Below are 144179 nucleotides of genomic sequence, written 5' to 3'. Positions count from 1 at the left end.
TGCTGTGCATCTCTTATAAAATCCAGATGTTCCAAGCCTCCATTGGATTATCTGGTCTATTGAACCCCTATGTGCTCAGGCGTGCTTTGAGATCCACCGACCATGGGCTTGTCTGTGTCCCTCGAGTCTGGAGAACTTGGGCTGGGGGCCGTTCGTTCAGCCTCTTGGCAGCCAAACTCTGGAACTCTCTCCCAGCGTACATTCGAGACATCCCTAATCTCCTGATGTTTCGTAAGACTATAAAAACGTGGCTGTTTCCCACCATCTGAGGTTCAGGTGCTTGTGGGTTTCTCTGTTCCTCCTCTGGTTTCTGGTTGCGCTGGGACGCCTCGTCGCTGAGGCAGCCATGCGCTTTACAAATCCCTCCTAAATAAATAAATAAATACCCCTTGACAAACCTCCTGTAATACCCTGTGAGACCTAAGAAGGCCCACACCTCTGTCTGGGTTTTGGGTGACTCTCAAGCCAGGATGGTTTCAATCTTGGGTTGTAGTGGCGCCACCTGGCCGCTCCAAACTTGGTGCCCCAAGTACACCACGGAACCCTGCCCGATCTGGCACTTGATCATGAGACCTGCCTTCTGCAGCGCCATCAACACTTCCCAGAGGTGGTGCAGATGTTCCTCCCAACTGGCACTGAAAACTGCGATGTCATCCAGGTAGGCGGAACTGAACTCATCCAGTCCAACCAACACCTGGTTGACCAACCTCTGAAAGGTGGCAGGGGCATTCTTCATCCCAAAGGGCATAACATGGAATTGGCAATGCCCATCTGGTGTGGAGAATGCTGACCTCTCCTTAGCCCCATCAGTCAAGGCCATCTGCCAGTACCCAGATGTTAAGTCAAATGTGCTGAGGTACCGTGCAGCCCCTAGCCAATCAATGAGCTCATAAGCTCTGGGGATGAGGTGCGCGTCAGTCTTCGTGACTGAATTGAATCCTCTGTTGTCCACACAGAACCGGAGTTCGGGTGTGGCACCCAGCGCTGCAGCCTTCGGGACCAAGACCACTGGGCTGGCCCAAGGACTGCTGGAGGACTCAATCACCCCTAGCGCAAGCATCTTTGAGACTTCCTCTTTGATGCAAGCCCTTACTCTGTCAGTTACCCTGTAAATCTGATGCTACACAGGTAAGCTGTCTCCTGTGCCCACATTATGGACGCACCAATCTGTGACATCAGGAACCAGGGAGAACAGATCAGAAAATTGTCCCAGCAACTGGTGGCAGTCATTCTGTTGCTCATGGGTCAGGGTGGAAGAGAGGTTAAAACCATCCACTGACCCATCTTGCTCTGAGGCTGACAGGAGGCCAGGAAGAGGCTCAGTCTCCTCTTCCATCCCAGCATGTGTTGCCACAAGCATGCCCACTTTAGACCTCTCTAAGTGGGGCTTAAGGTGGTTGACATGTAGGACCCTCAAGGGGTTCCTAGGAGACCACAAGTCCACCAAGTAGGTAACTGGACTCTTGCGCGCCACAACCTCAAATTGTCTGGTCCACTTATCCTGGAGAGCACTGGGCTCCACTGGGGCCATGACCCACACTTTCTAGCCAGGTTGAAACTCTACCAGAGTGGCATTCTGGTCATACCAGTGCTTCATCTCCTCCTGGTTGGCTTCCAGATTCACCTCAGCAAGTTGCCTGAAACGCCTAGTCTGGTTCCTGAAGGCCAGCATGTCGCTATATACATCCTGGGGAGGTTTCCTGGGAGATTGCTCCCAGCCTTCTTTGACCAAACTCAGAGGTCTCTGACTAGGTGTCCATAGAGAAGCTCAAAGGGACTGAATTCTAGAGATTTCTGTGGCACCTCACGTTATGCAAACAGTAGGCACAGTAAGAGGACGTCCTACTTACGCCTCATGGGTTCTTCAAGACCCATTATCATGCCTTTCAGGGTCCGGTTGAACCTTTCAACCAACCCATTTCCTTGGGGGTGGTAAGGAGTGGTGAGCTTGTAGGTTACACCACACTCCTGCCACAGGGACTCCATATACTTGGAAATGAAGTTGGTCCCCTGGTCAGACACTACCTCGCGAGGTAATCCCACTCGAGAGAAAATTCCCATCAGTGCTCGTCCTACCACGGGGGCCCTCACTGTCCTCAGAGGTATGGCTTCCGGGTACCGGGCGGCATGGTCCACCAAGACGAGGATTAACATGTTGCCCATGGCTGTATTGGGGTCCAGTGGCCCCACAATGTCAATCCCCACCCGCTCAAAGGGGGTACTGACCACAGGGAATGGCTGGAGAGGAGCCTTGTGCTTCTTCCCACTCTTTCCATTTGCCTGGCAAGTCTGACAAGTCCTGCAATGAGTCTCAGAACTCTTGCGTATTTGGGGCCAATGAAAGTGGGTGACAAGCCTCTCAAAGGTCTTATCCTGCCCCAAATGTCCTGCTAATGGCACATCATGAGCCAGCCCCAGTAAGAAGGCTCTGAACTTCTGGGGTACCACCAGCACACGGGCTGACCCAGGTACAGCAACCTTAGGCTCACTATACAGGAGACCATTCTCCCAGTAAATCAAGTGTGACCCTGAGTGATCACCTGCTGCCTGGCTTGCAGCCTGCTGCCGCAAGCCCACAAGAGAAGGGCACTCTCTCTGCTCCTTGCAGGATTCCTCCCTGGAGGGGCCTCCTTCTTGCTGCCAATGGGTCAGCTCAGGCAGGTCCCACAGTTCAGCTACTTGCTCCCTGGTAGGCTCCAGGGAATCCCCCTCAGGGTCTACCTCCTCCTAGGCAGTGGGAACTTTGGGGACCGGTTTTCTTTGCCCCCCGCCACTTCTCTCTTCTGAAGGTTCCTAGGCCTCCCTCTAAGGCTCCAGATCCTCTTGAGAACACCTACTGGCTGACATTGACCGGATGGTCAGGCACGCCCAGTCAGGCAGTCCAACCATCTTCAAGTAAGTTGTTTTCTCCACCTTTTCCCAAGGGGAGCTCTCCAAATCATTTCCCAACAAACAGTCAACAGGCATGGCTGGCCTCACAGCTACCTGAAGAGTACCAGAGATCCCCCTCCCCCACTCAAAGGGAACCTGAGCCATTGGGCAATGACTCTCTGTATTGTTGGCGTTAACAACTCGGTAAAATGCAGGAGGGACAATCTGCTCTTGAGACACCAGGTGACACTTGACAGCTGTCACACTGGCTCCTGTATCTCTAAGAACCTCCACCTTTTGGCTATTGACGGTCACTCGCTGCCCATATCTTTTAGTGTTCCTGGGTAGGTGAGCTTCTGAGACCATCTCACTGTCTCCTAAATAGAGTAAGGTCATCTGTACAGGACCCCACCCACCTTGGGCATCAACCTCCTCCCCCAAGGCTACACTAGCCATCTACCGGGGCGGAGCACCAGTGGGTGCTTGTTTACCAAACAGGCAGCACCTGGTATCATTCGTATTATGACCCAGGTTGCCACACTTTTAACATTTCAGGGGCCCCTGGGGAACAGGACTACCTGTCGGGCCCCTTGCTTTCTCTCAGGGGAGGCTGGGAACTTTCACGGGGTTCCCTTGTGGACTACTTTGGGGCCCTTTGCGGAACTCCTTCTGTTTACCCTTGTCCCCCCACTCTTCTGCTTAGGACCCTGCCCACCTTTGGCTGAGTCTCCCACATGACCCTTGTGGACCCGGGTGCTCACCCAGCGGTCCGCCTCCTCAGCAAGCTTCCTAGGGTTAGTCAGCTTGCTATCTATCAGATACTGGCACAGCTCTGGAAAACAATTATTAGACAAGTGCTCCCATGCAATCAAATCAAAGAGACCTTGAAAATCATTAACCTTGCTGCCCTTTACCCAACCATCCAATGCTCTGCAAAAGAAAGTGACATATTCAACCCAAGTACTGTTTTCTAACTTTTTGCATTTCATGAATCTCTGTCTTTAGAGCTCAGGTGTCAAGTCATATCTAGACATAAATGCATCTTTCATGTGGCTGTATGAATTGTGGACTTCAGAAGGCCAGTCTAACAATGTGTCCCGCCCCTCACTAAGGAACCTTCCCCACAAACCCGCTCCCCAATCTCTCTCAGGGACCCAGTGGGAAGACATGGCTACCTCATAGGCTCTGAACCACTGACCAATATCATCATTTTTGTAAAACTCCTTCACCACATCCTTGGGAATATACACTCTACTTTCTGTATATACTGATGGTAAGCTGCCACCAGTGGGAGTAACTTCTAAACTTTTGGTTTTAAACTCCAACTCCCTCAAAACTTTTTCATGCTCAAACTGCATTTTCTTTTCCTCAAGATCTACTCTTCTATTTTCTAATTCCAGTTGCCTATTCACCTTGAACTTGGTCATCTCCATTTCATGCCTTCTTGATCTCTCTCTGTCCTCCAACTCCTATGGAGACAGACTCTTGTTAGAACCAATGCTACCTTCGGGGAAAGATGCCTTCCTTCCTCCTGGGCCCAATGGCCCTTCCTGTTGCACAATTGCCAAGTCATCCCCCTCCTCAATTGCAGGGGTTTTTCTTGCTTCTACCCAGGCCCTCAGCACCTTGTAGAATTCTTCCTTCACTCTGAACCCAGAGGTGGAAACATTGAACTTTTTGCAAAAAAACTTCAGGTGTGCAAATTTGTAGCTTTCCAATTTCTCTTCTTCCTATTCAAGATCAACAGAGGCTATGAATTCTGCTCTCTCTACTACAACTAAATCAGGCATCTTTTCAAAAATAGGACAAAAATCCAAAAAGGAATCTACCAAAAAGTATGTGGTATCATTATGGCCTGCACTCACTAAGTAGTGTTCACCAGTCACTGTACATGAGTCACTAATGCAAATCCATAATCCCACCGCTGCCACCAATGATAGATTTGGGGATCTCTAGTCAGCACAGGTAGGTGCGTGTGACAAATAGGGACCCTCTCCTCTAGTCAGGATAAGGGGATTACACTCCTAAAATAACCCCTGCTCCCCTCTTGGAAGCTTGGTATGAGCAGAAGGGCTTTACTTCAGAGGCGTTGTAAGTTAAGCAGTTGTGACCACATACAGTAACCCAGTGACAACACTACAAATGGACACCACACAGGTTTTATGTAAAAAATAAGTAGACTTTATATAGAGTTACCACAAGACCATACACAACAAAAATACACACTATGATTACTTTAAGATGGTAGATTTAAGCATAGTTCAGTTCAGTTCTTAGATGAGACACTTTGCATCAATGTACCTTAAGTTGCGTTGCGCTTCCACGACAAGCAATGCCGCAGCGATGGGAAATGCGGCAAAGTTCAGATACAAAGAAATAAAGAAGATCTTCCAGATGCGGCACGCTTCTAAGGGATTCAAGAAGTCCTCGGTTTGATGCATGGACTGCAGCGGCGACGCCCTTACGATGCGACGACAACAGCTCCAGCGGCGACGCTCTTTTCCCACGATGCGTGAAGTTTCTGCTCAATGCAACAACTACAGCGGTGACATCCAAGATGCGACAGTAGCAGCTCCGATGGTGACGCTCTTCTCGGGGACGCGAGATGTTCTTGGTTGATGCAGTAGAATGCGACAGTTCCAGTGGCGACACCCTCCTTCGGAGTTGCGAAGGCAGGCACATCGACGGCGACACGCTCCAACCTCATTCATTGCAAGATTCTTCTCCTGATGCGGTGCAGTCCGACAACTACAGCGGCGACGCCCTCCTTCGTAGTTGCGACGGCGACACGCTTCCTCTTCGTTGCGGCAGGCTTCTCTCCGATACGGTGCAATGCGACAGTTCTATCTGCGACACCCTCCTTCGGAGTTGCGACGGCAACATGCTTCTTCTCGTTGAGTCGCGCTTCCAGCTCCTTGCGACACGCAGTTCCTCAGAAGGCCCAAAACAGCAGCAAGCACATCCAAAGAACTCTGGGGAGCTGGGGGGTAAAGTCTGTTGTCCCTGAGACTTCAGCAGGAGGCAAGCTCTTTTCCACGCCCTTGGAGATCCTTCACAAGTTGAAAGCAAAGTACACAAAGTTCCTTTCTCCTTCCTTTGGCAGTAAGGCAACCATTGCAGGCCAATCCCCCAAGCAGCACTTGAGCTTGGGAATAGTATCTCCTCAGTTTCTTCAGGTTCCTCTCCTCAGTAAAGGTTTCTTCTTGTAGTCCAAAAGTGATCTAATTTCATGGGATCAGGGTACCAATATTTATACCCCAAAATCCTTTGTTCTCTGAGGGGAGCGGGGCCTTTGCCCAGTCCAAACCAGTTCTGAAGCACTCTGTTTACCAGACTTCTCCTTTCCTTTCCTTTCACAGTGCAGGGCAAGCACATCAGACGCCCCACAGGAGGTGGAGCCAGCATTGTGGAAGGCAAGGACAGTCCTGGAGCACTTTGTTTACAGGACTCCTTCTCTTCTTTCAGTGTGCAGGGCAGAGACATCAGCCGCTCCCCAGGAGGTGGAGCCAGCATTGTGGAAGGCAGGCACAGCCCTATTCAAGGTTCAGGTGAACTCCTCCCTCCCATCTAGATGCAGATCTCTCTATTCACCACCGGGTGACTCAGCCTGTCTCCTGGAATTCCCCAGCTCTGTCACTCACAAAACCAGACATAGGAATACCCAACCTAGCAGAGGCAGGTTTGAATGGTTAGACAAGCAATTACCTACTTTCTAAAAGTGGTATTTGCAAACACAGAATATTAAAATAAACTTTACTAAAAGATGTATTTTATTATTCTGAGTTCAGGCATACTATTAGGATTATAAAATGTAATAACTCTAACAGCACATTCGGGCCTATGGAGAGCAGGTAGCCTTGCAATAGTGAAACACGAAAATGGCTGTAATTCACTATTAGGACATGCCACACACATCAGGGCTTGTGCTACCTTATACTTACAATGCACCCTGTCCTTGGGCCTACCATAGGGGTGACTGATATAAAGAAAAGGGAAAGCTTAGGGACTGGCAAGTGGGTGCACTAACCCAGTCAGCATGACAGTACCAGGCTGCCCGCAGAATCTGCAATGGCAAACCTTTAGACACATTTTACAAAGCTGCTTCTCTGGGTGGCACAGCCAGTTCTGCAAGCCCACCAGCAGCATTTGGATTTACACACCCTGGGCACACTCAGTGCACTAGACTAGGGTCTGACAAGTAAACCAAATAGCCAAACATGGAACCACTGATTAATACATCAATTTACAATAGGGGGCACTTGCACTGTGGCACTGGATAGCAGTGGCACAGTGCCAAAAGCATCTAACACCAGCAAAAATACATGAGGCAACAGCAAAATGGAAGGGAGACCCACGCCAATGGTGCCAGGTCTAGCAAATATTTATGTGCCCAGCATTATTTCTACGCCTTCCCTTAGTCACCACCTTGAATTGGTTCAAAGGCAAAGAAACACTTTTGTATATTAAAACATATCCCGTATTATTTCAGGGCAAGAGAATTAATGATGCAGAAGCATTTAAATAAGGGCACCATCAACATACTGAGCACACATACAGGTATGTGCAATAGACACTGCACCTGAAACTTCACAGAGCACAACAGTGATCATCAAAATTTACTTTAAAGGGGTCGTCCAGTGAAAAACGTATATCATAATCAGTCACCAACTATAAGTGTTCTGAAACGTCCCTTTGTTTGATGACCTCTGTTTGGGTGGAAACACTTATTGTGATACCATTCAGTAGATGGGCCCTTTTAGCAGCCGCATTTTAAGGGTGGTGGGTAGGAACAGTCATTGCTCTCGGAGGCAGAGGCTAATATTTTGAGTCTTAAGGCTCTGACAGCATGCTGGAACTTACAAAGCAGTCTCTTTTTAAAGTCTCATTGATTGTATGCACCTTTGTTGGTTAACTTTAAGCATTGAAAGGGAGAAGACATTAACGATACATTTCTAGCTTGTGAAGCCAACGTGACTCCACAATAAGGACCAAGAGTCGCCAGATATAGTTAAAGGGATGTTATGTTAGATTTCCAATCAATCCAGTATATAAGCAAACTAAAAATAAGTTCAAAAGATACAGCAATATAGCAGATAATTTGAAATATCTCAGTAGGTTAAGCCACAATGAAATAAGATACAAAATAGTGACAGACACAACTATAAAGAAGCAAATTAGGGCAAACTAGTGTTTCATAAAGAAACTTTCATTCTCTCTTCTAAACATAAGTAAATATAAGATCATCTACTAAGGGTCTCTATTTCAGAAGCATAGAAAGTATCAACATGATCAGACTTCAGTATAAGTCTTGGAAAAAGGAGATAAGTGTTTATCATAAAGCTTCACACTTGCAAGAATAAGGCAAGCAGAAAGGTATGTGCCTTCTGAGGTCTAAAGGGAATCTCGTGCTTTCTAACTTTGAGAACAGCCACTTAAAAGGAACAGGAGATTCTGAAACGTTCCTATCTACTTTCGCACCACCTGGAACCAACCAAATGATTACTGGATTGCATTTGGAATATCCTTTCAGTTTACCATTACATAGATACTTGCTCTGTTTTTCTCAACCTTGAACATCTCTCCATCCTGTACATGATGAACAGAATGCCTCTTTTGACCATTCATTCGCCACTTTCCCTGCCAAGTTCTTCCCTCCAAACCTCACTGTCAGCAGTCTAATACAAACAATAAACCTTTCTCTAACTAAAGAGAATCATGATAGTACACCTGCAAAGAAAGAAAGAACTTGCTGGCAAAACAAAATGCATTTCAATTGAGTCCTGCAGTCAGGCTAGGTTTAGCGGAGCATTTAATATGCACTTCGAATGCATGATTATACATAAACACATGTAACTTGAAGAATAAATGTAAAAAGTAAGTAAAAGAGTACGATTATACATTGCGACTGAACATTAGTGTACATGTCCATAAATCTCTAATCCCTACAGTGATTACATTTCACTAATATGTTTAAATACTTCACTCATGTTAATGAAGTTAAGGCACACAGTGAATATAATGTCAATTCAATATTTATTAAGATTTGGAACTCCAACGAGGTCCACATAAAAAGATACATACAAATAATTACCTAAAATATAGTAAAACTTGGAGAAGCGCATTAGTGGCAGCAGCTACATATACAGATTTTTCAATATATAGCAGCTTCGGCAGATAGAATTTGAGATTAGCAGCAAGATTTTTGAAGTAACAAAACATATCCCCAATTGTGCAAAGAACATTTAAGTAGCAGCCAATTCATGTGCAAAATACATTTAATGTAATATAATATAATGTCAGACCTGAGTCTATTTGATAGAGTTTTGGCTAACACATTGGTATCCACAAATAGAATAAATACGAGGCAGACACAGTTGGGTCCTTATCCAGCCTAGGCAACATGAGTATAACAGCGTCCCTTATGGACCCCAGTAGTCTCCCGCTTTTCTTTGCATAATCATAGTATTCCAGAAGTCTGTACAGGATCAGTACTGCAAATATGTGATAGGGCTGCAGTGGGAGTCCATCTCATTCTGGAGTTTTCTTTGGGGGTAGCTGGCCCATGGCTGCTATGAATTCATTCTCTGGAGGTCCGAGTCCAGTTCATTACTGTTCTCAGCATAATTACCCTAACATTGGGTAAAGGTCGACTCTGGTGGTAAGGAATCTGCAGGAAGAAGTTTCTATCAGAAATTGTAAATCCCAGGCTCTGTCTGCCACACTTGCACACTAAATAGGCTTGAGAGAGCCTTTTTTGAATCAGTGACATCAGACTAGTTGTAGGGCAAAGAGTGGAGCCAGGAGACAGCTGTAGGCAGTGTTCACAAAACAGATGTAACATTCTGGCAGTAATTGTAACACAATAATCACATTGGGAGTGTTTTTTTTTTTTAATTGTGATGGCGTAATTAAGCCCAAATGTATGTTCTTCTGGAGACATCACCAAAGCATAAATGAGATCCATATTTGCTCAACTTAACATCCTAGAAAAAGGTAACAAGAGAGTGCTCAGAATGTACTGCTTCAATGCTTGCAAATGAAACTCTTCCTTCAACCCAAGTCTTCCACCACACCACCTTAAACCCAACTGTTGCCAAACCGAACGTGCCGTTTTCCTAAGGGTATTCGAAGTGGCATGTTACCTTTGACTAGTTTGCTGCTTTTTTACATAGGACCTTTTCAGTCAATGTTGCATATATTCTTGTTTGAGATTAAAAATTCTTCTGCAAATGTACCATATAGAATTGGAGATGGGCAACAGTGAATTACTGGAATGTTTTTCACCCAGAGGTGGTTCTGAGTGACATCAGTTAGACAACAAGAGCCAAGCTCCATTTGTCTGTGACATCACACAGAACCCTGAGGTGAAAAACACCCCTATAATTAACTTTTTACCGGCCTAAAAGTTTATGTTATGTATGGCCTCAAAGTTCACGTTCCCCTGCTTTTAACTGTGGCACAGTAGCAGAGGAGTAATGGGAGAGCTATCATAACATGGCCTTTTTGTAGTATTCTCCTTTCTAGGCTTAGAATGCTGGTGGTGTGGCGTCATGTCATAAGGATTCCATGTGGAGAGTTGGTTTAAAAAGAGTTAGTCAGTTGGCTCCGGCTTACTCTTCAACCTTCTCCAAAATGACCTCTACGTCGTACGTGAGACCGCGTCACATGACGTGATTTACTTTGGCCAATGTTCAACCCTTTCCAAAATGGCCTCTATGTAAAACGTGATACCGCGTCACTTGAAGTGAATTGCTTTGGCCAATGAACGAGGTTTAACCATCACATCCAGGATGGCGTTGAACCTGAAACTGACACGCTAACCTTAGTTAGTCTGTGACGTAGACTAACATGCTCCGCTGCTGCCAAATAATTTTATACACAGTACCTCACGACACTGCTTTGGCGGATGGGTAACAAAGATTTATGCTGTAACACGATCAACCGCTACTTCTACACTGCGCCTGCATTTGATGAGGTAATTTTTCGTTGCTTTTCTTCTAACTTCTGCAATGGGTTCAGCAGACACCTACGATCGTCGCCACAAATAATGTAGTAATTCGAAGACACAGGATTCGAGTTGCTTAAAGTTTATTAATAATACAGGTAGGTGCTGCGCAGCAGCAGGCTCAAAACAACCAACGGAGCCAACTGACTAACTCTTTTTAAACCAACACTCCACATGGAATCCTTATGACATGACGCCACATGACCCAGATACTCTATTTTCTAAATACTACACTTTGTTATATATCCTTGTGTCAAATGTTAAAAAAACACTTCCCTGCCATCCTCCACCAATCCCCACCATCTTTCCTGGATTTCTTGTCCCTTCTACAGCTAGGCTTTTTGCTTACATTAAAAACTTGACAAGCAGCGCTCAGGGAGGTCTGTCCGCCTGGCCAGGAAGGCCTTTATGACATCACAACAGTGGGGAGACAGTTTTTTTTTAAAATCAGGTGGTGTTATGTCATAGCAGAACGTTATGAGATTCGGAAACTGAAATAAAAGATAGTTGCCCTCTATAAAAGCCATACATAACATAGATGTATGTCATAGAATACAGTTAAAGGGTAATTTATGGTGTTGCAGGCAACCTGACAAGTTGATAGAAGCTGTGACCTCTGCCCCCACCACATTTAGACTTTAGTTGGAAATCTCTAAGCCTCCTGTGCATCGAATCATTCAGTGCACTGAAGGCAGAGATGAATTCCAAACGTGCACAATTTTATCGTTGCTTGCTCAACATTAATTTTTGGTCTTACTGAAACAAGCTCTTAAACTAAGTTTGTTTGGGCAAAACAAAAAAATGGTACTGCCATGCGGAAATGATCTCCCTGCATATGGCAGCCATTGTTAATTTTCCTTGCATAGTTCCACCATGACTTGTGTGATGGATCTGGGCAAGCAACAGATAGGGCTATCACTACTGTTAACTGATGAACTGGTGGACAGTGCTAATGGCAGATATATTTGAGGCTCTAGGATTTTCCCTATCCAAAAGCAAGGTCCAACTGTCTGATAGGGCGATTGGAACGTGTCAGAAAGGCTGATCTGACAGATCAATGTATTGGCTGATATTTTGGCTCTTAGTGGACCGATTATATTGTCTGATGGGCCGGTTTAAACTGTTGCTTTCTCTGACATTATCATAAACATTACCTGTAGAAAGCACAAATGCATAGATCTCCAATACCTTGCAAAGAACCTAGACATTTTGTCTTTATAAATTTGAGACTGCAATGATTTGCAAATGTAGGTGACTTTTTTTTAGCTGTCTCATTCGTAAAAGGGGGACACTTTTAATTTGGTGCCCCGGCATATTTTCTGTCCCAGTCTGACCCTGCTCTAAAGGAGGCTAGGGAATCAATATTGCCAGTTTATGGCAATGCCAAATTCCAAGTAAGGGCTTAGTATTTTTCTCTGCTGCAATGCCATCAAGAATACAAAAACTCAGTAAAATTTAAGTGTTAAAAAAGGGGTCTCTGTTTGGCAGGTTGTTACCCTGTCCAAGAAGGGACCCTTCTTCCTAGGTGTTCTTCCTACACTACTGAAATAACCCCTGCTCACCCCGTGGTAGCTTGGCATGGGCAGTCAGGCTTATCTCAGAGACAGTGTGTGAAGTATTTGCACATAACCAACAGTAATATAGTGAAAACACTACAAAAGGACAATATTCCAGGTTGGGAAAATATCCAATATTTATCTGTGTAAAATAAGACCAAAACAATAAAAATCTAACATCCAATAATCAAAATATGCACTGTGCAAGAATAACCTTAGAAAATGCAGTACTTTGTAGTCAGTAGGTCAGTCCGGTGCTACAGCTGTGCTGATAACAATCAAATCCAACAGTTTCGGTTGACCGCGTTGGTACAGACCGGCGTTGGTGCCAGAAGACTTGTAGTCAGTACCTTTTGTTCTGGCCGACAATGGCTGTGTGTTCCGGCAGCGGCAGTCATCAAGACTGCGGTTTGAAGCTGTGTGTGGTGCCCTCAGCTCGCGGTGCAGGCAGTGGCTTGGTGACGGTTGTCCAGTGGACTCAGTGAGACGGTCATGCAGTGGTGGCAGCTGAAGATCAGTGGACAATGGGCTGCCATTGGTTGGCCGCGGCTGCGGAGTGAGATGGGACAGTGCTTTGTGTAGCTTGCAAGCTGTGCCTCCATAACACGGTGCAGACCATGGTGGTGATGTCAACTGGCAACAGTGTCATCAGTGAGACCAGGGCGATGAAGTGAAGTGAGTCGGTGCGGAGTGCGGTACCCACAGGTCGTGGTGTAAGAAGCAGCTTGGTGGCAGCGGCAGTCATCGTCGTCGGTGAGACTAGGGTTGCATTGCGAAGTGCCTTCTGGTCACAAAAATGGCAGTGGTCTCGGTGGGGGCATCGTGTTGTTGTTTCCCTCCGTGGCAACTGAGATTCACGGTCACAAAGGTGGTACCCAGAGGAAGGTGAAGTCTTCCCTGTTCCCGAGACTTCATGAGCAGAGGCAAAACTCTACCCTCAAGCCCTTTGAGAAATTCAAACAAAGAAGTTGTAGAAAATTCAGTCGAGGCTTCTCTCTGCCCAAGACAGAAGCAGCAATTGCAGGCCAACCCAGAAAAGCACACAGCAAAGTGGTAGTTCCTTTTCACAACTTCTCCAGCCCTTGTTCTTGGCCGGTTTCTGAGTCCAAAAGAGGTCTAAAGTTCTGGGGGTTGGGCCCCAATATATATACTGCATTTCTCTTTGTTCTCTTGTGGCAAAGAGTCTCTGGGCTTAGTCCAAACCATTTCTGTCCTCTGTGGCCCAGGTTGCTGCCAGGAGGTGGACACAGCATTGTGTAAAGCAGACAAGTCCTATTAAGGTGCAAGGAAATCTCCTCCCACTATTCTAACTATTCAAAATGCAGCCTAGTCTATTCAGCCCAGCCCTGACTCATTCAGGAAAGGCAGGCACACCTCAACCCCCTCCGTGGTTGCCTACAGTGAATGTACATCCCTAGTCCTTGTCACTACAAAGCCAGACTGTCAATCCAGAACCCAGTAGAGGCACACAAGATGGTTAAGCAAGAAAATACCCACTTTCTAAAAGTTATATTTTCAAACACACCACATAAAAATCACACATTCTGATTTCAGGCGTACCGAACTCCATTTCTCTATCTTGTCCCTATGGGACAGATAGCTTTTCAATAGTGAAAAACGAATTACACTGTAGTTAACTATCAGTAAATGTCACACACACCAGCACATGTCCTACCTTTCACATACACTGCATCCTGCCCATAGGGGTACCTTGGGACTACCTTAGGGGTGACTTACATATCATAAAAGTGAAGGTTAGGGCTTGGAAAGTGAGTGCACTTGCCAAGTCAACATGGCAGTAAAAACTGTGCGCAGACACTGCAGTGGCAGGTCTGAGGTACCTTTACAGGGCTACTTCTGTGGATGGCGCAACCAATGCTGCAGGCCCACTAGTCGCATTTCGTTTACAGCCCCTGGCACTCTCAGTGCACTTCACGAGGGACTTATCAGTAAATCAATCATGGAAACACCAATCCATAAAATAATTTACAGTAGGAGCACTTGCACTTTAACACTGAACAGCAGTGAGAAAGTGCGCAGAGACACTAAATCAGCGCAAAAACAGAGTCAAAAGTCAAAACCAGGAGGTCAGAAAGCAAAAAGACAGGGGAAACACGCCAAAGATGCCAGATCTAACAGTAAGCTTGCAAAGAAAAAAACCTGCAAATATTTTACAGCAATGTAATTTTATGGGTAGCTCGACAGGTTAAGTACCACTTGTAGAGATATGTGTGTGTTTGCTCTGCATCAGTGTGTAGCAAAAACCAAAATGGAGAATACCAGGGTGGCTTTCCTATGCTAGCCAATCTCTATTTTGGTAAATTCCTCCCAAAAAAAACCTGTTTCTTCAAACAATTGGAGGAAATTCGTCTAAAAACAATAAACAAAGTGCAAAAGAGAGTCAAGAAAATGTGACAATAGATCAAGTAAATGAGAGAATTATGGTAGGGGCGGGGAGAGAGGTACAGTGTACAGACATAGGCACTTGCACACAGCGATTATGCATGCTCCTGCTTTTTCCACTTATATGAATTTGCTGCATTCGCCACACAATTCAACATCTGGTGCATAAGGTGTAGATTTAAAAAAAAAAAAATCTACTTAAAATAAGCCCGCCTAGCCACACCAGGCACTTTGCTAAAGTTAACCAGTCATCTTTAGCTGTAGGTTATTGTAGTTATCCATCATACAAGAGGCAGTTTGCTTCGGAAAAATTAAAAAAACTAATGACTTCCACACCCTAGAATATTTCACACAGGGTATTGAGATCATTAACATTTTTTCCTGTTGCTCACCGCACTACCCAGATTTTTCCTGTCGATCACGTGCAGCATAAGAAGGCAGTACACAGTCAACACTAAATAGGGCAGACAGTGTAATGTCTTTCTTCCGACCGCCCCAACTCCATCAGGGAATCGGAAGAATTATTCAGTCAGCCTAAAGACTATTTAAGATCTGTCCATCACAACATGAGGTGGGAGTACTGAAGAATTAGAGGGGACCCTAAATATGTCCTTAAGTCAGCTGGCGCGCACTCTCAGGAGACAGGTGATTGGGACACCCACACCTGTAAGTGAAAGACACACTGTACCTGGCATCCTCTTCCGTCTTTCGTGAAGTGCACCCCTCCAACCACCTTTGACATTTATCATGCTAACTACACCGGGGAACTGCTTCACTTGACCACTGCTTCTATCTGGGCACCCACACTGGACAGTGGGAAACTGTGCTGAGCTAATTGACCCTTCGTTGCTCACCCAGTGCAGGACATTAAAGGTCTGCACACGCTCACGATCGAATACCCGTCGCAAGCGCTATTTTGCCCAGAGCTGGGAAGGACTGTTGCTGCCAGAGCAGTGCTCTAAGCGCTGCTTGCTCAGGACTGAAAAGAATTGCCACCTCCTAATAGCGCGGGCGTGTCTAAGTGCTAGAAGGGAAGTGTCTGCTGCCCTCCTGCTGGTGCTGTGTCCCAGAGGCGCTACATTGGAGGACCTTGCCACCTGAAGCAAGCGCTGCCCCATGAGGATCTGTGTGCCTGCTAGCTGGTGCACTCTTGCTGTGCCCCCCTCCCGTGCTGAGTAGCGCGGGCTGCTCAAGATCACCGCTGCTGCCCGGGCACCGAGGAGAGAGAGCGCCGGGTGGCCCGGAGGAACTGTTCATTTTAAAGCGCCGTGGGAGCCAACCCCGCGTGATTGCGAACTTATGCTGATTTGAATAAAAGCGGGTGCCCACCCTGCATGTTGCCGCGCTTTCGCCGACTCAAACCCAGCGGGAGCCTACCCCGGGGATTTTATGTTAATTTGGCGGGAGCCTACCCCGTGCTAAGCCGCAAAGAGGGATTCACCGCCGCAGCCCGGGATTAGCTAAGGGCCTCCGCGCTACCTACGGCGGCCCGGAAGAGGAAGAAGTGACCCGGAGGCCTTGCCTGGAGGTGGGCCGGGTTTCGCCGGCACCTGGAGCCGGAAGCAGGAGGTGGCGTTGCGGGGCTTCCGTGGTGAGGAGGGAGCCCCGTGTTGATGGAGGAGTCAGGCGGGAGCCTACCCCACGCTGGCCCAGCAGCCCCAAAGATGCCTGCAGCCTCGCGGAGGCTGCCTCGAAGCCCCGAGTCCCCGGGGGGGGGGAGACGTGCTGTCTTCGGTGGGGCTCTCGGAGCATGGGGGAGAGCCCCATGTGTTCCCCACGCCTGCTGCCTGCCGCTGCGGAAAGGGGACCAAGGAGAGAGGCGGGCAGGGACTGCTGAGGCACAATGTCGGTGCCTTCCCTGCCCGCGAGGACCGCAAATGGAGCCTGGTGAGTGAGGGCCTCAGTGGGGGACTGCTGGTGCAGTGGGGGGCTAACGGGGCACAGTGATGGTCCCCCCCCGTGGGTCCCTCTCAGGGGACACAGAGAGTGTCCGCGCCGGCCAAACTCTTACAGCTGCCCTGACTAGCAGTGGGCAGCTGCAACGAGCAGCCACCTGTGTGTGGGGCCCAGAGGGCCTCTAGCTGGACCAGACTTTTTGTGGGCCCTGAACTAACTTTACTTGACACCACTGCCCCGCTGGACAGTGGGCAGTGGCAACGATTGGGGGCACACAGTGTCTGGACTTGCGAGGCCCCAGATGATTGACAGCATAAGGTGGTTGCTGGTTGTAAGCGTAAGGGGATTCCCTGCCCCATTATTTCTGCCTAATGCATGGCTTTGCTTGATCTAACATTGTGTATACTCAGGTTGCTGTCTCCTGCTTTATGCCCAAGGTGGCCATGTGAATGCTAGGTGTGACACCCTGCTGCTAACATACCTCCTGCCTATCTGAATGCATCATGTGCCTGCAGACACTGCTTTTGGGTTGATGAAAATGTTGCCCCTGTTAACCTGTTCAGGTCTAATGTTCCTACTGTTAATGAGTCTACGCCCCCAGGTTTCTGGAAAAGGTTATGTAGGCACCTGATATGTCCAAGGGGTGGCTCAGGCTTTATACTCAAGGTTCCTACCTAACCGGATGTTTTCCTGCCTAGTGTGTAATACGGCTAGTGTTACGTGGAGTGTATTCATACTTGTCGCATGTGTCTCTAGGCCTCATGCTTTCCTGCTAAATGTGTTACATGACTAATGTTTTCCTTCCCGGCTGGCGCATAGTGAGTTCATGTACTGACCTGATGTGTTATCCTGGGCCCCCTGCTCATGTGTCATGCCAAGCAGTCTGCCTAAGGCCTATGTTGAGGTCTAAAGACAGGATCATTATGTCCTCGGGTGATGTTTTTTTATGCTAAGGTTATGCCACTGTTAATGAAGTCTGCCTAATGTTTAAGCCTGCTATCTTCATTACAGGATTGAGACTGTTGAATTTACCTTTTTCATTTGTCCTTCACCCGAACTGTACCAGCGATGGTTCTGGTGGCGGCCCGTTGGGCGCTGCCCTGTTAATAGTCCCAGAGCAACGCATGACCCATTGCCGGCTGGCACAGTTTACATGCCACTGTGATTACATTCTACTGTGTTGATCTGGTAATGCACTTATTGTTTTCACCCAAACTGGTGTTGTCTCTTTTTGTGGTGTGCGTTGTGTGTCGCCTGTGTGTACTGCGTGGATACTTCACACATGTCCTCTGGAGTTTGGCCTGTCCGCTCTGCACCATGCTACCCCATTTCTAACAGGTACCTTGGGATCCACCTAGCCCAGAATTTGGTAGACATATCAATGATTAACTGGAAGAGTGTCTCTAAATTGGTTGGCATTCTGTTACCACTCTGGGCAAACCTTCCTTTAAATATTTACGGGAGGGTCAACCTCGTTAAAATGATAATCCTGCCTAAAATAACTTTCTTGTATAACTCGATTCCATTATCCTTCAGCCCAAAAGATATTGCCAACCTGTAGGGTAAAATTGGCTCTTTTATATGGGGGACTAAAAGTCCCAGAATTGCATGGAAAAAGCTTAGGAGAGGCCTCAATGTGGGAAGACTTGTTTTACAAGACCTTCTCACTTATTGTTACGCATTCCATTTTAAAAATGTTAGAATTTTGGCCAACAAAACTGATTTTTCCTCATTAAGTTTGTTATTTCAGGAAATGTCACAGGATGTGCCACAGGGGCAGGAGTTTTTTCTTTACAAGTTTGGAGATCCCAAGTTCTACAAAAAAGTTAGACTTAGGATTTTGGGAGCTGCATTAAATAACTGGATCCACATTAGAAGGGGTTTGAAAATTCCTTATTATACAGTACAGGCTCCAATCTGGGACTCTCCCAGTACCCCTTAATGCCTCCAGGATCAACTTTGTGAACCACTCAAATTGGCTGGTATCAGATTTTGGGGAGATCTCCAGAAGGAGTCGCAGTTGATTAGTTGGGAATCACTTTCCAGTTTAACTCGCGGGACACTGACAAGATTTAAGTTCTTTCAGCTATCCGCGTGTTGGGCAACGCAGTCCTGGGGTAATGAGGATGCAAATCTGAAATTTGATTCAGTCACTAGAATGGGCAGCTGGAAACGGGAAGTCTCGTTTTGGTACTGGGCCCTTTTGGAAACAGGTGAAGAGGTGGAATCGGAAGTCAGAAAACTCTGGGGTAGTGATGTTGGAGGTAATGAACAGGAAATGTGTAAACTCTGGTGTGACTCTTTTTCTATGTTGCAGGCAGTAGTTAAACCAGCTTCACTTAGGAGGAATCATCTTTATACTGCCTACAGAGTTTATTGGACTCCAAAGAAACTATCAAAAATGACCGGGAGGGAGTATAAATGTCCCAGGTGTAAGTATCCAGCAGCAGATGACTTCCACATGTTTGTGGTTTGTCTGAGAATCATACATTATTGGACCAAGGTATGTGGCTTCTTAGAAGAGGTGCTGTATCAGCAGGTGGAAGTTTGCCCTAGGACAATCTTCTTCGGTCTTTTGACTAATTATCGTATGAATGCTCCAGCCTCTAAATTTGTGTTTTATGTAATATTTCTTGCAAGGAGGGACATTTGTAGGGTTTGGAAATCCGAAACCCCTCCGACCTTTGTTGAATGTCTGAAACATATTATCTTTACCAGCGAATCTGATATGGCTTGCGATAACACAAGTATAAACAAGATATGGGCGGCTCTAGTGGCCTGGAGGGAGCAGTAAAGTTGGTCCTATGATTATGCCAGGTAACCGTCGGTCCTGTTCTCCCCATTAACATACGGTCTTCTAGGAGTTGTGAACAGGAGTGGGATAAGGAAACAGTATTATCTTGAGGGAGAGCTCCTTTTCTCTTTCCACAGGCTCTACCCTAGGGTCGGAACAGAATTGGCCGGTATAGAATGTTTGGAGGTATCCCATCAAGAGCGTCCCTTAAGGCATGTATGAGGACACAAAAAAATAAAAAAGTTTGAAGTATCATATCAGTTCTTTCTAATATACAATTGTGACATTATTTCATGAATCGGAAGACATTCAATAAAATAATAAATTTGATTAATTGTTGTCAGAGCATTAATGGACTTAAGACCATATTCCAATCTTATAGTCAGGCTTGAGGCACTGAGTTCCTCAGATTAATAGCTTTCTGATGCATTCACATTACTCCTGGTTGGATTGACTTACTGGGGAGAGCTGCACTGCTTCTCATTAATACATGCTGGACTGGCTTAGGACCCGATTACAAGTTTCGGGCAGTAAGGGGAGGACGGTACTCCACCTCCTTGCCCCCACACAGCCGAGAATTGCTGCCACCCACCCACCCATTACAAGTTATTTGTAGTCAGGAGGGAAGGCAGCGTGACGTTGCCACAGAGGGGCCTCTTTTAAAGGCAGCGGTGCCTTTGAAAAAGGCACTGCAATGGAAATGCCTCACAGGGTTCCTGCACAGCATGGATTCAAAAGTCTACGCTGTGCAGGAACTTTTGCACATGCACACATGAGGGAAATATGTTATGCCCCCTGGGTGCATGCACAAGGGGAGGAGGCACAGGGAGCCCTGTAGGGTCCCCTTTTGTTCCTCTCCTCCAAGGTTTACATGGAGTAAAAACCGCTATGTAAACCTTGGAGGAAAGGAAACTAGTAGTAATATGCTTGGCTGGACCACGGCAGTCCCACCAAGCATATTGCGGCCGACCGCCATATCACCTCCAGAGAATGGGGGTTTCCTGGCGACATCATAGGTCCCAGGGCGGTCCTGCCAACCAACTCATAATGGGGGGGGGGTCAAACGGCCAGCGTAGTGGTGGCTGGGCGCCAACGTTGTGCCACCACGAGTCTGGCGGTCTGACGGACCAGCACACTCATAATCAAAACCTTACAGTTGGGAGCTGCACTGCTTCTCATTACTCCATGTTGGACTGACTTACTCCTGGGAGCTTTGCTGCCTCTCATTATTAGAATAGCTTCATCCTTCCTGTTAAATCTAAAAAAATAAATTATAAATGTGACTTAAATAACGTCTTAACCCCATATGTATCTCGTGTAACTGCTGCTATCTATCGAATACTTCTTGTGCATACTATTGATATGTATTTGTTCTCACTCCACGTAATTTGCTACCTATGTAACTCATGTAACTGCTACTTTGCCAACTATGTAAAGTGCTCTGAAACCTTAGGGTCAAGTCTGAGCGATATAAAACTCGATAAATAAATAAATATTTATCATGAATATTGATTCCACTTTCTCTATGCTGTGCGAGGACCAGTACACTACACCATAGAGAAGAACACAAATTCATTTAGTTTGAATGATCCTTAAAGTGGCCCTATGGTGCCACCACCATACTTTTGAGAAAATCTTTTCATTGCTCTAGTAGTATTGACATGTTTATTGCTCAGTTGTTCAAAATGAGGGTTCCAACTCAAAAGTTTGTCTTTTATGACCCCTACATACATGTACCTTGGCATGTGCACAATTATTTTCTGGCAGATGTGCCACACGAATTTTGGATTTCGTCAGCCAAATGACATTACCTTGGTTTTAGGACTCCTGATCTGTATATTCTGGTCAATATTAAACTTGTGCACGCTTATCAGGAGACATTGGAGGGCGATATGAGACTAGGAAAGGATGACAACATCATCAGCATAGGCCAGATATGGTATCTTATTGTTTGCTAATTTTGGGGCGAAGCCCATAGTTTGCAATAATATATTTAAAAGATCTGAGGTAAATAAATTACATAATAAAGGGGCGAGAGTAGAGCCTTGTTTTGGGTAATTATATATTTTAATTGTTGGTGAAAACCCTCTGTTCCAACTGTTTTACCCGTACCCATGTCTCACAATATAAATGCATTGTTTAAAAGGGTGGGCAGTCATAATATCGAGTCTTTTATTTCGACTGGACAGAATATCGAGTAAAAAATATAGAATGGACATAATATCGACTAGACATAATGGTGTCGATTCCGATCCGGTAAAATGCGCTCCGAATGGTCGTACGGAGAGTTTTTTCCCCGTACGAATCGTATCCGTAGACGTCCCGTACGTATGATGAAGTACGATCCGTACTAGGTGCCGAACTCCGTACGAGTCGTACAGGACTCCGTACGACTCAAATCTCCGTACGAATCTCACTCGGAACCCGCTGTACGCGACATCGCGGCACGTTTTTATGACCCAGCAAGTACGATTCGTGTCGGGTACGTGCCGTACGACCCTTTTCCTACGGGAGCCGAAAACAGTCGTAAACGCAGAGATTGCGCCGAAACAGGTACGGAACGCCCCCCCCCGGGTATGGCACGTACCCCCCATGATCGCTGGGGTACGCGGCGTACCCCTGTGGTCATGCAGGGTACGTGCCGTACACCCAGCGTACATGGGGTACGCACCGTACCCCATGTACAGTGGGTGTACGGCACGTACCCCATGTACGCTGGGTGTACGGCACGTACCCCGCATGACCACGGGGTACACCGCATACCCCTGCGATCATGGGGGGTACGCGCCGTACGGTGTGTCGGTGATCGTGCGCTTTTCCGTACGAATCGACGTGTACCGTACGAATCGCGTACGGGTCGGCCGATCGGGATCGGAATCGGCCGGTCGTACGGCGTCTGTACGAGTCGTACGGAAACGGCTCCGGATACGATTCGTACGGACGGAGATTTTACCGGATCGGAATCGACCCCAATATAGACAACAAAAATATCGACTAGAGAAAATTAATATCGAATAGAATGGACATAATATCGAATCAAAAATATAGAATGGACATAATATCGACTAGACATAATATAGCCAACAAAAATATCGAATTTAAGGTAAGTTAATAATAATTTTTATTTTTTGTGTAATATAAGTCTGTAGCGGGTTGTGGGTTTATAGGGGAATAGGGTGGGAAGTAATTTAATTCTAATTAATTAAATATGTTAATTTATTTATTGATATTTATTTAGAATTAATTGTTAATTACTTATTAATTGGTAATTAATTAAAATATAATTGGTAATTAATTATAATTGATTAATTGATAAATATTTTAATTTTAGTAATTTATTTTCTGTAGCGGGTTGTGGGTTTATAGGGGAATAGGGTGGGAAGTAATGTAATTATAATTAATTTAATTTTTAAATTATTTATTGATATTTATTTATAATTAATTGTTAATTATGTATTAATTGGTAATTAATTAAAAAATAATTGGTAATTAATTATAATTGATTAATTGATAAATATGTTAATTTTATTAAATTATTTTCTGTAGCGGGTTGTGGGTTTATAGGGGAATAGGGTGGGAAGTAATTTAATTATAATTAATTAAATATGTTAATGTATTTATTGATATTTATTTAGAATTAATTGTTAATTAATTATTAATTGGTAATTAATTAAAATATAATTGGTAATTAATTATAATTGATTAATTGATAAATATTTTAATTTTAGTAATTTATTTTCTGTAGCGGGTTGTGGGTTTATAGGGGAATAGGGTGGGAAGTAATTTAATTATAATTATTTAAATTTTTTAAATTATTTATTGATATTTATTTATAATTAATTGTGAATTATTTATTAATTGGTAATTAATTAAAATATAATTGGTAATTAATTATAATTGATTAATTGATAAATATTTTAATTTTAGTAATTTATTTTCTGTAGCGGGTTGTGGGTTTATAGGGGAATAGGGTGGGAAGTAATTTAATTATAATTTTAATTTTTTTAATTATTTATTGATATTTATTTATAATTAATTGTTAATTATGTATTAATTGGTAATTAATTAAAATATAATTGGTAATTAATTATAATTGATTAATTGATAAATATGTTAATTTTATTAAATTATTTTCTGTAGCGGGTTGTGGGTTTATAGGGGAATAGGGTGGGAAGTAATTTAATTATAATTAATTAAATATGTTAATTTATTTATTCTTAATTATTTGAAATACATTGTTAATTAAATAATGATTGGTAATTAATAAAAATATGATTGGTAAATAATTTTAATTGATTAATTGATAAATATGTTAATTTCATTCATTTATTGTCTGTAGCGGGTTGTGGGTTTATAGGGGAATAGGGTGGGAAATAATTTAATTCTCATTAATTAAATATGTAATTTAAATTATTGGTATTTATTTTGAATTAATTGTTAATTAATTTTTAATAGGTAATTAATTAAAATATAATTGGTAATTAAAATTAATTTATTAATTTTGAAATTGTAAATTAATTTATTGTTAATAGGTAATTAATTAGTATGAGTAGGCAATTTTTATAATTAAATAATTTTAATTTGTATTTATAAATAAATATTTAATATTTTTTAGACACAAGTACAATATTTTATTTATTTGTAATTGGTATTACTATTTATGTTATTTATATCTATTTGTGAAGTATTTACTTTCCCTATTATTGCACTCTCTGAAGTTGGAATAGTAATTTTAACCCCTACACTATACAACACTTTCCCTACTGTTGCACCCACTGAAGTGGGTATGCAACGTTTACAACGCAACTTTTAGTATGCACTACCATTACAACGAAACTTTTACAACGCAAAAACTTTTACAACGCATACATTTACAAAGCATGTTTTTACAACGCAGATACATTTACAACGCATACCATTACAACGTAAGTATTGCTAAGTATATAATTATTTTTAAAATGTTATATGTTTGGGTTTTTGGGTAAAGGGGTATTTTTAGGGTTCAGGGTTAGTTTTCAGTTTTTGGGTAAAGGGGTATTTTTAGGGTTCAGGGTCAGTTTTCAGTTTTTGGGTAAAGCGGTATTTTTAGAGTTCATGGTCAGTTTTCAGTTTTTGGATAAAGGGGTATTTTTAGGGTTCAGGGTCAGTTTTCAGTTTCTTGGGTAAAGGGGTATTTTTAGGGTTCAGGGTCAGTTTTAAGTTTTTGGGTAAAGGGGTATTTTTAGGGTTCAGGGTCAGTTTTCAGTTTTTGGGTTAAGGGGTATTTTTAGGGTTCAGGGTCAGTTTTCAGTTTCTGGGGTAAAGGGGTATTTTTAGGGTTCAGGGTCAGTTTTCAGTTTTTGGGTAAAGGGGTATTTGTAGGGTTCAGGGTCAGTTTTCAGTTTTTGGGTAAAGGGGTATTTTTAGGGTCAGTTTTCAGTTTTTGGGGTAAAGGGGTATATTTAGGGTTCAGGGTCAGTTTTCAGTTTTTGGGTAAAGGGGTATTTTTAGGGTTCAGGGTCAGTTTTCAGTTTTTTGGGTAAAGGGGTATTTTTAGGGTTCAGGGTCAGTTTTCAGTTTTTGGGTAAAGGGGTATTTGTAGGGTTCAGGGTCAGTTTTCAGTTTTTGGGTAAAGGGGTATTTCTAGGGTTCAGGGTCAGTTTAGGGTTTTTGGGGTACAGGGGTACTTTGTAAAAATAAAGTAAAATTACATTTAAATTACATTAATTAAATACAATTAAATAAAATTAAATTATATTATAATATTTTAAATTAATTTATATTAAAAAAAATAATATATACGTACCAATATTTACGTTGTAATGGTATGCGTTGTAAAGGTATATGCGTTGTAAAATCTTGCGTTGTAAATGTATGAGTTGTAAAAGTTTTTGTGTTGTAAAAGTTTTGATGTAATGGTAGGTGTTGTAAAAGTATGCGTTGTAACGTCAGACATCCCTGGAGTGGGAATAGTAATTTTAACCCCTACGCTATCCAGCGCTTTCCCTACTGTTGCACCCACTGGAGTGGGAATAGTAAATTTTACCTCTACGCTATCCAACACTTTTGCTAATGTTGAACTCACTATAGTTGTTACAATAAATTTTAACCATTTTCTATGCTACGCTAAAAATGTTATATATGTTTATTTAATAATATGTTTATATATATATATATATGTATATATATATGTATTATTTTTGGTGATATAATTTTTTTAATTATAGAAATTATTTATTAAAATTAAAATTTTAAAATAATTATTTCTAAGTTTATATTAAATATATTTATTACTATATTAGTTTTAACTTAATTTTAAGACATTTAAAAAAATCGATATTTTGACAGTCTATATTTTTGTAAGTCGATATTTTGGAGTCGATATTTTGGTACTTACCTGTTTGTAGATAGGGAGTCGATATTTTGTCACTCGATATTTTTCACTCGATATTTGTGTATCTCGATATTTGTGACGTCGATATTATGTCAGTGATCCGTTTAAAAGGCCTTTGTCAATTCCCGATGAGTCTACTTTGTACCACAATTTGATCCTTTCGACTTTTTCGAAAGCCCTAGAGAAATCAATTAAACATGCAAAAAGATTACTTTCTATCTATTTTCTATTTTTTTTCTACTGTCATTTATTCTGCAGGATTTCTGCATCAACGTGATTAATTCTATGATATTACCTATGGCGCAACAGTGTTGGAGAAGGCAGGTCTGATGAATGTGACTCTGTTTGTTCTCCTGCCCAGTTTTGCAGATGGTAGAGCACATGGTTGGTGAAGATTTTACCGTCTGTGTCTAATATTGCAATTAACCAGTAGCTACTTGGAGAGTCTCTTTGGACCTTGTTTTATAAATTGGGTGGATAGTGGCGCCCATTCATGAGGATAAGACAGCTAGCCTCAACCACTGAGTTGCTAACTTCGGTCTTTAATTTGCCTTAGTTTGTTGGATTTTGCTTTATAAGTGTAACAGGGAGACCTTCTGGCCCTGGAGTGTAGGAATTGTCAGCGTGCTTAGTTACTCTCTCTGCTTCAGGTACAGAAATATTATAGTTCGATGACATTTTTCCCTTTCTCAAGTGTGTCCATTACAAAGGGGCCTTCCATAAAGCTTTTCTAAATTATTGTTCTACCTCTCGAAGGAGATTTGAAAGTCATCTCCTATTTTATAAGAGTTAGTTACTGTGCCCATTAGTGACTAAAACATTCCTGTTTTTTTGTGTGAGTGGCCATCTGAAGCTCTGCGCATGTCGACTCTTGATGTTTGCTGCTGATTTCTTTTTTAAGGTCTGTTTTAAAATTCTTTATTATACTGACCTTGGTACGGCTTGCCTCTGTTTTTATGAGATGCCTTACTTTTCTATGAGTAGTTCTTCTCACCAACTGGATTTTTAAATTAATTTGATTTGACTTTTTAGAATAAGTGCTTTCTTGAGATGTGTAAATGCTAGAAAGTTGACTCTCCGCTTAAGAAGATTATTACAAATAGGGATGCTCAAGATCACATTTGCCCGTCAATTTTTAAGGTTGTGTGAAATTTCTGCAATAAAGTTTTGATCCCAAATCTTTTGCAGTTGGTTATCCAAATGGCATTCCAGATAATCTTCTTACCTCTTTTAATCAACAACTGTGTTTTTTACGTGAAGGGATGTATTGCTGATTGTAATCGCTTTAAGGTCTAGTGATGATACGAGAATCTTATATTATATTGAAATCCATGAGATGAAAAATGCATAATATACTTTTTCCCATTGCCACTGAAAACTGATTGTGCCAGTTGGTCATTTTCAAATCTTCCATTCAGGTGTCGCAAGACTAGGGAAGAGAAAATAAGACTGATTAGTCTTCCTGTCTAGCTCGAACTTGTCTGGGCAAATACTGCGGCATGACATAACATTACCCCCTTAGTACTGTTTTTTATTCGTCTTTTTCCCCGGTATGTGATAGTATATTGTGAAAGTCTCCATTTATTAATACTAGCAGATTTTTAGTGGATTCTACCAAAGTTTTAATTTCCTCTTTTGCTCTTATTTAACTTTCCTGTTTTTATCAGCGTGGAGCGAATATACACTTTAATTGTGCAGATCTGGGATTTATTACCAAACTTAAGACGGGCAAAAATAACTTTTTGTAATTTAAAAAGAAGTCTATAATTACCAAACCTTCCATAGGTTGTGAGTTATATTGAGATAGCACCATTAGGCCTGCCCATTGGACCTTTTACAACTGTTACATCAAGAGTGAAGGGGCGTGGCTACCACCGAGCCAAGATGGACGCAGCCTAAAGAGCTCTGTGACCGACGAGCCCCTCTCTAACTAATCCGCCCATATATCCGCCATACCGCAGAAGCTGCACTACAGAAACGGACTTGACGTGCCCTCCGGAACCCGTCACAGTAATCCGTTTCCCTCTGCTCCTCGGATCCGAGCCACGGTGTCGCTGTGAAGTTTGCAGCCTGTTACAGCGCCAGGGACTGGAGTGGCGATCAGGAGCTGAGATGGAAAGCACAGGCGGCCGCCGCGTCACTGACCGGCAGCCACAACGTTAGGTACGCAACCCCGGGACGCGTATGAACAGCGATACCCATATACCCATAAGCTGCACGAGAAAGCTCCGTAGTGGAAATGAAAGGGAGAACAAAACGCCCGCATCACCCCATATAAACGCAGTGTAGAGCGGGAAGACGTGCCAGTATAAATCTTCGCGCCATTACGGCCTGGACTAACGGCCTGGTCTCAATCTCAGCACCGCAACCCAGGGGACCCCACCAGCCCTAAAGAAATCCCGCAGACCTCATCATTAGTGCAAATGCACCATAATCCTGCCACACTGCTGGAAAACACGACACTACGAATCCTCACACCCTGGATGGCAGCTCCTCACGAAGAAACTAGCCCTGCTGCTCACTGGTAACCAGCACACTGCGCGCAAGTAAGACAACGGTGGGTCATTCACTGGGGAGTTAAAGACCAGGCAATGCGGGCACGGCATGGTGACTAGAGTGGACGCAGGAAGCTAACCCTGTCCTGACCAGATTGCCCACTGCGTCGCCGCTATTCACAGTGAATAACTGGACAGTACGTACACAGAAACTGAACTCTAACCTCCCCACCACACAATAAATCACCAAACCAGTGACACCCTCCAACTGGGACAATGAGTGGCAGGGGGCAGAGAGCCCAACAGGCCCCGAAACTTGACAAGTACGCCTATCATAAAGAACCCCCTGACAACGCGAAGGGGGAAACACCGAAAACGCCGATCCAGCCAAACGGCGACCCATCCAGCGCAGACAAGGTTACTCTGCTAGATGTCATGGCATCATTAAAAGAAATGCAGTCGTCAATGGGTACAATCTCCACGGACATCTCCCTAATACGGGCTGACTTCGGGAAAATGTCGGATCGGCTCTTGGAGGTGGAAAAGACAACTATGGGGCTCGTGGGGGCCACAGCGGACATACAACACAAGGTTCAGAAACTGGAAGAAGATAATGCGGTACTTAAAGCAAAACTGGATGAGCAGGAAGGCAGGTCACAGTGTAATAACGTACGCCTGATAGGTGTGCCAGAATCTGCAGGGGGCCCTGCCCTAAACCTATATGTGGAGGACCTCATACATAACCACCTTCAACCAAAAGGCCTCTCCAACTATTTCTCAGTGGAGCGAGCTCATAGAGTGCCCGGGGGTAAACCGCGACCGGGAGCACAACCACGGCCCATCTTGGCGAGAATCTTTAATTTCAGAGATTGTGACGCCATTCTGCAGGCTGCACGTGTAACCCCCCCAATAAAGATAGACAACTCGGAAGTCAACTTCTATCCTGACTACACAGCGGTGGTAGCACAACAATGAAGAAGTTTTGGAGATGTCAAGAAAGAACTCCGAGCTCGAGAACTGAAGTACTCCATGATCTTCCCGGCAAAACTGCGCGTTGAATCCGAAGGAAAAACATGTTTTTTTGAATCCCCGACGTAAGCGCAGGAATGGCTCGACGGTTGGAGACCGGCTAGAGGACCCAAGAACCGTGATGCACAATGACACAACAGAGGAGGTAGCCCACTGGATGATCAATGAAGCAACGTAAAGGAGAACCATCGCACTGCCAACATATTAGAAAGTGACCAGCAATGAGGCTTGAAACGTCGAACTGGCTCAATGGACACGCTGCTGACGCCAAGCTGGTGAAGAGACAGTGGGGGTAGGTGCGAAGAGCATAATGACTCACGGCCAAGCAAGATTCTATGAGGTGAGATGCTAACGGACGGAAGCGCAGACTCCTAAAGGTAGGACACATTGATCAAGCAGCAATGCGTGGACCGTTACACAGCGGGGGGGGCTCCAAAGAGGACACAGAAGTCTCACCCCCAAGAACATTGTATTTGAGTTGGGACAATAAGCACTCTGCTCAGTTGGGGAGGTGGACGGTTCTAGATCCGCCGGGCAGGGAGGGGGGTATAGGTTTTGTATGTTTTATGGTCGCTTCGTTTTTGTTCTGAGTACAGGTTGATAGCTTTGCAGACTCTACATGTACACCAATGGTTTCACTTGAGGTATAGCTCTATACAATTCAGCACGTTGGTCCAGAGGACAGAGGTTCTCACTGGGCACTTGGTATGCACTGAATGGCACTACACCAACATTACAGGGAAATCACTAGAAGCTCTAGCACACACGGCAGGTGTTAGTGACTGCCCAGATTCCACCCAGAAACAAACTGCGGTGATATGGCAGCCTTTACTTCCTACACACTATGTCAGGACACTGCATAACGGGACGTGATCCCCAGTTCCCTCAATTAGTCTCCCCCTTAATGACAATTATTTCATGGAATGTAAACGGGCTGGGACATAAAATCAAGAGGGGGCTTGTTCTGCAATATCTGAAGCGGAAATCCCCCATGGTGGTATTACTCCAAAAAACACACTTGACAGGCACGGCGAGTAAGGCACTGAACAGTTCACCTCAGGATCTAGAGGAGTTGGTATCCTAATACATAAAAATTCCCCGCTGATAGTCAACCGTACATGGGAGGATGACCAAGGGAGATTTGCAGCAATTGCGTGCCAATGGGAAGGGCGGAAATATAGCGTAATTTCAGTATATATCCCCCGACGCTACACCACGGGGCCTTTCAGGGCCTGGGGAAAATATTACTCGATCTTCCAGAAGGAGAACTGATTATGGGGGGGGATTTCAACACAGTCCTTAACACAGCTATAGATCGCCAGCCCCCCAGGGAGGCAACTAGGCCTACTCTACTATTTAAAGATTGTATGACAGCCATGCGAATGACGGACAAGTGGAGACTTAAGCACCCTGCGGATTGCAACTACACATTCCACTCGGAAGCGCATAACAGTCTCTCCCGTATAGACCATATTTTAACACTAGCAATACCACCAGAACACATAACAGCAGTAGAGCATCTGCCGAGAGGGATCTCAGACCACTCACCAATACAGCTCACCTACACCACACAACCCACTAGAAGGCAGAGGCTATATCCAATATATCCCGGCTATCTCAAAAACAACAAGATAGCAAAAGCGCTGACTACTCCACCAAGCACTGCTTTGAGGACAACCTGTCCTCAGTAGAATCGCCATCAATCCTCTGGGAGGCCTATAAAACGGTAATCAGGGGTCAGGCCATCTCAACGATTACTAGACACAAAAGGGACCAAAGGAAGAACCTCGATTCTCTAGAAGTAGCACTCCAGACAGCAGAGGCAGCACATGCCTTAGATCCCTCCGATAGCGCAACACACACCTTAACACTGGCGACTCAGGAATATAGGGCATATGCAGGGGAGGTGGCGAGAACCAGATACACAGATACACTGCATAGGATCTATGAACTAGGGGACAAGACCGGAAAAATGCTCGCGTGGTTAGAAAGGAAAGAAAGAACAGATCGGTGGATAGCCCAAATAGCGCTTGCAGATGGCACGCTCACAACAGAGCCCCGACTGATAGTAGAGGAATTGGCAAGCTACTATGAAAAAGTATACACTCCACAGTGCACTCAACGGAAGTGGACAGCATACTGTTCCTGCACGACATCCCATTAAACACACTATCACTAGAAGATATGCAGGCACTTGAGGGAGAACTCACGACAGAAGAGATAGGGAAGGCGCTGATGGAGTTACGCACGGGGAAGGCGATGGGACCTAATGGCCTACCAGTAGAACTCTACAAGAAAGTTGCACGACACATCACCCCCCATTTACTACCCATGTACAATGACTGTTTAACGCAAGGAATGCTTGTCCAAGACCAAAGAATGGCCACTATTGTAGCAATCCATAAACCTGGTAAACCACCAGAACAGACGTCCTCGTATCGTCCGATTTTGCTAATGAACGCGGACGCAAAAATATTAGCGAAACTATTGGCACTTTGGTTGCAGCCACACCTCACAACACTGGTGCACCCGGATCAATCCGGCTTTATGCCAGAACGCAACACTTCCCTAAACTTACGACGCCTTCATGGGGTGTTACACCGCGCTCCAGTACTCAGGGAAGATGCAACCATATTATCCCTGGAGGCCACAATGGCGTTTGACCTTGTGGAATGGCCCTTTCTATTCGCAGTACTTACTAAGATGGGATTCGGACCTAATTTCTGTAGCTGGGTCAAGCTATTGTATAAAGCACCTCTAGCCCAAGTGGTGGCCAATGGACATACATCGCGAGTAATCACGTTAGGGCAAGGGACAAGGCAGGTATGCCCACTGTTAGAAGGGGAAAGGTTCCCGGGGGGGACAGGGATAAATACTCCTGGCCACCCTGGGACCTCCCTCTCCTGGGCCTCCGTGGGAGGAGGATTACACATTTATGGTCATATACAAAGCAACACCAGCACACTACAAAGGGGACACCACACCAAGGAACGTATATGCAACAAGTTCTTTATATAAGGGTTGTCATCAGGTCAAAAACGGTGTACATGGGGGTCAGGGGGTAACTTGTTGTCCTGGGGGGTCAGGGCGACTAAGAGGTATGAGGGGACCTCTCCCGGTACTCACAGTCTTCTAGGCAGTCTTTTTCTCTCGGCTCTTAATCCTCGAGCCACAGGGGAAGCATTGTTGGCCTGCGGCGGCGGGATGTTCCACGCGTAAAGCTCTCAATCCTCGAGCTGTGCGTACGTGGACCTCTCGCGCCGATGAGATCTCAAGGCCTGGGATCTCTTGTGCTCTGGCAGGGGCTCAGGGGTGCTCCCCACGTGCTCCTCCCACTGCAGGTTCTTCCCGGCGGGTAGGGCGTTGCACTCCGGCCTGGGGGCTCCTCCGGGGTCGTTCTCACTCTTCCTGTGGGCACTTATTCCGCGTGGCCCTGCTGACGCAACCCGGATCCTGGTACTCACAGGTCCGCTACCATGCGCACTTCGGGGCAAATCGCAAGTGGTGCACGGCGGTCCTTTAGCCTGTACCACTGGTTGGGTCGGAACGCAGGCTCGGGGTAGTTTTTCAAGCCACGGGACACTTGTGGTCTGCACCCCACATACCTTGCGATGGCCAGGGCCAGGAGCGCGGCGTACCGGGGCAGGTGCGGGTCCTCTGGTACCTTCCTGCTCGCGATGTCCAGCTCCAGCGGCGGTACCCACTTGGGCCGGGGGCCACGATGTGTCCTCCCGGAGGACGAGGACCGCGACTCTGTCGGCAGGCTCAGGGGGGACTTGTCCACGTCCCGTGTGGCAAGAGAGCCGTGACGTAATTGCAGGGCTCGGTGGGTTCTCGGGGGGGGTTACGAGCGGCTTCCTTCATCAGCATGGGCCGCGACCTCCCCGCAGCTCCTCCGATCTCAGGATCCAACTGAACTTCCTTTCCTCCCGCCGCAGATATATATCTTCTTTTTAGTTTTTCTTCCCCGGGTCCCGCCTCCTCCAAATGGCTCCTTGGTCTCTCGGGGGAGGGGTGGGGGGGCTGAGCGGCCCCTATCGCCATTTGGCCTTTCCCTTTGTAGTCCGGAGGTGGGGGTAGTCATCTGCAGCCCGGCCGTGATCGGGCTAGCCTGGCAGGAGGTGTTGTCGAAACTCTTCCGCCCCATCCTGTTGGTCACAGGCTCGCTCCCCTCAGCTGTCCAGGGGGTGAGGGAGCTCTGGTTTCACTGTGGATGGCTCGGGGGGCAGGTCGCTGGCTGGCCTACTTCTCATCGAGGGTTCCGGGCCCTTAGGCTGGCTGTTCTTGGGGAGAAGGGTGGGGGCTGCGCTGGGGTGGCTAATACTCCTGGGGGGCAAAGGGACAGAGTTATGCGGGTGGGGATTCTCGCTTACGTGGGCGCAGTACCATGCCGAGGGTGTCAGGTCTAACACCCACTCTCCCCACTTCTCTTCGCGTTGATCCTAGAGCCTTTAGCCATGAAAATACGTACGGAGCCACTGATCCATGGGATAACATGGGAAGCGGGATGGGAGGACCGAATCTCCCTCTATGCTGATGATGTACTAATATACTTAATGTCCCCAGCCAGTTCCTTGGAAGCCCTAATGGGCGTCCTGCATAAATATAGAGAGGTGTCAGGATACACCATCAATTGGTCAAAATCGCTCCTCTATCAATTACATGGCCAACTGCCCACGCTGCCCCCTGGATGTGAACTGCAAATTGTGACCAGAGGGTTTATATACTTGGGAATTTACGTGACCCCGCAAGATTCTGTCTTCATGGAGGAAAATTTATTGAAACCACTACGGAGGCTAAAATCCGATGTAGCTCATTGGAGATCCCTTCCACTGACGCTGCTCGGAAGGGCAGCACTCTTTAAAATGCTTTCGCTCCCTAGGTTTCTTTATGCACTACACAATACCCCATTTCCTGTCCCAATTTCTTATTTTAAAACAATTGACGCAGAAATCTCCTCCTTGCTCTGGGATGGAAAACCGGCTCGTATAGCCCACACTAAACTGGCACATAGCTGGTATGACAGAGGGATAGCCTTACCAAGTATTAAACTATACTATTGGGCTGCACAATTGATGGTTATTAATCAATGGCTCCATACTCCACAACACGAACCAGCATATAGACTTGACAGGAATATACTCCCGACAGAACATTTGATGAAGGCCTTATATAATAATAAACGAAGAAATGCACTTACAGGCCCAACGGCACACACGGTTAAAATTTGGCATGTGGCACAAAGGGTTTTGGGATGGGAGGGAGTACTCACACTGGCCACCCCACTGTGGGAAACGCGCCGCCTGGGCACACTAGCAAATACTAAAGGGTTCAGGCAATGGGACCTAATTGGCATCACGACAATAGGTGACCTATGGCATCAGGGGGGAATCATTTCATTCACAGACCTACAAGAAAAGTACGGGATGGCTGATACGGAGTTGTTCCGGTACACTCAAATCAGGCACGCACTACATAGCGCCTCCCACCAGGCACGGCACTGGCTGAATCAGCCCCACTGGAGGACAGACTTCTCACGGACTACTTGGGGAAGAAAGCCATATTCCAAACATATCGTAAGCTCGTAAATAATCTCCCGGATCCCACGGTGGTCCTCCGTAGCAAGTGGGAGGTCGAATAAAGAGACATAGAGGATTCTGATTGGCTGGAGGCACTGGCATCTCCACGAGAGACATCAATCCCATCCCGCCTAAAATTAATACAACTCAAAGTACTACATCGCATATACTACTTCCGCACACTATTACATAAGATAGGTCGCGCACTGGATCCGTATTGCCTCAAAGGATGCGGAATCATGGGAACGTATTACCATATCATATGGGAATGTCCCAAGATACGAACATACTGGGAACAAGTAATGACAGAGATTACGAAGACAAGCGAAGTGGAAATCCAGCCAGACCCCGGGTGTTGTCTATTGAATATTTGGAAACCTACAGACTTAAATCGAGGTTTACAAACTTGGGCGACACATGGGATGGCGACCGCAAAGCGTAACATAGCTAAGAATTGGGGGTCGGGAACAATACCCACGCGAACGCAATGGGGGAATGACATGGATGCAGCCATGGTGTGAAGAACTTTAGTCTTCATTCTCAGGGAATACTTACTAATAGAAAAAAGAACTTGGCACAGAAGCTGAAAATATGAAAAGACATCTTTATTAAATTTAATAAGTGAGGCCACGTCACACAGAAGCCGTAGCAACTGAATGAGGTAGTCTGAGGAGTACAGAGAACAGAGGCCTTATATATGCTCAGGGTTACAAAACTCAGCATAAAAGTAAGGGGCAGTCCTTGCTTTTGCAAGCATGCAAAATGCCTAACATGGGCATGCAAGGTCTGCCAAACATTAGCCAATAGGACAAACACCCACTATTTACAATTGTCCAATCATAGGTATTATTACGCAAGGTATTGCATGACGACAAACCCACTTTTCAGTTTTCCGGCCCACCATTAATTATACAGAAAAGCCCAACATTCCTTCTTACACAAGCCGGACAAACCCATAATAAAAGGACCACAACCCATATCATAAACAGACCATAAAAGAAGGAACAGAAAACAGATAAGAAGCAGGATAAGGTGTGTGTGTGTGCATACCAAACTCTACAATGTCTTGTGCTTTGATCCTCAAACTTGATCAGCTACTGGGCAAGGAACTGGCCTAACAAGGACAGCTTCAGGCAACGGGGTCAGTTCACTCAGGTCATTCAGAAGTCAGCTAAAGTGTACGTGTACTAAAGACTCATTCGGCCGCAGTCATCGGCCTATGTGAGGGCAACCACAAAAAGGCTGCCATATACAAAATGGAACCCAGGGTTCAGAACATAATCCCCAAATACATAGTGAATCCATCGATCTAACATGACGAAATCACTCGTACTTGTCGCACTCACTAGTTACAGTTCGCTACCATCAAATTCGTAACAAAACCATGACATTTATAAAGTGGGTTCAGAATTCACGGAACCTCAAACCCTCCTTTTGACCTTACATAGGCAATCACTCAGTCTGTGTCTGAATCTATATCAATATTATCCGTTATTCCCTTCACTAAGGCATTATTACTCGAGTTATCTTTCATGGAACGCAAGGGATAAACTTCGAGGGCATAAATGAACATCATCTGAAAAGCCCATGAAGACCCATTCTGACTAAACAGTAAGATCAGATAGGGAACGCCTCTATCTGTAGTATGTGGCATAAGACCACACACCCAACAATTAGTGGTGTTCATTACTAACTGGTGTTGATGCAGAAGCTGTACAAAGGAATTATTAGTAAACTCTGACCTCCTAACCAGTTCATGTTCAGGTAAAGTATGGAAAGAATGCAAAGAAGTAGTAGTAGGAAGAGACAAAGGTTGGGAGGTGGGTACAGATGTCAATTGGGTAGCAAAAACAATCCAACCCACAAAAGACAACGTCATGCTTAAAAATACTAGAAAACACGTTATTAAGAACATATAGACAACAGGAGAAAGTAATGACCACTATTACAAACAAAATTATAATTTTTCACAACCCTAAGCAGAAAGCAAATCCTAAAATTATCTAGTAACATTTTTATGGCTCCTATGCATTTCAGTAACTTATTATATGTTCAGGTAAAACAGTGGTGATCCTCATCAATGCTCTGAGGTGAAAAGGGGATACTATTCCACAAAGAATGGATTTTATTCTGCTTTTACTAAACAGAATACTACTTTAAAACAATGCCAGCAAAACCATAAGAATCAGTCTCCTAACACCCATTTTATGCAATCGCACGGGAAATACCCAGAGTCCGTCCAAGCCTCTCCGGCAGGCTTCTATTGTTCATCAAATCCTCTTCTGTTGTTTTCTTCCGCATGGGCCTCCTCATTCAGGCCTTTCATGAAAATGGTCCTTCCTAGTATCCGTTGGAGTGCCACTCGCAGCTTATTTGAAAGTCTCAATGTCTCAAGGCAGTGCACCAATATCTCTCCTCTGCGGCAGGCACTACAGATAGTGTGCTCTCCATTGATCATGGGCACAGATCATCTCATGCAGACCCAAGTACTATTAATCAGGAAAGAGCAACCGGCTTTCATACTCAGCAACACTTTCAGACTCCAACACTCGCTTTTCAGTGTCAGAGGATGCTCGGGCTGCTCTTTCATTTAATCATAGGTACCACAATGTAGTGCCTTTTGCCGGTCTTGGATCCTCCGGTGCACTGCCTTTCCGTTGGAGCAAAGAAAAGGGGTTTGTGGCCAAAACTCAGGCCAAAGGGGCTCAATGGACTGCCTACTGTCAGAGGTTACCAGCACATGACAGGTGAAAAACTAAAACCTCAAACCAACTGGAATCCTTCTCTCTCGCTCTTTTGCACTGAAACTGGTTCTGTGATGTCCAATGTCGTCTGATGGAGCAAGTACGATTCTTTGGAGATACCATGGATGGCGCACTGGCGATCGCTGTCCAGCCTTGCTGCTTTTCTGGGTGCTGGGACTGTCACTGATGGGAATTAGCTTTTCATCAAAGGTCCGCAGGTTATTATGACTTAATCCCGCAGAACCTAGTGACGTAGGAAATGGGACACATTTATTAGTTACCTTCAATTTAGTACAAAAAAACAGTTTGTCTTTAACAAGAGGATTGCAAGCAGGTGGTCTGCAATCTGCGAGGGAGTGGCCATATGCCATGAGACAATTCTGGTCTAGAACACACTGTCATTCTCAAAAGCAATACAAAGACAAAGGCAGTAGGCAAAACAGTGCCTCTAGCCTCTTCAATTCATTTCCATGTGAGAGCATATCCTCTACCATCTAAGGGTAGATAGCGACAAAGGGATTCTATCAGAATGGATGTCCTCACGCATGATGACATCGTCTAATGGGGTAAACATATTTTTTTCTCTCAATGATTAAGTCTAGGTGTTCCTAAATTCCTTATCTAGAACATCTCAAAAGAGAAATTGCATGATACAGATTATCAGGGACATGTAAATACCACACTTTTAATAACTGTGCATCATGTGCACTGTGCAATACACAGACTAATGATCAAAATGTGGAAACTCGTCTTATAATAGCATTGAGTCAGTTAACCAGTCCATCACTACCATGATGGTCAGACTGGAAACCATCGAGGTAGGCCTAAAGAAAATTCTTAAAAACCAGTCTTGTTATACAAAGGGATTTATACATAATATGGGGGTCTCTGGTACATTACTGCAATCTGGAAGTGTGAACCTAATACAATAATAATAATAAAAGAAGGCTAACTGGTGAAAGGAATATGGAAAAGGGAAAATGGGACTAGGACACAGCTAAAATCCCCAATTACTAGGCATGATGCAACATCAATCAGGGGGGAAGTGACTAAAGAAAAATCTATAGGAAGAACAAGAAATTACTTGGGTGATAGTCAGGCATGTGACACAACACCAAGAGTGGGGGTGATACATAAAAATCAAAATAGTTCACGAAAGTTAGCTCTACCGCTGGCCTCTACACCATATACGGTATCTCAGCTAATGTTCCAGTTCCCTTTTTCAGGGAAAAAAATTAAACCTGGTTTCCTTTATGGTACAAGGCCATACACTATTTAGGAAGCAGAACAAAACTGACTAATGTAATATAAAAATTAGGTCACCATGCACAAAAGTCACAGATCTATAATTTATCCTTACGTCCAATTCAGGATACATAAATTTAGGGCTGCCTGTTCCTTACAGGAAAGGGGGCAGCAATGTGACTAACTGTAGGTGAAACCTTGTTTCCTGTATATCTCTTTTATTTTACTTCAATACTATATAGCCAAAATAGACATGCACTGGTGAAGTGTTGTCTGTCTCGCTCACAGGATGAAAAAATATCATATCTGTGAAATTTAGAGCAAATTCACCCAACTGTTGTGCAGCGATATGCATCGTCATGTAGAACCCTTCACAACACAGGTGAACTTGTAATAGTATCTAAAGCAACAACATAAAACAAAAACATGCACAAAAATAAAAACGCACAGAACGGACATGTCAAGCCATCAGATATACTTGCTGTATATCAAACACAAAAAAACATAGACAAACAATAGCATGTGTGAATGAGCGGTGACGCACACACTTCAAGTCCTGTACTTTATGCACTGTGAACCTGCAGCCCAAAACCCACTATTCAGGTCTTCTTAATTTGTCAGGTTTAAAATCAAAATTACACTTTCTTTTACACACTTTCCCTTACCTTCCTCACACTTACTTTTACTTTCCTTACCCTCCTAGTCAGTCATGATCGGCTGGCAAGACAATCTACTGTGTCACTTGAAAACCACCTGAACATTCCTTTCCAAAGGAGTTACGCAAAAACACATCTCTTTTCAACCAACCAAACTTACGTGTCTTGTCAGCCTTAAAATTACCCAGAACAATCTATGAATGTTCTGTGGGCAGAAGCCAAAAAAATAAAAAACAAAACACACAAAAGAGAGACATTTCTCATAACAAACAAATATCCTTTATAACTTGTAATCAGAAGACAAAGCATGATACACATTAACAGACACAAAAATAAATTTCTATTACTTAACTGTTACCATCTTGTCGGTCAGCTTGCAACATTAAGCTAAAACTAAAATTCTTTCACTGACACTCCATGTTAACTTTGTGCCACAATTTTCACTTTGAAAAATAATTCTTAATTGGCAAATCGTTCTCACTTAGGCATGTAGCCTTCAAAATTTGAATAAAGAGCTTCCTCTTATTTTCTGTCTAAAACTTAATGCAATGCCTCATTTTCTGTCAAATAAAAGCAACTAGCGGACATCATTTTTTCAGAGCAGAAATACAAATGTATCATTTCTGCAGAGCATTTAGCATGATGTTGGGGCTTTCAAAGAAACCCTTTTTCATATTTTTCCTTTGTAATTAAGTTCTTCAATTTTATTGATGTTCTTATGGAGAAACCAGAAACCCTCCCTTTTTAGAGACCTGTTTAGCAAGGTCATTCTGCATTTCACAGAGACAAGGCCCTAATTTAAAAGGTCACAAATGTCAACATGACAGCCTCCTTCCATTGTTTACAGGGAAACTAAAGATAACACCCCTGCGTGACTTGAGCAAGCCTCTGCAGCTCTACTAGCCCCCACCCACTGCTCATTCTGAGGCTGACAAAGGCAAAAGGCCTTCCTAATTCCTCCTAACCTGCAATAATTCACTCTATTTTGAAAAATAATGTCTCCTTTTTAGGCGCTAAAAAATTATCTTTATTTCCAGATTATTAAACAACATTTACTGTGAATAATTCACAGAACCTAATACCACACATACCAGTTTTTAGAACAAATGCTTGTTGCAATGGTACTTATTTCATCAACCTTAAATGGATCTTACTGGGTCATTTAAAAGCAAACCCCAAATGGGGACAGCCTGCAAATTTGTATAATACCTAAATGTATGCATTTACTGAAGTCTAAAGCACTTTAAAGCTATTATAAATGGCAAAATACCCAAATTCGACTTTGATATTTGGGGCACTTAAAAATAAATATCCTATAAGTATGTTACATATTAATCATCCTCAGAATGTTCTTTACACATTACAGATATAAGACATTAGACATACCTCATGTAAATCCTTAGAAAAATGAGTTTTTTACGCCTGCGCTAAGTGAGATGTCATATGCTAATGTCCTCATTATGCAGTGCAACACAACTCAAATTAAATTATAATGCTAGGAGGCCACAGTATGAGCATTAAGCTTCATGAATAGTAAAAAACGAATTTTATAGCACTTATTTTTAATACTTATTTTTCATAATTTAATAATTATTTTTAATAAACACAATCATTTTTGATAATACCACATATAAAAGCATGCTGCATCCCTTGCCTATCATTTTTAGACGCATTCATTTATAAGCCTAAGCACAGAAGCCTAACTTAAAACATGACAAAATTTGGCGCCACATTTTTCTTTCTAAAAAGGACAATTTTTATTTAGCAACAGAGTCAAGAATATGCGTAAAAAAAAATGCTTAAAGAGAGGAAACCCTTAATCGAAATGTCTTCCTGTAGTACAAAATAATGAAGAAATGCTATAAGTTGGTTTTTCTACAAAAACACACCATTCGTTTTTGAGGGCCTTTTTATTCCTAGTGAATGTGAATTTTAATTTTATTTTTTTAAGCATTTAGACATGTTGCTTAATAGACTGAAAACATAAAAAAACCACAAACACACATTTGAGCTCATTTCAGACATAAACAGAAAGGGGTGAAACACTCAGGACACACAATACGGCGCGCTTTAGCCATGCAATTCATAAATAGCGCCATCGCTATGTACTTACAGAAGTTGCACTAATGGGAAAACCACATAGACATTTAAACCCACATTTAACCCACAAATCAATACTCAGAACAAAAATAAAGGACAGCCCACAGACTGTACTTAAACCAAACTATTTGCAAATACTAGTTGTAAGTCATATTTACAAGAAACGCTTCTCAATAGTGTTCCAAAAGACTGCATAAACAGACTGCTGCATTTTCAAGAAGCCAAAACACACTTAATTCACTAGCTTTGACTGGCAGAACACCAAAAAATCACTCTGCATATCTTCATTTATAAAATTGCGCAGAACAAAGGATCCTTGTTTTGTATTATGTCATATTTTAATTCCCTGGGGATACAAAATCACCAAGGAAGAAATATGTTTGTATACTTAAACCTATTCCTTCTAGGAGAGCCGGCTAATTAATTTCACATCACACTATGGTACCGCCAAGAAAAAGCGACACATTTTTCCATGTGAGCTTAGAAAACAGGCATGCCAAAAATATTTGCAGAATTATGCAAATATTATAATCAAAGTAGTGCTTAATGTACTTTTCGTACGTGCACCGTTCAACAAAACCAAATAGAGAAAAATCTCATCATTACCTGTCTATACAAATTGCAATTTGCATATCCAAAATCCAAAACATATCTAAAGTTGACCAACACAAATTCCAAAATTCCAAAGTTACAGTCCTAAATTTGCTAAGACCAGGCATCTTATAGCTCACTAATCTAGCTTCAAACTTCAAGGAGTTATCAAAAATGATATACTCGCAAATATACGAGCCCCTCGGCTTTGGTAATTGCAATAACCAAATCAAAACCAAGAAACCAACCCCTCGGCTTTGGTAATTGCAATAACCAAATCAAAACCAAGAAACCAAACAAAGTCGTGGGAGTGACCCACTTGTACTTCTTTTTCTTACTAATCAAAAGGTTATCCAAATTCTAACTGTCAAGTTCTACATGACCTAACGGTCTTTTTTAGAATACTCACGCCAAAAAGGTTCTCAGTCAGGAGTGACATCATGTGGAGGATCAAAATCAGGAAGATCAGAAATATACTGGGCTGCAGAAACAAAGAATCTCCATAATCCCTGTGCACAGAGTACCTCCTTAGTAGAATCCTGTTCTGTCCTCCTCAGTAGATTTCAGTCCTCTGACAAGATCACTCCCACAGATAGTCACTTCTCTTATGAATCCCACGTTAGCAGCGCCAGTTGAAGAACTGTAGTCTTCATTCTCAGGGAATACTTACTAATAGAATAAAGAACTTGGCACAAAGGCTGAAAATATGAAAAGACATCTTTATTAAATTTAATAAGTGAGGCCACGTCACACAGAAGCCGTAGCAACTGAATGAGGTAGTCTGAGGAGTACAGAGAACAGAGGCCTTATATATGCTCAGGGTTACAAAACTCAGCATAAAAGTAAGGGGCAGTCCTTGCTTTTGCAAGCATGCAAAATGCCTAACATGGACATGCAAGGTCTGCCAAACATTAGCCAATAGGACAAACACCCACTATTTACAATTGTCCAATCATAGGTATTATTACGCAAGGTATTGCATGACGACAAACCCACTTTTCAGTTGTCCGGCCCACCATTATTTATACAGAAAAATCCAACATTCCTTCTTACACAAGCCGGACAAACCCATAATAAAAGGACCACAACCCATATCATAAACAGACCATAAAAGAAGGAACAGAAAACAGATAAAAAGCAGGATGAGGGGTGTGTGTGTACATACCAAACTCTACAATGTCCTGTGCTTTGATCCTCAATCTTGATCAGCTACTGGGTAAGGAACTGGCCTAACAAGGACAGCTTCAGGCAACGGGGTCAGTTCACTCAGGTCATTCAGAAGTCAGCTAAAGTGTACGTGTACTAAAGACTCGTTCGGCCGCAGTCATCGGCCTATTTGAGGGCAACCACAAAATGGCTGCCATACACAAAATGGAACCCAGGGTTCAGAACGAAATCCCCAAATACATAGTGAATCCATCGAACTAACATGACGAAATCACTCATACTTGTCGCACTCACTAGTTACGGTTCGCTACTATCAAATTCGTAACAAAACCATGACATTTATAAAGTGGGTTCAGAATTCACAGAACCTCAGGTGGCCGAATAGGCGGAATATACTCATAGAGGATGTCCCAAAAAATGGACCCGTATATGGGGGAAGTGGAATGAAAATAGAGGGAATATTTGTGAGCCACCAAATGCAGTATCTGACTCTGAGGCTAGCACATAAAATTGTAAGAAATGAATGCTAAATGTGTAACTTTCGAGACAGAGCTGGGGAGGGATAGAGGTAGGGATAGTAAGAAATACAGCATTAGTATATACCCACTGTCATTTAAAAAAAAATTGACATGCTAAATATGTAAGACAACCAGGGGATCGCCCCTCATTGAATGTATATACCTAAGATACACATATCAATACCGAAAACAGTGAACCATGTAATGTATTGATATGTTCATAATGATGAAAAACTATGTATATGTACGTTGGATATGAACAATTGCTGATTACTGCATTTTCTGTCAAAGCTAATAAAAGGATTATAATTAAAAAAAAAAGAGTGAAATAATTTTTTTGAATAATCTCTGACGTTTTCCATGATTCCTAGAGGCAAATTATGTGAGGTGAGCTCCAAAAATGGCAGTAATTTGTCCTCATTCATTTTTATCTGGGTTCTAAAGCTGCAGTATGCCAAGAACATTAACTAACAATACATTTTCATGACAGAATAGTTCCTTTAACCGACTTGTTTAGATTATGCTTAGCTATTTAATGTATTTGTTTACTGCTGTAGACAAAGCCCTGTACCCAAATTAATCAAGTAAGAATTTTACACTAGCAGACCTGGTCTTGAGTTTAAAGGGAGTGGGGAAAAGGCTAGAGCAGCTGACTTTGAAGCTGGGGAACCAGGTTCGAGTCTTGCGGGAGGCTCAAATGCCCTGTGATTCTGAGCAAATCTTTCCCCGTGCCTAAAAAAAAAATGTATGCATCCATCTGTAATACAACTGGTGCGCATGTGCAGTGCTCTAATACCTTTGGGTCAAGTTTGTGTTATTAAAAACTGCAAAAAAAAAGGTGCAGTGAGTAACTGCACGCACATGCAGGGAGCACCTGCTGTGTTTCCTAGGATGCCAGGAGCCCCTGAAAAAGGGCTACCTCTGTTGCACAGTTACTCTACACCACCTCTATATAGGACACAGTCAGTGCGCCTCTTGACAGCTCCTTTGCACCCACATCTATTATTATAGCATCAGCAAAAAGCAACGTATTTCTTCATTTGCATGAGCCTATGCTCCATGAAAGTGAGGAACTTCCACTTTGAGATCTCGCTGTGCGCATGACCCATCAGTGCAATCTGTATTACAGAATGGGCTATGCAAGCATCTGCAGTTCCCTCGGAATAGCAAGGGACCTCAAGGGTGCAGAAAACGGACTGGCAGGCCTGTTCCCACCACAGGCAGTTTTCATAAGACAGCCACTCTTTTTAGCCCCAAGGGAGTGATAATGTACTCTACAAATCCTTCTGTTATGTCATGTAATTCTGTAACCCATTACAGCCACCAGGCACTGAGTGCTAGTGACCCTGTCCACCCAGGGTGGACTAGGTGCCTAAACCTAAAGGCCCCAGCTGGATTGGCTATTGGAAAGTCTTGTGCCTTGGGTGACCAATTAGAAATACAAGACTTGCGTTCCTCTCCCATCTTCTATATTTGGACAAAAAGTAATGTGACTGCTTTTCCTTCCTGTGCCTCATGTGCTTTCTGATGAAAACTGGGAAAGCCTGGTTACAGGGTGGAAACTGATATTGCTATATGAGAAACAACGAGCTATTCTGAAATGTGTGTAGTGGCTAAAGGCTGCTCATTCACTATGTAGCGCTATTGCTCCTCCTTAACAATATACAAAAGCTTCAAGCTGTTCGGTGCACCAGTCTGAAATCAATGTTAAAAGAATGATCGCACCAGCAACAGATGAACAATTCCTTCAGAGGAGGTGTCTTAAAATAAACTGGTTGGGGCCGCCTAAAATGTGCACACCTTTAAGTCTCAAAAGAAGAACAATTTAGTAAGAAAGAGCTTGGTGAAAAATATTTAAAATTACCCATGCTAATAATAGGAACGTTGCAGAGAAGAAATGTTTCAATTGACAACATTTTGATGTTTTGAAAGTCTGCTGCCACGTGTACGGATCTAGCTCACCTCCCAGCCCTGAGCTAAGCTGATCACACCTTGGCGCGCTTCCAGCAGGAGCAGTGGATGTAGAGTATATACATATTCCCTAAGAAAAAAAACTGAAGTTGAAAAAGGAGTCAAGATTGACAGTTAACAGTGGCTTCTCCATAAAAAAATTAATAGTCATTACATCACAAGTTAAGAGATTCACCTCATATACCAACCCTGCCTTAGAAAGTCAACCCTAGTTTCCTCTCCTGTGCCTTCCACCACTGTTAATATATTAGTCTACAATAACTGCCTTTTAACTTCAGATTTTCTGAGAACACTGCCTTATATAGTATGTTTTGTTTTTGTGAGTTGGCATATGATGTTGGTTGTTTGAAAGTATAATCGTAGTTATATTGGCACATGATGGTGCGTGTGTGAGCTTATAAGGTGGAATGTGGTGACGAATAGCTGTGGTACTGGCTTATTAATAAATATCTCGATAGATAACCTCAGTCAAACGACCACATTAAAAGGGGAGAGGCTCACTGAGGATTGATGGAGTGTTGCTCAATCCATGTATTCCATATGCAACAATACACAGCGAAGACACGTTTCGGCCATGACGGCCTTGATTACATTGTGTATGATAGAGGGTGTGTCTGTCTGTGTATGATGTGACAGAATGCACTAAATGTTGTACTCAGAATCCAATTGAGAGACACATTTTTCAGGCTCACGCCACCCCACCAGAGACCACGTAGCAAGGATTATGGGGCCGGTGGTTGAAGTGTAGAAAGGGAAAGGAAACAGAGAGCCAGGACTCCACTACTCCTTACTTAACTTGTTATTAAGGAATTTAGTATTAATTGTACCACATAGTGGATATACCCTCACAATACCTCTTTGAATTTTTTTTCCATATTCGTGAAAGTGGTGATTCCTGAAACCTTAAACAAACTACGAGTATCTCAAATATATATCTGCACCAGTGCATCTCCCTATGTTTTAAATATGTTTCATCACAATCTACTTTTTATAGAGGACGGGTTATAGTTTCAACTCGACTTCTTTAAACCTGCAAAAAAAAAACAACGTTAATATTCTGTTGTTCCTTAAATATGTGCATACTAGAATAGAAATATATATGTACATATATGTGCATCACAATTTATCCTAAAAATCATCCTGGTCGGTCTGTCACAGGCTAACCCTAGGTGCAATGTAGCAAACCAAATTCTTAGACAAACTAAATTCCTGTTTAATTGATGAATCAGTTCAAAGTTCGTTTCCATTAACAAAGTAACTCTTCAAAATACTTTTTTATATTTATATTGTCCATCAATACATATACTTAGGAAGCAACAGGTATTCGCAAGGGAAATCCAAGACCTGTGTAGTTAGTGCTGGCTAACACAAATTTATATCATGATTTCCTAGCAAAAACACAAGGTAAGTCACATTAGATAATGAAAAAGAGCAGTCTCCTCCCCGGAGTGCACAAGCGTTTGTGGTCTACTTTCAAACATTGTCAGCATGCTGCACATAGTGTATTCTCTGCACACAACTCCTCATTGCATGCAGTATTGCCTCTGCATAAAGTCTGGTTTAGTTTACGATGGCAGCTGTATTGGCATATGATGTTGGTTGTCAGAACGCATGACTGTGGATGTATTGACATTAGATGGTGGGTGTACTAGTGTATGATGTTGGTTATGTGGAAATATGTTGGTTGTGTTGAAGTATGATGACTGATGTGTTGGTTTTTTATGCTGATTGTGTAGTTTGTTGTATCATGGTTAGTTCGTATGCTTATGATGTTAGTTGTGTGTACCTATGATGATAGATATGTTAGTATATGGCGGCGGGTCTGATGGGATATGATGGGTTGTGTAGATGATATTGATTGAGATGGGGAAACATCCTTTACACCGCGGATGTTTCAATGCAGTGCTGTTACGACGCGTCCTTTACAACGCAAGTAGTAACCACGACTTGCGCTGGAGGGTGCTACAGGATTAAGAATAGTATATTTACTATTCCAACACCTTCCCTAGTGTCCACGGGGACTGGTGTTAGAATAGTAAATTATACTATTCTCGATCCGCGCCCCCAACGCAAGTCGTTGTCACGACTTGTGTTTTAAAAGACGCGTTGTAACAGCACGCGTTGTGACGGTACGTGTTGTACCGTCATACATCCATTGAGATGACCTATGACGGTGTGTAAGAGGGTCAATGATATTGTTTATGTCACCTTGTGAAGGTGGATGTGTTCTTGTATTATGGGTGATGATTTGGCATATGAGGGTGGGTGAGTAGATGTATGATGGTTGATGTGTTGGTGCTTAACTACCTACGATGCCTGTTGTGTAGATATGTGATTATGGGTGTATGGTTGTATGCTACTTGAATGATCATATGATTTTTGGTATTTTGTTGTATGTTGTTGTTTGGGTAGACGTATACAGAGAGATGTGTTGTATGATGGTGGAGGTGTGATGGTGGGAGTCTTGGCATATGATGGTGGGTGTATTTTTGCTGCATGATGGTCGGAATGTTGTTTTTTGTTGGTATATTAATGTGGTAATGGCCCTACCCCATGCTGCCCCTCTCTGTGTCTTCTGCTACCCTGCATGTTTCCTTTGTCCCCTTGCTATCCAACAGCCCCTGTGTACTTATCCAGCTGCGGCCCTTCTATATGCCCCCGCTGCACCACTGCATGCCCTCTCCATATACACCTGGAGCCCTGCAGCCCCATATGTCTCTGACTCTTACATGGTGCCTCCCTTCAGACGCTCAGTATGGCCCGCCCACCCTACCTCCCAGCACTCTTCAGCTCAAACGTTCTGTCACTTCTGATCGGTGTGCCCAATCGCCCACCGACAGCCTCTCCGTATAGCCCACCCAACAGCCCCCGCAGCCCATCTGCGTGCTACCAATGCCTAGTGCCTATATAGGCAACACTCCCCACCCCATGCCAGAACATGCATGATGCAATAAATATAACACAACACAATTTTGGTTGGGAAAAGATTGCTGCAGGTTTATTCCATACAAAGTATGCAACGTGGTGAGTTAACTTGCGGGCGATCCAAGGGCAGCCAGCGGTGACCTACGCTGTCCCGCCTGCCTGATGAGCCAAACTGCACTGTAGCCAATCCAATCAGTGCTACCAATGATGGGATTCCCCTTCCTTGGGCACCGTGGACCACTGGTCCACCATCTTACTCATGCCCCTTTAGGGCGGAGTGTTGCAAGACCAGCCCCCAGTTTTTCAGGCTTACAACCGCCCTCAGGACTAGCGGGGCACCTACAAATTTCTTCCAGGGACCTGCCCTAAGGATTCCTGGGATTTGGCACTGGCACCCCTATTGTGCTCTGAAGAGGAACCCTTCTATACCATTCTGTCTCCAGATCACCCTGTAAATCCGCCTGCAAGACAAACAAAAACATTACAAGGTCCTACCTAGCCGTGATCCCCAGCCACACGCAGGGTATGCGGTAGGGCAGGAGACTGCATGACTGGCAGCAAAGAGGGTGCCAGAAAGGCAGGGGGAGGTATAAGTACCTTCCCCCAACCCTCTGTGCGCCGGATATGATAGGGCCTGCGCGCTGGGCTGTGGGACTCCTACCTGGGTCGCCAGACTAGAGGGGGTGATGGGGTGCCTAAGGGGTTCTAAGGTTGCCACACTTTTAGGTGGCCCACTCCGTGAGCCGCGGGCAGCCGCATAGTGCCTATATAGGCAACACTCCCACCCATGCCAAGAATATGCATGATGCAATAAATAAAACACAATACAATTTTGGTTGGGAAAAGATTGCTGCAGGTTTATTCCATACAAAGTATGCAACATGGTGGGTTATCTTATGGGTGATCAAGTGCAGGCAGCGGTGACTGACCTACGCTGCCCTGCCTGTCTGATGAGCCAAATTGCACTGTGGCCAATCCAATCAGTGCTACCAATGATGAAGGGATCCCCCTCCCTTGGATCCCGAGGACCACTGGTTCACAATCTTAACCATGCCCCTTTTGGGCGGAGCATTGTACGGCCTGCCCCGGTTGTACGGGCTTACAACCGCCCTCAGGACTAGCGGGGCACCAATGAATTTCTTCCAGGGACCTGCCCTAAGGACTCCTGGGATTTGGCACTGGCACCCCTCTTGTGCTCCTGAAGAGGTACCCTTCTGTACCCTTCTGTCTCCAGATTGCCCTGTAACTCTGCCAAAAGCTCTGGAGGTGGCCACCGATGCCTCCAGAGACCCCCACCAAGACTACCAATTTCCTCACCTGTAACCAGCTATTTCCAGGGCTTCGCTAATGTCAAGTAAGAACAAATCCATGCCCATCTGTGACAAGTGCACTCCGTCCTCATCAAAATAACCTTTGGTGTTCGACTGAATCAGCCCGTGCCTGATGAAGCCAAAGCCCCTTTGGTCTGTGAACTTGCGCATGGTGCTGTTTATCCTTCTCCGGGAATGTTCAACAGCCTCACATGACTTAGCACCCAGTCAAACCCTACGCGGGACTATTTCTGACCACCATAACCTGCATTGACCAAAGTATTTGCTGATTTCGCCCATGTCTGCCTTCATTGCCTGCAACAGCACCCCTCTGCCCATAATCGTGAGGTCGTTGCCTCTCGCCGGGTATGCGGTCGGGTGGTAGACAGTGTATCTGGCAGCAAAGAGGGCACCAGAAAGGCAGGGGGAGGTATACGCGTGTAAGCCACCGTAACTCAGGGTAGTTACAACATTGGCGGTAAGTCAATTAACGTAGGCATCAATAACCTAATGGACTCCCCTCACTTTGGCCTTCAATGATGGTGGTTATCTGACTGTTACAACCACCTGCGTTTTTCTCCCCTGCACTGTATACATAAATATTATGTCTTTGCTTATATCTTTATGCATCATCATGTCCTGCGATGTGATACAATTTCTTTCTTTTCGTATGTAAAGCGCTCTGATACCCACGGGTCTAGCTAGCGTTATATAAAACTTTATAAATAAATAAATAAGTGCCTTCCCCAACGCTCTGTGCGTCGGATATGACGCAGCCCACACGTCAGGCTGTGGGACTCCTCCCTGGGTCACCAGACTAGAGGAGGTGATGGTGTGCAAAAGTGGCACTAAGGTGGCCGCCCTTTTAGGGGGCTCACTGCGTGAGCCCCGGGCATCCGCATTCCATGCCCTCTTTGTGTCACCCTCCCTCACATCTACATCCGTTCTTTTTGCCCTTGTGTGCTTCAGTCACCTGTTGGGGTTCGTGTCTGCTGCCTTGCCATGCACTGATGCCCCCCTGTGAGCCTTGCACACACCCTGCAGCCCGTCTGTGTGCTATTTTTTGAAACTTCATAAGATATTAAAAAACAACACGAGTTTGGGCCCCCAAACCAGGGGCGTACAAAAAAACATTAAATAAAACCTCTCCCGAACTATAGACGCACACATACGCACACACACTATGCACATAAAGAATCTGAATAGACATAAACATTATACATATTTACGAACACACAAAGGCGCATATACTCTATGTGTACGCACACAATATGGACTCATATATATACTCACATACCCTATACATAAACATATAGAATATGAGCTCACACTATAAGAACCCAAATTAAACAGAGACACAATGCATATCAAGTAGTATGCACACCCACACAAATACCCTGTATGCATATGCACTCCAAGTATGCTGGAACACATACAGTTATAAATGTAAACACATATTATGCATAAGCAGGATACAAAAAAATCCAGACTCAGGATGCACACTGACTCGCAAACACCCTGATAGTATGCATGTACACATTACACAAAGACACACACACACACACACGCACACAGTTTGCACACACAATATTCATAAAGAAAATTTACTTATACGTTTACAACCGTACAGTATGCATAACACTATTCGTATACATAACGTATGCATGCCCACAATGTTTGCTGCACATAAGGTATGCGTCTACACATATTGAACACACACTTGTATACACACATGATGTTTTCAGCCAGCATACACTCAATACACAGTATATAAACACCATGCATATATAATGCATCCATGTGCTTCCACACTCAAGGAGCATTGGATTTGCTGCAGAGGAGCTTGGATCTTGTTCCAACAAGTCTAAGTATGCCAGAGACCGTGGAAAAAATGCGAGACATGATAGTGTGTAAGGTCGGACCACTCCCTGAGGCGTCTGCACATCGGCACGCGAGCTCCCAGTGGTCGAAGTATATTACAAAAAAAAGTATGGGAACTGTTACGCTCGTGCAAATGGGGGAGGGGCGACTGAGCGTGGGGGCATGATCAAAGGCGTGGCAAAAAAAACTAACTATTCTTTACCTTTTTTCGGACTTTCATCTTCAGGTAATTACGTTATAACACACATTTTAAATGGGAAAAAAATCAAGTTAAGTTAATTAATGGGAATTATACTACCGTGCATTATGAAATCTCTATTAGTTCATGCACAGCAAAGGACTGTAACCAGAAAACAACAGAATCGAACCCTGGTTGGTGCAGTGTAAAATAGTAGCTTGTGTATGTTTAGTGCTACAAGATACCAGTCTGCTACATAAAGTGCTGCGAATATGTCAGTCATTATTTTTAAACTTACATTACACACAGAAGATAATAGGCTGCTATGAAATTCATAAAACGGTTTAAGATAAAACAGGGCTTCCAAAACATAGATTTTAGTAATATTCAGACGTAGTGTATTTATTTATATATAAGTGGACCTTAAAAACACGCACTTCATAGCTCAGCTTGACCCTTGCACTGTCATTCAAAAATAATGAATCTGTGTTATCAGGAAGCTTCAAGTGATTCCATCAATTAAGGCATATTTGCAGATTAATCAGCTGTGCACATTTACATTTCTTTCAGGCAAGCAGGCACCCTGGGAAGAAGGCTTGTTTAGCTGTCTGCTCCTCCCCTGGTTTCATAGCACAGGAGGCAGGTGACTTACACTTCAGCTAAAGCATTTCAACGCTTGGAATCAAACGTCTCAGGACAGGTGCCTTTTTATAAAAAGTATGGGAACAGTTTTTCTTGAATTAAAAAAAACATGGGCACACTTTTTCTTCAGATCCTGCCCACTTTGACCACTTCAAGGTCCCCAATGGTCTATCTTCCTCACCGCCACTAAGCAACAGTGGGAAGGCTTACCTCATTTGTTTTGAGGAGCAGTTACCCTGCTTCCGGTTCTCCACAGCCATGACACCTACCTCTGTGGCCAGGTGGGACATTGGGCACCTTGGAGGTCAGGTGGTACATCACTTCCTGAACATCATTCTATTTGAGAAGCGCTCAATGGCAAACAACTGGGGCAGGAAGCTCTAAAGCTTGAGTTTTTTTCTGGACATCTTTTAGATTGTAAAATGTTGGTGTACCAAACAGAAGTAATATTATGTTAATTATATTGAATTATTTTGAATGTAGAGCATAGTGTGGAAGGCAGTTGGGTCTAGGCACCTCTATGAAAGGAAAGTGGCATGGTGCGGAGCACGGGAAACAACCTTTTTAACGCTGATACCTTAACCATACATCAATTACCCTGCATATGTCTTTACCATGCATGTATTTACCACGCACATCTTGACAACACATATACCTTTACCAAGCAACAAAATAGTAAGTGTGTGTATATATATATATATATATATATATATATATATATATATATTCACTGAAAAAACCATAGGTTTCAGGAGTTATATAGTTAGGAATTAGTTTTTAAAAAACCTTTGAAATTCACTCAAAAAACTATAAGTTTTAGTGGTGTTATAGTTAGCTGGACATTTTACTCATACAAAACCAATGAAATTGCTCCTGATGACATCTCAAATGACATCACTGATGACATCACTGATGACATCATCCAGTGAATGCGGTTTGCTTCGTTATTTAAATATGCATTATATATATAGCAATTTGCATTGAAGAATGAGTGGATATATATAAATAAATATTTGGATGGAGTATTTAGTAGCAGTGTAATTGACTGTTTACTTGACCAATTTATAATGTCTCACTAAATATAGTGGATAGTGACTAAACTGTGTGAATATCTGTATCACTTTGTCAGTTGTGTGTAAACTGATTCTACAGTTGGTTACTAGCTATGTGAAAGTCTATATTAGTTATTGATTAGTTAACTGAGTATTTGTATGGGAGTGTGAAAGTGTGTGTGGTTCGGTGGGGGGGGGGTGTGACTGTTCAAAGATGTGTGAATAGTTGATTCAGTAGATATATGAAGTTAAAACTACATGTTTTAACAGTTTGGGTGAGGGTATCTCTTTATGGGTGTGGTGATGAGCAAATATATTTCTCAAAGGTACAGGTCCAACAAACTAGAAAAATAAAAGGCAGTGTATATGTCAGTTGTTGTATATAAATAAGTATACATAAGACACAATGATTGTGTGAGTGACTGTATGGATAACTGTATACTTGTAATAATGATTTTATAATTCACTAAGTATGACTTACTATCTAAATGAATAGAAGAAGTGGTGTTTGTATAAGTGTTTTGCTAAGTAAATATGTAAGTGTGATCCATTGTTTGCATAAGTGAGTAGGATGACTTCATATGTGAATAGGATGCGTGCTGTTGTTTAATGTCGATATAGATGTATAAGTATTTTTGATAGTGTTCTAGTGTTCATTGACAGCATGTATGAGTGAATCCATAGGTAAGTGATTAGATGTGTGTATACATCTATGAATCACTGAGTGGATTTTTAGATACTTGTATTGCTGTGACAATGGATTTAAATATGATACTCTGTATTTTACAAACAGTGATGAAAAATTGTAATAGTGTATGAAAAGGTGTATGTGATTGTCACGTGGATGATGTCATCAGTGATGACATCAGTGATGTCATTTGAGATGTCATCAGTGATGTCACTTACCATGTCATGAATGATCTAATATGTGACATCATCAGCAGTGGATTGCGGATGCGCGAAATATAGTTAGTACAACCAACTATATAGGAGAAATTTCATTGGTTTTGTATGAGTAAAATGTCCAGCTAACTATAACACCACTAAAACTTATAGTTTTCTGAGTGAATTTCAAAGGTTTTTTAAAAACTAATTCCTAACTATATAACTCCTGAAACCTATGGTTTTTTCAGTAAATTTCAAAGGTTTTTTTTAAATGCTAATTCCTAACTATATAAGGCCTGAAACCTACGTTTTTTTCAGTGAATTTCAAAGGTTTTTTAAATGCTGATTCCTAACTATATATGGCCTGAAACCTATGGTTTTTTCAGTGAATTTCAAAGGTTTTTTAAATGCTAATTCCTAACTATATAAGGCCTGAAACCTATGGTTTTTTCAGTGTTTTAAAAAAAAAAAATTGATTGGTTAACTGGCTTATTAAGTGTATCTTAGTGAATACATGTATTAGCGAGTAATGTTTAAATATTTAAATATATGCATGAGTGATGTAATATGTGACGTCATCAGCAGTGCATTGCAGACGTGCAAGTTATAGTGATTCCAACTAACTATAACAATGGAATTTCAATGGTTTTATGCGAGTAAAATTTCCAGCTAACTATAACTGGTGTGAAACCTATGGTTTTTTTCAGTGAATTTCAAAGGTTTTTTTAATGCTAATTCCTAACTATAACTGGTGTGTAACCTATGGTTTTTTCAGTGAATATATATATATATATATATATAAAATTTATATGGCAAAATGAAACCCCTCATTTTGTTCCTTTTCAAATTAAATGTATTAAGTGTTACCACTTTATTCCAATCAAGATGACTTCAGGTGTGCCATACTTTTGTCATAAGTAAGACTGTTAGCGTTCTAGTTGTTCTTTAGAACACTCTGGGACATTCTGTCATTGGGCTATAGTTGGGCTACATCTGGCTGATATTTGGGCAAAATTTGGGCTCTTTTGCCTCTGGTGGCCATCTTGGGAGACTGCATATCAGAATTTTTTTAATGAAATATAAGAGGATTTGAGAAGTCACTCAAAATGTGCCCTCATTTTTCTTTCTTCAGCACTAATCATAATTTCTATGGCAAAATGAACCCCCTCATTTTGTTCCTTTTCAAATTAAATGTTTTAAGTGTTAACACTTTATTCCAATCAAGATGACTTCAGGTGTGCCATACTTTTGTCATAAGTAAGACTGTTAGTGCTCTAGTTGTTCTTTAGAACACTCTGGGACATTCTGTCATTGGGCTATAGTTGGGCTACATCTGGCTGATATTTGGGCTACATTTGTTTTTTTGTCTCTGGTGGCCATCTTTGGGCTACATTGGGCTACATTGGGCTACATTTGGGCTCTAACATATATATAGCCCAATGTAGCCGAATATATATTTTTTCAAAGTTAATTTTCGTAAAAACCATTGGAGCACATATCTTGAGACATAGCAAAGGCACATCGGGCTACCAGTCCCTACAATTTTGCCAAGTTTGGTGGAAAACCATTCAGCCGTTCGGGCTAAAAGTGAGTCCAACCGCCCTATGGAAATTAACATGGGGAAAACACGTTTCGGGACCCCCCTTTTATCTCGGCCCCCGCTTGACGAATCCCCCCCAAACTTTCAGAGAAGGAGCGGAGCGCCGCGAGGCAAAGTTGAGGAAAATTTCAGGAAGATTCCTCAACCGGCGCCAAAGTTATTCCCAATAGAATGTTGCGATTTCCCTATGGAAAACAATCCTAACTATATATACCTACTGGCTATCGCCAGTAGGTAATATATATATATTCCAAAAACAAGAGGAGTCCTTCTGGGATCCTTTCTCCCTCGGTCAGGTGGCGCATAAGTTCGGCGGACTTCTCACAGCCGAGAATTTTATTCCATTCCACAATATGCCTCAAGGCAAAAAAGATGCGCACTCGGGAAGCAACAGCCAAGGATTTTATTCCTAGTTACACGCTACGCGTTTCGGCACAGATTGTGCCTTGATCACACGTTAAACCACACTGTGAGGGGAACCATGTTATATAGTGGGAGAGGTGTGGCGCCGCGGCCAGGGCGACTGACGCTGGAATCTGGGGACCACGGTTCGATCCCCGGCTCCGGCGGCAGGTTAGCCCAGCACCATGTGACTCTGGGCAATAGCTTGCTTAATCTTCCCGACGGCCCCCCAGCGCCTAGAGACCCTTACGGGTGATTGTGCGCTTTACAAATGTGGACATTTACATTATATACAACAATCAAAACAAATGAGGTCAGTCAGCAAGTCATGTGACTCTGCAAGTAACCATAGCCGCCATCTTTAAAACGTGGATTCGTATATCAAATAGAAGTTTATCCATGTACATTTTCTCATCCATGTCTATTCTATTAAACATTCTATATGTACTTTTGGAGGTCTCTAAATTTCGAATTCGTTGTAAACAAAAACGGAACTGAAACGTGGAAAAAACAACAAAAGAAAAACAGAAATCTTGTGTAAGTGAAGTGTCTTACTCGTTTCTGTTTGAGGACCTCATGTCTATTTTCCAACCATATACAATTTAGTTCACAGGTCAAGTGCCTATAGTAAATCGGAACAGTGAGGTCTATGATGATTACTAAATCTAGTAACAGCAAATCATACATTCTATGACACAGTGCCATCATTTCTACAATAACCAGGTCTAGTGCCTGTTCCCTTGAAACGATCATTTCCCAAGTCTCGGACCAAACTTTATCTCTTCATTTGAGTCTGTACTTTCACATCCTTTCAATGAAATAAAGTTAACTTTCCACATTTATCTTTAGGCAGTCTAATCAATCCAGACCTCACATGTCAGTATGCACTAAACATGTTCCCCAAGTCAGATACAAGTGCAAATAATACCCAAAGTAAATGTGCAAATCTAAAATATAAATTGTCTTTCATCCAAATGACAAAGATTTGTCTAGAGAAACCATCAATCAACCTTGACCGAAGTGACTTCTCCCTTTCTTTCTTCGTACAAAAGACATATAAACACACATTTAAAATTTGTTACAAAGTGAAATTAAAATTAAAACGGGGTGATATTTATAGTCCCCAGAAAAAGGTACTGCGGGGTGTCTCTATACATCATGTACAAGAAATATGTTCATTAAATCATATTCAGATAGCAGATTATATAATCACATAATGACCCACATAGGACATATTTTTACTCATTTTATCCTAAATTTTAGGTTTCATGTAAGTGGGTTGCGAGTTCCTCATCAAGGTTGTGCCCCCCAGGGAATTTGGTCTCTAATTCCATAATCCACCTAGATTCTTTCTTCCTGAGGGCCAATTCTCGATTCCCACCTCTTCTTCCTACATTGACGTGTTCCAATGCGAAGTATTTCAAGAGGGAATTATTAGAATTGTGATGCTCATAGAAATGTCTTGCAATAGGATATCTGTTGTCCACATGTGTGATCGCTCTGAGATGTTCAAGTATGCGTTTTTTTACCACACATGTGGTACTACCGACATATATCTTTTTGCAAGACATTCTAGCACGTAAATGACAAAGTTTGAATTACATGTCAAGAATTGTTTGATGACCTTCCGTTCCTCTCTTCCCGGGATTTCCACCTCTTTAACCATGACACTCGCTTTACAGGCTTTACAATGTCCACAGGGATAAAATCCCTTGAGGCCCTGGACATGTTTTTTATTTTCCGTGATGACACCCTTTATTAACATGTCTCTAAGATTCTTACTCCTTCTATATGTAATTTGTGGTCTTTCCTTCAGGAGTGGGCCTACTACCTGATCAGATTTAAGGATTTTCCAGTTATTGGCTAAGATCTTATGGACTTTTCCAGATTTCTGGTTATACGTAGTGACAATGCGTGTTACTCCATTATCATCAGAGATAGTAGGTTTAGGTATAAGGGTATCAGCTCTTTCAACAGATTTAATTTTTTGGACTGCTTTTTTTAGAACCCCATCAGGGTACCCCCTCTCCCTAAATCTGCATAACATGGTTTCTTGCTCAGCAGCAAATCCTTCCTCACTGCTGCAGTTTCTCCTTGCCCTCAGTATATATTTATATATATATATAAATATATATATATATATATATATATATATATATATATATATATATATATATATATAAATACAAGGATGCTGATGCCAATTCACGGTAGCAACACGAAGTTTATTTTAATATTAACGTGGCTGCATGTCCATAGTCCTGACGTGTTTCAGCAGTAATGCCTTAATCATAGTTGCAGAGGTAAAGACACAGGTGCTTTTAAATTTGTGTTGCCACGTGGACATGAGACACATTCCTACAGGTCCCATAATGCATCAGTATTGTCATATTGATAATCTCTTTGCTGCAGTGCAAATTAAAATGTTACTAAGTAGCTTTCTTTCACCACAGTTCATTAGCAGTTCATATTGCTTCAGTGCATTCATTAAATAAAGTGCCACGTGCTCATCCATATCATTAAAATACTTGACAGACTTCCTTCTTTGGTATTGCAGCCACTTGTAAATATTGCCCAATAAACGTGAGACATCGATCCCGGAATTGCTAGGAACAGCTGAATACTTCTCCCTTCTCTCTTTCTCACCTCCGTAGCATGCACTGTCAGGCTGCAGCGCTGGTGGACCCTGGTGTGACAGTCTTTTTAGCCTCCCCCCATAAACTCCTTTTCCACGGATTCTCTCACTACCACCATCAAACAGTGCCCCTGATCTCTCCATAGCCCCATAGCCCCTGTTTCAAATGCATATTATTTGTTTTGTAGCTCTATTCATACCAGTGGAGGGTGTCTGAGCACTTCACAAGGATAACAAGGTATAGGAATCACTTAATACATGCTAGTAGGCAGTATATCTTAAGAGTTTTTGGTCTGAAGTAGTACAAACTTAGGGCTTAAAACGTGCCACAGTGATTCGGGCTGGTTTTACTATTAAGGATGTATTTCTACCAAAATCAACCCCTTTTTTTAGCAAAATTAAGGTAATGAAAGACTGGTAAAAAAAACTAACGTACTAATCTATACCATGCAGTTTGCAGGCAGATCTTTGATAGTTCGTAGGTCATTGTACTACATTAGGATTGTATCTTATGAACTATGAGTAACAAAAGGATCTCTGTGACATAAGGAATCACCCACTGAGCTATCCACACGAATACAGTACTGTGATCTGCATGGTACAAGTTCTTTGCAGAAGGCAAATTAACCCTCTGCACTACCTTATGATGAGTCAAAACTGCTGCTAGAAAAAACTCGATCTCTCTCCTGCAGTAACATTAATCATCAGCATTATCTTGACATATTTATTGTTGCCTGAAACCTGCTGGACACACAAGGAATGTGTCTATTGAAAAACACTTGCTACAAAGTTATTTCCTATCACAGCACCCCCTGAACTAAGGCCCCTCCCTGAACGCAGCTGCACTCGTCGCACCACCCCAAAGTGGAGGTGGGGTTAAGGGGGGGGTTAGAAGGGGGAGAAAGGAGCTGACCTGCAGACCTTTGGTAGTCTACCTGGAGCCAGTTTCCATTCCTCTTCTTTTGTATTCCTTCTACATTTTCTCAGGATAGCAGTTTGTGAACCTCCATAATGACCCGATATACTATGTGTAGTTCACAAACCAGCATGCGCAAAGTGCATACCCACTGGTTTCAGAACTGCCTTATATTTTGCGATGAGACTCGTCAACTACTAATCATTCGTTCCCAAACAGTCACATGAGGCTACGAAACCTTCTGCCTCTTAAATATTAATGAGAAAGGACACAGTTTGGGACCTTCTACAAAAGGCTTGCACCTTTAAAATGACAGCTGCTGATTTTTCAAATGCTTTTAGGCACAGAAGACATTATTTGGGCCATGCAGTGGTCCCCTGGATCACCATCTGTCTGCTTCTATTAGGGCTGTGAGACATGATTCCCCATGAGCAAGCTGTCCCACTGAGACTCAGGCGGACAGTTTGCCCGTTGGAAGTCAGTTACGACCCCAATTTGGGAGTTAATAACTCATCAATGGTTTGCAACAGTGGTCTCCAATTATTGATACATATCTTGGGGACTAGCAAGAGGAGGAAACACCTCATTCACATTCCCTCCTATTTGGGATTTAAGAAGGAGTTGCAAAAGTTATTTTACTAACTGGAAATACACAGGCTTTTGTACATTGTGAAAAAGTATTGTGGTCTTGCAAATCTCGGGCCAGATGTAGGTAGCCCAATACCGGTCGGAAACGGCCGAAAATACAGATTTTCGTCCGTTTCCGACCGGTATGGAGCATTTGGGATGTAGGGGACAGAAAATCGTCCGAATCGGTAAAATTACAGAATCGGTAAAGTTACCGAATCGGTAAACATTCCGAATCGGAAATTTAACCGAATCGGTAAATTTACCGATTCGGTAAAGTTACAGAATCGGTAAACATTCCGAATCGGAAAATTTACCGAATCGGTAATTTTACCGAATAGGTAAATATACTGATTTGGATAATAAGAAGTGGTAAAATTGAATATTGAGATGTAGGTAAGCTCTTAAATACCGAATTTGCTTGAAATTCGGTATTTAAGAGTCTGTATTTACCATGGATTGAAATCAGGTGGTAACCAGGTGCAGCCTATAAAAAAGGACCCAAAATGCAATACTTTTTTCACAATGTCATTGCGAGACGGCTACGGCTACAGGAGGAAGGAGAGAGGGAATGGCAGAGACAAGAGCAGGTCTACAGACAGAGGATCACCTTGTTCATGCTCACAGAGGCAGAGATAATCCAGAGGTACAGGTTGGACCCAGACACCATCTTGGACCTCATCAGGGACCTCCAACCACTGTTGGAGCACACTACCCCAAGGGCACACGCTATTCCACCCCACGTGCAGGTGCTGTGCAGCCTACACCTGCTTGCGTCTGGGAGTTACCAGAGTGTGGTTGCTGTGGTAGGTGGGGTGACCCAGAGCAGCCTGTCACGCTTTTTCAGAAAATTTCTGGACGCCATGTTGCAGAGAATGCATTTATACATCAGCTTCCCTGCAACGCACGCTGAACTGGTCAGGACCAAGACTGACTTTTATCAGATGGCGCATTTTCCAAATGTCATTGGCTGTATTGATGGTACCCACATCCCAATATGCCCACCTGCTGCCACAGAGTACATTTATAGAAACAGGAAATCCACACACACCATAAATGTACAGGTAATCTGTGATTCCAAATTTACCATCACGGACATAGTTGCCAAGTTTCCCGGGAGTACCCACGACTCCTACATCTTTCAGAACAGTGGCATCTACTCACGGCTGACAGCGGGGGAATTTGGCGAAGGCTACTTGCTAGGTAATACACTGTGTGAATCTCCCTTGATACATATTGCAGCTGTATGTGGATATGTGCATGTGAGTAATGTATTTCTATTCTTACAAATAGGAGACAGTGTATATGCCCTTCGGTCCTGCATCCTCACCCCCTACCTCAACCCTTCAACACCCAGCCAGAGGAGGTACAACAGGGCACACAAATCGACCCGGAACATTGTGGAGCGAACCTTTGGACTGTGGAAGAGCAGGTTTCGGTGCCTGCACAAGAGTGGAGGGGCACGCCAGTACACACCAGTGACCTGCTGCAAAATGATTGCAACCTGTGCAATGTTGCACAACCTTGCAGTTAAGAAGGGCACTGAAGTGGAATTATCAGATTTTGAGGACCATGATGATGACCAAGCACTGCCTGAGCCACACACAGCTGGACATGCAACACCAACAGATGGCAGACACAGACGGGAAGAGATCACACACAACTTTTTTTAAGTAAGTAAAGAGACACAGACAGGTGGAGTATGCACCCAACGTAGTTTAATGTTGTCACTACGCAGGTATTCAAGGCACAAATGTGCAACACAAACTTTGAACTTTCAAAAGTGTACGTCCAGGGTCACTACCCCATAATATTAACTGTTCATTTGCGTCCACGCTTAGCACTGCCAGATGTATGTGGCTCACTGTGTTCGCTGGGCGTTTGGCCTGTAGCCTCACCTTGTCGCCTGCTGCTCCTCCTTGTCTCTACAACAAGGGGGCTTGCCATGCTGCTCCTACTTGTGCTCCCTTCACTCTCTGGCACATCAATAGCAGCAGTTTGTGCTATTTGAGCATTTATTAGCGCCTCAAGAGCACCGGTCATTCCGGCTATGCCCCTTGTCACCTCATTACTGTTTTGCGTCAACACCTCCTGACTGTTTATACTTCGCCTGCATAGCAGGGATGTGGCTGTGGCCAGGCGGTGAATTGCTTTGTTGTGTTGCTGTGCACGCTGCTTCTCCCTGCGCCTTGATGCTATTTCTGTGTCCAGTTTGGTGCACAGTAGCTGCACCGATTGTGTCATTTCATGTATCCCTGTAGCCATGTTCTTGTTCACATCCACCAGTTCCCTGATGCCCTTTCCAATTTTTTCCATATTGATATTCAGGTTGCGCATTTGGCGTTGACAGGACATGATGCCCTTTCCCTGCATCCTCTGGATCTTGACCATGCTCCCCTCCAGGCCTTGGAACACACTGGACCCCTCCCCACGTGCACCTACACTCCTTCCTTGCACTCTGCGGCATCTTGTGCTACTACGGACAACCTCTGCGCTGGACTGCAGTGTGGCAGAGATGTCATCACCAGGCAAGGTGTGTGTGTCTTCCACCTCCATTTCACCAGCAGCTGTCTCCATTTCTATCAGTGGGGGAACGACATGCCTCCTGCTTGGTTGTGCTGCAGGTGTTTCAACATCCAGTGATGCTGGCATATCTGGTGAAGACATTAACAGAGGGGACTGTGAACGTCGTGGGGATGTCTGCAAATCTTGACTGATTTCAGGGTCTTGGTAAGGTGGCTGGCTACTCGGTACACCTGTGTCCTGTGATGCACTGGGACCTGGCTCCTGACTTTCATCCCTCTCGGGTGCCGTGCCTTCAGTCTCCTGTGACTGCCTTCTGGATGTGTGACCTGTGGACATATGAGCGTATATCAGCTAAGCGCAAATGTCTCACAGCCACTACAATTAAATCTTTTCAAATTGCACAATGTACATGTTGCCTGCCCTTCATTATGTCTGCAATCATTTGCCTAACTTGGTGGTTGCTGTGCTGTATGACATGGTCTTTCATTAACTGACTACATGTACCATGATGCAATTCTACTGTTTGGCGCTGGCACACCGGGACTGGGGTCACTTAGCTTCAAGTGGTGAGGGAAGGATGAGGGTGTGAGGGGGATTGCTGTGCATGCATCTTACCTTTTCTACTTGCAGCTTTCGCTGAGCTGTCCACTTCTCCCAGTCCGCAGACGCTTTCTGGCTCTAAGGTTGAGGCCACCATCTCCTCCAGGTCAGTGAGCGGGGGTGCTGTGTTCTTTCCTCCACTAGTTTGCGATGCCTGCTTCTGGTGGTCTGCCAATTTTTTTTTGATGAGGCTCCTCAGGTCATAGAACCTCTTTTTCAAATCCTCTGTGACTCTGGTGGTCACTCCCACAGCATTCACTTTGTCGAGTATATCTAGCCAAATCTTCCTTTTGGCAGATTCAGCCACAGTGAGGGACTGCCTGCCAAACAGTTTGTGGTGCACCTTCACTACCTCCTCACACAAGGACCTGTAGCTCCATGCTGCTGAATTTCTGCTTTCTCTTCCTCTCTGTCTGCTCTGTGTCTTTGCTGGTTGCCATTTTACAGGTTTTAAACTGCACAAACTCTTTCTGCTGCTGCTCCCAATCTCTCTGCTCCAACTGCCTCTCCAGAAGCTTCTAATTAGTTGCAGCTGCCTGTGTAGCCACTTCCTGGTAGGGAGGGGGAGGGTGGTAGCACCTGATTGGCTGTTTTTTTAAGTTTCACTTTTGCTTGCTTTCCGATTCGGAATTTACCGATTCGGTATTTACCGAATCGGTATTTACCGAATCGGTATTTCCCATTCATTCCTATGGGCCTTTTGGCCCATAGGAATGAATGGGAAATACCGATTCGGTAAATTCCGAAAGTCCGATTCCGATTTTTACCGATTCGGTAATAAATACCGAATTTTTTCCTACATCTCATTTACCGATTCATGAATACCGAATCGGTAAAATTCGGTATTTAAGAATCGGTAAATGAGATTTACCTACATCTGGCCCCTAGTCTTTTTACAATACGTAGGCTTTCTGAAAGCAAAACACTTTCCACAGCAGGTCTGTTCTTAATGGGTTCTCTAGTTGGCAGAGGTATGCACCATGTCCAGGTAGGGACCACTCACCACTGTAGTAAGGGTAAGTGTAGTACAAACTAAAAGTTTACTTTTGCTCACGCTCACTGGTAGCTTGGCACAGAGCAGTCAGACTAAACTAAAGCAGCAATGCGTAAAGTATTTGTGCATATACACACACAGACAGTAACACAGTGAAAACACCACAAAAGTACTTTACATCAGTTAAGAAACGTAGCCAATATTTATTTGAGTAAAACAATACCAAAGAGACAAAAATCCATCATTCACAAGCCAAGATATGAATTTTTCAAGATGAAATCAAAATGCAGTGCTTAGAAATCAATAACTCCAACTGGGGCTATTTAGTCATGCTTGACCGGGACAAATCCAAAAGTTCAGTCTGACCGCGATGAAGCCAGAGCGGGATACAGGAGTCACACAGACCTGCTGACAGTACCTTGGATGCATCGGAAATCGAAGATGATGTGTTGCACAGAGGAGGTGAGGAGGTGATGCAGCGTGGATGCAGATGATGAATCAGTTCCTGGAGGTGGTGCAAGGCTGTTGAGGCTAAGGTGCTCGGGAATGATGCAATGCACAAAGTAGGTGATGTGTCGGTTGCTGTTGTGATGCCTCAGTTCCTTAAAGAAGTGCAGCTTTAATAATGCGTCGATGTCAAGAGCACTGCATCAGTTCCACGCTATCGATGTCGACCCACTGGTCTAAAGGCGATGCCTTGGTCAAAAGCCACACATGGCGGGACTGCGTCAAAGTCGGGACGGTGCACCACGAACATAGGTGCTGCGGTGTCTGAGTCTCATGCTGGAGCGGTTCTTCGGGGGCACTGCAGGGAACTTGAGGTTGCATTGCAAGTCAAGGTGGTTGTGTTGCGCACTCGGTGAAGGGGGACCATGGCTTTGGTGCAGGCAGCAGCGATGTGTCGGTAAAGTCGGGCTGCGTTGTAAGCCAAGGTAGATGCATCGCACACTCAGTGAGCGGGACAGCGGCTTTGGTGCAGGCAGCGGCGATGCGCAGATTTCGCAGGGATGCACCGGTTCCAAAATGATGATTTGAATGCGATGTGTCAGTTTCTCAGTTGCAGCACTAATACTCGATTCGATTGTGGAAACGCCCTATATCTGGGGGCCCCACAATCTACACTTAACAGACTCCAGGTCATTCAAAACTGTGCGGCAAGAATCCTCCTGGATATCCCCCGCCGAACTTCAGTCAGAGCCAGACTGAAGGATCTTCACTGGCTCCCGGTGAGATCCAGAATTGAATTTAAGAGCATGTGCATCGCACACCGATCCTACTGGGGTACAGGCCCCTCTATTAACTCCCCCCTGATGAAAGCCTATCTACCCTCCCGCCCACTCAGGTCTACGACCTCCCACCTCGCCTCAGTACCACGCATTAGGAAGGCCAGATGTGGAGGCCGCTCGCTTTCTTACAACCTGGCTAGGATCTGGAACTGCCTTCCCCTCCCTATCAGATCAGAACCTAACCTTCTCACCTTCCGTAAACTATTAAAAACTTGGCTCTTCAGCAAAATTCCAATCTAACTTTTCACTCAGCTTCTCTTACTCCAGCCTCTCCAGCCCAACTCACTCTTTTCTATAGCGCTGGGACGCCCCTGGGTAGCCAACGCGCTTTACAAATCATCAATACAATACAATACAATACTCACTTCCAAGCACCAAAGACTGGAATTGGCACCACTTGGCAGAGCAGAACTAGCTGGTAGGAAGATGCAGGTGAAGACTTTATTGTCCCTGAGACTTCAGCAACAGGAGGATAGCCCAAGCAAGCCCTTGGAGAATCTTTAGATGCAGAATGTAGAGATTACATTCCAGTTCTCTCAGTCCCAGGCAAGAAGCAGCAGGTAGCAGGCCAACACAGAAAAGTGGCAGCCCCTCCTGGCAGCATAACAGATCTTCTTCCTGGCAGAATGTCCTCAGTCCAGATGTGTTCTGAGTATTTAGTGTCAGAGGTTCAGTATTTATACCCATTTCGGCCTTTGAAGGAGGGGGACTTTAAAAAAACCACTTTGTAGTGTACTAGACCCAGCCATTCTTGGCCCTGGCTTCAGACACACTACAGGATGGTATGCAGCTCTTGTCTGAAGACAGGCACAGCCCCATTCAGGTGGAAGTATCAACTCCTCCCTCTTTTCTAGCTCAGGAAGACCCATCAGCCTGGTGATGGGCCATCAGGATATGCAGGGCATACCTCATCTCCCTTTGTGTGACAGACTAGAGGGAATGCACAAAGCCCAGCTGTCACCCTGACCCAGGTGTGTATTCTAGGGACAGGCAGAGGCACACAATGGTTAAAGTAAGAAAATGCAAAATTTCTCAAAGTGTTATATTCAGACCTGCAATTTAAAAACCACTTCACAAAAATATGTGTTTTTAAATTGTGAGTCTAGAGACACCCAACTCTAATTTTTACCTGCTCACAATTGGAAGTTACACTTGTAAAGTGTTACAAGGCAGCTTCAATGCTAACCTATGGCATGGATAGACTTTGTTGTAGTGAAAACAAATTTAGCAGTTTTTCACTACCAGCACATGTAAAAATCTCATCTCCCTTTGTGTGACAGACTAGAGGGAATGCACAAAGCCCAGCTGTCACCCTGACCCAGCTGTGTATTCTAGGGACAGGCAGAGGCACACAATGGTTAAAGTAAGAAAATGCAAAATTTCTCAAAGTGTTATATTCAGACCTGCAATTTAAAAACCAACTTCACAAAAATATGTGTTTTTAAATTGTGAGTCTAGAGACACCCAACTCTAATTTTTAACTGCTCACAATTGGAAGTTACACTTGTAAAGTGTTACAAGGCAGCTTCAATGCTAACCTATGGCATGGATAGACTTTGTTGTAGTGAAAACAAATTTAGCAGTTTTTCACTACCAGCACATGTAAAAATCAAAGGTACATGTTCTAAGTGCACTACACCCTGCCCATTGGGCTACCTTAGGGGTGACTTACATGTAATAAAAGAGAATGTTTGGGCCTGGCAAGTAGGTGAACTTACCAGGTCAAAATGGCAGTTTAAATCTGCGCACACAGACTCTGCAGTGGCAGGCCTGAGACAGGTTTGAAGGGCTACTCATGTGGGTGGCACAATCTGTGCTGGAGGCCTGCTAGTAGCATTTGATATAAAGGCCCTGGGCACATGTGGTTCACTGTACTAGGGACTTATCGGCAAATCAAATATGCCAATCATGGAGAAACCAAATGCCTTTACGTTTTAGACACAGAGCACATGCACTTTAGCACTGGCCAGCAGTGAAAAACTGCCTAGAGTCATAACACCAGCAAAAACAAAGTTCAGCACACAGTAGAAAACAGGAGGCCTGAAGCAAAAGGACAGGTGAAACCATGCCAAAAGATGGCAGGTCTAAAAAGTATCACATTTTTTTTTAAAAAAATGCAAATTTGCAACACAACATACTTTGCAACTCTTCACACCACTAGTAACACACCTGAGCACAAATCCAAAAGAAGCTTGAAACATTCCTCTGCATACAAAACCCAGACTTTGGCTGACAGAATATGTCAATAGCTTGTCTTAGCAAAGAACTTTCATCTAAAAATCTAGCAAATAGCCATAGGCCCAGTTGGCACTGCATTTTGGGCAATCCACAAGAACTGGGAATAAGAACATGATCGAAATGGGCTTGAGGTCAAGAAGAAACTTGTAAGACAATATGGGGTGCATTTTTGAAAATGAAGGACACAGTCACAGAAAGAAGGCACTTCCCCACCAAGCACACCTTGACAAAGCCAATGGGTGCAGCCTGGTATTCGTGATGTGAACATGTTTCATGGTGATCAGAATAGAGGTTCGCCTTAGCAAACATTCTCTCATTATTAGCACAATGTGAATGTGTTCCTATCTGGATAGTGACACCACGTATACCCAGTTTTGGGCTACTTTCCAGGACCATCACTGTGTCGCAGAACAAATCCATCACTGTGCATTAGAATAGGACAATGTGTACTTTAGCACAACTAATTAGTTTGTGAGCTTTGATGCATTAAGTCTCAGAGGATAAGACACATAGGAATGTATCTTTCGTGCATGCATCTGGAGAGTTCACATCTACAATGAAAGTGGACAAGATGGCGTAGCAGCACTAGAAAAATGGACAGCTTAGCATGCTGGATTCTCTGGTGTTGAAAAGAGACAGTTAGGCAGTCTCACACAATCTACAACATTGTTGTCATTGTGTATCTCTTGAAATTGGTGATTTAGGAAGATACGTTTGGGCTTCACCCAATAAAAGTGATAGTGTACATTGGTCTTCACAGTGATGTCTTAAGCTCAAAAGCAAGCCATTGGCCTATACAGAGACCCCCAAAGCAAAGATCCTCTTCCTATAGGCATAATTGTGCCTACGACAAGTTAAGATGTGCAGTGCCTGTAGTTCGCAGAGAAACTCGCAGGTGGTTGGATCAGAATCATTCAGAGTCTTGTGCACCAAGGTGCAGTTCCAAAGCTATGACCAATGTTAAACAAAAAAGATGTTTTTCACAAAAACACGTGCCAAATGAATGAGTTAAATGGTAGCTGTCCCACTTCGCCCAGCACTAGCACATCCATCTATTCCAGGGAATAAGTCAAACCAAGCTTAAGAATGATGCCAACTGTGCCAGAGTCTGCTTAATGTTTCCAGAGAATAAGGCACATAGTTCCAATCAAATAAAATTGCCATACGGAAGAATAAGGCTCACTCTGCTAGACAATGAGCCACATTCTGTCAGACAGTGGGAGCAACTGTGCAAGAGCATAACTATGGCTTTGTCAAAGGATACGTTTACCTCTGTTTGAGAAATTCCTTAGACAACTAATTTTTCTCATGTCAGGTATTAGAAATTGGGTCTCTAGTTGCCAAAGGTATGCACCCTGTCCAAGTAGGGACCACAATCCTAGTCAGGGTAAGTCAGATACACAACCTAAATCAACCTGTGCTCACCCTCTTATAGCTTGGCACAGAGCTGTCAGGCTTATCTTAGGAGGCTATGTGTTAAGTATTTGTGCCACACTTTAGTTACAGTAAAACTGTGAAAACACCACAAAAAGACTCCATTCTAGTCCCTTAGATGCAGCAAGCATCAGTGTTGAAGACTTGATGCGTTGGTTCCAATCCAAGCAGTCAAGTAGAAGGGTATGGATGTTGAGTTTCACAGTCGGGACCCACATCATCATCGAATCCCTTTCAATGCAGGCGATGTGTCATTGTCAAACCTCTCAGGCAAGTCCCACGTTGGAGGTGAATCACTTATGATGCAGGCGCTGCTTCATCATCAAGCCTTGCAGTCAGGCCCCATGACGTTGTCGACCTGTGCAGGGATGTCCTCGAATTGGGGCTGTGTTGGCATCAAAGCGTACTGCATCGGTCCCGATCAACGCAAAGTCATTATTGAGTCGATTTTTGTAGAAAAACAGCTGTAGACCCCACTTTCAACTCTCTGGACTGACTGGCACCTCTTGGCAGGGCAGTACCCACAGTTGACTGAGTTCAGCAGCTGAAGCAGAGGTGAAGGAATTCTTTGATGGCCCTGAGACTTCAAAACAGGAGGCAAGCCAGCCAGCCCTTAGCGAAACTTGGGTTCAAGGATGCGGAGAGCAGGTCCAGTCATTCTCACTCCCAGGCAAGAAGCAGCAGGCCAGTACAGCAAAACAGGTAGCAAAGTGGCAGTCGCTCCTACAGCACAGCAATCAACAGGTAGAAGGCCAACACGGCAAAGCAGTTAGCAAAGTGGCATTCCCTCCTACAACACGGCAGCTCTTCTTCCTGGCAGAATGTCCTTAGTTCCAGCAATGTTCTGAATTCATGGTGTCAGGGATCGAGTACGTATACCCACCCAATTTGACGTTTGACTTAGGGAGACTTCAAAGAGATGCTTTGAAGTGCACAATCATTGCCCAGACTCAGTACATGGGGTATGCAAACCTTTGTCCTATTCAGGTGCAAGTTTCTGCTCCTCCCTCTCATCCTGCCTCAGGATGACCCATCAACATGAAGATTGAGGTACTGGGTTTTTAAGAACCGGCACAGAACCGGTAACCCAGCGGTGCCAGGGGATCAACACCCAGAGACCTCGGGTTCTCCTGAGTCAGACCTACAGAAACTTCAGAGTCTTCTAGGTGAAGTCAAAGATTAGTTTATTGGCTGCAACCAAGGTAACAGGGTCCTAGAAGTACAACACGGGTATATTCTCAGGAGACTGCACACTTTTACGGAGTCAGGCTTCTCTTCTTATACGTAATTTTCAGCCTTGGGCAAAACATTCCTTGGATTCGTGGTATTTCATTTATAGTTACTGATTACAAAAGAAAAGCAGAGTCATGATGACATGTACATATTTCACGTCGTGCTGCCCATAACAAATCATCCGGCAAGGCCCAACATTTCATCAGATATCGCTGGACCCCTAATAAAAACGGTCACCTCCCCATCATAAAGCAAGTGAAGAAAAGGAGTGGAGAAAGATGTGAGCGAGATATGGCAGGTGTGCGCGCTCAAATGGTTTTATGGCTGGTTGAGCCTAGATGCTATCTTGCTCGGCCACTGGGAGGGAACTGACCTAACGAGTTCGGCCTGGGGCAATGGTTCTAACTTGTACTGGGGTCAGGGAGAAGTCGATTAAGGAGTATGTGTCCTTGTGGAATCAAATTCAACTGGATTAAGGCCTATGTAAAGGGCAACATGCAGCTAAGGGTTTTAGAATGTAAATGACGATTTCGAGGTGAAATCGTCACTCGAATATGCCGAAAATACATGTACTTGATGTACTCGTCATTCTCGGTCTTTTGATACCAAATTCGTCCTATTTCGACGAAGTTTTTATTCTCGAGTCCAGTACTATTATATGAATCCAGATTTTTCAGAACCACAGACCCTCCTTTTGCCCTTACATAGGCAATTAATCTATCCTCATGTTAATCTGAGTCCAGATCTATATTCCTAAAGTCATTGAGATGTTGCTGCAACATCATTCTAGTGCTGAGTTTATTTCTTGACACAGGCTTCCTTACACATGATGTAGCACAGAGGCCACATATTGCAGGAGCACACTGTATACATAGACAGAACAGGAAAAGAATGGCTAAGACCATCCCAATGACCATCAGAATTTTCCATCCCCAGGCAGATATCAGTTCCCAGAACCATCCCATTAACGACCAATCTCCTTTATCCACGTGAATAGATTTGGAAATCTTATGTAGTTTGGAGATGGCCCTGTACACTGTCGGAGCATTATCGGGAATAAAAATGCAACAACTGGACTGGATCAATTTGCATACTCCACCTCGGTCCGCAAGTATTACATCCAAAGCGACCCGGTTCTGAAGGGTCATAAGTCGATCCGACTGGAGCTCAGCAGTCAGGTTACTAAGGGCACCAGCAGTTTCAGTCACGGTGGATTCAACTACCCTTGTCAATTGCCTTATGTTCCTGCTGTTAGCCATGGCTCCCCAGAACGGCAGAAAACCCATTGCAAAGTCACCAAATTCTTGACCTGCAGTGTCTTCTTTACTCAAAACACCTCTAACTACCCTTGTCCGATGGTAATCCGCCGCTGCTGTGTAGGTGGGAGGTAACAGGAATGAAACAAAACATGAGCCCGAGAAGTCAGGGGGCAACCATGCATAGGCTCTATCATGGCAGATGAAATATGTACCCTTAGCGGCTAAAAACGCAGGGGAAGTCTGAGATCCAAAAACATACGTTTCTGTACAGACACTCTTCCCTAGCTGAGCTCTGGGATTCCTGCCAATACCTTGCAGACACAGGTGACCTTGATGGGGTACGATCCAGATAGGGGACGATCTTTTGGCTTGCTGTGTCTCACTTAATGTAGTGCCATATCCGGTCACATTCCAACCTACATATGCAAGTATCTCATCATCCGGGGTATCTTCGTAAGAAGTTACTTCCTTGATCATATCAACTATACCTTTGACTAGGGCGCTAGTCTTGAGGTTGTCTTTTACAGAACGTAGGGGTTGGATTTCTCGTGCATATATGAACATTGTCCTATATGCCCATACTGACCCATTGTGACTAAATGGCAGGACCAAATAGGGGATACCTCTATCCGTGGTGTGGGGCATGAGACCACACACCCAACAGTTAGTTGTGTTCATTACAAGTTGGTGTTGGTGTAATAACTGAACGAAGGAGTTATTAATGAACTCTAATCTCCTATTTGATTCGTGGTCAGGCAGAGGGTGGAAAGAATGAGAGGAAACAGTAGGAGGAGGTAGGGGTGATGTAGTGGGCGCAAATGTCAAATGAAAAGAGAATAAAACATAGCTTATCAAAAAGACCATTACGCTGAATAGCATAAAAATACACATTATTATAAAAATTTTCTTCGTCATTGTTTTCAAAAGTCTCTGCTTAAAGTTCATTTGTTTGGCAGGCCTCTCCACATCAGGACACTCCGTCCTCTCTAAGGTGCTGCCCGCGGTGGTAGGTTGTTTCTGCTAAAGGATGCTTCCGTCAGTCTAGGGCAGCTCCCTTGGACCAACCGGAACCAGCGACCTAACGTCGTCAGCTGCACCCAAAAGTCTTTAATCAACCGCGACCCTAGCAGCGGAAACCGGATGGCGGTTCGAAAAAAACAAAAATAAGCAAGTTACCTAGATGGGAGATCTGCACTTTCAAAAATAGGATTTGGGGAAAAACACATTTTTTATTAGTCCACAGGTTTTTCTCTCGGTTCATAGAATAAATCACTTTTACTTTAGTCTGTTTTTCTTGGTCGCAAATTGTAGCGTCTTTTCCCGGGTACTGTCTGGTCCAGAAATAGTAGCTCAGGTTCCACAGAGTTCAATTGTTCTGGTGGTGGCGCAGTTTCTTGAGAAATGTTCCCACTTTCACAATCAGGATTAGCTTCTTTTACACGTTCATCAGTTGTGCGCTCTGAGTCAGTGCCTCCTTTCCGGACCCATTGGTCATGTGGCAGAGGGAAGGGTATTTTCTTACAATGGATCCCGTGGACCCAATTGGCCTTCCCCTCCACCCTAACAGCCGACCTTGTAGACAGGAGGACGAGGTGAGGCCCGGTCCATCTGGGCTGGTCGTTTCTTGTTCTTTGGAAGTTTCTGACAAGCACCCAGGAACCGGGGTCAATGGAGTGACCCGGTGTCTCAGAGACCGGAGGCAAGGTGTTGTGGACCTGTTGATATAAAACACGCAATTTAGCCGTCAATTCATACAAATAGTCAAGCAAAATGGGGTGTTGCAGCTCGCTAAACTTCGTGGGCCTAGGCACTCCCCATATGTTGGCTGGCCGACCAAAGATTATTTCATAGGGGCTGAGTTTCATTCTGGTGGATAGGAGTGCTAAGGGTAGAGCGTCAGGCCATTTAAGACCTGTGCTCGCTTGGATTTTGGCCAATTTAAGTTTAAGCGTGCCATTGTAACATTCCACTAATCCAGCTGATTGGGGGTGATTTGCAGCGTGGAACTTCTGCCTAATGCCTAGCCCTTCACACACTCTTTTCATCACACAACCCACAAATTCACTACCGTTGTCAGACCAGACCATTCTAGGCATTCCGAACCTGGGGAAGAACTCTTTCACAAGGGCTTTCGCTGTGGACAAGGCAGTATTGTCCCTTAGGGGATAGGCTTCTACCCATCTTGAGAAGGCACAGACAACCACGAGCACATATTTTAAGTTGTTGCACCTCTCCATGTGTATGAAATCTAGCTGCAAAACCTCGAACGGATACGTAGGAGGTGCAAATGACCAGCTGGAGTTGGGGTTCCCCTACCAGGATTGTGCTTCAGACATACCATGCAAGTCTTAACAACATTCTCTGAACATTTTGCAATCCCTGAATTCTTCCACACTGGGGCCAACAACTCGCAAATCCCTTTCGCGCTGATATGGGCCATCCCATGAGCCATTGTAACCACTGCAGGCACATATGCATCGGGTAACAACCATCTCTGTTGCTTTGTCGATTCAATCCAACAACCATTTGCATCCATTCTCCCTGTACTTTCTCTCCACATGCTTAACTCTTTCTCCGTGGCCTCAGCTTGGATGGACTTCACACTTTCTATCGTGTCTTCACATATTCCAACATCACCAGTCCATCTTTCTGGGCTCACAACATACATTCGGCTCATCATATTCTTTGCAGTTTCCTTAGCAGTTTCATCAGCAAATGCATTTCCACGACCAACATCATCAATCACTTTCTTGTGTGCACTACATTTCACGATCGCTACTTTCAGGGGCAACGTCAGTGATTCAAGAAGCTCATTCACCAACTGACCATGCTGAATCTTGGCTCCATGCGAAGTCAGGAACCCACGTTCCCTCCACAATCGTCCAAAACTGTGAGCCACTCCAAAAGCATACTGGCTGTCGGTATAGACAGTCACTTTCATTCCTTTAGATAACACACATGCTCTCGTCAGTGCCACGAGTTCAGCGGCTTGAGCTGAACCATGCGGTATTCGCGCAGTTTCAATGATTGTGTGCAAAGTTGTGACAGCATATGCTGTAGTCACGTTACCATTTGGGAGTTTAAAGCATGAACCATCCACCCATAATGTACCATCACATTCAGCAAGAGGAGTGTCGAACAAATCAACTCTCCCTTTCGTCTCTTCCTCTGTTCTGAGGAAACAATCGTGCTGTTCTGAAGCATCCGATTCCTCTGCAATTGGTAACAATGTGGCTATGTTCAAGGTACTGCACCTTTTTATGTGCACGTGGCTCGCTAGTAGCGTCAATTCATAACTGGACAGTCGAGCACTAGTTAAGTGCTGTGTCTTGGTCCTATTTAACAATGTCTCTACTGAATGCGGGACCATCACGATTAGTGTATTATTCATTACTAGACCTGCAGACTGTCGAATAGAAACAGCTGCTGCTGCTGTGGCCCTTAAACAACTTGGCAATGCTCTTGCTACCGGATCCAAAGTTGACGAAAAATAGGCGCATGGCCGCTGTCTATCTCCGTATAACTGAGTCAGCACAGACAATGCACAGCCCTCCTTCTCGTGGACATATAATGTGAAAGGCTTACTGTAGTTGGGGTTGCCTAACACAGGGGCCGAACATAATGCTGTGCGTAATTCGAGAAAACTTTTCTGACACTCATCAGACCAAGGAATGGGATTGGGTGTATTTTTGCACGTTAGTGCCAATAAAGGTTTGGCAAATAACGAAAAATTTGGAATCCACTGTCTACAGTACGATGTAATGCCCAAGAAAGCGCGTACTTCTCTCTGCGTTCTTGGCACATTCAATTTTGCTATTGCCTGAATTTTTCTGGGGTCAGTTTCCTTCCCTCCTTCGATAAGAGATGACCTAAGTAGGTCACTTCTTGTCGGCAATATTGAAGCTTGGAAAGTGACACCTTGTGATGTAGATCACATAGATGACGCAGTAATGTCAACGTGGCCATTTTACAGATTTTCTCAGTGTCCGCAGCGATGAGCAAATCGTCCACGTACTGTGCGAGAGTGGCACCTTTGGGCAAAACCATTGTGTCAAGCTGACTTTTCAGAGCTTGACTGTATATTGAGGGGCTTTCACAGTAGCCTTGAGGAGCGCGTTTAAAGCGGAAGCTGCGACCTCCTAAACTAAAGGAAAAAATATCCCTGCTTTCCTCAGCAATCGGGATACTGAAGAAAGCATTCTTCAGATCAATCACCGAAAACCAGGAGGCAGAGGCTGGAATCATAGTCAATAATGTTGTAATGTCGGGGACAACTGGGAATTGTGGCACCACTATCTTATTTACTTCTCTAAGATCAATCACGAATCTATACACAGGTGGCTGAGAAGGGTCAGTTCGTTTTAAAACAGGCAGAACAGGACTATTGCAAACATTGCCTCGTGTTTCTTCAATCACGTCTTTTTCAATCAACTCGTAAACAATCGCTAGCAAAGCTTTTTCGCCCTCATTGGATATTCTGTATTGGGGAATTCGTGGCATTTTGACATTCGACTTCAATGTTACAACATATGGTGGGATTTCTAAGAGACCTACATCATTCAGACCAGTATCCCAAAGAATATCTGGGAGAAGTGCCAATTCTGCTGGAAGTGCATTTCTCGACAAATACATGGGAGAAACCACTTTCTTACCTAAAGTAAGTTGTACTCCTGAGGGAGAACAGTACAAAGTCGCATACAATCTTTTTAGCAAATCTAATCCTAGCAAATTTTCACCACAACCTGTTGTCAAAATAAGGGGTGCTTCGAATTCACAAGGACCAACAGAAAGAGATAAAGGGTCAGAAATCGGATTTCTAACCGGGGCGCCAGAAAAACCTACGGAAACGTTCATTTCGCCAGACAAAGGTGCGCCAGGGAGTTTGGAGTGCATAATAGAACTCTTTGTAGCACCAGTATCCAACAGAAAAGGTTCTGACACACCCGATGTAATCACCTCAATGTAAGGTCCACTCTGATCTACTGGAACTGAAACAACTCCCTCTCCTTGTCTAAGGCTGTCCTAGCAATCATTATTCTCCCACTGCTCATTTTCTGTGTAATACTCATCAACGTAGTATTGAGCTGTCCTGTCAGATACGTTATTTTGCTGGTCAAACCTGTTCATAGAGTTTTGTGGTGGAAGGGGACGTGCGTCCTGAGGGGCGTTTCCACGCCCTCTACCTCTAGGCGCTTGCTGACTACCACGACCTCTTACGCCAGAAATTCCATTTGCACGTAGTGGTAGGGCAGGACAATTATATTTGTAATGACCCTCTTGTTTGCAATATAAACACTGGTTGGGACCTACGCGGTTTTGATTGTAATCGAATCTTTGCAAGTTTCTCTGATATTGTTGAGGCTGCTGAAAAGTGTTCTGGTAGTGATTCTGACCATTATTATTTTGATTACCACCACCACGTGGCGGATAGGCTTGCTGTAGCAAAACCTTTGTTTTGAGTTCTCTAGTTTTCTTTTCTACTTTATCTTTCTCATCTTTGTCTCTATTCTCGTAGTACTGTGCGGTAGCTAATATCTGGGCTGAAGATGAGACTGCCCAAGAACTTTCCGAATCTTTTAATTTCCTACACAAATCTGGAAGCAGATTGTGCACAAATTTATCGACGAACAATCTCTGTCCACCTTCTGTGGTCATATCTTGACCGCTGTGGTCAATGAATGTTTCTTCAAATCTGGTGAAGAAATCTGAAACAGTTTCTTCTTTCTTTTGCTTGCATGCAGATAACTTATCCCAATTTACGCGTATTGCAGGCATTATCGTTTTCATGTAATCTACTATTCTACCAGGTAGTTCCGCTATCAGAGGCTCAGGCTTGGCACCACCGACTTGTCGCGCATCTGCAGCAGTAATATTAGCCCACGTGTCACCTAATTCCTGGTCATGATCTACATGACAAATTTTTCCCCATAAAGGCTGTGGAACAACGTTCCCGAATAACATATCGATATCGGCCAAATTCATTATACATGACCCAGCAGTTTGCGACAATTCTTTATAGTACCCTGCAGGATTTTTACGCGGATCTGGTAGTGTTTGTTTGAGTGCTAAAACTTCAGCTCGCTTCCATGGGACATGTACCCATACGCGGTGAAAGTGGGGCAGGACAGGTGGGACAGCTGTCGCGTCACCCTCTCTCCACTGTGGGGGAACTTCTCTCATAGGGTATTGTCGTGCCTTTTTCCTACTAGATGCACTAGATTCCGATGGTGACCCAGAACTGCTTCCCTTACTTCGATATGATAATAGCATTTCAACTGCCTTTTCCACATCGGGACCTACAATCATACCCTCTCCAAACTTAAATCGTACACGACACATCTCTCGCGGGATGCATTCTTGATCGTTGTCTTCTAAATCCTCGCCAAGAAAGACACATATCTGTTCGAACACATATCTCTGTGCCGCTGCTTCCCATTGATGGAAGACTTCCATGACAGACTGTACATCATATTTTGCAGTGTCCATGACCCATTTCCGGGCTAAACTATTCAGGGAATCTCTCTCTTGATAATCAGGCAGTTGACTTCGCAATTGTCTTCTTCCTATGTTAGGGGTCGTAGCAGGCGACCCGAAAAGAGGTGAAAGAAGATTAGTAACAGTGCTGGCCATTTTCTGCCGAATGGAAGGTGAGACTGAAGGACAAACAGATGAAAAAACGGGGTGAGATAAGGCGGGTGTAGAGATGGCAAAAGAGGTATCAGGAATAATAGATGTGGTACCAGGCAAAATCATAGAGGGGGCATTAGGAGATGTAGAAAGTACAGTAGGCACAATCGTAGAAAACACAGGTGAAACAGAAGTGGTCGGTGGGCCTGGAGGAAGCTGCACCGAAGAAGTAGGAGCCAGCTGAAGAACAGCTGGTGGGTGCTGTGGAAGAGCCGGAGGCGCAGCTTGTGCAACTAAAGGTTGCGGGGGTGCTGTGGCATTCTGCGCATAGGGGGGTGGTGAAGTTAATAATTGCGACATTAATGGGTCTTTTTCACGCTCTTTTGCTGTCCCTTGCTGAAGAGACGGCAAAACTGGATAACACTTATCTATTGCCATTTTACGTTGCCTGTGCAACTGCTCATTTATCTGCTCTTCCTCATTATCTTTAAACTGCACGGCAGCTTGCATAACTGAAAGTCCCCCTTCTCTCTTATTTTTCTTAGCTAATTTAATTTCTTTTTGTTTGGCTTCTTTGCGCCATAAGCGGAAAGAGTCAAACATCGCCGGCCGGGCTTTCTTTTTGAAGAGTTTAACTTCAAGGTTGTCTAAGATTTCAGAATCAAAGCTACCATTTTAAAACACCATCTTTCCTAGTGTATTTAATCCATACCTCGTTGTAAACGATGGGGCCTACCCCATGTTTAACGTATAGCTCGTAAGTCGGAGTTCCAACTGGAGGAACCGGACATGAGTCCTCCAATCGGGAGTCCCTATTATTACTACCAAGACAAAACCAATTCCCAAGTCTAAGACTAGGCATCCTCGCTCTCTAGTCTAGTTCCAAACTTCAAAGGATTTATCGATTACGATATTTCTCGTGAATACACGAGTCCTTCGGTTATGGTGCTTGCAAGAACCAATAAAAACCTTTTGTATCTCCAAAATACCACAAAGTAAGTCCAACTAAGGACTGGGAGACGCTCCACTTATACTTAACTGAAAATATCGATGGCGTCACCAGAAGACTCGTCTCAGCGTTTCGCTCTACCGAAAACTTCAGGGGTCCAACATCAGGGCGATAGCCAGGGCAGCAGTCCTTGTAGCCGTCGGGAAGCGGGGAACCTCGCAGTAAAGACCTTCGGACCACGTCGACATACAGGGGTCGATGAGGTGGTGGGCCCTCCTCCGGAATTTCCACACGAAGCTCCTCACGATCTTCAGGCTGATTGGTACCACTGGAATCGCCCCAAACGCTGGGCGCCAATTGAGGTACTGGGTTTTTAAGAACCGGCACAGAACCGGTAACCCAGCGGTGCCAGGGGATCAACACCCAGAGACCTCGGGTTCTCCTGAGTCAGACCTACAGAAACTTCAGAGTCTTCTAGGTGAAGTCAAAGATTAGTTTATTGGCTGCAACCAAGGTAACAGGGTCCTAGAAGTACAACACGGGTATATTCTCAGGAGACTGCACACTTTTACGGAGTCAGGCTTCTCTTCTTATACGTAATTTTCAGCCTTGGGCAAAACATTCCTTGGATTCGTGGTATTTCATTTATAGTTACTGATTACAAAAGAAAAGCAGAGTCATGATGACATGTACATATTTCACGTCGTGCTGCCCATAACAAATCATCCGGCAAGGCCCAACATTTCATCAGATATCGCTGGACCCCTAATAAAAACGGTCACCTCCCCATCATAAAGCAAGTGAAGAAAAGGAGTGGAGAAAGATGTGAGCGAGATATGGCAGGTGTGCGCGCTCAAATGGTTTTATGGCTGGTTGAGCCTAGATGCTATCTTGCTCGGCCACTGGGAGGGAACTGACCTAACGAGTTCGGCCTGGGGCAATGGTTCTAACTTGTACTGGGGTCAGGGAGAAGTCGATTAAGGAGTATGTGTCCTTGTGGAATCAAATTCAACTGGATTAAGGCCTATGTAAAGGGCAACATGCAGCTAAGGGTTTTAGAATGTAAATGACGATTTCGAGGTGAAATCGTCACTCAAATACGCCGAAAATACATGTACTTGATGTACTCGTCATTCTCGGTCTTTTGATACCAAATTCGTCCTATTTCGACGAAGTTTTTATTCTCGAGTCCAGTACTATTATATGAATCCAGATTTTTCAGAACCACAAGATGGCTGCTCAGTCACGCCTACTCTGCTTTTGAGTGTTGCTGTCTAAAGAGCATGTAGGAAGCCAGCTGTCACCCACCCAAGCATGTATTCCACTGGCAGGCAGAAGGCACCAAATAGTTTAAGTAAGAAAATTGCAACTTTCTAAAAGTGGCATTTTCAGAACTACCATTTAAAAAACAACTTCGCAATAAGTTGGGTTTTTTAATTATGAGTCCAGAGACACCACATGTACTTTTCCTATCTTGTCCCAATGGATAACTACACTTGATGTTATAAGACAGTCCCCATGTTAACCTATGTAAGAAATACGCCTTACAGTAGTCAAAAACAAATTTAAGAGTATTTCACTACCAGGATATGCAAAACATAAAAGTGCATGTCCTATTACTTAAATACAATGCACCCTGCCTTTAGGGCTGCCCAGGACCTACCTAAGGGGTGAATTACATGTAATAAAAAGGAAGGTTTGGGCCTGGCAAGAGGGTGAACTGGTGAGGTTGAAGTGGCAGTTTAAAACTGCACACACAAACTCTCCAATGGTAGGCCTGAGGCATGGTCAAAGAACTACTGAAGTGGGTGGCATTATCAGTGCTACAGGCCCACTAGTAGCATTTAATTTACAGTCCCTGGGCACATGTAGTGCACTCTACTAGGGACTTAGAAGTACATTTAATATGCCATTTGTGGATAAGCCAATGGTACCATGTTTAGAGTACAGAGCACATGCACTTTAGTCCTGGTTAGCAGTGGTAAAGTGTTCAGAATCCTAAAGTCAGCAAAAATGAAGTCAGCAAACCAGGAGGTCAGAAGGCAAAAAGTCAGGAAACCACACTATAATGCCAAGTTTAACATGTGTCTTGATTGTGTTACACTCAAAGGAGATCCTATGGGTGTCAACCCCTGTTTCTTTTACTGTGGGAAAGGTTTTGAGAAGATAATGCCAACCTGAACCTTTAATGCCAGCCATTCTAACAGTACATTTGATGCGGATGGCAGCAGGCTCAATGAAATAAATATGACATACAGAATTTGGTTGGACTGTAAGTGCTTCCTGGGTAAGAAAGACCTGCTGCTTGTCTTCTCCAGTGCGGAATCAGGTCTGAAGGTGAATGAATGAATGAATGAATTTGGAGCTTATAAACCACACTGCCACTCCCCAGGGAGCATCCTGGCACTAAGCAGCAAAAAGTAATGACTTCAGAACCCATACATGACAAGTACGGAGGCAAATCAGAGACTTAGAGAGTAACATAGCTAATCAGGGGCAACAAAAAGCCAGGTCTTCAGTTGTTTTCTAAAGATGGCCTCTGATTTAATGAATCTCAAATGACTAGGAAGTTGGTTCCCATGAGTTTTGAGTCTGAAAGTGGGGGCTTCTGAAGATTGGCAAGTGAAGAACTCAGCATCTATTAGGTCTTGTATTGGGTGAATCTAGAAATGAGGTATTTTGGCCCTGACACTCTATATGCTCCGAAAGTAAATAGGAGGATTTTGAAAAGGACCCTCTTGTGCACCGGCAGCCAGTGTAGAGCCTTTAGTGCTGCCGATGCCAAAAAACATCGAGGAGGTTTCAAAATAAGGCTGGCAGCAGCGTGTTGTACCACCTGCAGTTTGTGAATAGTTTGTTTTGAAGAACCATATACAAAAATATTGCAGTTGTGTAATCTGAACGTTACCAATACAAAGGCCACTGTCCTTCTAGCAGCTAGTGGGAGGTACTTGAAAAAAAAAATCTCTGATTTAATTAAGTTAAAATACATTTCTGCCAATGCCCTGAATCGTAACGACCGATCTCGCTGCTTAATGTCGAGGCGAAAATCCTGGCGAAGGCCTTGGCTAATCGCCTCCTCCCCTATATCACGGACTTGGTCCACCCGGACCAGGCCGGGTTTATGCCCCACAGGGCGACGAGACACAACATCAGACGAGCGCAGTTAGTGGTGGAGGCAGCGCGGGCGGCGGGAATCCCGGCGGCGCTTCTGCTAGCCGATATCGATAGAGCTTTCGATTCGCTGAGCTGGACATATCTCCGAGCCCTCCTACTTCGCCTCAATTTGGGTCCGCATTTCCTGTCGTATATACAGCTACTATATACAGACCTGACGGCAGCTGTGAAAGTGGCCGGGGCAGTCTCCAGCCCCTTCCCTGTGGGCCGAGGCACCCGGCAGGGTTGCCCTCTTTCCCCGTACTTATTTGCCCTGGCCATGGAGCCGCTGGCGGCATGGGTGCGGATGGACGCACAGCTGCGAGGCGTTGAGTGGGAGGCGGGGCCGTCTGACAGAATCGCGCTCTATGCCGATGATGTTCTTTTCTTCCTTACAGACCTGAATAGATCAGGGCCCAGGGACCTTGAAATAATGCGAATATTTGGCAAAGTGTCTGGTCTCAATTTGAACGTGCAGAAATCGAAGCTGTGGGTGCTGGGGAAGCGTGGTGGCCTGGGTTCCTAGGCATCGGCCCTACAGGAGGCAGCGGGTGGCATTAAGTACCTGGGCGTTTTTCTGACAGATGTGCCCGGAGTCTCCTGGTCACGCAATGTACTACCTGTGTGGGACAAAATACGGTCTGACATGAAAATATGGTCTAGGATGCCTTTGAATATTTATGGCCGCTCGGCCATATTTAAGATGGTAGCTCTCCCCCGTATTCTATATCAATTACAAAACCATCCATATCCTGTATCGCCGCAGTGGTTTTGGCAGGTAAACTCGGCGCTAAGTCAGTTCTTGTGGGCCGGGGGGGGGGGCGGCAAGGGTGGCGCTCCGCACCTGCTTCCTCTCTACTTATTGTGGGGGGCTGGCCACGTCCGATGTCCTGTCTTACTACCAAGCATCACATCTTCTGGTCCTCAACGAGTGGTGGTATGGGGACCGGGGTGACCCGGCCTATGCCCTGGAGAGATACCTGATGGATCCAGACACGCTGCATACTATCTTGTACTCGGCGGCCATCAGAAAGAGGCTCCCGATGGTCACCCAGGTGGTCTTTCTGGTGTGGCATAGCACTCTCCGTCGCATGGGATGGTGGAACACGCTGACAAAGGAAACCCCACTATGGCACAATGGGAGGCTTCCGGCACTGGCGTCTCTGCGGGCATTCAGTGGCTGGGATGCGATTGGCATGTCGCGCTGTACCACGTCATGAATGGCACGACCCTTAAGTCCTTTCAGGCTCTACGAGACGAATATGATATGCCCCATACTCAATTCTTCAGATACCTGCAGCTCCGACACGCCCTGTCCCCCGCATTGGTCGGCTTGGACTCTTTGCCGGAGTTCAGCCCCCTGGAAGCAAAGGTATTCATGGGGGACTTGGAAACTAAGAAAATATCTAATATATATCAAACACTCGTTACACACTGCTCCTCTTCCCTTGATAAATTGCGGTCTGTGTGGGAGGGAGATGTAGGAGGCCTGGAAGAGGAGGATTGGAGAGAAGCCCTGGAGGCCCCAAGGGGGACGGCAGTTGCGGTGCGCTTGCGCTTTATTCAATTTAAGTACCTGCATAGGGCATACTATACTAGGGATCGCCTGTGGCGGGCGGGTCTGATAGCCTCCCCTGACTGCCTGCGGTGTGGATGTTCAGTTGGCTCCTTTATACATACGTTGTGGGCATGTGCGGGGTTGCAGAGATTCTGGACCGGTGTTTGCGATTGTCTGACAGAGGTGTTGGGCTGGGACCTCCCCCGCTCGCCGAAGCTGGGCCTTCTCCATGTTATGGAACAAGTGGGAGGAAATATATATAAACGTCATCTGCTTCTGCTGGGCCTTACTGTGGCTAAAAGAGACATTGCTCGGGCTTGGAAGGATCCTAGGGCCCCCTTGGTGGAGGTGTGGAAGAGGGGCATGGACTTTAACATGGGGCTGGAACGCCCGGTATTTGAAGCCAGGGGCTGCCACATAAAACATTTTCAAATCTGGAAAAGATGGGCGGACTACAGAGGTCTGTTGCTGGACCCGCCGGCGCCGCGAGACGCCGATGCAGAACGTTAACTAGTTGATTCTGGGTGAAATGATACACACGTAGATACTGAGTTTACCATGCTCTTTCTCATGGACCATGTAGACACTGTGCGGGTTTGGGGGTGGGTACCGGGCGGGAAGTTCTAAGGGTGGGGGCTTTGGGGCGGGGGGATCGGGGTAAGGCGATAATATCAGAATGTTGATTGACTAACTGGTTTGCAAATATACTTATATTCACACTGCCTTTCTGACTTCTAGGAAGCAGTACCTCATTGTATTCTGTCAACAGCAAAATTCCAATAAAAAATTTTCTGAAAAAAAAATACATTTCTGCCACTGCAAGAACTTGTGGATGTACTGATAAGGACACATCAAATTTTACTCCCAGGTTTCTTACAACCTCTACTGTAGCGGTGGAGGGGGAGTGAAATTAGGCCATCATAGAGCAGGATCACAATAATTAGACTTACAGAGAAGCTTGCCTTCCTTCTTATCGATATTACATTTTAAATAATTGGCTTGAGTTGTGGGATCAGCCAAGTGTTTTTTCTGCAATCGTTTGACAAATGCGAATTTCCAGTCGGTCGGGACTTCAGCAGTGACCAACGAGGTGTTAAGGATTGCATTGTTCATAGAGTTGACAAAATGTGAACAACTTTGTGAAGGATGTAAGGGGGGCAGGAGTCCAAAGGGGATCCTAATTTGCAGGACAATATAGCTTGTCATGATTGGGCCAGGGTAATATTCGGAAAAGCTGTCAAGGATGCTTCTGTTGGTGGTGGATGTTCTCCATCAAATCAATCCTTGGAGGAGAGCTACATCTAAACTCCCCTCAGATGTTCAGTAATGTTTCTTCAAAAAATGAAAAGATATGTGGGCAGATGTAGGTAAAAATATTTTTATCGAATCGCTATTAAGGATTCTAAACCGAAATGTAGATTAATAATCGCAAATAAATTGCGTTTCCATAAAACCCGCAAACCCCCATACCGAATCTAATTCAGTATTTGCGAAATCGCAATTTTAAAAGATCGCAAATTAGTGAATCTGTGATTCAGGTGCATCCTGATGACATCACATACAGGAAGTGGCCACACCCTTGCTGATTCTGAGTGCCTTAGGCTGTGGGAGAGGCAGAGAGCAGGAGCACACACCCAGGAGCTGCACACAAGTGTTCAGGCAGACACCAACTGACAGGATGGACACACAGGAGAAGGGAAAGGAGCATGCAGAAAGGAAAAGGAAGCATAAGTTTAGTGAAAAGGAGTTGGAGGTCCTGATTGAGGAAGTGGTGAAGAAACATGACCAGTTATTTGCCAAGAAATCCCTGCATGTACTAGAATCACAGAAGAGAAAGATCTGGCTGGAGATACAAGCCAAGATCAATGCCATTGGAGTGACCCAGCGCTCCATCAATGACCTAAAGAAGGTCTGGTATGACTTGCGCTCCAGGGCGAAGGAGAGGGTAGCAGACAAGCTGAAGCAAGCAAAAAAGACAGGTGGTGGATCATCCACAGAGCCTGCAACAACACCCCTGGATGATTTGGTGGAGTCCAACCTCCAGCCTGAGACCATCAGTGGCATAGGAGACATGGACAGTTCAGCCCGAGACAACACCAGACAAGGTAAGATGCATGCACAGCCTGTCCTGAACCCTCCCCATCCCCAATCCCCCATGAGCAAGTTAGAATTCCACTCCAGTTCACATTTTGATAACAACTAGCAATGCATCTTGAGAGATGTAGTCCCAAAACACATATAGCATGTCAGTCAGATTTATGAACAGAATTGCAGGGGTCTCATATCAGTCAATAACAAGTGGAGGACTGTTAGTGTGAATAGCAACTCATGTAATTTAATGTAACACAGGGGAATCTGCACCACAGACAAAAGAGAGGGAGACACATGAGGCACCTGGGCAATAACATATTCGGGAGGAAGAGTCTCGGACAGCCACAGATTTCACACCTACACCACCACCAAGACCTAGGAGGTACACAGTGGAAACACTACAGGAGATGGAGGGGGAGTGGAGGAGACCAGGGAAGCTCCACAGATCATGCCCAAAGACAAAGCACAGTCTCCCGACCTACAGTCATCCATGCAGCTTAGTCACACCAGTCTGTCTGAACAGAGTGAGGAATCCAGTGTCTTTGCAGGTCTTGAGGGCACCATGGTGAAGGTGCCGTGGTTGCAAATGAAGACAGTGAGATTAATGCAATGGCAGCTGGTGTCTCTGAACGAGAACATGAGGGCCATTGTTAGAAATGGGATTTTTGGTAGGCTAGGGCGAGACCCAAAGCAGGCAAAAACCACCACTCTAGTCTGGATAAGGGAGTTATACTTCTAAAATAACCCCTGCTCACCCCCTTGGTAGCTTGGTATAAGCAGCCAGGCTTATCTTAGAGGCTGTGTGTAAAGCATTTGCACATAACCAACAGTAACACAGTGCACGCACTACAAAAGGACACCACACCAGTTTAAAAAATATCCAATATTTTTATATAATTATATAAATAAAAACAATAAAAATCCACAATACTAAACTTAAAAGTTCACAGTTCCAGAAATACGTTGCTTAAAAAGAGTTCCTTGTGTGGATAGCTCTGTCCGGGCTAACACAGTGTTGTGAACAACAAAATCCAACAGCTCTGACTGGTTGCGGGGTCGCGGGCCAGCTACGGTGTCGGGAAGACCCGCAAAACAGTACCAGTGAAAAATGCAGGGCGATGGGGCCCTTGAAGTCACTCGCGTTGTAGGTCGAGCTGCTCTCTGATGGAATCAGCTGCGCTGGCGTCGGCAGGCGTCGGGTTATCCGTCCATCATCCCCTTTGGTATTGCGGTGTGAAGGGCAGCGGTGCGGCGTGCGGTGCCCTCTGGTCGTGGTGTGAACAGCCACGGTGCTAGCAGGCCATGTTGCAAGCAGCGTCGTCGTCATTGCTGAAGCGCTGTTGTTGGCTGATGTACTGGAGTCGATGGCGCCGGCACTGGTAGGCCAAGCCTGCGGTGCGGGATGAGGGCGGTGTGTCGTGTGACTTACGAGCAGTGCCCCGAACCATGGTGCAAGCAGCGGCATTGATTTCGGCAACTGAAAACGACACAGGGTCGTGACTCTGAACCAGCAAGGCTGAGCCTAAGAAATCTAAAAAAACAATACAAATACCAGTACTGGAGCTATTTAGAATAATATTTGAGAAACAACAGACCCTTAGGACTAAAACATGAGGATCAGATTCTTTGTTTGTCACACTAGTTTATTGATTTCTTTTGCACTAGTGGAGCATTATCAATTTTGTATGTAACTTATTTTCATGTGCATATACAAAAGATGAAAAGACATTTTCAATTAACAATATATCATATAATGAATTTTTTACAATATTTACAACATATCCACCCATTCATTTTGGCCAAACACATTCATCCATCTACATTCATACAAAGAGAAACAAAACAGTATTGATACAGGATTAGTGTCTACAAATTATTTTTGTATGGACAGATTAGGAAACAATGAGTGTAACCAATGATTCATGTATTGTACACTTCTGGGTCAACTACGTCCTATTTAATATTTTCTATTTATATACCAATCCCATATATAGACACCAGACCCTGATGAAAATAGGTCGACGCGTTTCGAAATCCCCAATGCGGATTTCTCTTCAGGACCAATACTCTAAAAAATAATGAAAAATGAAAACAAAACAATCAATCAGACCAACTATCCTTAGTGTTCTTACTACAAGTGCCATACCAGTAAAAACCTCGTATTCATACCTTATCAGTATACAGCACGTCTTGTTGGCAGATGGCTAAGACGCCAAAATAGGCTCTGTAAAGATTTACGGAAGTGACAGTAATAGGCAATTAGTGTACTACATACATATATTTCACAAACACTAGGATATACACAAACGCTGACATTAGACGCTTACCTCGTGTAAGGCTGAACAGCCACTACATCTGTGGAAGAAAGTCAGAAAATGTTCGTAATCAGTATTCATATTGGGACATGTTTTTAGGCTGGGCGCCATAGGCGTGCTAGCAAACTTCTTACCAGTTTTGGTCGGTTTTTCTTGGACTGAGGTAAAAAATCTTTAAGTTTTAACTTCGGATCGTGCGTTGCACCCAATGCTGCAACAAAGGGAAAATGAGTCCAAAGTAAGTTAAACGAGCTTGCTGTTTTAAAAGAGTGGCCTCCGTACAGGTTGCCAAGCGTATTGAGCCCAGAGTTAATTTGACCGTCTACCGGTCTTGGTTTCGGCAAGGCGTGGCGGCGTCCGGCAGGCCAAGGCGGCCTCGTGAAGCCAGGTGATGTGGAGTGCGGTGCCCATAGGTCGCGGTGCGAGCAGTGGCTCAGTGGTGGTGTCAACAGGCGTCATCGGTGAGACCAGGGGTTGCAGTGCAGCATTGCAGCGGTCCCCTCTGGGGTTACAAAGCTTCGACCTGAAGCGAGGCAGTGCGGAGTGCGGTGCCCACAGTTCGCGGTGCAAGCAGCGGCTCAGTGGTGTCATCAACAGGCGTTGTCGTTGAGACCAGGGTTGCAGTGCGGCATTGCGGCAAGGCCCTCTGTGGTACCAAAGCTTCGGCATGAAGCGAGGCAGTGCTGAGTGCAGTGCCCACAGGTTGCGGTACAAGCAGAGGCTCGTGGCAGCATAAACAGGTGTTGTCGGTGAGACCACGGTTGCAGTGCGGCACTGCGGTGGTTCCCTCTGTGGTGCCTACAGGTCACGGAGTCGGCAGCGGCGTCCTAGACGTCGTCGAGTTGCTTTTCCTCTGTTTGCAACACAAAACGCACAGTCCCCAGTGCTGCGCGCAGAAGAGCTTGAAGTCTTTCTTGTTCCTGAGACTTCGTGAACAGGGGGCAAGCTCTACCTCAAGCCTTTGGTGGGACTCACAATTTGGGTTGCAGAAAGTCCAGTCCAGGCCTTTCACTCCCCAAGACAGAAGCAGCCACGGCAAGTCAGCCGAGCAAAGCACCCAGCAAAGCAGTCGTTCCTTCTTGCAGCTTCTCCAGCTCTTCTTCTTGGCAGTCTTCTTGATCCAGATGAGTTCTAAAGTTCAGGGGTTTGGGACTCAGTATTTATGTCCAAAAATCCTTTGATCTTGCAGGCAATGGTGTCTGTGCCCGGCCCGAACCAGTTGGGGCTTCTCTGGTGTGAATTCCTGGCAGGTGGTGGAGACAGCATTTGTCAGAGGCAGACCAGGCCCTTTGAGGTGCAAGGAAATCTCCTCCCCCTTCCCCCATCATAGACCAGGTCTATTCAGCCCTATCGTGAGCTACCTAGATTATCTGGAGCCCCTCCGGTCCCCCAGCCTTATGTCATCCAAAATCCAGAAAGGCAATCCACATTCCAGCAGAGGCACATGGGATAACTGAGCAAGAAAATACACACTTTCAAAAAGTGTTTTTTTTCAAACGCAGAATGTAAAAATCCCTTTCACTAAAAGATGCATCTTTAGATCAGTTCAGGCATACTAAATTTTATTTTCTTACTGAATTCCCTGGGTCGGGCATGTTTATAAGATGTTATAAACAAAACCTTCCATTCGGTCTATTAGGGAACTGATAGCATTGCAATAGTGAAAAACAAAATTGGCTGTAATTCACTATTAGGACATGCCACACACACCAGGGCATGTCCTACCTTTCACCTACACTGCACCCTGCCCAGAGGGGTACCTTGGGCCTACCTGAGGGGTGTCTGACATGTAAGAAAAGGGAAGGTTAGGGACCGGCCAGTGTGTGCACTGGCCAAGTTTACATGACAGTTTCAAACTGCGCGCAATGGCAGGTCAAGTTACCGTTTTCAGGGCTACTCATGGGGGTGACACAACCAGTGCTGCAGGCCCCCGAATAGCATTCAATTCACTGGCCCTGGCACATGCAGTGCACTTTACTAGGGGATAACAGGTACATCAAATATCCAATCATGGAAAAACCAATCCATAACACAATTTACACAGAGAGCATATGCACTTCAGCACTGATTAGCAGTGGTAAAGAGCTCAGAGTCCTAAAACCAACACAAATAGGTCAGGGAAAAATAGGAGGAAAAAGCAAACATGTTTGTGAATAACCCTGCAAAAAGGGCCATTTGATTTCCAACAGACATTAAGGAAGGCATCAATGAACTGAACACCACTGTTGCTGAGGGTCATAGGGCCAATGCAAAGTGCACAAGGGACATGAATGTGGCAGTATGGCAGTTATGCAGCAAATTAAACAGTGAACGTGGCGCAAGTCGCAGGGAAAAACAGCGCATGGATGGATACACAAAGGCGGTCAACCGCCTATGTAATGCTACATCTGTCGGGAGCAGACGCACAGTTGCCATGCAAGTGCAAATGGCCCACTGCAGCCAGGGTGTTGCTAGGGGGTTGGTGCAGGTCAACACTGCTGTTGAACTACTCCAGACAGCCAACATAGCTGCCACAGGGTCTGGGGATGGTGGCGACAGTGAGGAGGTCACCAGCCACAGCAGCATAACTCCACCTGTTGCTGAGCCCAGATGGCGTAGTGCAAGGCAATGGCCATCAGCAGAACAGTCGTCAAGGGAGGGAAGTATGCTCACTGAGCGAAACACTGCTGTGCGTGGGCGCAGGAAATAAGTCCATGCTGTGGCTGACATTCGCTGACGGGTGAGGTAACCTATGTAACCCAGTGACAGTGGTTGACAATGTGCATGCAGTGTGAACATGCCACGCTGGGCAACTCAAGGCACACAGAGGCCAGTATTGTGAGGTGATGTGCATACATATTGCCTGATGTAAGGACAATAACACACCGTTATACAAATATCAGTATCCGCTTGGTGTCATTACTTAGAAATAGTTGTGTGTGAGCTCAGCACATCTGTGTCTCCCATCTGCGGCTCCTACGTCACCTGCTGCTCTGTGATGTGGCCGTGGTCATTCCTCATCCTCTGAGTCCGAATCTATGATTTCCACTGGGGTTCCCTTCTTAGTGGCCAGGTTGTGTAGCATGGCACAGGTAGCAATGGTTTTGCAGCATATCTCGGGAAGTACTGCAGTGGACCTCCACTTTTGTGGAGACAGCGGAACCTGCTCTTCAGGAGTCCAAATGTACACTCCACCACGTTCCGCTTACACTTATGGGCAGCATTGTATCTCCTCTCACTTGGGGTAGATGGGTTGAGGAGTGGGGTGAGTACGAATGCACGCACTGAATATGCGCTGTCACCTAAATGGAAAAGGATGAAACACCAATCACAGGCAACAACAGATACAGCCAAGGGATACTTCAGAGTGTGTCTCACGCATTTACCTAGCAGGTATCCTTCTCCAAATTCACACCAGCCAGACGTGTATAGATTCCGCTGTGCCTGAAGATGCAGAAGTCATGCGTTCTTCCTGGGAATTTTACTACTATATCAGTTATGATGTGTGACGCATCACAAATGACCTGGACGTTGATTGAGTGATATGATTTTCTGTTCCGATATACATACTCAGTAGCAGAGGGGGGGCAGACTGCAATATGTGTCCCATCAATGCACCCATTGACATGGGAGAATTGGGCCATTTATTTATTTATAGATTTGTAACGCGCTAGAATCGACTCTATACAGAGTATCTCTGCGCACAGAAAAAGGAAGAAAACGAGAGAGAGAAAGTGAAAGAGGAAGACCAGCAGCATCAGTTTAGCATATAGTTCAGTATGGACAAAAGGGTACATAGACTAAATCTGAAATAAGAATGTTTTAAGTTTTTTTCTAAAATATAGATGTTCTGGACATTGCCTAAGCTCGAGAGGAAGTTTATTCCACCAGGTAGGTCCGACAACCGACAAAGCTTTGCCACCTTGTCTGACCTTCTTTGTGGTTGGTACTCTCAATAAGAGTTGGCTGCTTGACCTGAGAGATCGAATAGGATTATACGGAATGAATTTGTCCTTCCAATAGGAGGGCCCACATCCATTTAGGCTCTTGTGGATCAGGCAGCAAGTCTAAAAATTGATCCTCTTGTGGCCTGAAAGCCAATGTAATTTATCCAGGAGGGGTTTCGATGGCGTTCTTGGAGGGGCATTCAGTACTAGCCTCGCTGCAGTGTTTTGTATCACCTGGAGTCTTGCTAGGACACCTTCATTGGCTGACAGCAGGAGCCCATTGCAATAATCCAGGCGACTCAATACTAATGCCTGTACAAGAGTTTTCCTGGTGGAGTCCGGTAGTATTGGAAAAACTTTTCGTAAGAGTCCAATAACATGGAAACATTGGCCAACGACCCAGTTCCCATGTTGTTTAAAAGAAAGCTCTCGATCAAGGTGTACCCCTAGGTTTTTTACAACCTGTTTAGGTTCTGGCACTTGGCCAAGCTCGCACGGCCACCAGTCAGGCGTCCACAGAGCTCTAGCCTCTCCAAAAAGCACGACTTCGGTCTTATTTACATTGCATTGGAGATAGTTTGATGTCATCCACTTTGCCACAGCTTTCATGCCTTCGGAAAAGGCCGTCCTCACTTCGTCGGTGAGACTTTTGAAAGGAAACAAGAGCTGGGTATCATCCGCGTAGGAGATGGGGATGCACCCAAACTCTCTCAGAATTCTGGCCAGGGGTGCCACGTAGATGTTAAAAAGAGTCGGGCTCAAACAAGAGCCCTGTGGCACCCCTTTCGTGATGTTAGTCTCAGCCGACCGAAATGAGCCCATGGTGACTGCTTGGGTACGGTTAGATATAAAGCTCTTTAACCAGGCTAGTGCTCTGCTCTCAATGCCGATCATGGTCAGGCGTTTGATTAAGATTTTATGGGATATCGTGTCGAACGCTGCAGACAGATCTAATAGTACCAGGATAACAGAGTACCCTCTATCCTGGTACATATGGAGGTCATCAGTCACCGAGAGCAAGGCAGATTCGGTGCTATGTTTTGGTCTAAAGCCAAATTGAGAACAATCTAGTCTGCCTGTCTGTTCAATATAGTTTGATACATGCTTATTAACATGTTTCTCTATAGGTTTCCCCAAAAAAGGAAGAAGGGATATTGGCCTAAGGTTAGACATATCCGTCCAGGGGGTAGAAGGGTTTTTCCTGATGGGCCTCACTAGTGCTTTCTTCCATTCCCCGGGAACTCGACCTTCCACCAGTGAGAGATTCACAAGACATTCAATCTGTGGGCTCAGAATCTTTCCTACTACCGGCACAATTCTGGCCGGGATAATGTCTGAGGGTCTACCACTCTTAATCTGGCCTAGATAGCATTCAACCTCTACCAGGGAGATGGAGGGAAAGGTATCCAAGGTCATCGATCCTGGTTCTTTTTCTTCTTCCGGGCATGAGGGTGTTATTCCTATAATGGATGAGTTGATTCTTGTAATATCATCATGTATCCTATTTATCTTGTTAGTGAAAAACTGAGCGACTTCGTTGCACAATTGTTGTGACACTAATTCAGGAGTTTTGCAAGCAGCTGGTTTCACAAAAGACTTGAGGGTTTGATATAGAATCCTAGGGGCATTTCCTGCGGCTGAGAGTAAAGACTCAATATGTGTTTTTCGGGCGCATCGAATTTCTTTGTGATAAATGGTAAGAGCCGCCCAGTAATGATTCCTGTCTGTTTCACCATGGGTCGTTCTCCACACCCTTTCTAGCTTTCTAGCCGATTGTTGGAGTGATCTTAAATGTTCCGAAAACCATGCTTCCTGTTTGCGAGCTAAGCATGGTTTAAACGTTTTCATGGGGGCGATACAGTCGACAGCTTTAAAAATTGCATGATTATAATTAGCTAAAGCCGTATCTACATCCTCTGAAGAGCTAATAGAAGGCTCCACAAATTGCTCCTGAAAAGCTTCAGGGGAGACCTTATGCCATTGCCTGCGTCTAATGGGAAAGGCTTGTACCTGAGCAGGGACGTTACCTGGATGGAAAGTGTGGAACTCCATAACAAAATGGTCTGTCCAGTTTACTTGTATTGGAGGAACACATATCATGGTATTAGATGTATTTGTAAAAATGAGGTCTAGAGTATGTCCTGCTAGGTGTGTAGCACCAGTATTCATTAGGGTTAGTCCAAACAGGGAAAGATCAGTCAATAAGGACTGTGCATCACCGCATTCCTTCAAATCGCCGTGTACATTGAAATCTAGGAGTATAAATTCATTCTCAGTGTCAATGTGTCTGGCTAATATCTCCAACAGCGAGATGTTAAAACTTGAACAAGGACCAGGAGGGTGGTAAACTAATGCCCCTTTATAACTAATTTTATTAGAGATGCAGACTTTAAAAACCAGAATTTCTAGGTCTGGAGTGCTATTTTCTTCTAGAATTGTGATTGATAAGTTCTGTTTATATACGATCGCAATACCTCCCCCAATCTTAATTGGACGGTCTAGCCTGGCTATTTTATAGCCTTCTTGAATCCCTAAGGTAATAGCCGGGACCGATTGGGGTTTTAGCCATGTTTCAGTTAGATAGCAGATTTCGGGTTGCACAGAGAAAATAAGGTCCCATACTTCGCTGTAATGTTTAGACAGTGATCTAATATTACATAAAAGGTTTCTGCTTTTTAAAGGGCCCTGTAGGACTGTTTTTAGAGCGGGAGCTTCATAGTGAAGGTTTGGAGGTTTATCATATAGAGCTTGAAAATGACATTTGCGACAGGAGAAAGGGCCTTCTGGAGATACTCCTCCTCCTCCTGAGCAACCCTGATGTGATGGCGTCCAAATACGTAACAGATCTAGAGATGAGTATCTTACCCGAGGTTTGGCCTGGTCAATAGGAAGGGCAGATGTAAAAGCCATAGCCTGTAGCCCCTAGCCTCGTCCAGTCGCGGTCGGGCGCAGACGGGCTTCTCTTCGGGTTGTCTTAGGTGCGTTCTTAGGCGCACCCCTGCGCGCGACCGCTGCGCGCTCAGAGTGACGAGAGGGCTATGTAGTCCTCGCCGCTGGAAAAGCTAGAGCGCTAACCGCTCGTGATGCGGAAGTAACTGGGTCTGCCTGTCCGCCCTCCGCTCAACGGTTGCAATCAACGAGTCGGACCGAGGCGTGCAGGCTCGCAATTGAGCCCAGACTTCACTACCAGATCTGTGCGAGTGAGTGGAAACTATTAAATCAGTTTACAGTACCGTTTTTAAAAATGCGTCGTGATTTTAAAATTTCATAAGAAATAAAGATTGTGCAGCGCTGACCCTTCCACTGAGTCTAATTAGCTTCCTGCATCGCTTGCTGGCGTCTTAACGGATCAGGGGAGACTCTGCCACCGTCAACACCTTACCGCCCAGAGCCCGCCGTTCCTCGCTGCCTATGTAGTCCTCGCCGCTGGAAAAACTAGAGCGCTAACCGCTCGTAATGTGGAAGTAACTGGGTCTGCCTGTCCGCCCTTCGCTCAACGGTTGCAATCACCGAGTCGGACCGAGGCGTGCAGGCTGGCAATTGAGCCCAGACTTCCCTACCAGATCTGTGCGAGTGAGTGGAAACTATTAAATCAGTTTAGAGTGCCGTTTTTAAAAATGCTTCGTGATTTTTAAATTTCATAAGAAATAAAGATTGTGCAGCGCTGACCCTTCCACTGAGTCTAATTAGCTTCCTGCAGCGCTTGCTGGCATCTAAACGGATCAGGGGAGACTCTGCCACCGTCAACATCTTACCGCCATCTGATAGAAATCCATCTTGGTCTTATGCTGTTCCATTTGCGTGGTGGGAAACCGGATATAATAGTGCATTCTTTGAAGCATGGCATCCAGAAAGGTGTTGACAACTTTGTGAGACACCTCCAGCTACAGCTAGCACCCCAACGTAACTACCTGATGCAAGTAGGTGCAGGGAACACAGGACCTGCACATGTGTTAGCATTGTGTGCACCCTGCGTATCTGATGTCTCAGGATTGGATGCAGGTCACGTTTCAGGTCTAGGATGGTAGTGGAGTGAAGCCTGTACCTCTCATCTATTTCTTCTTCTGTGAGTTGGAAAACGGTGATGCGTGCTCGGTGTATGCATTCCTGTCGCCTCCTCATCCTCTGTGCTGCTGCTTGCATACGCATCCTCCATGCAATGACATACAGGGCTGCCATTGTGTTGAAAATAATGCCTTCTGGGGCTGTTTATAGGCAGTGCACCTGGTTACTACCTGCTTTGAGTTGGTGGTAATTTGCGAGTCGCAAATAGCGATTTCTGCGGAAATCGCTATTAGCAATTTTACATACATTTCATTGCAATTTTTTTTGCGATTTCACAATTTGCGATATACAATTTGGGACTCTGTGGGTCAAACTCGCAATTTAGGGAATCGCAAAACTACTTCTCTTGTTTCTTGCGATTCCTTATTTTGCGCTTGGATTTTTCCCCTCTCTACATTACACAGGGCTATTTAGCAGTCGCAAACGTTGACATTCTGCGAATTTCTGCGTTTGCGATTAGTATTTTGCTTCCTACATCTGACCCTTGGTTACCTAAGGTTTGAGAGGGTGGGATGTCCCTAACCAATGCTTTGGGTTGTAAAAATGATTAAGCAATCAGAAAAACTGTTTTTTGGTTGGTTGGGGCTTCATCAATCTCAGTGGAGAAATAGGCCTTTTTCACGATCTTAATCTGGCTGTAGTGTGAAAGATTGTGAAGTTGTGCCGAAACCCATCTATTACCTGTCACCTGGTGCCTAGATGTGTCTTCAGTAGACCTCCCTTACTAGGTTTATCATTTACAAAAAATATTTTTACTGTGTATGTTTAAATGTAGTTTCAGCAATAACAAGCGGCTACCAAAAGGGCCGGCTTGCGTTCCTGGTTAGGGAGCTTGGAGAAAAGGTTAGCCAAGTCCACAGATGTCTGATAAAGAGACCATCTTGTTTCAATCTGGAAAATGGTCTTAAGGGGAAATGAAGCGTCTGACAGGCACCCAAGGTGAACATCCTTCACTCAAAGCCCTGCAACTATCCATTCACCTTCCATTAACATATGGGAATGGACTTCCTAGATGCACCTGATTAACTTCACTGCATTAGGATTGCGTTAATAGTCTGACCTCGCTGTGAATTTCAAGGAGATACTGGTGAATATTCCAACCTTGCTGGGAGCCCCAAAGAACCCACATTAATGTCCCCAACTCGCTGTGAATCCCTAGGTGGCATATTATCAAGAAAGCGTTACATTATCGCCGCTTTTATCGGCAGGAAACTGCCGATAAAGCGGCGATAATGTGCTTGATAATATGCTCTATGAATTCCAATCGAAGCCCATGTTAGATGTGAAGACATCTAACATGGGCTTCGATTGGAATTCATAGAGCATATTATCAAGCACATTATCGCCGCTTTATCGGCAGTTTCCTGACGATAAAAGCGGCGATAATGTAACGCCCGTTCTTAATAATATGCCCCAAAGTTCTCTCCTACAATATTCGTCTTTTCCTGGAATTTCGAAGACCCCTGATTTAGTATGATTTAGTATTCTGACCCCTGGGAATGATGCAAGTCGCACTTTAATAGGTTGTCCTTGATGTGAATTGACAAGAATCCTGCTTAGCATTCAAGCCTTGATGTGAAGTCCAGAGATCATGATTTAATAATCTGTCTATGTTGCCATTTTCGGAAACCACTGGTTTAATATTCTCCCTCACTGGGATTCTCAGTCACTGATTTAATCCTTGGTGGGCCGAGGCAGATCTCAGTGGTGTGGCAAGAGTTCTCTGGGTCCTAATGCAAGCAGGCAAAATGGCCTCCATCTGGTTGGCATTTGAAAATACCTATTGTTAAGGTGCAAAGGGCTGTTGGGCCCTAGATCCCAGTGCACTATTAACAGATTCGCCCTAGGGTGATGTGACATCAGACCTTGGCAGCTCACTTCTAAGTCAGGAGATGTAGGACTGGCTTTCGCAGGATAAGGATAACCTCAACCACAGCTGTTGAACCCATCTGTCATCAATAGTCAAGAACCCATTCCCTTCTGAAATCACACTCACTGACTTCCACCATCTATACAAACAACTATATATCGCTCTACCATGCACGCCAATGAAAATCACATCTCTCTGCAAATTTAAAGCAAAAAAATCACTTCTTCTTGGAAAATTCCCACTCAATAAGCCAACATCGGTATAAACAAATGGTCGTCAGCTTCTGTGAAATCAATTTCCCAAGACCTGATTTTAGGGTACCATACAGCAGTCTTTTATGCCTTATTGGCTTAGGGAACAAATGTTCAGATTTTGGTAGTGAGAGCGCTCGATTTTCTCAAGGAGACAGAAGTAGATGCCAGTGATGTGACAGTGTCACCCAAACTGACCTTGCCGAGAAAGTGGGATTCAATCTCAGGTCTTACAATTCTGCAACAGTAACTTTTACTCATTACATTTCGTCTCCACTATGACATTAACTGGGATCCCTTTCTTTCGCTACCACTCATATATTTTTCATGAATGGCTCAAATAGTGTTAATGACAACTTAGGATCAGGTCCAGACTGGGACAGAATTTAGGCCCGGGCACCAAAATAAAAATGCCCCCATTAGTGTATTAGAAAACTAAAAAACTTCTTGCAAATTGTTGCAGTTTTAACTTGTAAAGGAAGCTGTATACTTGTTTTGCCAAGTATGGAAGACGGCTTCGATCTGCAGGCAATGTTTGCTCTAATATCAAGGAAATCAGCCGTAACAACCCAAAGATAAAACAGGTCCACAAACAGCCCAAAAAATAGACCCTCACACTGACCTGTGAGATCAGCCCATTGGGCACTGCCTGTTGACTCATTACCAGTCCGGCCTGCATAGGATTTCTAGAGCAGGCCTGCAGTGTTTTGAAGGGGCGGTGTTTGGAGAAAATGCACATTATCCACAGGCAAGTGGACAGGACAGGCGTCCTCTGTGAATAAACAAAAGCAACGCTTGTGTCTGTAAAATTGCAGAAAAAATGTATTTATCAAAACTGTTCTGAGATCAAGCATCATACTAGCAATGACAGTATGCATTATTACTACCCATAAAGCATGCACTTAGGTTGTAAGACACATTCCATTCCATTCTACCCTAGTCTTAACCACAGCCAGACAGACACCTCTTTGAGGATTACTTCTTGATGCGGTTGTGAGTACTTGACCTGTGATCTCGCTCCTCAGAAAGACATCAGAGGTGCCTGCTAATCCTCAGATAAGTACCCAGTCCCAGCCTGGTCATGCAAAATGCATGGAAGCCGCTGTAGCGACACTTTTTGAGGCTGCTTGTTCACTCAAGTACCTTCATTATCTGTGATTACGCCAGGTAATCCCCAACTTTAGGTCCTTGTGCAATACCACAAATCCCTCACACAAAAGGTGGTTAGATGTCAGGAATAGCAGTGAAGGATAACACTTACTTTGGAAGTTGGATAATAGAAAGATATGCAACATGGTCTGCTGATGTGGCTAAAGATCTAACAAGTTCTAAACAGATCTGGCTTCATAAGGTCCTGGGCGGGATTCACCATCTTGGCGTTAATTAAGCTTATCCTGGAGCCATGCATCAAAGTGGTGAGTAAATGTTGTGCAGCGGTGACCTTGATTAGGAGTACTGCTCTATCAGTCAAATATGAGTTCCAAAGACCCCATAGGCGCTGGAAATAGGGGTGATGGGGGTGCTGCAGCATCCTCCAAATAAATATGCTGGAGTTCAGAAGTTAATTAGCAATAAAGATGCCATTAAATGTTTTCTTTAACTCGTCACATTTGCTGTGCGTTTAAAGACAGAGGACAAACATTAGGCTACGTCCTCTGACAAATAGCTGCCTATTCTTTTAACATACAGATTGGTATTTACTTTTATTTCTCTGAATTGAAAGTTAGAAGGTTCTGCAAAGTGAAATACCTGACATTCTTGCTGAGGTACAGGGAGTATGAAAGTCTCTAGGAAGGCAGTTTTATTCAACACACAACATTTAAATTCCAATAAATGAACTGTACACATATTTTAAAATATTTCAGCAGTTAGAAAAGTACAAACACAGTACATTTCATCAGTTATGAAGTGTGATAAAATATTTGTTTCTAATAGGATCAAAACAAATCTTAACTTGCTGATGTGCAAATGATAGATATTTGCTGAATACGTATTTCCATACATTACCATGTGTGCACTGTATAGTTGTATCAGGGAAACTATATACTTGTGCAAATGTAGTGGGTATTCCAAAGGAAGAGGTGCTGTCTGTAAATCCTGGTGCACTACCACACCAAGGGCCCCATTAGGATGGCGGGCGGATTGCCCCAGCCGGGCCGGCGGTAGTCACCGTCAGCCCAGTGGGGGCAATACGCCCGCCATCCCCGTAGAAAAGACCGCCCGTCATATCACAATGCCGCTTTTCTGTTGACCGGGCGGGAAATGGTTCAATATGGTGGCGTGTCTGACAGCCATATTACAATGTGGCCTTGAACATGCCTTTCCATGGCAGCATTGCACAGAAAGGCATGCAGAGTCTGCTTGGGGGGCCCATTGCGGGCCCCCAGGGACTCTGGGAGGGTGGGGGTGCACATGTGGGGTACCTATGGTACCCCCTGGCTTTCAATGAACAACGTGGCAGGCACCGCGCGGTGCCTGTCACGTTGTGCATTGAAACACATAACCTGCCTCTGTGGCATTGCGGAAGGGCGGTGCTCTCTGCACCGCCCGCCGCAATGTTGCAGATGTCCAATGAGCCCTCCAGTGTGGAGGGCACATGCAAATCAGGAATGCGGGACCCCTGCACCCTCAGGACCTTCAACTAGGGACCAACATCCTGATGAAAGCCAGTGCGACTGTATGGGGGCATAATATTGGCAGAAGCATGTTGGTATTTGCAGTGGGGCTATAGGGACCGCCGCTTTCCCTATATACCCCGATATATATTTTTTATCCTATCAGGGGTCCACAGACAGAATTAAAGAATTTATGTTGACCCTTAGGTTGTTTTAAGTTAAAGTACTGCACAGTTTGGTCCTGTTACAGAGGGGATTAGACCTCCCTTCCTCTTTTCCAGTTTTTTCGCTTTTTTGACATGTTTTGTGTGTACTATCACGTTTTTCCTTTCTTTCCCCACCCTCACCACTGTTCTTCGTTAAAAAAAGATAGCGCTCCATCCAGAGTATTGGTCTGCACCTGGATGTATGATGCGGCCCAATGATGAAGCATGACACTGCAAAGTGTGTGAGTATTAAGACATTTGTTGTCTTCCCTTGTTCTGTCTCAGGTTCAAGTAGATATGATATTTACTGTTACTATGTGGATTTCTATATGATCTATAGTTCCAGCCTGTCTTGGATATTGTGTAGATCGGACTATGTTTCTAGTACTTTTCTGTCGAGTGAGTTAATATTGATAGTGAGGGAGCCAGAGAAGTCTCAGTCCCTTGTCTCTTCCGGTGTGGTTTTCAAAGCTAGGATTTTTCACAGCCTCTATGCCTTCAATGATGTACCATTTGTGGCAGCACCCACTCTATGAAAATTGTTCCAGCACCTCCGGAATGCATACATACTACACATGCTGTATACCCTACTACAAAGCCCAGTTATCCAATTCAGTAAGAATTTCACACACTTCAAGAGCATATCAGTAGTGGTTGCTACAGGGCAGTGGTGGTGGGGCAGTGGGAAGGTGTGGGGGTTTAAGAAGAAAATTAAAATTCACTTACCTGTGCTGTCGGCCGCCGCTTCTCTTCATCCTCTCCGATCCAGCAGAAAGCAGACTCCCCTAGCCAATCATGATGCTGCTGTCACCATGACAGCAGCATCGTGATTGGTCTGAGTGCCGTGGTTTGGTTCTCAGACAGGCAGTGGGAGCCTGTGCATGCTCTCCACTCAGGTGTTGCAAGACGGCTGACCAAACTGTTGTGCACTCTTAGAAAGTGCTCACCTCTCCTCCCACTGCTTTGTGGGTAGCCCCGCCCTGCACCTTCAGAGCCTTCTGAAAAATAAAATGATAATAACGTGGAGTTATTATCATTTGATTTTTCCTGTGGGGCGACGGTCCTCCGGATTAGCAGTGGAACCGCTGCTGCCATTTAAGCAAACCCTATGAGCTTCCAAGGATCAGTAGTATTTTACTTTTTTAATAGTTTTGAAATAGAATAACTATACTCCAAAGGGGTTGACAGAGTGTTTTGCACAGATGGTACGACATTACAACACATGCTTTTACCACGCATGCCTTTACAACGCGGTATTTACAATGCATGCCTTTACAACGCATAGCGCTTTGGGGTGCTGGATAGTGAATAGTTTAATTTACTATTCCAACTCCAGTCCCCGTGGATAGTAGGGAAGGTGTTGGATAGTAAATTAAATCTATTCCCTATCCTAGAGCGCCCCCCCAGCGCAATGCGTTGTAATGGTTTGCGTTGTAAAGGCACTGCGTTGTAAAAGTTGCGTTGTAAAGGTTGTTCACCGAGCGGGGAGGACGGTACGAACAGGGAGTAGTTGTTAGACCGGACCACAAAGAGGGTGAGGAGTAGAGCATCTAATACAGGTTATAGTTAGGACCACTGGGATTATGCAGCAAGAGAAAATCTAATTATGCGGCAAGGTTTACTAATTTATGCAGCAAGGAAAGACAAATTATACAGCATATCATATCCCATTTTTTGGTGGTATTACCTTATTACTTTGTCATATTTGCACATGATAACTCCATCTAGGCAAATGATTCACCTCATTACAACCATTTTGACACATGCATACAGAAATAAGCAAAGGAGAGGTGACCAGGCAAACTTTGCAAAGGGTTTTCCATTGCGCATAACTCGTGTTTCTGTGTTTTAGTAACTTTTGATTCGTATGAGCTAGAAGCAATTTATTTTTATTAAATCATCAGAGTGTGCAGTAACTGATGGATTACGTGACAAATGCTGGAAATCCATCATTACTAAATTGACAGCATAACATTAGCAGTATTCAAAAAAGAAGGATAAATAGCAGTATTTGAGACATAAAGCGCAAGGAATAGGGACCTCAGAATGAATATGCTTGAAATTAGCAAAATGCTAATAATCCCTGTTCAGTGGGTTCCCCTTTAGTTTAGATTTGAATATCTGCCATGAAGGGCAATTCTTTTTGAGAGGGGAAGGCACTCCAAATGTTGGATGCATTCTCTGAGAAAGTGCCTCTGAGAATAAATATCTTTTTGAAGATATGTCTGAGTCATGTTTATGTGCTTCATAAACCTCTGGGTTTGCTGGACATTTTGCCTTTTTCATTGATAGGCGAGGGAGGTAAATTGTAGTACCTTTTATGAAACGGCTAATGTGTCAGTGGTGTTGTAGTAACAATTGAAGAGGTGAGTCTGTCAAATATTCTTAAGTAGCTCACTGACAGCTGAGTGTAAAGTAGCTTTGATAGAGATCAGGTAATATTTAGGCAGACCAGTTGTTAGAAATGGGGTCTCTTGTTGGCAGTGGTATGCACCCTGTCCAATTAGGGACCCTGACTCTAATCTGGGTGAGGGAGTCACGCAGCCAAGGTAACCCCAGCTATCCCCTTTGGTAGCTTGGAACAAGCTGTCAGGCTTATCTCAGAGGCAAGGTATAAAGTATTTATACAGACACACACAGTAAGACAGGAAACACTGCAAAAGGATGCCACCCAAGTAAAAAAAAATAGCCAATTTGTTTCTCAATAAAACAAGACAGAAATGACAAAACTCCAACATACACAAGTCAAAATATCACTTTTGAAAGGTTAAGTAAGTTTAGTCCAAAGATATCAATGGATGTGTTCTTTTAACTAGAAAGGACACCTTAGATGCATCAAAAATCAAAGACGGTGCAAGGCACAGGGGAGGTGAGGCACCAGAAAAGCAAAGCGATGCATCTGTTCCTCACTACACAGGGGAGGTCATGGGTTGGTTCCTTACAGCCAGAGGAGGTGATGTGCTGGTTTCTGGATGCGCTGCCTCGGTTCCTTACTGTGGTGTCAATGAAGAGTTGGCATTGAGGGATGATGCGTTGAAAATTCAGATGCACTGCATCGATGCAGGTGCTGCGTCAATTCTTCAGCCACGAGCAGGTGCTCCATTGGAGTCGGAGCGAGTGCCAAGAACATTGTGTCACGGTGCTTGGGACTTATGCTACGGCGATTCTTCAGACATGCTATGATGGCAATCTGGGGCCATGGCCGATACTTGCAGTGGGAACCGCGCTTCAGGGCAGGCAGTGACGATGCGTTGACCTTTTGAAGTGATTTGTTGGGAAAACAGGCGCTGGGAGTCGATGCGTGGATTTTCTCAGTAAGATCACCAGGTTACACTTTCAAGGGCCCAGAAATTGAATTTGGCACCACTTCGCAAATCAGGAGTGGACTCTCAGCAGTGGAGTCCAGGTACCGGTAGGTGAAGTCTTCGATGCCCCTGAGACTTCTTACCAGGAGCCAAACACACACAAGCACTTTCGCTCCCAGGACAGAAGCAGGAAGAGTGGCAGTCCCGCATACAGCATACAGCTCTTCTTCCTGGCAGAATGTCCTCATTCCAGAAGTGTTCTGATTTTGGGGTGTCAGAGGTCCAATACTTATACCCCTTTCTGTCTTTGAAGTAGGCAAACTTCAAAGAAATGTCTTTGTGTTGCACAAGACCCTGCCTTTCACTGACCTTGCTCCGTACACGTTACAGGGCAGGGTGGAGACAGCTTCGTGTGATGACAAGCACAGCCCTATTCAGATGTCAGTGAACACTCCTCCCACTACTCTAGCTCAGGAAGGCCCATCAGCTTGGTGATGGGCCATCAGGATATGCAAGGCACACCTCAGCTCTCTTTGTGTGACTGTCTAGAGTGAATGCACAAGAGCCCATTTGTCAACCAACCCAGACATGTATTCTACAGACAGACAGAGTCACTGAATGGTTAGGCACGAAAATGCTCACTTTTAAAAGCCTCTTCAAAAAAGAGAAACCCAGAGCTTGAAAAGGTCCAGCACACTTGCTCCTTACAATAATAGTCTAAAGATTGGGGTTTGCAGTTTCTCTAGAAAAAGCAGAGAGAGAATGTGTGGTGTTCCATGTCAAAGAAATAGGCTCTATAGGAGCAAGTCCCCTCAACCATCACAAGAGGTGTCATGCTTCATCATTTGGGCATGCTCCTTGTCAGGCCAATGCTGTAATGCCTGATGGGCACTCATTGGGGGGCTCTTTGCCGGAGATCTTTTATGTGCGTATGATGAGGTGTGGGTGATGCACAACACTTCTCTGGGTGTATGATGGCACTTGCTCCTGTAGACCCTATTCCTTTGACCTGGAACTCTACAACATTCTCTCTCCCCTTTTTTCTAGAGGAACTGCACACCCCAATGTTTACACTTTCTAAAAGTGGAATTTTCAAACACGCAATTTAAAAACCAACAATGTGTTTTTAAATTGTGAGTTCAGAGACCTCACACTTTCAAATCTCCATCTGCTCGCAATGGGAAATTACACTTAAAAGATATTTCAAGGCAATCCCCATGTTACGCTAGGGATAGATAGTCCTTGCAATAGTGAAAAACAAAATTATCAGTATTTCACTATTATGGCATTTAAAACACACCAGTACCGCTCCCACCATTCAAATGCACTGCATCCTGCCCATGGGCTGCCTTACTTTGAATGGGGCTTACATGAAGTTAAAGGGAAGGTTTGGGCCTGGCAAGTGGGTGCACTTACCAAGTCGAAATGGCAGTTTAAAACTGCATAGACAGACAGTGGCAGTTCTGAATTATTTTTGCAGGGCAACTCATGTGGTTCGCACAATCAGTGTTGTAGCCCCACTTGTGCAAAAGGAACAAATGACAGACAGAATGCTGAGCAATGAAAACATTCACCTCAGTCACAAAAATCTGAGTTGAATCCATCGTTCTTTTGCTCACCATGCCACCCATGTTTGGACCCAGCCATATGCAAATCAGTCTTGACCCTGTTCCTCATGGGGAGAGTCCAGCCTGTACTGACAAGCCAGATCTTCCCTGTACCAGAAACAAGCATCCTGGGACCGGTTTCGGGGCATCACCCCTCATCAGCCAAGCTAGCTTGAATCCAGTGGCACAGTGAGCACGGGACCCACGTCTGGGCATACCTTTCCCACTTAGGGTGACAAATGTAAAAGGAACAAATGTTGGACGGAATGCTGCACAATGCAAACAATCACCCCTATTCACAAATATTTGGGTTGAATCCATCATTCTTTTGCTCACCAAGCCACCCCAGTTTGGACCCAGCCCTATGCAAATCAGTCTTGACCCTGTTCCTCATGGGAAATATCCAGTCAGGTCTTCCCTGGATTGGAAACAAGAATCCTGGGGACGGTTTCGGGGCATCAGCTCACCAGCCAGGCTAGCTTGAATCCAGTGGTGCAGTGAGTACGGGACCCATGTCTGGGCATACCCATCCGACTTAGGGTTACAAATGCAAAAGGAACAAATGATGGCTGGAATGCAAACATTCACGCCCAGTAACAAAGATCTGGGTTTAATCCATCGTTATTTTGCTCACCACGCCACCCCAGTTTGAAAATAGCCATATGCATGGCTCATGGGAACAGTCCAGCCCGAACTGCCAAGGCAGGTCTTTACTGAACAAGAAACAGGTATCCTGGAACCGGTTTCGGGGCATCACCCCTCATCAGCCAGTTTAGCTTGAATACAGTGGAACAGTAAGCACGGGACCCACATATGGACATACCCTTCCCACTTAGGTTGACAAATGCAAAAGGAACTAATGATGGAAGGAATGCTGAACAATGCAAATATTCACCTCCAATCACAAAGATCTGTGTTGAATCCATCGTTCTTTTGCTCACTATGCCACCCCAGTTTGGACTCAGCCATATGCAAATCAGTCTAAACCCTGTTCATCATGGGAACAGCAGTAGCGGTCGGCAGTAGGTGTTTCTGTAGGGCGGTGATGTGGGCAGGGGGAGGGGCAGGGTAGGTGGTAGTAATGTATGGATTATGGAGTTTTACAGGTAAGTAAACATTTAAAAAAATAAAACAAATTTCGTTGCGCGCACTGCATCACATTTGGTGATGAAGTGCGCGCAACAAAATTTGTTTTATTTATTTAAATGTTTACTTACCTGTAAAACTCCGTAATCCATACATTACTACCCCCCACCCTGCCCCTCCCCCTGCCCACGTCACCGCCCTACAGAAACACCTACTGCCGACCGCTACTGGGGAACAGTCAAACCCGAACTGCCAAGCCAGGTCTTCTCTGGACCAGAAATGAATCCTGGGACCGTTTAGGCGCATCACCCCTCACCAGCCAAGCTTGCTTGAATACAGTGGTGCAGTGAGCATGGGACCCATCTCTGGGCATATCTTTCCCACTTAGAGCGACAAATGCAAAAGGAACAGATGATGGACGGAATGCTGAACAATACAAACATTCATGCCCAGTCACAAAGATCTGGGTTGAATTAATTGTTCTTTTGGTCACCACGCCCCCACAGATTGAAGCCAGCCCTATGCAAATCAGTATTGACCCTATTCCTCATGGGAACAGTCCAGCCAGGACCAGAAACAGCATCCTGGGACAAGTTTCGGGGCATCACCCCTCACCAGCCAGACCACCTTGAATCCAGTGGTGCAGTGAGCATGGGACTCACGTCTGGGCATACCCATCCCACATAGAGCGACAAATGCAAAAGGAACAAATGTTGGCTGGAATGCTGAATAATGCAAACATTCACCCCAGTCACAAAGATTTGTGTTGAATTCATCGTTCTTTTTCTCACCAAGCCACCCCAGTTTGAACCCAGCCACATGCAAATCAGGCTTGACCCTGTTCCTCATGGGAACAGTCCAGCCCAAACTGCCAAGCCAGGTATTTCCTGGACCGGAAACAAGCATTCTGGGATCGATTTCAGGGCATCCCCCCATATCAGCCAGGCTATCTTGAATCCAGTGGCGAAGTGAGTACGAAACCCACATCTGGGCATACCCTTCCCACTTAGGGCAAAAAATGCAAAAGGAACAACTGACAGACAGAAAGCTGAACAATGCAAACATTCACCCCAGTCACAAAGATCTGGGTTGAATCCATTGTTCTTTCGCTCACCACGCCACCCAAGTTTGGACCCAACCATATGCAAATCAGTCTTGACCCTGTTCCTCATGGAAACTGTCCAGCCAGGTCTTCCCAGGACCAGAAACAAGCATCTGGGACACGTTTCTGGGCATCTCCCCTCACCAGCCAGACCAGCTTGAATCCAGTGGTGCAGTGAGCACGGGACCCACGTCTGGGCATACCCTTCCCACTTAGAGTGACAAATGCAAAAGGAACAAATGTTGAATGGAATAGTGAATAATGCAAACATTCACCCCCGTCACAAAGATGTGTGTTGAATTCATCGTTCTTTTGCTCACCACGCCACCCCAGTTTGAACCCAGCCACATGCAAATCAGTCTTAACCCTGTTCCTCATGGGAACAGTCCAGCCCGACTGCCAAGCCAGGTGTTTCCTGGACCGGAAACAAGCATCCTGGGATCGATTTCAGGGCATCACCCCTCATCAGCCAGGCTATCTTGAAACCAGTGGCGAAGTGAGTACGAAACCCACGTCTGGGCATACCCTTCCCTTCCCACTTATGGGAACAGTCCAGCCCAAACTGCCAAGCCAGGTCATCCCTGGAACACAAACAAGCATCCTGAGTCCGGTTTCGGGACGTCAACGCATATTAGCCAGGCTAGCTTGAATCCATTGGCACAGTGAGCATGGGATCCACATCTGGGCATACCTTTCTAACTTAGGGCGACAAATGCAAAAGGAACAAATGATGGACGGAATGCTGAACAATGCAAACTTCACCCCAGTCACAAAGAACTGGGTTGAATCCATTGTTCTTTTGGTCTCCACGCCACCCCAGTTTGGACCCAGCCATATGCAAATTAGTCTTGACCCTGTTCCTCATGGGAACTGTCCGGCCCGAACTGCCAAGCCAGATCTTCCCTGGACTGGAAACAAGCATCCTCTGTGGATTTAGGCCTAGATCTCTGTAATGGGGTGAATGTATGACATTGTTCTGCATTCTGTCCATCAAGTGTTCTTTTTTGCATTTGTCACCCCGAGTGGGACGGGTATGCCCAAACGTGGGTCCCGTGCTCTCCATGCGAGCCAGGGTGAGGAGGGGTGAAACCCAAAACCGGTAATAGGATGTTTATTTCCAATCCAGGGTTCGGGCTGGAGCAGGGTCAAAACTGGTTTTCATATGGCTGGGTTGAAACTGGAATGGCATGGGGAGCAAAAAGCAATGGATTTAGGCCCAGATCTCTGTACTGGAGTGAATGTATGACATTGTTTTGCATTCTGTCCATCAATTGTTCATTTGATGTACAGGCCCTGGGCACACCTGGTGCACTTTATTAGGGACTTACTAGTACATCAAATATGCCACTCATGTATGAGCCAATCTCCAATACTTTTTACTCAGGGAGCACATGCACTTTAGAACTGGTCAACAGTGGTAAAGTGCCCAAAGTCTTAAAACCAGCAAAAGCGAAATGCAGCACACAGTCAAAAACGTGAGGTCAGAAGCAAGAATACAGGGGAAATTATTCCAAAAGATGCCAGGTCTAAAGCAATGTACCCAATATGTGGCATTAATCTACACATGGAGCTTTGTGACTTACAGTGACTCGGGCACTCTGTGACTAGAGCATTTCAGCTTACATTGACTGCCATGCAATGGCCAATATTAATGTCGCTATTAGTCAATTTATTTTACTTGTGCGGATATCTTCATAGTCTGCCAGTGTATTTATATCTCCTGGCTACCATCTTCAAGGGGATAGATGTTTGGGTTCCCTAAGTTTCAGGGGCCAACTAAGCAATAGCCAAACAGAAGACAATGAATGTCATCCATATTCTGTGAGGAACAAAATACTGTGTCTTTCACAACTGGTGTCCAACTAACCGAGCCACATTAATTTAGGTGCACCACACTGACTATTCCAGGTGTGGCATGCTGCTCATGTACGGTATCTTCACACTGCACGCACCACCACTGATGTTGCGTACTCAGCCACATTCTGTAAGGTACTTTCACATTGCATGCACCACAACTGATGTTGCTGAGTCATGCACATTCTGTATGGTACCTTCACACTGCATGCACCACAGCTGATGTTGCTGAGTCGGACACATTCTGTATGGTACCTTCACACTGCATGCACCACAGCAAATGTTGCTGAGTCATGCACATTCTGTATGATACCTTAACACTGCTCTCTCCAAAGCTGATGTTGCTGACAAACACATTCTGTATGGTATCTTCACACTGCATGCACCACGACTGATGTTGCTGACTCAGCCACATTCTGTAAGGTACCTTCGCACTGCACGCACCACAAATGATGTTGCTGAGTCAGACACATTCTGTACGGTACCTTCACACTGCACTCAACACAGGGATCACTGACAACATATCGAAGGTCAAAAAATCAACCTACAAAAATATCGGAGCAATAATATCGATGTCAAGAATATCTACATCCTATCTACAACATGGTAAGTACAAAAATATCGAGAGAAAAAATATTGATGTAAAAAATATCGTTATAAATAAAAAAAAGATGTAAAATAAACTAAATAATACTTATAAATATAACATAGTTAAAAACAATTATAATGTTTAACATTAAGTAATATATATATTGTAATAAAACAGTAATTAAACATACATATAATATATATACTTACTTTATAATCAGTTTTAATAATTATTTTAATAACAAAAATAATTAAAACCTATTATAAATTACCAATACATTTCTCCTGAGGCGGAAGCCGGGAGCCACAAGCCACGAGCATTATTTTAAATCCATTGTGAGTCATGAAATACTTTGTTTTTTAAATAACGAACGAACGAGTGAATGTGTGTGTATTGAGTTGAATAACCTCACCGTTCCACTCTACCAGCCTCCTTGCCACAAGCCTCGCAGCGGATATTAGCGCTGCCGAGGACATTTAATCGAAGTAAAGATTGCCGCCATTTCCTGCCGCTCACTAAGGCCACGCCCCCTTTCGGGGCCACGCCCCCCAGCCTACATAAGACGCGAATGCCCAGCATCTTATCTGAAGTTCATTTCTCCTGAGGCGGAAGCCGGGAGCCACAAGCAGCGAGCATTATTTTAAATCCATTGTGAGTCACGAAATACTTTGTTTTTTAAATAACGAATGAACGAGTGAATGTGTGTGTGTTGAATGACCTCACCGTTCCACTCTACCAGCCTCCTTGCCAAAAGCCTCGCAGCGGATATTAGTGCTGCCTAGGACATTCAATCGAAGTAAAGATTGCCGCCATTTCCCGCCGCTCACTAAGGCCACGCCCCCTTTCGGGGCCACGCCCCCCAGCCTACATGAGACGCGAATGCCCAGCATCTTATCTGAAGTTCATTTCTCCTGAGGCGGAAGCCGGGAGCCACAAGCCACGAGCATTATTTTAAATCCATTGTGAGTCACGAAATACTTTGTTTTTTAAATACCGAACGAACGAGTGAATGTGTGTGTGTTGAGTTGAATAACCTCACCGTTCCACTCTACCAGCCTCCTCGCCACAAGCCTCGCAGGGGATATTAGCGCTGCCGAGGACATTCAATCGAAGTAAAGATTGCCGCCATTTCCCGCCGCTCACTAAGGCCACGCCCCCTTTCGGGGCCACGCCCTCACCCTCCACTCTCCCTCGCAATAAATCATGTGTAACTTTCGGACGCGCAGCGGGCGAGCGCAGCGGGCGCGACGATTGCGTGCTGAAGGCGCGCCTAAGGCAAGCCCGTCTGTGCCCGTCCGTGCCAGCTCCGGGCCTAGGGCCAGCCTCGCTGTCAGTCCTTTACCCGCCCAGAGACGTATGTGGACTAGAACACAGCTCCTGGACATAGGTAAGACATCCTGCTCGTCTCCCACCTCTTGCAACTTCCCCCTACCCAGCCCCTTTCTTCACAAATGCCTAAACTGTCCTTACTCTTTATGCCCCGATTGGTCCCGCCCCCGCAAACTGGCAACCAATAAGCCCCCCCCTACCAAACGTACTCTATGGGATTAGTGAACTGCCGCTCACTATCCTGCCATGCCAACGACATCTGGCTTCTATTGTCCGCCACTTCCTGGGACGCATTATTCTTAACCGAGACCTGGATCAAAGACTCCTCCAACCCAGACATCGCACTAGCTATACCCTCTGGTTACAGCTTCACTGGATTAAGCCGTGAAGGCTCCAAAACAGGTGGAGGTATCGCTGTGATCCTAAAGAATCACCTGAAAATTACCTCTAGGAAAATTACAAACATCAAACCTATAGAAGCTCTCTACTTCTCAGTCACAGACTCCTCAACTGCCATCTCCTCAGGGATCCTGGTATACATCCCCCCGAATACTCCACAACCTGCCATTCAAGAGCTAGTGGCAGTCACAGCAGATCTCTCCCTTAAACACCCTTACTTCATGGTACTGGGAGACTTCAACCATCATGTGGACATAAGCAGCTGCAACCACGCCTCTCAGCTTCTGGAATCCATGCATAACATAAATCTGATACAAAAGGTAAACGGCCCCACTCATACCGCTGGGCACACCCTTGACCTTATTTTTTCAAATTATGAGAAACTAAAAATCCTCCCCCCCTTACCTCTGACCTGGTCTGACCATTACTTAATACCTTTCTAGGTTCCCCTGGCCCACATTGTCAAACAGGAGTCCGCCAATAGAACTCAAGGAAGAAAATGGCACAAGCTTTCATTAACTGCCCTAGAGCAAAAATACTTCAACAGTCTAAACCCGCTTCCGGACGACCTTGATGTAGCGGTGCACATACTAAATAATGACCTCACGACCGCCATAGAGAAAATCGCCCCATTACACTCCCTTACTTCCCGTAGACAAAAACCTACCGCCCCATGGTTCACTCAAGAACTCAGGGCACACAGAAGCTTGTGCAAAAAGTTGGAAAGACAGTGGAGGCAGAACTATGAACCTGGAGCAAAGGCACTTTACCGACAAGGCCTTAAAGAGTTTCGCAAACTCAAACGCCACTCCATGAGCATCTATTTCTCAGATTTTATTTCCAAAGCAAAAAACTCGTCCAAGGCCCTTTTTAATGTAGTGAAAGACTTCACCCACCCCAGTGCATTGTCCACCCCAGTACCTATGTCCCAAACACTGAGTGAAAACCTATCAAACTTCTTTGAAGAAAAAATTGCCAACATTGCGGCGACTATCCCCCAGAGCAGCACTAGTATTACCGACGACCTTGCCACTAACTCCAAACACACATTCACAGCATTCCAACCACTTACTAAGGAAAATGCTATGAAATTATTTTTGGAATGTAAATCAGGCTCTCCCCTAGATCCAGCACCGGCCTTAATCATGAACGTAATTGCTCCTCTAATCATTAACCCCCTACTTGAAATCTGGAACTCCTCCCTAAACACTGGTGTCGTCCCCGCTGCCTGGAAACACGCATTGCTAATCCCAATCCAAAAAAAAGCAGGCATTGATCCCTACTGTCTAAGCAACTATCGACCAATCTCACTTTTGCCCAAACCCGCAAAAGTTCTCGAGAAAGCTGTTCAGAAACAACTATCGTGCTACCTAGAATCTAACTCTCTGTTCCACGACACTCAATCAGGCTTCAGACCAGACTATAGCACCGAGTCAGCGCTACTCGAGGTCTCCGAGTCAATCCGAAAATGCACGGATAGGGGTGAGGAGACCATGCTGGTTCTCCTCGACCTATCCGCGGCATTTGATACCATCTCTCATGACAAACTACTGGCTCGCCTGCAAGAGATAGGTATCAGCGGACCTCCCCTCTCATGGGTAAAATCTTTTCTCACGAACAGAACCCAACAAGTGATGCTAGGACCCTTTCTTTCCTCCAAAAAAACACTGATCTGGGGAGTCCCGCAGGGTTCCTTCCCCAGCCCGCTCCTTTTCAATGTGTACCTCAAACCACTGGCAAAAGTGGTCGAATCCTGTGGCGTCAAAGTAACTTTTTACGCAGACGACACCCAACTGGTGTTCTCCTTCAAAGACCACTCTGTAAAATCATTCGACAACTTTCGCCTCTGCATGCTGAACATCATCTCCTGGATGTCTACGAACAACCTAAAGCTCAACACAGATAAGACTGAAGTCTTATTCTTTAACCAGAAGTCACCCTTACCTCCCAATCTTTGGTGGCCGGCTGAACTCAGCCCCCCTCCGGTACCAGTCCAAGCCGCCCGAAATCTAGGCTTCCAATTCGACACCTCCCTCTCCTGTAAAACCCAAATCAACAAAGTCACCTCAGCCTGTTTCGGGAAGCTACGAATGCTAAAAAAAATCATCCCCTATCTACCGCTAGACTCTCGAAAAACAGTAGTCCACGCCCTCATCACCTCCCACCTGGACTACGCCAACAGCTTGTATGTAGGTGCCCCTACCTACCTCATTAACCAACTACAGAGAGTCCAGAACGCAGCGGCCAGACTGATTTGCAATATCCCATACCGTCACTCCATTTCACCCCACTTGATCAAACTTCACTGGCTCCCAATAAGACTACGTATCCAATTTAAAGCCTTAACTTTGGCTTTTAGAGCCCTCAACGACCGAGGCCCCTCATACCTCCGTCGCAGAATGAGGTTCTCTTTAGCCCCACGAAACCTCCGATCTAACCATCTCCGCCTCATGATCTGCCCCCGTTTTCGTCTTGCACGCACAGGAGGTAGGGCCCTTGCAGTTGTTACTTCCAAACTCTGGAATCAGCTGCCCACTGAGTTAAGATTTCAGACGTCAGAACCCCTGTTCCGGAAAAAACTAAAGACCTGTTTTTTTTCTCAGAACTAACTCCTTCTCCCCCCCACATTCTCCCCTGACCCTCCTGAGATAATGTCTTCAGCGCCGGGACACCTCCGTCGGACGCAGCTGCGCGCTTTATAAAATACTAAATAAATAAATAAATACACAAAAAATAATAACATAAATAAAAAAATATTAATGTTAAATGAAAAAAAAACGTTTAATATTTTTAAAATTAATTATGCACCACATTAGCTAAAATATTACAAAAAATATTAAATAGCAGAGAGAATAGACCTACTATTCCAACTGCAAAAAAAAACAACAGTAAGGAAAATGTTGAATAGCGTAGGGGTAAAAATGACTATTCCAACTCCAGAGAGTGCAACAGTAGGGAAAGTGTTCGATAGTGTAGGTGTAGAAATTACTATTCCCATTCCAGAGAGTGCAACAGTAGGGAAAGTGTTAGCTAGCGTAGGGGTAGAAATTACTATTCCCTCTCCACAGAGTGCAACAGTAGGGAAAGTGTTAGATAGCATAGGGGTAAATTTTACTATTCCAACTCCAGAGAGTGCAACAGTAGGGAAAGTGTTGGACGAAGTAGGGGTAAAAATTGCTATTCCCACTCCAGAGAGTGCAACGGTAGGGAAAATGTTGGATAACGTAGGGGTAAAAATTACATTTCCCATTCCAGAGAGTGCAACAGTAGGGAAAGTGCTGGATAGCATAGAAGTTAAAAATAACATAGTTATAAATAAAATAATGTTTTAAAATAATTAATGAATTATTAAAGAAATCTAAACTATTTACAAATACCAATAAATATTTATTTATTTATTTTATTTAAAGAGTTTTATATAGCAATGGCTAGACCCGGAGGTATCAGAGCGCTTTACATGAGAATCAACAACGTAACATAAAAAGTTCAACAATTACACAATAAATCCCCAAAAATAGGCAATACAATTAGGAGAGGGGAGAAAGGAGAGAGAAAAGTAGTGGAGGGGGCAGGGGAGGTGAGAACGGGAGGAAATGGGAAGAGACAATACAGAGAGACGGATAGAAGTCTGTCTAAAGACCGACTGGGTAGGTGAAGACCAAGGAGGGAATCCACGGCCCATCTCACCTATAGCTAAACCAGGTAGCTCCATCGGGCATCAGACAAAAAAGTTCAGTCTTAGTACATTGAGAGAGGGGAGAAGGAGAGACATAAATAGAGGGAGGATGCGGGAGGAGACAACAGGAGGGACGAATGTCCATCATTCATACCAATGAATAATTAACAATACATTAATAATAAATACCAATTAATATTAATTAATAAATATTAATTACCAATTGATAAATATTGAATAATAAAATAGTTTTATAACAAAAACATTAATTAAAAAGTAATGACCAATTAACGAATATTGAACAAATAATAATTGTTTATACCAAACAATATTAATGATTAAACATTAATTACCAATTAATAATTACTTATTAATATACTAATTAATAATATCAATAAATAATATTTAGTAATGTGTGATTACCAATTATTGATTAAACAATACATTAATTTTCATGACCAGAAATTCATACTTTTAAATAATTACCAATTAATAATTAATGTCCAATAAATTAACTATCATTACCCAACAATACATTTAATAATTGCTTAATTAGATATAAATTACTTTACACACTATTCCCCTATAAACTCACAACACACTCCAATAATAAAATAATACACTTATCATTAACAATTAAATTAATAAAAATGAATTACCAATTAATAAAAACGAATTAACAATAATATAATTATCAATACCAATTAATGACAATAAATTACTTAATTACATTTAAATTACTTCCCACTCTATTCCCCTATAAACCCACAACCCGTTACAGAAGTTACACGCAAAAATGTATTAAAATGAATTTATAATTCCTAAAAATGAATAATTAATTTAGTATAATTAAATTACTTCGAACCCTATTCCCCTATATACCCACAACCCGCTATGGTACTAAAATACAAAATTAACTTAAATTAACATATACAAGTTGTATACATATATTTTAAAACCAGTAGAACCCTTAACAAAAAAATATAACACATACATATTAAATACATAATAAAATACATAACAATCATATAAATATATACATTAGGAACATCAATATTAGTAACATTGATATATTTGGTATCGGTATTTCTGACTGCGATATTAAAAAAAATGAATATTACTTACCTTAGGGCCGATATTCTGTCCATCGACATTCTGAACATTGAAATTCTGTCCCTTCGATATTATCACATCGATATTAATATAGGTTGATATTATATTTTCGATATTTTGACTGCTCACCCACCACAGCTGATGTTGCGGACTCAGACACATTATGGATGGTACCTTCACACTGCACACACCACAGCTGATGTTGCCCACTCCGCCACATTTTGTTAAGACGCCTCCTGTAAGGTGCCTTTATTCTGTACAAACCACAACTGGTGTTGCTGACATTCTCGATGGTACCTTCACACTGAACACACCGCTGCTGATGTTGCATACTCGCCACATTCTGTAAGGTACCTTCACACTGCATGCACCACAGCTGATGTTGTCGACTCAGACATATTCTGTATGGTACCTTCGCACTGCACAAACCAAAGCTGATGTTTCTGACTCAGACAGATTCTGTATAGTACCTTCACACTGCATGCACCAAAGCTGATGTTGCTGACTCAGACATATTCTGTAAGGTACCTTCACACTGCACGCACCACAGCTGATGTTGCTGAGTAAAACACATTCTGTATGGTACCTTGACACTGCACACACCAAAGCTAATGTTGCTGAGTCGGATACATTCTGTATGTTATTTTTACACTGCACACACCAAAGCTGATGTTGCTGACTCAGACACATTCTGAATGGTACCTTCACACTGCACACAACAAAGCTGATGTTGCTGACTCAGACACATTCTGTATGGTAGCTAAATTAAACAAGCATTAGAAATGCAATCGGGCTCGGATTTATTTGAGTTTGAGCTAATGGCATTGTAAATGCCAATGTATTGTTGCTATGTGTTATGGAGTGTGTTCATGTGGTGTGTACTGCCAGTGATCTCCTTGTGAGTGTGCGAATATTGCACCGTTACTGCCTGTGATGTCCTTCTTGTGAGTGTGAGAAGCTTGCACCTCTGCTGCCTGTGGTCTCCTTGTGAGTGTAAGAAGCTTGCACAGCTGCTGCCTGTGATGTCCTACTCACTACTCTACTCTACTCACTACTCTACTCTACTCACTACTCTACTCTACTCACTACTCTACTCTACTCACTACTCTACTCACTACTCACTACTCTACTCACTACTCTGCAGTCACTACTCACTACTCTACTCACTACTCTACTCACTACTCACTACTCTACTCTCTACTCACTACTCTACTCACTACTCACTACTCTACTCACTACTCTGCACTCACTACTCACTACTCTGCACTCACTACTCTACTCACTACTATACTCTGCACTCACTACTCACTACTCTACTCTACTCACTACTCTACTCACTACTCTACTCTACTCTACTCACTACTCTACTCACTACTCAACTCACTACTTTCTACTCACTACTCTACTCACTACTCAACTCACTACTCACTTCTCTACTCACTACTCTGCACTCACTACTCACTACTCTACTCACTACTCACTACTCTGCACTCACTACTCACTACTCTACTCACTACTCTACTCACTACTCAACTCACTACTCAACTCACTACTCACTTCTCTACTCACTACTCTGCACTCACTACTTTAGTCACCTCACTACTCTACTCACCTCACTACTCTACTCACTACTCTACTCACTACTCACTACTCTACTCACTACTCACTACTCTGCACTCACTACTCACTACTCTGCACTCACTACTCACTACTCTGCACTCACTACTCACTACTCTGCACTCACTACTCACTACTCTACTCACTAATCTACTCACTACTCACTACTCTGCACTCACTACTCACTAATCTACTCTACTCACTACTCTACTCACTACTCTGCACTCACTACTCACTACTCTGCACTCACTACTCACTACTCTGCACTCACTACTCACTACTCACTACTCTGCACTCACTACTCACTACTCTGCACTCACTACTCACTACTCTACTCACTACTCTGCACTCACTACTCTGTGTGCCTGGTGAAAGCGTGCACTGACGGCTGGTGGTGTGTGTATGCCTGGTGAAAGTGTGCACTGATGGTTAATGGTGTGTGTGTGCGCCTGGTGAAAGCTTGCAGTGACGGCTGGTGGTGTGTGTGAGCTTGGTGAAAAGCTGATTACCCTGCATACTCACATAGTGATTACCCTGCATACTCAAACACTGCTCACCCTGCACAGTCACACACTGCTTAACCTACACACGCACACACTGCTCACCCTACACACTCACACACTGCTCACCCTACACACTCACACACTGTTAACCCTGCATACTGCTCACCCTGCACGCTCACACACCGCTCACCCTGCAAAGTCACACACTGCTCACCCTGCACACTCACACACTGCTGGCGCTGGACACCAACGTACTGCTCACCCTGCATACTCACACACTGCTGACCCTGCACACTGACACACTGCTGGCCCTGGACACCAACGTACTGCTCACCCTGCATGCTCACACACTGCTGACCCTGCACACACACACACTCCTGGCCCTGGACACCCACATACTGATCACCCTGCATACTTACATACTGATCACCCTGCATACTCACACTCTGCTCACCCTGCATACTCACACTCTGCTCACCCTGCATACTCACACTCTGCTCACCCTGCATACTCACACTCTGCTCACCCTGCATACTCGCACTCTGCTCACCCTGCATACTCGCACTCTGCTCACCCTGCATACTCGCACTCTGCTCACCCTGCATACTCGCACTCTGCTCACCCTGCATACTCGCACTCTGCTCACCCTGCATACTCGCACTCTGCTCACCCTGCATACTCGCACTCTGCTCACCCTGCATACTCGCACTCTGCTCACCCTGCATACTCGCACTCTGCTCACCCTGCATACTCACACACTGCTGACCCTGCACACTGACACACTGCTGGCCCTGGACACCTGTATACTGATCACCCTGTATACTCGTATACTGATCACCCTGCATACTCAAACACTGCTCACCCTGCATACTCACACACTGCTGACCCTGCACACTGACACACTGCCGGCCCTGGACACCAACGTACTGCTCACCCTGCATGCTCACACACTGCTGACCCTGCACACTCACACACTCCTGGCCCTGGACACCCACATACTGATCACCCTGCATACTTACATACTGATCACCCTGCATACTCACACTCTGCTCACCCTGCATACTCACACTCTGCTCACCCTGCATACTCACACTCTGCTCACCCTGCATACTCGCACTCTGCTCACCCTGCATACTCGCACTCTGCTCACCCTGCATACTCGCACTCTGCTTACCCTGCATACTCGCACTCTGCTCACCCTGCATACTCGCACTCTGCTCACCCTGCATACTCGCACTCTGCTCACCCTGCATACTCGCACTCTGCTCACCCTGCATATTCGCACTCTGCTCACCCTGCATACTCGCACTCTGCTCACCCTGCATACTCGCACTCTGCTCACCCTGCATACTCGCACTCTGCTCACCCTGCACACTCACACTCTGCTCGCCCTGCACACTCACACACTGCTGGCCCTGGACACCCACATACTGATCACCCTGTATACTCGCATACTGATCACCCTGCATACTCACACACTGCTGACCCTGCACACTCACACACTCCTGACCCTGCACACTCACACACTCCTGGCCCTGGACACCCACATACTGATCACCCTGTATACTCGCATACTGATCACCCTGCATACTCACACTCTGCTCACCCTGCATACTCACACTCTGCTCACCCTGCATACTCACACTCTGCTCACCCTGCATACTCGCACTCTGCTCACTCTGCATACTCACACTCTGCATACTCACACTCTGCTCACTCTGCATACTCACACTCTGCTCACCCTGCACACACACACTGCTGGCCCTGGACACCCTGCTACAATACTTAATTGTGGATGCGTTAACAATTGATGTGTGCACTGATGGCTGGTGGTGCGTGTGTTCGTAGAAATTGTGCACTGATGGCTGGTGGTGTGTGTGCCTGGTGGAAGCATGCACTGCTGGCTGGAGGTGTGTGTGCCTGGTGGAAGCATGCACTGTGACGGCTGGTGGTGTGTGTGTGCCTGGTAAAAGTGTGCACAGATGGCTGATGGTGTGTGTGCTTGGTGAAAGCGTGCACTGACGGCTGGTGGTGTGTGTGTGTGTGTTTGTTGAAAGTGTGCACTGACGTCTGGTGGTGTGTACCTGGTGGAAGCCTGCACTGACGGCTGGTGGTGTTTGTGCCCGATACAATGCCAAAATATAAATAGGTCGACAATTGTTTTAACCATTTTCCAGTTGGGGATTAAAGTGCATGGTTCTCACTCTGCAGTCACTAAAGGAAGGAAATACACGAATCGTTCTTTTTCTGGGGTGTCCGTGTGTGGTGTGTTTACAGAATAACACGTTTCTTTTAACACCAGAGAGCCCCCCCCTCCCAAAGTACCTGCACAGTCGATTATATGCGACGCCCCAGAGAAGGGCACCGCCCAACACGTGTCGGCAGAGGGCACGCTGTGATCCTACAATGGCCCTGCAAAGGCATTAAGGTGTGCCCCCGTCCCATTCTCCTGCCCCGTGCTCGGTTTAAAGCAGCCCCCCCCCTACAACGAGATGACCCAGTCAAATAGTGCTTCCTTGCCCCTCTTGCACTGCCCACTGTGTTTACTACAATAGCTCCTCCCTATCCATTGCTGTTCTCTTTAAGCTTCTGTTGTTCTCTTTAAACAGTTTCAAAAGTCGACCAACATTGAGTCAGAGGGAACACTTCAAGTGCTGCTAACAATCAATTCGAGGAACTATAGTTTTAAGTATGTGCGGGAATGGCAATGAGGTGCTGGGGTCGATCCCAAATTCCCTCTCATTCCCACCGCTGGGGTATACTCTGTCGCCGCCCCACAAAGTACTTTCTTTAAGGTGAAATAGAACGTAAATAGCAGCACGTGCTTGCGACAAAAAAATGGAAATACGTGGCCCCCAGAAGTGTAAAATTGCAATTGTGCATTTGGACTTTCCTCTCGGTTAATAACGCATTAGGGTAACTGAAAGGGCCGCAGAAGGAGGCAGCATCTCTTGAAATAGGTCTCTGGGTGTCCTGTTGAGATAATAGATTATGGAGAATTCTATTACAGGGCGCCTGCTTTGCAAATCCCACCCTGACCTCTTTCAGTGAGTTATCACTGTTTCCATCTGCAGAAGCAGCCCCCCACTCCCTTTTATCTCGGAGTCTGCCAGGCTTTTCAAGACCACCATAAACAGTGCAGCCTCAAACACGTGCTTTGGGATTAAAATAAATAATAAAACTAGACCTGGTAAGAAATATAAACATATGTCAGCAAGGGGGGAATCACGTTAAAGGGGCTATAAGAAGCGGGACTGAAAACGATCTGGGGCTGCTCAGGTGACGGACCCATAGAAAGTGACCCTATGACCCTGGATGCAAGCACTGCCACGGGTGCAGAAACGAGTTACACTATGCACATCCTTGGGCGGGTAGCCCTGTTCGCGCTGTGCACAGCTTCCACCAGCACAACTCGCCAAGCAGCACGCGTTCCTAAATCTCAAAGAATATATTCTATGCACGCATGTGAGGTGACTTCACTCTAGCCGTCTAGTTCACTTTGTGTGCCCATACCATGTCCGCCGCTCACCCTCCTCCACTGTCACACTCACGGCCATTGCCGTTCCTTGTTGCCTTGCCGGTCTTTCAGTTAATAGGCGCTTCCAACTTTTTCCCTCAGCGAACTAGCATCCACCTGGAAACCTTTCCAGAGAGGCCATGGACTGTATGGGCTTGGAACCATTTGGCGGTTATACAGCAGCGAGGGAAACTGTGCCTGTTCTGTTATGTATTAGTGAAGTGGCTGCATCAGACAGGGTTCAGAAAGTTCAAAATGCCTAAAGTTCATTAGAAATTACGGAAGTCTGGGAATGTGCATCAGTCTTGCAGTCAACAGCCTGTTCTAGAAACTGTGGGGCAGTGAAGTTTTTAAAAATCTGATTACGTAGACAACGTCTCTCTCCTCCGTGTTCTAGATCATTGAACTGAAACCTACACACATTCAAACAACGGACGGACACACTCCCCTTCCCAGACCCTAAAAATAAACAGTCAGCACACCATCGCTCATTATTCTTACAGACTGTCACGCAGAGGCAGAAAAAAGACACCCCGTAGCAACTTAAAACAAGAACTACAGTGTGGACGAGCATGTATGAGTCATCTTCTGTGAGCGTCGCCTGCTGCCTCTCGTCATTTAACATTAAACGCGCTCACCGCTGTGAACGCGTTCGCATCATCTGGCTTGCATTACACGGGCACTCTGACTGCTCGTAATTAAGATTAATCACTCTGCCATGCTCGCTCTCGCACACAAAATGCCACATCGGGCACGCGTACATTACTTACAGCCTATCACTTCAAGGCTACTACATACACAGCACAGGGAAGACGAATCACTGACCAGATGCCAGAAAACGCTAAGGAATGTCTGGAATTTCTCTCTCCAAGGCCCTCTTCTTCTTTTTTTTCTCCTTTAACATTAGTTCTCTAACTCCTCCCCCAGGGGGAGGAGTCCGAGCCCTAAAAAACAAATATGGTCTGCCCCTAATGATTTATACTAAGGCTCAAAACGAGTCCTCAATTAAGACAAAGCAGGCATAGGCTCACAGTAACCAAAGACGAAAACAACTGATGTCAGGACAAGAGCTTATATGAGGATGGTCATATTTTATTTTCATTTTTCATTATAAAAATATCATTTTTTTTGCAAACAAAAAAACCAGGTTAACACAACATCAAAATCATTGGTAAATCACAACATAGTTTAAAAAACATCCCACACACCCCAAAAAAAGTTCAATCATACTCCTCAACTCCTTTAGGCATACATCAACACATCCTTTAGGCATACATAAACTCAAAAATTCTGACATACTCATTCATTCATAAATAATCCCATATACATTATGCTTCAGTAGCCAGATTTTATACATATGTAATGTCCTGAATAGTTACCAAGCTCAGAATCGGAGACCAGTTGACAAGATTACAGGACAGAACAAACAACGCCAAAGCGCGTTTCGGTGCGAGGCCAGGTCGAAAGCCACACCTTCTTCAGGGCACACAGAAGAGTGGAGGGGGACGAGGAAACAGCATATATCTGAAATAAATAAAAACATATAACTAGTAACATGTACACTTCATTGCTACAATGCTACACATTTGTTTCCACAAGAGAATTATTTTAATATTCATATATGTAGATTCATCCTCATGACATCACCAATTTTGCCAACGTTCTGGTAAAATAGGGAGCCTATACACTGCATGATTTTTTGATATTTGCAAGACATTTGTATGTCATTGCAAAAGGAACCCAAAGAAACACAAATACCAAACATGCTCAAGAACAGACTTCACAAAAACAAAAGTGTGCATAGGGCGAATAGATCGCAGGGGTAGAAGTGAAAGCCCAGTGCCATTCAAAACACCCTCCTTTCAGACAGTTCTCATCAGAAGATGGTAATCAGAACCCGAGTTCAAGACCTAAACTCACTTGCAATACGTCTCGAGGGAAGGCAAGGTTCTCATGCACCTCAGGAGTAAGCAACTAAGTGGAAAAATCCTTAAAAGATTTCCAAGGCGAGAGTTCTACAGAGGGAACAGAAAGCATGTGCCTTCACTTAGAACAAACAAATACTGTTCGACAGGACTCGGACACAATAGGCTTCTACATATTCACTCCCTTTGGGTTCGCTACTGTATACTTACCCCGATAAACAAGAGACCCGGCTCGGGGTAGGTGTTTCCAACAGTAACGCACCCTTGTTCGGTAGCAGGAGGAAATAATAATCCACTGGAAATAATGGGGAGCTCAGGTCCAAAACAAAACCGGATCTGAAACAAATTCAGAGACAACATAAGAACTGGAACATATTGGTGCCAAGGTATCCAAAACCACTGTTTAGAAAAGCACCTCCAGGCCTCGCGACAATCGCAGTTCAAAGGCCTAGTGTTATGCGGGGTTACTCTAAAATAGATGGAAAATCAGTAAGTCCTCTCCACGCTTATTAACTCTAACAGGCCCGTGGTCCCAGGGTAGAAAAACATCACGGACCCGATCATATTTCAAGAATACAGACTATTTAGGAATAACACGACACAGTAAGGACCGGCTATGCGATGTAAAACAGACCTCGCAAATGAAAAGGAGGGGCCCTTTGCCCCCCCGCACGCATGGCGGTGCGATGACCGCCCCCCTCCAACAAAGCCTCTCGGTGGTGGGGCGTGTCCTCAGGGGCGCGCCCTGCCACCGATTGGCGGGCGCCCTCCCCGACCCGGATGTCATTGTGCGACATCCGGGTCGGGGGGCGGGCTGAGGGGATCAATAAAGGGTCGGGAGCGCCCAGGGAACTCCTTGCTTCCTGGACGCTCCCCCCCCCACACCGGTGGTGCCCCGCGCTCGGGGCTTGTTGTTTGTTTTAATATTTGTCGTGTTTTATTTTTCAGAGCTCCGGAGCATCAGGCGACCGGTCGTCGGCAGCAGCGGAGCGGGCGTCGAGGTGTTTCCCTGGTGTTTCCGTGTTTACTACGGGGCTCTAAGAATCAGCGTACAGCGCGCACGAGTGTTTCAGGCAAAAGTAAAGCGGGCGCCGCCTGAACTTTCCCCGGCCTCTTTTCACAAGGTATTTGTCGGGTGGGGCAGGGACGAGCAGCGTTGCCTGCTACTACGGCTAAAGGGCACAGCGAAGCGCCGCCTGAGTTTTCTACCAGCGTTTGAACGAGGTATTTGCCGTTTTGGGGGGAGACAAGCAGCGTTGCTGGCTGCTATCGCTTGAGTGTCGGTCGGCGGGGCTGCAAGGCAGGAAATTGCAAGAGCGCCGCCCCCCCCCCCCCTTTTGGCACGACGGTTGGGACTCCACACAGGGAGGGTAGGCACTGTTTTCCTCGTGGTGGGGGGCGAAGCAGGGCCAACTGGGGCAGTGCTTGGGGGGGAATCTGAAGGGAGAAGGTGATTACAGCATAAGGTATTAGGTTTTAATTAGGAATAGTGCAGTAAATTGGTACAATTTATTACAATTGGACAGCCAGGTGTTGGCTTTGGGCTGTAATCGGATTGAACAACACGTTTAGACATAGAGGTGGTCAATAAAGGCAGGAGCAATTCCCCATTCCTGGGGACACTATTCCCAGTCGCTTGTATTTGATGATGCTCGGCAACTGAGTGTGTTAGCCTCTTCCAAGTGTTAATATCTTTTTCTATTTACAGACAACCGCAAATTTTGTGTTCCCACTACAAGCCACAGCATCTGGCACGCAGTGAGTCCGGAGGGGGAGAGGGCGGACGTAGCGCCACAGCCGATACCAGCCAGGAAAGACGCAGGATTGGATCGGTAAGAGGTGAGCGGGGGCTTGCATTTCACTGCTTCTGGTAGCCGCCGGGTGGGTCTACGTTAGAGTTCACTCACCCCTGACAAACCGGAGAAGCCGGGGCGTTGCGGTTGCGTGGTGCTTATAGCCCCCTGTGCATCCTCCAGCGGGTGAAGGTACAGAGCACACGGTCACCTGTGTTTTAACACTAGGAGTGTAAGGCCGGGGTGTGCGAATATGCCGGGGCCAAGGGGTGGCAAAAGAGGGCCTAGCATGGAGGTTATGATGCACGCCATGATGCGTGAGATGGGCGAAATTAACAAGAGGTTGGGGAAGGTTGATGAATTAGAGGCCCGCATGAATGAGAGGTTTGCTGATCCACCAGGCCCATCAGGCAGGCCCATTCGGCAGAGAGCGGCCCCCTTGCCCAGGGCGGATTTTGTTACCCCACCAAAGAGATCTAAGGCCAAGAAGCCGAGGTACAGTGCCCCAGCCCTCGTGCCCCTAGTGCAGGTCCTAAATACACCCGTACCTGCGGCATCTGTCCCTCTGGCACCTCCGCCAGTTGTCCCCCTGGCACCTCCGCCAGTTGTCCCGGTGCCCGCTCTACCGGTGATGGACATGACGCCGGCACCCCTACCTCCGGGGAGTAACTCCCCACCCATGGTACCGCTTCCGGTCCCGAGTGTGCTGCCGACACCCGCCCCCTTAGCTATCGCACCAGCGTCACCGGACACGCCTCTCGGGGCCCCAGTGGTGCCGGCAGATAACCCGGACACGGTTCCGGTTGAGTTGGTATCTCAGATAGCCGCCTTGTTACCTTGGTTGCAGAAGGGCGGTGTGTTCCCTGCCTCATCAGATCATGCGGCAGAAGCGGCAAAGTTGGTAGAAAAGATTAAAGCTGCGACGGCGGCTGACAATATTCCGTTGCCCTCATCTTCTTCACTTACAGGTTCCAGTCCCGCCCAACCGAAGGGAGTCGAAGGCGTACCGGTTCAGGTGCCCGTTAATGGTAAGGAGGTGGCTCTGCCTCTCTTGGGGGACGGCTCAGTGCCATCCAGGAGTGAAAATTTGGCACAACATGTGTCGCAGGCAGTGAAGGAGTTGATTTGGGTGGGGAAGTATGTTTACATTTTTTCATTGCTGCTAGACAATAGGGAAATGGAGCAGGCCAAGCTATTGAAAGAATGGATGCATCCGAGTGAATGGAGGGCACAGTGTTCTAGGTTCAGGGTGGAAGAGACTTTGAAGAACTGGATCAGGGCCTTTTCCGTCCTTACGGCTATCACGGCCGAACGCCCCCCCTAATGTGCAGGCAGCAATGGCTTGCTACCAGAGCAGGATTGTGGGGTGGAGTGATCAATACTCTGGGGATGCCTGGAAAGAATATGATGTTAATTTCAGGAAATCAAAGGAATTTGACTCATCACTGGCATGGGACAGAATGGATTCTATGTCCTGGCATAAGCAGTTCTCAGGAGACACAGACCCATCCCAGGCCCCCAACACAGCCAGGGTGTTCTCCAACTGTCAGTAAAGCATAACCCTGAAGTGGTGGGTGCGAAGATTAGCAAGGAACTGGCGCTTGGCAGGATAGCGGGCCCCTTCCAGGAGGTGCCGGTCCCCAATTTTGTGTGTTCACCGCTTGGAGTAGTACCTAAAAAAGAGAGGGGCGAGTTTAGACTGATCCACAACCTGGCGGCACCAAAGGGAGCATCATTGAACAATGCGATTGATGAGGGCATTTGTAGTGTAAAATATGCCTCATTTGACCAGGCTGTGGAGTTATTGCGAGCTCTGGGGCCAGGGGCACTGATAGCAAAGTCCGACATAGAATCTGCTTTCCGTCTCCTCCCAGTTCATCCTTTGGATCACCACCTCCTGGGTTTCAATTTCGAAGGCAAGTTTTACATGGACAAATGCATGCCCATGGGATGTTCCATTTCATGTGCTTATTTTGAGACGTTTAGCTCGTTTCTAGAATGGGTCATGAGACAGGCGACGGGCCACCAGCAGTACATGCATTACCTAGACGATTTCCTTTTCTTAGGTACGGCGGGCTCTCAGGAGTGCGCCTGGGCATTGCTGGAATTTTGCGTGCTCATGCGGGCTTTTGGGGTCCCCTTAGCGCCAGGGAAGACGGTCGGCCCGTCTACCTGCTTGGAATTCCTGGGTATCGAAATTGACTCGGTAGAGGGATGCTTCAGGTTGCCCAGGGGCAGAGTGTCTAGGTTCAGAGCAGCGCTTCGTCAATGCTTACGCAAAGACAAGGTGTCATTGCAACAGCTACAGGAAATTGTGGGGCAACTGAACTTTGCCCTGCGGGTCATCCCAATGGAACGCCCATTCTCACGCTCCATTGCCCAAGCAATGAAGGGACTACGGGAGAAACATCACCACACGAGGTTGTCATCTGAGGTCCGCCAGGATATGCATATATGGATGGCATTCCTGGAGGACTTTAATGGCAGGGTAGTGTGGCCCGGTCCTCCCGCCACATCAGCAGAGTTGGGTCTGTGGACAGACGCTGCTGGTAGTGCGGGCTTTGGCGCCATCTTGGGGTCCAAGTGGGTCGCTCAGCGGTGGCCGGAGGAGTGGAAAGCATGGGGTCTGACCGCCAATATTGGCTTCCTGGAACTCTTCCCGATATGGGTGGCCTTGAAGGTCTGGCCGGAACACCTGTGTAACCAATCAGTGGTGTTCTGGTCGGATAACATGACAGTGGTGGAATGTATAAACCAACAGGGGGCACGCTGTCCCTTCATACTGCGCCTGATAAAGGAGATTGTGTTACAATGCTTAAAATGGAATGTGGTTTTCAGAGCCAAACATGTCCCAGGAATCCTCAACAATGCAGCTGATTCCCTTTCTCGCTTTAAAATGCAGGTATTCAGGGAGCATCTTCCTGCAGCAGACCCCTCGCCAGCCCACTTCCCGGCAGTACTTTGGCAGATTGGTGCCCCAGACTACAGGACCTCGTGGTTGCTAACTTAGCCCCCAGGACCAAGACAGCTTACGAAGGGGCGTTTTTGTCTTACCGGGCTTTCTTGGGGCTGGAATGGGAGGCTAGGTGGGCGCAGGAGGACAGCTTTGCGGCATACTTAGAAACAATGCACAGGGAGGGGCGCTCAGTGGCGGCAGCGAGCAGACATAGGGCGGCGGTCGCCTTCTTCGCACAGGCTAAGGGCATGCGAGATCCTACTAACACCTTTATGGTGCGCAAGGCGTTGAGGGGTTGGCGCCGCCTGCAAGGTCACGCACCAGATGGAAGAAGGCCCATTGGGCTAGCTCGGCTGACAGCCTTATTGGGAGCGCTGCTCAGTGTCTGTAGCTCCGAGTGGGAGGTACTTCTGTTTAAAGCTGCGTTTTCCCTGGCCTTCTATGGGGCTCTGAGAATTGGGGAATTAGTCGCAGGGTCAAAAGGGGACAAGTTGGGCGGCCTGCAGCGGACTTGTGTAAAGATCAGTGAGGATACTATGTGGGTGACAATCCAGAGGTCAAAAACTGACCAGGAGTCCCGGGGTCACACCATAGTGCTTCACCGGGCACGGGCCAACCCGTGCTGCCCGGTTTCACATGTGGAGTTATTCCACAGGCAGCGAGGGGGCACGACGGGGGGGGCACTGTTGTGTCACGCCGACGGCACGCCGTTGACCAGGTACCAGTTTAGGCGAGTCCTGGAGCTGACAGTTAGACAGGCAGGTTTTGACCCCAGGGAATTTGGCACTCACTCATTTAGGATTGGGGCAGCAACTGAAGCAGTAGCGAGGGGTCTCCCGGTTGAGAGTGTAGAGAGACTGGGGAGATGGTCATCAGAATGTTACAAACGATATGTGCGAATTGACTTGTTGTGACAGAACGGTGCTCACGCCTGGTGTCTTCCTGGTTTTTGCAGTTTCTCAAACCTGTGACGCAGGGGAGGAACTCGCCGGCGTGCGTCAACGATCAACACCATCGCAGCACAAGCAACAGGAAGGACACACGAAATTGGTGACTTGGATTGTGGGCCACTCTTATGTGAGGCGTGCTAAACATGTTTTTCTTTCAGGACACCGTATGAAAAGGGCTGCACTGAAAGGGTTCCATATCTCCTTTTTTGGTAGGGGGGGTCTGTGCCTCAGCCAGTTTAGGGGCTTCTTCCAGGGACTCTTAGCGTTGCAGCCCGCCCCCGTCAGTGGTGATACTTCACCTGGGGGAGAATCATTTGGCCAAACTAGGGAGGCGCATCTTGATAGAGGAAATCATCTCCACTGCTGGGTGGGTCACGAGGATGTGCCCGGGCTGCACAGTAGTATGGTCGCAACTTATCCCCCGATGGCAGTGGCGAGGGGGGGACTCTGTCAGGGCGTTGAATCACTCGGTAAAGAGGATCAACACACAGTTGGACAAACTATTCCGAGCCCCCCGGTTGCAGACGATTCCACACGGGTGTATCTGGGGCAAGCAGTTCTATCTGGGAGACGGGGTCCACCTGACTGAGGCGGGGAATGTCCTGTGGTCTAATAATCTTTGGGCGTGGTTAGAGGGATTTGCTAAGTAAAGTCAGTCCAAGTTTAGGGCTAGGAAGGGGGAGGCCAGATTGTCGGTCAACAATGCTGGCCTGTGGCGGTAAGGTCATGACCGGTGAGCAGCTATTTTAAGGTCTGAGGGGGCGGGCATCATCCTATGGAGGTTCCCGCCCAGGGGGAGGGGCCATTGGCCCTTCCTAGAACTTCAGGGGCAAGGTAACTGGTGCTTCAAAGGGGCGCGGGTTGGAGGAGTCACGCTTTCCTTAGGCTGGTAGCCACCCCGCGCGCGCATACTTATGACGTCAACAGATGGCGCTGAGTAAGGGCCCTCCTTAAGTGGGTAAATGGAGTTCACGGCGTGGACCGGGTAATTGCCGGGCCTGGCTGCGCATGCGCACATCTTGTGGTGAGGCGCAGCTAGTAGGACCTGACACCGGTTAGCGACCTTGCCATATGGCCAGAAATGTTAGCATACTAAATTTCAGATGAGGATGTTAGATTCGGTTAGGAAACAATCTGTATTAGAGTTTTTGTTAAGGATAGTCTCTCACACCTGTTGACAATCATGTATCTAATGTCCTGCTGATTTTTCGTATAAACTGCATTTCGTACATTTAAATTTGTTGTTTTATATCTTAATAAATACGGCCGGGGGGTCCCGCGACCCCCCGCCTTCCAAAGATAATCATGTTCAGTTGTCCTTGTATCCGGGGGTTGGTGTGGTCATAGGGAGGGGGCGGCAGCCAATCACTGACCATGTGCTGACCGCTGGATTTGGCTACAAGTTTACCTGATAGGGAGCAATGCGAGAACGTTTGTTCAGAAAGAACCGGATAAGCCTAGATGTTCATTTTCAGTTCCGCTCCTAAAGCGAAAAGAGATGAAAAATAGGACCGACTGAGCACTGTTTCTCTCGAAGAATGATAATATAAACCAACCCTACTTCAAAAATAGGTATATATAGGTAGAAATATTTAGGGATCTGGTCCTGCCCTCGAAATACTAAGTAGGGGAGAGTAAACATCAATATATTTAGAACTGTCCCCTACGGACTCCGAGTTCGAATGGTGGCCCAGTCGGGATAAGCGACCAGTTTAATTAAAAATTCAGTATGGTACCATCGCACTGAACACACCACTGTTGATGTTGCGTACTCCGCCACATTCTGTAAGGTACCTTCACACTGCACGCACCACAGCTAATGTTACTGAGTCAGACACATTCTGTATGGTTCCTTCGCACTGCACACACTAAAGCTGATGTTGTTGACTCAGACACATTCTGTAAGGTACCTTCACACTGCACACACCACAGCTGATGTTGCTGAGTAAGACATATTCTGTATGGTGCCTTGACACTGCACACACCAAAGCTAATCTTGCTGAGTCAGATACATTCTGTATGTTACTTTTACACTGCATACACCAAATCTGATGTTGCTGACCCAGACACATTCTGGATGGTACCTTCACACTGCACACACCAAAGCTGATGTTGCTGACTCAGACACATTCTGAATAGTACCTTCACACTGCATGCACCAAAGCTGATGTTGCTGACTCCGACACATTCAGTATGGCACCTTCACACTGCATGCACCAAAGCTGATGTTGCTCACTCCGACACATTCAGTATGGCACCTTCACAATGCATGCACCACAGCTGATGTTGCTGACTCAGACACATTCTGAATGGTACATTCACACTGCACACACCAATGTTGCATACTCTGCCTCATTCTGTAAGGTGCCTTCACACCGCACTAACCACAACTGATGTTGCTGACTCAAACACATTCTGTATGGCATATTCACACTGCAAGCACCACAACTGATGTTGCTGAGTAAGACACATTCTGGATGGTACCTTCACACTGCACACACCAAAGCTGATGTTGCAGACTCAGACACATTCTGAATGGTACCTTCACACTGCATGCACCAAAGCTGATGTTGCTGACTCAGACACATTCTGTATGGTACCTTCACACTGCACGCACCACAGCTGATGATGCCCACTCCGCCACATTCTGTAAGACACCTTCTGTAAGGTGCCTTCATTCTGCACACATCAAATCTAATGTTGCGGAGTCAGATACATTCTGTATGTTACTTTTACACTGCACACACCAAAGCTGTTGTTGCTGTCTCAGACACATTCTGTAAGGTACCTTCACACTGCACACACCAAAGATGGTGTTGCTGAGTCAGACACATTATGTATGGTACCTTCACACTGCACACACCAAAGCTGGTGTTACAGACTCAGACACATGCTGTATAGTACCTTCACACTGCACGCACCACAGCTGATGTTGCCCACTCCGCCACATTCTGAAGACACCTTCTGTAAGGTGCCTTTATTCTGTACACACCACAACCGATGCTGCTGACTCAGGCCCAATATGTATATTACCTTCACACTGCACACACCAAAGCTGATGTTGCTGATTCAGACACATTCTGTATGGTACCTTCACACTGCACACACCAAAGCTGATGTTGCTGACTCAGACACATTCTGGATGGTACCTTCGCACTGCACACACCAAAGCTGATGTTGCTGATTCAGACACATTCTGTATGGTACCTTCACACTGCACACACCAAAGCTGATGTTGCTGTCTCAGACACATTCTGTAAGGTACCTTCACACTGCACACACCAAAGATGGTGTTGCTGAGTCAGACACATTCTGTATGGTACCTTCACACTGCATGCACCAATGCTGATGTTGCTGACTCAGACACATTCTGTATGGTACCTTCACACTGCACGCACCACAGCTGATGTTGCCCACTCCGCCACATTCTGTAAGACACCTTCTATAAGGTGCCTTCATTCTGCACACACCATAGCCAATGTTGCTGAGTAATATACATTTTGTATGTTACTGTTACACTGCACACACCAAAGCTGATGTTGCTGTCTCAGACCCATTCTGTAAGGTACCTTCACACTGCACACACCAAAGATGGTGTTGCTGAGTCAGACACATTATGTATGGTACCTTCACACTGCACACACCAAAGCTGGTGTTACAGACTCAGACACATGCTGTATAGTACCTTCACACTGCACGCACCACAGCTGATGTTGCCCACTCCGCCACATTCTGAGACACCTTCTGTAAGGTGCCTTTATTCTGTACACACGACAACCGATGCTGCTGACTCAGGCACATTATGTATGGTACCTTAACACTGCACACACCAAAGCTGATGTTGCTGATTCAGACACATTCTGTATGGTACCTTCACACTGCACACACCAAAGCTGATGTTGCTGACTCAGACACATTCTGGATGGTATCTTCGCACTGCACACACCAAAGCTGATGTTGCTGATTCAGACACATTCTGTATGGTACCTTCACACTGCACACACCAAAGCTGATGTTGCTGACTCAGACACATTCTGTATGGTACCTTCACACTGCACACACCAAAGCTGATGTTGCTGACTCAGACACATTCTGGATGGTACCTTCGCACTGCACACACCAAAGCTGATGTTGCTGATTCAGACACATTCTGTATGGTACCTTCACACAGCACACACCAAAGCTGATGTTGCTGACTCAGACACATTCTGTATGGTACCTTCACACTGCATGCACCAAAGCTGATGTTGCTGACTCAGACACATTCTGTATGGTACCTTCAACTGCAGGCACCACAGCTGATGTTGCCCACTCCGCCACATTCTGTAAGACACCTTCTGTAAGGTGCCTTCATTCTGCACACACCAAAGCTAATGTTGCTAAGTCAGAAACATTATGTATGTTACTTTTACACTGCACACACCAAAGCTGATGTTGCTGTCTCAGACACATTCTGTAAGGTACCTTCACACTGCACACACCAAAGATGGTGTTGCTGAGTCAGACACATTATATATGGTACCTTCACACTGCACACACCAAAGCTGGTGTTACAGACTCAGACACATGCTGCATAGTACCTTTACACTGCACGCACCACAGCTGATGTTGCCCACTCCGCCACATTCTGAAGACACCTTCTGTAAGGTGCCTTTATTCTGTACACACCACAACCGATGCTGCTGACTCAGGCACATTATGTATGGTACCTTCACACTGCACACACCAAAGCTGATGTTGCTGATTCAGACACATTCTGTATGGTACCTTCACACTGCACACACCAAAGCTGATGTTGCTGACTCAGACACATTCTGGATGGTACCTTCGCACTGCACACACCAAAGCTGATGTTGCTGATTCAGACACATTCTGTATGGTACCTTCACACTGCACACACCAAAGCTGATGTTGCTGACTCAGACACATTCTGTATGGTACCTTCGCACTGCACACACCAAAGCTGATGTTGCTGACTCAGACACATTCTATATGGTACCATCACACTGCACACACCACAGCTGATGTTGCTGAGTCAGACACATTATGTATGGTACCTTCGCACTGCACACACCAAAGCTGATCTTTCTGACTCCGACACATTCAGTATGGTACCTTCACACTGCAGACACCACAGCTGATGTTGCTGACTCCGACACATTCAGTATGGTAGCTTCACACTGCAGACACCACAGCTGATGTTGCCCACTCCGCCACATTCTGAAGACACCTTCTGTAAGGTGCCTTTATTCTGTACACACCACAACCGATGCTGCTGACTCAGGCCCAATATGTATATTACCTTCACACTGCACACACCAAAGCTGATGTTGCTGATTCAGACACATTCTGTATGGTACCTTCACACTGCACACACCAAAGCTGATGTTGCTGACTCAGACACATTCTGGATGGTACCATCACACTGCACACACCACAGCTGATGTTGCTGAGTCAGACACATTATGTATGGTACCTTCGCACTGCACACACCAAAGCTGATGTTGCTGACTCCGACACATTCTATATGGTACCGTCACACTGCAGACACCACAGCTGATGTTGCTGACTCCGACACATTCAGTATGGTAGCTTCACACTGCATACACCACAACTGATGTTGCCCACTCAACCACATTCTGTAAGACACCTTCATATCACATCAGCTACATTGTTAGTTGCCTCAGCGGTAAGTGCCGCAACAGCTGTGGAGATAACTCATGGAAGGGTCTAGATTGATAGCTTTACTAACTTTGTATACTTTTCCACCTTTTGAAATAAAATCGTTAACTCGGATGGACCGCTGTCATCCAGTGCATTCTTTACCCCCAGAAGAATTGATTCATGCCAGTGTGATATACGGTCTGAAAAGTGTTGAGAGACTGAGATTGGCAGCGGCGGTAATTAAACGCAGCAAAAAGCAAGTGTCTCAAGTATATTCTCCAGAAAACGACACATTCCAGAAATAATTTACGGGCTATTGCACTGTTAAGGTTCTCTGTTCTGAGAGATATGTGAGGAGTGTAAAAATCACATTTCGTGAATTTCCATGCTTCTGAAAGGTGCCAGTTTGACAGCTGTGGGCTGTCAGGCTCTCAGGGGCATGACCAGCAGTAGGAGTCACCGAACACTCACTCACGATCTCTCAACGCTGTGGTGAAGGCCTCCCTCGAGCCTCGGCACCGCGCCCTTCCGGAAGGCAGCGTCCATGGGGAACGGACGTGCAGTGCCCCTATTGGATCCAGCTCGAATTTTCGCCCCTCCCTCTTTAGCTCATGGGCCCTGTATGCGCAGCTATCGATGGGGAGCATCTAGTCAAGTGTATTCTGGACACAGGCACAGTTGGGGGCGGGGCGAGGATATTTCACGCCCCTGTTCCCTGGACACAGCATCCATTTGACAGGCCTCCTCTTTTTCTCACAGAGATGCGATGTTGCGCACTCTCAGCGACAGGACACTCAGACTTGGGCCGGACTTCTTTTCCCACACACCCTATTTATATCCTTTGTTTGATTCCTCTCCCCTCCCCATCTTTTCTTTTCTCAATAGCATTCGCTTAACTTCCATTCCCACACAACGCTTTCAAGCCGCCTCCAACAATGCTGTACTAGCAACTGCCTTAATATAACCAGGGTCACCGGAATTATATGGCAGGGGAGGGTCAAATTATGCAGCAGAGTTGAGTAAATTATGCGGCTAGAAAAAGGCAAAATACGTATCCTTTTGCTGCTTCACGTGAATAACAGTGGACGAATTTAAACTGTGACTAAACACTTATATGGAATTGAGTAAAGGGCAGAGCGGGAAAGTTAGCGTTTTGGTGTTTTTATTATTATTCAGACCGTCCCCCACCCGACAGGAAGTGAGGAGCGGGACCCCATCAGGGATCTCGGAACACTGGGCTGCCCCGTGTGCCATCTTGTGGCACTAAGGGGCCGCCCTCTTATGAGTGTCCCCTGTGGGGACATGTCGGTCGGCCTGCATTTTACTTACTTACCTTAATACTGACGCCTTGAGAAAGCCCCAGGCCTGCACACCGTGAGGGGGAAAAACACATGCTGGATGCTTTTCTGTTTTGCTCTGGAAGCATTACTCTGGACCATCTGAACAATAATAATAATAAAATCACCAAAGACCTCCATGAAATCAGAGGCAGCGAGGAAAGTCGTAATATGCTTGGCGGACCATATAGGTCCTGTCAAGCATATTACTGACTAAAGCCTGCTGAACCACTGCTACTGCCAGAAAACGACAGTTCCCTGGTGGAGTTGGCGCTAACAGGTTGGCACGATCGCCAAGGTCATAATATGGCAGTCGGACGACTGCCACCTCCGCCCCACCATGAGTCTGGCGGTCCGAGGACTGCCAGACTCGTAATTAGGTCCTTAGTTTGTTGTTGTTGTGCTTCACTTTTACAGGTAATTTTTATTCCTTCCAAGCCCTTTTTTATTTATAAAGATTTCTGTGTCATTTGTGATATCTGTTGATGTGCTGACCCTGATTGAACTCTGGAAACAAACATTAATGTTTAATTTTGCTCTACAATTCGCCCGAATTCAGTAATATACCCCTGACAACAAACATACTTCACCAAAAGAAGTGGCTCCATTAGTGAATTAGAAATGTCAAATAAAGTAGCATTTGTTTTCAAACTAGGGCAGTTTTGGACTTGTAAAGACATGCAGCACAAACGTTTTGCAAGGTATGGAAGTCTGCAAGGATTTAAGCTTACTGCATACGGTTTTAGTTCTCATACCAGAGAAATTAACAGTAAAAAAACTGGACCACAACCAGCCAAGAAACCGTCCCACACACTGACCTGTGAGACCAGTCCTTTGGGCACTGCCTGATTGCCCTATAGGCCAGTCCAACCCTAAATGGTTTCCTCTTATGTTATGCAGTGTCAATTTATGGATTTTTTTTGGGCCCGAGCAAAACATATTTTGGGTCCCTCTGTCTGCAAAACATTAAAGTGTTTTACACATTTTATGCTAATTCAAGCCCCCATGATGCCAAACATTATTGAATTATACTTAAAATTTCAAAAATGGGGAAATATGGTCACTCAAAGCATCTGAAATAGGGCTTGCCTGGTGTCTCGAAAAACCTAGAATGACAGAGCTAGACAGTGAGAAAGATAGTGGTTGAAGTAAAGAAAGAGAGGTGAGAGAAAGGTCACTTTTATTGGTGAGCCCTTGAAAGGTGGGGGCTCTAGGCAATTGCTCTCTTTGCTCATGTCATCAAAAGTCTCTGATGTCATGTATTATTTATAAAGTACCTGTCAATAAAATGTAATATTTAAGTGTTTAGCCTTCCTTTTTACAAGCATAACAAAAAATTCTGCAACGTCAGAAGAATTTAGAGGTCCGCGGTCTGTAGGGAGAGGTGACAGAAGTCAAATGCTATTAACACGTTTAACTGCACTGCAGAGGAATCGATAGTCCTTGTCTTAATATAGCCCTCTCTTAAGAAGGCATAAAAGTAATTGTGATTTTCTATTTTCTTGACTCAAGGTGAAATAATGTGTTAGAACTGCAGCCTTCCAATCAATTATGTTACAAAATAGCAATACACATTTTTGTGGTCTGTGAAGTTGTAAAACATTCCTGACAACAAGTTTCGTGAAGTTTCTTCAAAACTTTAGAATCTTTGCAACCTTGTCAATGTTGAAAAGTTTTAATTTTGATAAAGAACATTTTGAATAAGTACGCGTCATGGAAAAAGAGCTAAAAGAATATAGACAGAAGAGGGAGATTTATCCTCCGAAAACTATTTTGCAGAAAAGTACTGCAAAAATAGTTTTGTAAGAATTTTTGTCCACAGGTGAAGTTAACATAACTTTAGAACATATGTTAGGAATGAAGTTTGTGATTTTGCAAAACGTTGCTATCGTTTAAATGTCACCCACCCTTAAAAAATTGAATGAATCAAAATAATCGCACAGGGATGAAAACAGGTAAAACTTTTTCAAAGCTCGCATTTGAGTAGGAAAATCCAAGCAAAGGTGAACTGTCCCACTAAGGTAAATTTCCCTTAACCTCTCAATTTAAAGGTTTTAGCCACCATTAATTTGAATAGGTATTGACTAGTTCCAATAATAGATCGATCCTAGGAAGAGAATCTCAAAAAAGCCCTTCTGATGTTCCCACTCCAACGTGATAAAACAGAAGAGGGCAGAAATAGGAGTGGAAACACAGTGTTCATGTGCATAATATACACTTGTTGGGTAAGTGTGCTCTGCAGTTTGGTTGCTCAGGTCATACATGGCAGGACGAACACACCAAGTTATCTTTCTCCTGCTGGTAAAAACTTCTAAGAGATTGGTCAATTAAATAAAATCTATGTAAATCGAAATTACCTTATTAGGCTGAAATCTTAAAAAAAAAAAAAAGCATAATTGGGGATTTAAAAACATTTGAGAAACGTACATCGTTTAAAAAAAAATCCTGAATGAATGAGGACATGCAGTGGGAAGTTTTGAAGCTGTGCAGTTGGAAGCTTATATTAAAAGTGCCTGCCCTACCATCTCACTCATATATCACAAGGTGCTGGTGCAACAAGGCTTGGCAGGCTGAAGGAGGAGTGCATAGCAGGGATTCTTCGGAGGGGAGCCCCGGGGCGACCGGCACAGGACAGGTGGAGAAAGGAAAGTGAATCAATCTCACAGTTATTGTTCAGAATGTCAGAAGTGGAGAGGGGAAGTATTTCAGCTCCAGCAGCCCTCGGGCATTCTGCAAATGCGATTCCACTGTGCCAGAGTGGCAGTAACCTTCAGATAACAGAGCAAGACTCGACTTGCCGCCGAAAAAGAGAGTTATATTTTGCTATGATAGTCAGCTCACTGAGAAAATAAAACAACTCCTGCTATGCTCCTCAGGGTTTAAGGGAGATCACCAGCTTGTCTTGACGCTCCTCCCTCCACGCAAGAGGCATCACGCCAGAACGCACGCCTGGATCGAATGAAAAGGCATAAGGGTGGTTCCCATGACAAAAAGCATGATGTCACTTGACATTGTGAACAATCATGGGTGGTTGTGCATGAACTATGAGGGAGGTCTAGGGGGATACATGCATGCGCTGGCCATCACGTATTATGTGAGGGAGGTTTACTGACTTGCAAATATTCTAAGACTGGACGATGGAGGGTCTACTAGTTGGCGCACTAGAGAGCTATCATCAAAATAAAAAAAATAAAAAAATATCTCAATAAGAATTCAATGGTCACGCTCAACTTCCTAAAGAGGCATCGTCCATAACCCCTATTACTGTTACATCAATCAAAATTGAGGAGGAGCGTGCTAATACAGAATGCTGTGTTATGATCCAAATATCACATTTACAATAATCTTATGAGTTCTCAAAAATAATCTTCCAGGCATTCTGGATTTATCGGACCGGAAGCGAAGGACATGGCGCTGTTCTCGAAACGATGATACGTTGAATATTGCTGGGATTAAAGGACTTGGAGCTTTTTGAACTATTGAGGAATACTGCGGGTGTTGCACGGTGAAATTGACCGCAAGGGTGACGGGTGTAAGGAAACCGCTTGAAGAGGATATTTCAGTAGATTGAGGTGTGGACCGGGCTGAGGTGATCAACAATTTGGGTCATCTGCCAAATACTCGTTGAGCTTAGAGGACTTCTCTGTGATTTTTGATAAAGCCCTGATGATGTCCCAGAGGGGGGCGAAACGCGTCGGCTGTTGACTTTGTATTAAACATATATTGAGCTGACTGACAGCAACACATGGTTTGAATAAAGAAAACGAATCATACATCATCCACCTGGAAGATTGTTTTTGAAAACTCATAAGATTATTGTAAATGTGATATTTGGATCATAACACAGCCTTCTGACTTAACCCGCTCCTCCTCAATTTTGATTTAGGTTTCCATGGAGGTAGGGAGGTTCCTCATCTCAGGCGTGATACTATCGTCTTTACTATATCTGTACCCTTGTTTGAACCAATCATTGGGGTCACCAGCAGCACTTGAGATCTCCACAAGATGACACATGCCCCATCTCGCCAACTCCTCCAGTTGTGTACAGCGTCTTAGTCGCGGGGGTAGCGACTGCCCTCTCTTGTAGGAATTCCAGATGACTAGCCATCAAATGATTTGTGCTAAACACAGTTTTGGCATATAGGTTTTTGGACTTCTACTTATGAACTGAGCTTCACCTCATCAGGGGTGTGAAGTGCTATACAAATGATTTAATATATTACAATTAGTTATGAGCTAGAAAATTTAGAAACTATATTTCACATTTGATATTATGACTACATTTTATTATCATTGTGACTTGTTTAGGTTTTTAGAGCGTTGTGATTTTTGGTCCATAGACGTATTTTGACTTTCAACTGGGTTCATGTCACGAACAGATTAGTGAATGGAAATCGCACTAGTTATTAAAAATAGAAAATGCTACCAAGCAACCCAATTGGACATCACAGTGACAGAACTAGTGTTTTTAGAAACCAGTGCCAAGAGGCAGTTCAGATTAAGTGGACTGTCTCTGGTGTATTCCTTTACAGAGTTATGAATGGTGCATTTCATAACAGCCTTGAGCCACCACTGGGGCACTAAGGCTCAACCTGACTAAAGGATTACACTGTTCGCTGATCATGTAGGTCTTCACAAGTAAGAAGCTAAATATACTAAACATGTCATCTCATTACATCATATTCTCACTTCATCCTGGCATATCCTCCAAACATCTACCCATTGGTGAAGATCTTGAATGCCAGAATATGAGATGTCTTTAGAGATTCCCTTCTCCACAAACCAGATGGTGCCCTAGGGAGTTGACTGCACATTCTGGAGCGGACCTGCCTAACCTGCACAACTCTTGGCAGTGGCGCCTCGGTTCCTGATGAAGCTAGTGTGTTGCAGTCAGAGCTGGAACAGCTTCAACTGAGGTATAGCAGCAGCCTTACAGGCAGCAGAGACTGACCCTCATGCTGAGAGTGGTAAGAGCCGGCAAGGCATAGCACAGTCAACTCAGAGGATTTTACATTATTTCCGTCCACCACAGAGCAACTTCTGAAGGTGACAGGGCCGAAACAGTTTGAAGATATAAGGTCAGTCTAACATTCGCAGCTTACACCGACTGCAAGTCCCCTTTTCCAGTTGCTTGAGGGAGCATCACTCTTTATCTGATCATGGGAGCACCATCTCTTGTGTCAGACATGGAGCTTGAGTATGTTCAGCATGTTTTTATACTGCACCTAAAGTTTAGGTGGCAACATTTGCATTGCACCTCCCCCCAACTAGACCTCAGCCGCATAAATCAGAGGGCCATATTAGCAAGAAGCTTGTTAAAATTATTGCTGTTTTAGCGGCAGGAAACTGCCGCTAAAGCTGCAATAATGGGCTTAATAATATGCGCTATAAAATTCCAATAGAAGCCCAGGTTAGATGTGCAGGACATCTAACCTGGGCTTCTATTGGAATTCTATAGCGCATTTTATCAAGCCCATTATCGCCGCTTTAGCTGCAGTTTCCAGTCGCTAAAACTGCGATAATTTTAACAAGATTCTTGCTAATATGCACCTTAAACTTGTATCTCTTTCAGTAACAGTAGAAACATAAACAAATCTTACATCAGTAACATA

The sequence above is a fragment of the Lissotriton helveticus genome, chromosome 1_1, assembly GCF_964261635.1.
Source record: "Lissotriton helveticus chromosome 1_1, aLisHel1.1, whole genome shotgun sequence".
Classification (NCBI taxonomy): domain Eukaryota; kingdom Metazoa; phylum Chordata; class Amphibia; order Caudata; family Salamandridae; genus Lissotriton; species Lissotriton helveticus.
This window is presented reverse-complemented; position numbering follows the sequence as displayed.